The sequence below is a fragment of the Talaromyces amestolkiae genome (genome assembly GCF_001896365.1).
Source record: "Talaromyces amestolkiae strain CIB chromosome Unknown scaffold15.1, whole genome shotgun sequence".
Taxonomy (NCBI): domain Eukaryota; kingdom Fungi; phylum Ascomycota; class Eurotiomycetes; order Eurotiales; family Trichocomaceae; genus Talaromyces; species Talaromyces amestolkiae.
In genome coordinates this window covers 1-136,962 of record NW_024468051.1, presented here as the reverse complement: position 1 = coordinate 136,962, position 136,962 = coordinate 1, and the positions used below count along the sequence as shown (strand labels likewise).

Here is a 136,962-nt window from a genome sequence, read left to right as displayed (position 1 = left end):
ATGGGAACGGATTCCTAGTCTTAAAAGAAACTTTCACTTAGTAGTTGGTCCTCCGCACCGGCACTCCATCGTCGCCAGGCCGTCTTTCCTCGACAATCTTCATCTTATCCTCTGGACCGCCCGGGCCTTCGAAATCTTTTGCTTTAGTCATCCTATAGAACAAAAATCAGCCAACCCATCACCCCTGTTCATCAACAAAAAGAGAGTCTTACCGTCCCCGCGCATCATAATCACCGCCCTCCTGTGGCGGAATTTTTTTGTTCCCGCTGCCACCATGATTCGCCATCTCGCCGTACCGTACCTCAGCGCCGGGGAAGTCGCGTGTGACGTTTTCGTTGACGCCGGATTCGTCGGCTATACAATATCATGATATTAGAGCATGAAATTTTCAATAAGGAAAAACAAATGGGAGGGCTAAGAAGTACTTGAGATGCTCTGATGGCCGACGCCTTGCTTGGCTTGGTGGGAGTTTAGGTCCCGCTGGGCTTGGTGGGCAACGTCTATTAGGTCTGACATTGTGTGTTATGATTGAGGTCAGATGCGAATTTGAAAAAGGGATTGAAAATAGTTTGGGTTTGAGAGTTGTTTTCGGTGCTTTGGGAATATTCAGAGAAAGTCTTATATGTTGCTCGCGTGCAGGATAACTGGTTGTTGCATCATCCGTGGGAGATACTCTGGTATACATCATGGCGATGTCATTCTCCACATATTCTTTGAGGCAGATACTTGATAGATGACTGATTCATGTCTGAGTAATGGTTAATTAAATACTTCTCGATTATCGGAACTTTTTTGGGAAGAGGTTCCAGGGGAAAGTGCGTGTAGATTCTGTAATACGAGAACGAAACAACAGAGGGACGCCAAAGCCGATGTTTAGACCAGAGCGCCTCAGATGCTTTGAGTCTTGTATTCCAGCATCTTATCTACACTTCTCAGTACTCCAAATGATAGGAAAATTCCTGAAATAATGAAGCTCTCATGGAAACATGAAGTGATTAGTGTCGAGGCCAAAGTAAACATTGAGTGACTTCATTTCATCATGCCCTAATCTCTAGCCCTAACTCACTGTTCTGGGAATAGTGTCTTGTAGGAAGAACATTCATCCGTCCTTTGACCGCCCGCCGATCATGCGCGGGGAACAATTGTTTTTGTCCAGCAAAGTTGAAGAAGGAGGGACGATAGCTTCAATTGATCTTGACTTGCTTTTAATCAGCCATTATTTGAATCGATCTCTTCGTCGAGATCCGGGCTTGTCTTTGATCTACACTCATTTCCCAGACGGTACCTCAATCAACTCGAATGATTTGATCAACAACTACCAACTTATTTACTGTCTGATTGCGCTGCATTGCAAGCGACCATGAACGATGTGGTAGAGGTTCCTGGCGAGGCCAACCCTCTCACTGCCCAGAATCTATTCAACTCACTCGCGGCGGCCGCAAGCTCAGTCCAACAACAAGTCCAAATCGGTACCCAACAACTGCAACATTGGGAGAAGCAAGTTGGATTCTATCCCCTACTCCAGGTTTGTCACTATTGCCGTTCGTGACTTGCGACTTGAATGTTTGCTTACGCGAACACGCGTTTAGGAAGTTTTCTTGGACCATTCGCTACCCATTGAGATTCGATACCTAGCTATTATCCAGCTGAAGAATGGCATTGACCGATATTGGCGAAAGACAGCTTCAAAGTATGTTACTACCCAGGTACACGACTGTCGACCTGGTGCTAACAGTCAATGCAGTGCGATCAAAAAGGAAGACAAGGAACGGATAAAAAGCAAAGCTCTCGAGGCAGGTATTGTGGAACCGGCGCCTCTGTTGGCCCTCCATAACGCCTTGGTTATTGCCAAGATCCTGCGCTATGAGTTTCCTAGTGATGAATGGTGTGTCTTGAATTCCCTGCAGTTTGATCATCCACTGACTGGTCGCTCTTTCCAGGCCCAATGCGCTTCCCTTCCTCATCTCCTCGCTTCGTTCGTCTGCACAACCCGGCGCACCTCCGTTACAATTCCCAAGAACCCTTGTGATATTACTACAAATAATCAAGGAGCTTTCCACGGCCCGCATGCAGCGAGTCCGAGCCAGCCTACAATCTGTATCACCAGAGATATTTCAATTATTGGGCGGTATATATGTCGAAAAAGTCAACACTTGGAGTGCGCTGCTGGAACATAGCCGCTTCGATGAGGTTTCGCTACCAGACCTACTCGAACAGACTCTAATGTCCCTCAAAGTCATACGTCGACTCGTCGTTGCCGGCTTCGAGCATCCTAATCGCGATAAAGATGTTCAAGGGTTCTGGACATTGAGTCATACGCAGTTTGCAAAGTTCTTCGGCTTTTCAGAGACCATCACAAATGCGCCTCGAATAAACACATTGATTAAGAAACATCTATTGCAGTTTGCGAAGCTGCATGTTGAAATGGCCAAGGTCCACCCGGCAGCGTTTGCGCTCCTTCCGGACTGCGTGTCGCTAGTCAAGTCGTACTGGACAGTTGTTTCCCGACTCGGAGAGGTATACGATGCCGAAGCCTCGCAAGATAGACAGAATTCTGGTGGCGAAGAAGATGAGAAAAACGTCATCGAAATTCTGGGCTTAAAGGCACTACTGCTCATTCGAGCATGTGCCAAGATGGCATTCAACCCAGCCCATAGCTTCAAGTACCAGCAGCCACAAGATAAAGAGGAAAAGAAGAACGCCGTGGAGCTGATCAAGTCTCAACTATTCACACAAGACTTTGTCATTATGGTCATGGAGCTCATTGTTTCCAAGTTCTTGCGACTTCGTCAGACGGATTTCCAAGAATGGGAGGAAGAGCCTGAAGAGTGGGAGCGGAAAGAGGACACAATGTCTGAAGCCTGGGAGTTTTCTGTTCGACCTTGTTCGGAAAAGTTGTTTTTGGATCTCATTATCCATTTCAAATCGCTCTTGGTCCCGCAGCTACTCAACGTTTTTTACAATTTTGCAAGTAAGTTCCACAACCCCCGACTTATCTGATCAAAGTTGACAATCCATTAGACCCCCAGAATCAGGATATATTGATGAAGGACTCTCTATATTCCGCAATTGGCTTGGCAGCCGCCAGTCTAGAGCAGCAACTAGATTTCAATGCTTTTATAGAAAAGGCCTTGGTTCCCGAAGTTCAAATTAATGAACAAGGATACAAGGTTTTGCGAAGAAGAGCTGCGATCGTGATCGGGCAGTGGATGCCAATCCAACCTGAGAAAATGAACAGACCATATATCTATCAGATTTTCCAGCATCTCTTCAACAAAGCAGACCCCGTGAATGACCTTCCCGTCCGCATCACCGCAGGTCGGCAGCTGAAAAACGTGCTCGATCCTTTTGAATTCTCCCCTCAAGAGTTCCTCCCTTACGCCACACCCATATTGCAAAATTTGCTCACCTTAATTCAAGAGGTTGAGCTTTCCGAAACGAAGATGGCATTACTGGAAACAGTACGAACTGCCGTGGTGAAGATGGAAGACCACGTAAATGCTCATCAAATATTATATAATGGACATGGGCTAACCTTCTGAACTAGATATTACCATTTTCCGATCAAATAATGTCACTTTTACCCCCTCTATGGGAGCAATCAGGCGAGGAACACCTCATGAAACAGGCTATCCTGACTCTTCTTTCGTCTTTGATGAATGCGCTCAAGAGTGATTCCGTCAATTATCACAAAGACATGCTTCCGCTTATACAGAACTCGATAGAGCCTGGGTCGGTACGTAATTTTTGTTTCAAATGGAAGTTTCCACTTTCAGCAGCTAACATCTAGTAGGAAACTATTGTATATCTATTAGACGAAGCACTCGAGCTTTGGGCAGCAATATTGTCGCAGACCCCAGCTCCGGCATCAGCAGACATTATATCACTGTTCCCTCGCTTGCTCCCGATATTCGAAGCAGCTACAGATAGCGCCCCGTTAGCACTTCAGATTGCGGAGAGCTACATACTCCTTTGTCCTCGCGAGGTTCTCCATGACGAGCTGCGCGTGCCCTTTCTGGCCTCTTTGGAGACGCTTCTCGCGGCAGTCAAGCGTCAACGCCTAGGAGTGATTCCTCATCTTGCCGAGATGCTTATTCGCGCGACTGAGCATATCGACGGCGGCAGCGAGAATTCGTACAATGTGATCGCCAAGTCTCTGCTTGACAGTTCATTTTTGCATGCTATTCTAGAGGGCCTTCACTCCGCCTACGAAGTTAGTCAATCCACAGGACCATACAAGAAGACATCAGATATCTACGCCAACCTCGAGACAGACTACTTTAGCGTTCTAGCAAGGCTAGCGCTAGCAAACCCCAGAGTGTTCATGTCAGCCATATCAGCTGCAACTTCTGCCCCTGAAGAGCAAACACTATCCTGGCTCTTAACTGAATGGTTCTTCCACTATGACAACATTGCACTCGTAACACAAAAGAAACTTCACGTACTCGCTCTCACGCAACTCCTGGCGATCAACGCCACACAAGCACCACCACCGTCCTACCTTCTCAACCATCTACAATCCTATCTCACCGTCTGGACCGACATTGTCACCGAACTGGCCGAAGGTTCTGATGACCCGTCATCTCTAAACATCAACGACCCTCACGCCGGGAAGGACTACCTAATCTACTGGAACAAAACCTCCGACCCCAACAACAATCCGACAGCCGACGACGAAACTACCAAAAACGAAGCCCCCGAATCCGCGCGACGCAGGGAATGGGAAAACTCCGACGCGGTCCATTCCATCAATATCCGTCAATTCGTTCAAGAGCGTCTACAGGCCGTGATGCATGCATGTGGTGGCGCGCAGCGGTTCCAAGAAGAATGGCTCGTGAATGTTGATAGGGAGGTGGTGAATGCGTTCGGGGCATTGGGAATAGTTTAGCCTCATTAAGTGTATGGGGTTGTGTCTGTCTCTTTTCATAGATATCCACTTACATTACATGCATCATTCGGGTAAAGGATAGGCGTTAGGATAGCCAATATAGCTTCAAGTAAAGGGAATGAATTCAATATACGTATATAAAGAGCAAGCTATGTAACTAGACCACTCAATGGTCTACACACCGAGATCTGAATTCAAGTCTAAGGATTTATTCAGAACAACAATAAGCAAAGAACGGCGTCAAGAAAAGTAAAAACCAAAGTTGAGACTCCAAAGTTTGCCAGAAAGGAAGGAACACCAGAACGAAATTCAAATTATCCATACGGCTAAAGTATGGCAGGKACAAAAMAACCSAGACAGTGAGGAAAATCAAAGCTAGGGCTATGAATTGCTAATTTTCCACTAGCATTGTCCGGGGAATTGGCGAGATGTTACTGGGTTAGGGAACACGTTGGCTGCTAATTGACGCTTCATGTCCCATTCTGGAGCGCCTTCGGTAGTCCAGGTCCAGTACACCCAGCCGGTGTGCTTCTCGTACGCATCCAATTGAGCTTCGATGAAGCGACGGATATTGGTGCGGCTGTCGTCAGAGAGGGATGTCACTTCGCCCTGGKAATATCCATCACAGCTACCGTGGTAGCTACTTCCTTGTCCAAAGCTTCCGTCCCATCGAGCGCCGACTCCGCGGCCGTTGAGGTATTTGGCACAGTCTGTCATGGCTCCGGTCCATTCACCGACGATGGTCCATTTGTCGGTAGCGGTGACTTTACTTCCGAATGCACATGCGGCTTGGGTGTGTCCGGAAATGTCGAGTGAGAGGAGACCGTTGTCAAAGACCTCGTAATGATGAGTGTCCATCATCACGTTCCAGACACCCGAGTTAGGACCCATGAATCCATTCCAGAAACTGATATCTTGAAATCCGTCGTGCATAGTCAAGGCTGTGTCCTGGTTGACTTCTCGTAGACGACCCCAAGTGTCATAATAGTATTGCTGCAAGGTCCACACGTTGACACCGGCATCTCCCATAACAGTCATGGGCTCGTTGAGCGCTTCGATAGATGTAACGACGTCGGACTGTGTAGCATAGCGTTCAGAAAGGGCACTGATGGCATCCAGAGTTATACTGATATGGTCGGGAACTTTGTCCCAGTTGATCGACCCGCGACGTCCACTGTTGTCGAAGCCATTTTGTGATCCGGGAGCTACACAATTAGCTTAACATTCTAAGTCGAACAAGAATCAGACATAGCTTACCACCATGCAAGTCTACAATAATCTTCAGGCCTGCATCACGAGCCCACCCGATAGCTTGATCTAACACATCAAGCTGGCCCTGGACATAAGGTTCACCCCCTTGAGGAACAACAGCCCAGTAACCGACAGGAATTCGGACGTGATTCATGCCAGCAGCACTGATCTGGTGAAAGTCATCAGCAGTGATGAACGAATTCCAGTGCTGCGACAAAGTGCCCTGTGCACTATTGCCGAGAGCTTCGGACAAACACCATTCATCAACGGCATCGGGTCCTGCCTGTTCAAAGAGCGAAGGTGTAATCCAGGGTTCCAAAACCAGCCAGCCACCAAGGTTGACACCTCGAACTTTTTCGGAATTGTAATCAAATGCAAGATCGCGCGAAACTACACGACTGAATAACGAGTTAGCTCAAAAATTGGAAACGGATATAAGGAACTCATACGCTCCGGGTGCTGCCTGAGCCAAAGCGGAAAGTGAGACAAATGCCGCCAGGGCAGTGCTTTGAAGCTTTGAAAATATCATGCTGTGTACCGAGTCAACAGTACTGGAAGTGAAGAAGTCGTTTATACTCGCGTTTGTATACTAGGTTGTTAAAGATAGCTTCAAGTCAATTGAAGCCGACGCTACAGGATGGGCGGTCGAGGTTCGATGGTCTCAGATCTGAGGAATGACTTGGCGATATAAGTATTCAACAGAACTTCTTCGCCGTTGTCCGAATGCAGAATATCAAAGCCCCATGAACGCGAAGGAGGACTTTGGTAATGACGGTGAAAGGTCCTTTCGTAGCGGCAGCCCACCAAGGTAACCCCGATTCCTGCAACGGAGATACAGTGTGGATCTGGACTTTTGTGGAGAGAACGGTGTAACTGGGGAGAAATGTGTATAGTAATAGTGGATAAGATTCAGGTTCTGGCTAACGGCGACTCAATGAAAGAGCGGATCGATTGGCTGGCGGCGGTCTGTCTGAATTCGGACTTGGAGAGAGAAGCCGAGTGGAGTAGAAGAAGATTGAATCTCACCGGGAGAAGAATAAAAGGAAGAATCTTGTGACAGAAGCAGAATGAAGAAGGAGAACGTGCCGTGAAGGCAGTCACTACCTAGCTTCGCGATTAGGAAATTTTTGCCTTTTTTTTTGGACAACGAGTCAAAATTACATACACTCTCACTTATTTTTATTTTTAAAAACTTTTCAAGTCGATAGCAGTCTTTCTCATTTCAAAGCATGGAAATGTCGCTTCTGCCTGTTTCGTGGCCGCTGCAATGTATCTAGGCAGCTTTCTAGATCCCGATAGAGCCAGCTGAGGAATGCGGAGACCACGGTCGAGGTGCCATGAATCACACATTCTAGCCTGTCGACTTTACTACCTTACGTACCGAACTGCCAGAGTCATCATCATAGAGGAAGTCACCGAGGTGTTGCGACTGACACTCTGCCGCAAATGGCACTCAACCCACATGTCAGACCCACTCTACACAACTGCTCAAGGACGGTGGCACTATTTGTTTATGATATGTGTAAAGATGTTTTCGACAGTGAGATGATGTCCTGAAAGATCATATGTCACCGCAACGTTATAGCTTTTATCCTTGGGTGTGGAAAAGTGGGGTTCTTAATTAGTGCCTGATTCAGGTACAATAAGCTCTTTATTTGGCCTGCATTCGATCAGTAGAGATCTCTACACCATGTTCATCTACATGCGCTTATCGCAATCTTGCTGATCCCCGCGCAGATTTAAGCATAAACAAGAATTGACAGAGATCAACATATTTTCCTTGACAGTCTAGACTCTCATCTGAGAGAAACAGAGCCATCAAGTAACATTCACATGCCTGTCAGAGTCGTGGCATGACGACAGGAGGAATGCGACTTTTCTCTCTTTGTTCAGCCCTTACTTTTAGGGCTTGAAATTGTTGCCTTGCTATTCAGGCGCGAATGTTGATACAAATTGACAAGAAGTTCCGAAAACAAGACACGAAGACTGTTCTTCTCTCATTGTTCCTCTCGATAGATAAGGTACAGTCATAATATTTTCTTTCATAACTTAGAAACGAGTCAAAGGTTACGTACTTTGAATTCGGTCGTTGCTGCAAACAGTTACGTTCCGCATGCGACTTAGGGCTACGTGGGTGGCCTCAGGCACCAATCTGCCGAAAACAGGTCCATGGGTACAATTTACTGCATAATGAACCATCCTCTGTTTATTAGTCCATATTCAGAATTTACCAAGTATCCTTTTAGTATTGATGAAATACTTATCGAGTAGTGTTATGCAAACTAGTTTTTGATCTTGAGCATGACGGAAAGTGTACATTTAGTTCCATACTTAGATTGTAAATAAATGCAAATTGAATCCCGGTATACTCTTTCGGGAGCAGAATACCCCAGACTGCTTCATGCTGAAAATTCCTGTCTTCTTGTTTTAGTCGGCCCCTCGGGAAATCCTCTGATTGTCGAAGGTTCTCTCTCTGCGTGGTATTCATCCGGTCACAAAACCTGGTTCCTTAAACACGTCCTTCGCAATGCTTTCAAACCCATTATGATCGGTCCAGGAGCGTGAAAGAAAGCCGTGTAAATTTTTCCGCTAGAAATATTATCCTGAGCAGGTGTAGGTTTTGGTACTTTAAGATAGACTACCTCTCGCATGACAATCAGGTTATAAAGACTATCCATCAGATATAAAAGTGTCCCGCTTGCAATGAACGCTGGGCGAAGCTCGACAGTCGGCCAGTTGCCCATCATTGTGACGAGAGACTGTTCTAGTTGGTTGACCGGAGAGTTTGGAACGAGGCGAAATTGAGTCCCATCTCCAATAGAAATCTCATTGACACATATCGAAATACGGTAAGAAGTCTTGGGTCAGTTGGTACTATACCGTCTTGTAGATTTACCGACGCGATCTCGAGAAGGTGGAATGCTACGATTGAGAAAGTTTGAGGTTGTGGGTAAAGCAACACTCGAATATATCCCTTATAAGCAGCCTGAGTCTTGAAGCTCAAGGTGGAGAAGTATAAAGGCTCGGATTTCAGGAAAGTATTCATACAAGCTCTTTTCTGGTTGACCCAGGTACGATCGATCGTAGTCGTAATCAGAGGTGCATTTTCTACATCCCTTGTTCTGAATATTGAAGTGCATGCCTATGTACACACTATAATTTCCTCTGCAGATGGTGGGAGTATAAGGATTCGATATACATCGAGAAGTGCGCAGCAGCCTGAGGGAAGCAGAATACTACGAAGCCAGCAATGAACCAAGCACCTAATCAAAATCCTTGAAAGCCACACAAAAAACGACTGATATCGCTCTGGATGGGAAAGAGTATCGTGCTAGTCTTCTCCTGTATAAGCGAATCATATCATTGCCTAGACACACACAGGCTATTTCAGATACAATCGCTCGTCATTCATTTACAGTTTAGCAGCTTCACATTAAATTGAGTAATAATCACCGCTGAATGATGGTAATAGAATGTACAGCAAGCAATTTCAAGTTCTCGCTTAAAAACGTGCCACATTGAGCCCCTCCCTTCTTTGTTCATGGGTTGATGTTGGGACAGGGGTCTTGAACGCTACCTGCAGCCTAGATTTAGTAGAACCTGGCTCATGAACAGCTCAACCAACAGCCAACTAATGGACTCGATAACGAAATTGGAAATTATTGTTGGGTGCGATGCATGAGGATCAGCATATTCTAACCCTTGCCAGTGGTGTTTTTCACATGGTGTATTGTCAATAACAGCGGCCAGATTACAAGCGGCACAATCGGCAGACAACGCAGTAGCTAAGGACGTCAAAGAAAATGAACAGATGGATGCTACAGTCTCTGCTGTTTAGGGTATAGTGTGTTGTGTTTTAGGGTTGACATTTGTAGTACAATTCGTGGTCAGAGTTTACTTTCTAGTTAGATAACAACAAGAATATAAGAAGAAAAAGCGATTGTTCCGAAAAAGTAATGTTTATAAAAAACCACCCACACGTAAAACAGGGCGGAAATTACATTCGATAGATCATTTGTATATATATATATATGAAGTTTAAACCGATTTAGAACAAATCGATTCTGTTAGGCACGTGTGTATCTTTGGGCATGAAAGCAGCTGATGCATTGTTCTTTGAAAACCTAGGCTAACATACAATACACGGAACAGTACTGCCGGACTATTGTAGCAGCTGCGCCTCACATGCTGTTGCTCCAGGGCTGTTGCGTTGCTGTAACCAATCACCTCCCCACCATCGCTTTTTCTTTGTTCCTCCAGCATCCCCTAGTGTTCCCCCAGTGATCCATGCGATTCAACTCAGGAACTATATCTTCTTCTATAACTTGATAGCTGCTGGACAGCTATTGATCATTCTGAACAGACATTCATAATCGGCTCTAAAATGGGTGATGTGAGTGAGGTTGACGTTCTTGTAATTGGAGCAGGTGGGTTTGATCTCCCAGTTTTGAAATTTATTGCTGATTGAAATGCTATCCAGGTATCTCGGGAATATCATCAGCCAAATCTTGGCTAGATACCCATCATGATTCCCAACTGATTATTATAGACCGGGACAACTGCATCGGCGGAACTTGGAATTCGCGTGAGTGAAAGCATCGTCTTCGTCTTCTGCTTTTGTGGTTTTACTAACTTTCTGTGAACCATAGGACGTGGCTACGATACTTTTTGGACTCAATGGACGGTAGGAACAGCCGAGTTCTCGGATCAGCCGATGCCACGACCACCAGACGAGGACATTTATCTCGAGTTCTTCAAAGCCAAGCATACAACAAAATATCTCAACGACTACGTCGACTCACATAGCTACTCAGGAAGGACGTTGCGCGATAGAGTCAGACTTTCAAACGAGGTACAGTCAGTTCAAAAAATCGACGGCGGATGGACTGTAGTATCCAAGGAACGAGATACTTCACGACAGCACAGATTCCAAACCACTAAGTTGATTGTTGCCAGCGGTTTGACGTCAATTCCTAATATGCCTATGTTACCGGGAAGAGATGATTTCCTTGGTCAAATCCTACACCAGGACGGTTTTGGTTCGTCCAATTGTTTAACCTCACCGGGAGTAAAAAAAATCACCATTCTAGGTGGTGGTAAGTCATCGGCAGATATGGTCTATGAATCCGTCAAAGCCGGAAAAACCGTGTCTTGGGTATTGAAGGCTACGGATACGGCTGGKCCCGGATTCTTCCTGTCTCCTAAGGGAGCAGGGCCATACAAAAATGCATTCGAGATAGGAATGACTCGACTAGCCGCAACCTTTACGCCATCTTTTATGAACGGGATCAATTGGTGGACAAGCCTTCTTCATACCTCTAGTTACGGCCTGAGACTAATGGCTGGTTTCTGGAACTCTATCGACTCAAAAGCTCGCACAGAGGCCAATTTTCAACGAAAATGCCTGAAGGACTTCGACAAATTGTCACCACACTCACCGTAAGTACTGATAGTTCCGTTTGAGTATTACCTTGTTTGAAAAGTCTCTGAATCAAACAGGATATTTTGGCAAAACTGTACGGGTGGACTTCTTAATCACCAGGACTTCTATGACACCATTGCAGAAAATGTTCGTATCTATGTCGGTGACATTGATTGCGTGTATGGAAATGTACTTCGTCTGAAAGACGGCGAGCAGATACCTACCGATGCTCTACTTTGCGGCACAGGCTGGAAGCCATCACTCCAATTTTTCTCCGAAGAGCAGTCCAGGCAACTCGGCTTGCCGCACTTAGTAGAAGAGGAGACGTCAGATGAGAAGAAACACTGGACGGCTCTCGAAACCGAGGCTGACACCAAAGTTTTCGCTACCTTTCCACAGCTTGCAACCCCTCCTGCCGTCTATCTTAAGCCAGCCGCAAAAACCCCATACCGGCTGTATCGACACCTTGTTCCTTTGTGCGAATCCGGCAGTGCAGGTAAAGATCGCTCTATTGTCTTCATCGGGCAGGTCAGGGTAGGGAATTACTTTCTCATTGTGGAATGTCAATCAATCTGGGCGACCGCCTACTTGGACGGCAAGCTGAATTTGCCGACCACAGAAGAGCAGGAAAAGAGTGTAGCATTATTCACAACGTGGTGTCGGCGTCGATATCTCAGTAACGGACTTCCGGGAAATACTATGACTTTTGAGCTCATCGGATATATGGATACCCTGTTGAAGGACCTCGGCCTGAGCAGTAATCGCAAAGGTTGGTTCAAAGATATTTTCTATCCTATCTGGGCTAAGGACTTTCGTGGCTTGAAAGCAGAGTTTATGCAGAAATATGGTTACAATAAAAACTGAGGCATATATTCATTGATGGTCTCCGTACGTCTTATTGATCGATCAAGGATAAAACTCAATATTAAATCAAATACTTTCAAAGCAGAGCATTGGACGCAAATCCCTTCTTTTGTTCAGCTTTAGAAGTTACCCAATCTTACCGCAGTCATCATCTTACACTGGCTCTAGAAGGGATGAACGATGGTTGTGAATTACGTCCCTTTCAGCCTGGCTTACGCAGAGTTATACTTGGTTCTGGCCGTACTCTTTCGACTAGGTGAGCCGCGATTTGAGCTCTTCGAGACGGATGAAAGTGATGTCGTCCAAGTGCATGACTTACGACTTCCGCTTCCCGGCTTGATTCAAAGGGCATATGAGTAACAATTCAAAAACTTTGGCTGCTGAAAGGTATTCAGTTAGCGTTTTCGAATCAAATTTTTAAATTGAAGAAAAGGAACAATATCGAAATAATGACATGTAATTTGTTCTTCTTGTAATGTATCTCTTTTAAAAAAGCGAGCATGGTTTCTCGAGCACTTTCAGTTCTCTATCAAGGAAGGAATATACATAAACGTAGCCTGAACTTGTTAAACCCTTCCAACGGCCCAGCCCACTTGCACAAATTGGCTGTCTTGCACAGAAAAAGAGTAATAATCCCTCAAGTACACACTATCTGGAAACTGTTATAAGTACTGTTCTCGTCGCCTTTCAAGTCCCCTGAGCCAGCCGCAACAACACATTGCGGTACCTTGAGAGGAAAATTACCATCCGCAATAGGTCTGCTGGTTCCAGTACAATTCGCATCTGCGTAGACATATGGAGTGCAATTCTCAGCAAGCCTTGTCACCCACAGATCATAACTGTCTGTAACGGTAACGCATTCTCCCGGGGTTGATGTCTGGCCGGTCACCGTCTCGGCAGTTAGATTAGAACAGTCCGGCCTAAACGCGCCGTAGCCGGGATCCGCGATGGCATAAGCAGTGCTGTTGAATGTGCGTTCGAGATCAGCGATGAACATTGACGATTTGAATGACAGTGCCTCATTGGCTCGATGCAATGAAATTGCGGAGATAACGAGTGCAGTCAAGGCACAAAGGGACGAAAAGATAAGGTACGCATTCAGCATTGAGCCTCGTGTTGAGGATTGCTTAGCTGTGCTTTTTCTGGTGTAGTTCTCGGTCGACGGGCGTTCGGCCATTTTTAAGGATGGTGGATTTGGTGCTTCAGTCTAGTATTGGCCAATAATCTGGCTTGACCGCTATGTGTGGTAAATTGATATGGGAGGAAGAAAACTTTTTTGGCTGAGGAGTGTCTGATTTTTTTAGTGAATGAAATACTTTGGCAGCGCTGGGATACCCTTTGCTGTTTATAACCCTGTTTAATATAGAATAGAAAACAGAATAGCGGTCTTCGGCGACTAAATACATATTGGATGTGTCCTTAGCCTTGAAATGGCTTCAGGCGGCTGTGCCACATTTCTTTGTAACTGCGGTCACCAGCAGATATCCCTGTCGTGGGTCTTTCACATGATTAGCCATCTTGATTGCATCCTAGAAATGAAAATGCAGGTGGCACTCACGGCTTAAATCACTGCATGGTAACGGATGGCTAGTAGCAGTGATTGTCAACGACATATTCCTCATTGGCATCAATCCAAAAATAGTTTTTGTAATTGCTGATAATGCAGAATGCCAAATCAGCACGAGGTTTGGGATAAATTGAGATTTTTTTGCCATTACCCGAATGGAAAGTACATTACCCCTGAAGGCAGTGCTTGCCATGGTGGCCATGCTGCGCTTTGGTAGATCGAAAGCAGTTTCCCTTCAAGACAATACTGTTCAGAAATCGTCATCCGATTGTTGTTTCTAGTGTATGTTTTGCCACAGGTATGACTCTGCAGGAGTAAATCAAGCGGGGAATAATAATCTTTACATGAGCTAAATTTCAGCCTCGACGAAAGTCCGCTTTATAATTGGTTTCCTGTCAAGCTTGATTGATTGTCTGTTCGCATTATTTTACCCCCGTTCGCAAAGAACATGCCGTACAATTTATACCTAGGCACTCCAAGAGCTGGAAAAAACTCGCATGTCCCGCAAACTTTTACTACAGAGCATATATTATTCGACATGCATGACTAGCGAGGCCGCAATGTCCGTTTGTAGATGTCAGAATAATAAAATTTCCGCATGAAATCATTCTTTCTCCCTAGGGTCCACTCACTTCACTCAGCTTCGCTGACTGATCCTTGAACTACTGAATCGCTGGAGACTGTATGATCAATTATTTAGGATTTCTGCTCTAAATGACAGCATATTTGCTGACAGTGCGATATGTTGGTTTCATGTTTTGATAAATATTACATACTTAAAGTTGTGTGACCGAAGTGATTCTGAACCTAGAACCCCTGAAACTTGATGACTGTTGTGAGCACCTCTCGATTATGCCTTGCTCATTGCTCGATCAGAATGCGATGAGATAGATCTATTTATCTATAAGAAGTCGGTTGGTGATTCTCTTCCAATACTGTCGCCTCAGTGTGCACATCTGCCCCATCTACCGAAGAACCTTTTGTTACAGAGAAACGAATAATTATTATCTTTTGGTATATGACTGCACTGTTATCTTGAGCATCATGGGAATCCTAGGCAACGTCACGTCACTGTTGTGCATCTTGTTAGCACTAGCTGTGACTGGAATCTCATATCCTACTACAATCAATATCACCGCAGAGGACTTCGCGAATATGCCAGACATAAAAGTCAGGTCTGACGGTACCATTGTCCCTCACACGGGCACAATAGACATGGTCTGTGGTGGATGCACACCATCCTATTCCTATTCGAAAGTAGGGGACGGCAATCCTCATCAGAACTTTGTCATCACCCAGAAGGGTGGGACTAGTGTTGAGTGCAGTACCCCGGAGACATCCACGGGAACCGGCTACTCACTCACTCTGGGCTGGAGTATGTCCCTAGGCTTAGACGCTGAGTTCAGTTCCCTCGGATTCGAAGTAACAGAGGAACAGAGCTACTCAGTTAGCAACACATTCACGTGCGATGGCGTTGCTGCGGAGAGGGGTTCTATCTGTGTTCTGTTTTATCAAGCTGTCACAGCGTTTACGGTACAGGTGACTGAGGAGCTAGAATGTGCCTGCGGGGAATCTTCCACTATTGACCGCGGGACGGCAATTGTCTACGCACCTAACGCAGATCAAATTGGCAGTGTGCAGGCAAGGGGCATCAACGTGGTATCGCATGGAGTCGAGCAGTGCTGGGGTGAAAGTGACCGAACAATCAACTACTATTGTGGACCTCCAGGGCTCCCGGATTTCTGGAGACTCCATGATGCAGGGCCCTGGGTCGACGACTATGTGAACAAACGGGAGCCAGCTGGCTGCGATATTCCAATTGAGGCCAACCAGTACTACGACTGATGGACTGCATGTGTGGATGTCGAGGCTGGGCCTACTCAGCAGTGATCCGAACTAGATTCAACAAGTGTACAATCTTGCATTCTTTATTGTCTTTTCATATTTTCTCTTTGTATCTTTCGACATGTCAATTGAACAACCAGAATTTTATGTTATATAATCTCTAGTTCTTCAGTATGATTCTGACTCGGGTTATATAATGCGTATGTGTGCGTGTATTTTACGTCTGTCGTGTCTTGTGTCGTTTTGAGTTTGGGGAACTTTTTTGATGAGATCTTCACTAGTCAAGTTGATATCTTTTCTGCTTCGATTAATAGGTTGACATTGTAAGAGGTCTGCATAATTGATGCTTCTTTACTTATATAAAACAATTCAACAGAGTGCGCATCAAAACGTAGTAGGTCTGTTAAGGAATCACAGTAGGATGAGATATGTGTTGGCACCCTCGCCGTATCCGAAACCGAAACACCACACCACCATCATTCAGTTGACAATAAAGCGTATATATTGCGTCGTCTAAATCTTTATGAAGTATATGTTTAATCAAAGCCTCTTTGAGGTTTTCTGTTCTCCATATTTTACAATATTAGGGAGTCAGTGAGCTTTTCGGAAGCTATCGGATAGGGAAGGGGGGGGTTGCTAACACATATTTCGTATCTTCCAAACTGAAACATGAAGTCCATCAATTCTGGAGATGATATTTTTAAAGCGCATTCTAAATCGCTTTCAACACATTTCGTAGTTCATCTGTGCTTAATTGGTTAATTAACCATAGGAAAATCTTGAGGTCCAAAATACCCTAATTATGCGGGCTCGGGAACTACCTGTGAATCTAATCAATATACTTTTAAGACCCTTATTCATATGACTCCTTGGGCATTCGACCCGAGAGGAGATCACCGAGTATTACCGTCTCTTGTTCTAGGAAAGAATCAATGGAGAAGCACTCAAGCTCAAGTAACTGACGTTTGCGAGTCGAGTCGTCGAAACTCATGACTATGATAGCCCTACCTCAGTGGTAGTTTGTAGTACTGTGGGTGGCTGCCTGAGCAAGTTGCTAGTCAAGGAATCTCAAAGGCGTTATCACGGGATTACGAACAACATATGAGCGGGGCTTTTTTTTTGATCTTCTTATAACTACATGACTCGATCGTGAGAAGCATATAACACGGTGGGTTTAGCGGGCTGGGTAGTATTAGGGTTACAGCCGTATTATCGCCGAGATCCCGAAACATCACACCACCCTCGGAAAATCATATACAAGAATAAACAAATTCTCTCAAAACTTCTCGGATAAGCCCGTAGTCGTTACTCATAGACCATGTACTTGGGAAGTTACTTCTTCTCCTAGGCCATTTTGCGGTAGGCTGTTGCCTTACAACGCGACCGTATGATCTTGAAGTCTGTGGGTGTTGGTCATGTTCTTGATATCGTATAAATCCGTGCTGAATGCATCCATTTATTTTCGTCATTCGTGAATATTATCGACTATCATTATTTCATTCACGGTCGTGCAGATTGTTCCACGTTGTTCGGCCTCAAGACAACCTGGTGATTTCCTCCGCATCTCTAATTGTAACAACAGTTCCCTAAAGCCGAAAATTGACATGCCTGGCCCCGAACATAGCTTCTCAGTGGAGGAACCAATGGTCGTAGAGCCGTCGAACTCGACAAAAGGGACAAAGGCGGCATCATGTCCGATGCATTCGTGGCCACGCGCTATTCAGCATATTGACCGGAAGGATTTGTATACAAATCTTGAAGACCGTATACACTACCTGCACACCTTTCTCGATTTTAGTTCCAGTAAGCGTCATAAAATCAATCTCGATTTTGGACTTGCCTTATCGTGACATGTTCAAGCTAACCCTATATCTCAGACGATATCGAAGCCCTCATCAGCGGATCCAAGTATATCAAGGCATTAATACCAGCTGTTGTGAACATCGTTTATCGCAAGCTCCTTCAATATGACATTACGGCAAGGGCATTCCAAACGCGAAGTACGAGTTTCGAGGGTCCACTGGACGAGTTCCCCAGCGAGGATAGTCCACAAATCAGGCATCGAAAGATGTTCTTACGGGGTTACCTTATTAAATTGTGCTCGGATCCTAGTAAGATGGAGTTTTGGCAATATCTGGATAAAGTTGGGTAAGTGAGCTCACCATTGCTACATTATTTGAAGGAAGAAAATATCTGACAACTGTTCTCACAGTATGATGCATGTAGGTCAAGGGCGAGAACACTTACTTCATATCGAATATATTCATATTGGCGCCTGTCTTTCTTTCATTCAAGACACCTTCACAGAGGCCATACTGTCACATCCTCGAATGCAATTACATCGCAAGATAGCATTGGTCAAGGCTTTAGGGAAAGTCATATGGATTCAGAATGACCTTTTTGCAAAGTGGTATGTGAGAGATGGTCAGGAGTATGCAGATGATAGTGTCAAGGTCAAGATTGAACAAGAGGGGTACTTGCATGGAAAGAAGATTGTGAATGATTCAGATGACTCTTCTGTAGCATCTAGTGATTAGGAAATTGAAACATTATTGTATTTACTGGCTAACAAAAGAGCTTCTTTGTTGTATCAGTCGGCAAGTGATGGAGTAAGCCAGAAACTGACAGACTTTCACAGTGATGAATGACAAACAATAGTCGCCAGCCGCCGAGAATTTTCCCTCCTCCAGCTGTCAAGGTGAAGATTATCATGATTCTTCTTGCAGCTCCAACCTGTCGTTTCCTGACAGATTTTGGTTAGTTTCCAGCAAGTGCTTATTCTTCTTTCAAGCCTTTTTTGCCATAACGCATGTCAATTATTCAGGCTTCTTCATTTCGAATTCATATTTCTCAAAATTAAGGAACTCAATCGATCAACCGCGTTCTGGAATAATGAACCCAAACAATGCCGCGCGATTGACCACACCCATGTCATCAGAGTCTCCTCAACTCTACGAAGAACATCAGAAATTCGAGCCACTGAGCCCCGAATCGATTGCCAGCCCTTCTCCAGAACCAAGACTCTATCAATACGAATGGGCAACAGATCCATATGATATCACAAACCGCCTGGCCCCTCCCGAAGTCGCTATTCGCAACCACTTATTCGCTGTCGAGTTTCGAGTGTCGAGCTCAGACTTCTTCAGAGCGGAGGTCAGATTCTACGCGAGAGTCTACCCAGACTACGAAAAAGCATTTCTTTTGGGTTGCGAGCGCGTGACAGCAAACGAACGGTACCGCGCAGCGCTTTTCATTCCACAAAAAGGGGTGTATGGTGTCGATGTTCAAATCCGCCCTGATCGTTCAGGATTCCATATAGGGCTGGTAAAACATCGGTATTTGACAACTGTGTACGATGAAAGTGATGGAATGCGTGTGCCAATTGGAACCCTTGAATATAGAGCTGTCTTTGGTGATGACCATCGTCAGGAGGAAGACCTGGAACCTACTACCGAGTCAAATAGTCAGGCGCCAATTGAAGGGATACAATCCCAGACGAATACTGATGTTCAAAAGACGGATGATATTTTCGCCCAGTGGTTGAGATTTAGTCCACAACATTAGTGTTGGTCGTTACTTATACAGGAGTTGGTGGGATAGATTTGTATTGCTTGAGTTAGATTGTCTCTCTCGTCTGAAGTGGTAAGCTTCGATATTTTAGAGAACATGGGTAGCGTAATATGTAGGCATCACTCTACAGATAATTCAAAATTGAGAATCAGACACGCAGCCTTAAAGTATGTCTACGTTCCATCGCTCAAGGCTTACATAGATACAAGATGATAACAATGATAGCTTTGGTTGGTAATTATGACCCGATAATAGATTTCTCTATCACCATTTCCTCGCCTCAAGAGCCTGTCTATAAATGCTTGGATATTTCCATTTAGGTGTACTTCAAAAGAAAAATGCGAACGCCCAAATGTAACCAACAAACATTTCAAACCAGCTCTCCTCAATGATCTTCAGCTCCCGAGACCATCTTATGGATTTTGCAAAGCTGCGAACGATTGCAAGATTGGCAACCTCTGATAGGCACCCTAGAAAATTCAGGAAGAACCACAAAACATAACACAAGCCACAGCCATTTTGAACGCGAATGACTCAGCGTTCAATCTAGGATTGCGTGTAAGTACTTCACCATAGTTGTCATACGGCCTGACCGTCAATCTATGCCAAAACCTCGCCCAGAACCTCCACAGACTCGTTGCTAACGTGACATCTCCAAATAAGGCTGGCCATTCACTGGTCGGTCAAGACCGACTAGAACAAAAAGCAGCTTAATCGCCGGGGTGGGGGGCCGCAGGGTCTCTGTTAAAATCTTCTATACAAAATGATATTTCTAAGCAGGATTAGACGAAATCTTAATTATCCCCGGTGCTCACAGTGTGGCTGTCCTCCCAATTAATCTATATGTTGTGGACTACAGCCAATAGGTGGGCTAGAATGGCAACGCAGCCGCATAAACAAAGACCACAAAGGTGGCACTGCTCGGACTCACTTAAGCGCCGATCAATTGTGATTAGTACTATGTATGTAACTAGGGCGAGGATACACTGACGTAACATGGCTATATTTAGTTTACTACAAGCTGTTGCTGCCATCGAGGTCCTTTTTGTCCCCAAAGATTGAGAATTTCCATCTTGTTCCATAAAAGATCCGTAGCCCCTCTATACATTATTGCGTATTGAGTAAAGCCAGTTCTATCTTCTGTTTGCCGACCATCTAAGAGTGCCACGTGAGACTTGCGAAAACATATCTAAGAAACAATGGAAACAATCCTCGAGTCACAGTCATTCCCCATAGCGATAGCGGATGGTTTCATTCAAGACGAAGAAACCACTATTATTATGCAATGCCACGACCGACTTTTCAATGATGTCGAAGTACGAGATCTATCAAATCAAGTACTCTTCACTGTCGAAAGCAAGGGCCTAGCCTCAGCAAGCTGGCGCCGCACAGTGAAGGATGCTACCGGCACTCCTCTTTTCGATCTCCGCAAGTTCTTCAAAAACGGCGTGAATCGCAAATGGGGCGTGGAAGATCCTAGTGGTCTCGATCTCTGCTCCTTGAAACATACCTCTACATTTACACAATTTAAAGCTCTTGATGTGACGGTTCTTAATCAGGCCGATGGTGGCAAGGAAGCCGTCGTTCATGTGCGGCCAAAGGACCAAGTCGGTATGACCATACAGGTCAAAGTCAAAGGTGCACCTGTCGCTGAGATTCAGATGACGGAAGCAAATCATAGTCGCTTCAATTTTACCGAAGATAGGAGTGTTTGGAGAGCTCGGGTTGCTGGTGGAGTAGACCTTACCCTTGTAAGTACTAAGTTTCTGACAAATAAATTATACGTCCTATACTAACCTATTTAATTAAGATTGTCGCCATTATGCTCTGCCGAGCTGAGATGCAGCATTCTTGGAAGCAGTAGAGTTATAAAGAAGAGCGTCGCTTCGGACTTGATGATATATTGATTTTTCTTCATGATGTTTTTGTAGCGTGTTGATAGGACATCCTGCACTCCTTGGTTTCAAGTTCAGGCATTAACGAAGTAGGTGGTTTTCTAGATTAGCTGTACGAAATAATAGGAGTCATTTATGCATATCACGAGCAGACATAAGTCATGCTAGTTCAAAATCAATTAAGTTATCGATCAAGATGCCCCATGTAATCAAACAGATGTTTAGCTGGAAACGTAGTCGAGTATTTTCTTCGACAGCCAACCAGATGCCGAATCCGCTTCGGCCGTGGGACATAGCCCTAACAGCCCCATATGCCTAGGGCTAGATATTTCGTCTTACAGCAAGATGTTTGGGAAGAAATTCTATGATAGTATAAAAATTAGGGGAAAGACATTTCCTTAGTTGGCAAAAGGAGTTCTGGTACGGCCGGTACATATCGTCCGCTACATTTGTAAATCAACGTTCAAGATTACGGTCCAAATCTGACCACTTAATTTATCCTCAATGTCAACACTCCTTGTCCATAGAATACACTGGAGTGTACAAAATCATTTTCTAGGCCTCGCAAAATACACACCCACCCCCATCAGGCCGAATACTCCCACCAGCGCGCCATAGACACCAAAGGACACCAAATATCCGCATTGTGCTACGAATCCAGTCACCCCATATGACATGCCAAAGCTCGCATCACCGCGGATTATTGCCACTAGTGTCATAGCCGCCAGCGCATCCGCGGTACTGGTTTGGGAAATCATGTACGTGAAGGTTACCTCGAGGGTGCCTGCGTAGGCCATAAGAATCAGGCAGTGGATAACCACGAGGGAAAACCAATGAGGTTGATGATGCTGGTTGGGATCGAAGTAGCGCTCGGTCAGGCCCCCAAAGCCGATCAAACCAGCTGTGCCGAAGCATACTGGGAAGACGAGCATAATGAGTCGGTGCTGCGCTTTAGTCTYCCCGCCATTATGTCTGGCCATGTAGACAAGCAGCTTGTCGCTGCCATAGCCGAGGAAAATCCAGTTCCCTAGTTTAAATTTCATTTGTGTCAGTCACTTTTTTAGGAAATATTGTTGGATCTCAACACCAGTATTTAAAACGTACAAACAGCGAGAAATATGCCAGTAAGGTTTATGAGGCCGATGCTGGAAGCAGGCCAGCTCCAAGGTGGACTGACAAGGATTTCGGCGAAGTAAGTGATGTAGGCAACCATTCCTCTGGCCTCATATGTCAGTTATTCTTTCTGGCTATAGTTTTATATTCCTAGTGAAATGCAAGCTTGGTGGAACGGTCTTAACCCGTGATGACAGTGTTCAATAATCCACACCACAAGATTCGCCAATCCATTGCTAGGTGGGCCATGCGGGAAAAGATATCGAGGATATGGCCTTCACTACCTGGGGTGCGACCAGACCACAGACGTAGCTGGGCTGAGAGCGGATAGGGACTAGCCTTGAGCGCATGTTGAAGTTCTCGATGCTGCTCGCGTGTCATGTGTATGGCGGCCGGGGGGTTGGCGATGCGGTCGTACCGGGTTTCGGGCATTAGAAAAAAGAAGCCTGGGATGCAGAGGGAAATAATGCCAATAAAGACGTAATGTGGCCCAAAGTAGGCGGGTGTGGTTGTCATGTAGGGAAGGCTAATACATAGAATGTAAAACAGCGCGTAGCCACAGTTCAACACCACCCCCATCATGGCTCCACGTTCGTGGATAAAGCTTATATCCTGTATTAACATATAAATGATTGCATCCGACGGAGAGGTTCCGATGGCTTGCAGTATCCGGGCGCCCAGGAACGACTTGTAGGAAGTAGTGCAGGCTCCCCAAATGAGCGAGGTGAGGAGAATCAGGTTAGCCAGAAGCAAAGGTAAGCGGCGACCAAAACTGTTGAAAAGCGCCACAAAAAGGAGACTCGACGGAGCACATATGGGAGTTATGATCGTGATTAACAAGTTTACCTTGCTAGAAGATTCATGGGACCATTGGGCTGCCAGGCTGGGTGTGATGTTCGATAAGTAGGATTGTGTGAGTAGGCAGACTGCGAACCACAGTGAGAGGAGAATCAGGATTGACCAGCGTCTCCATCGAGGCCAATTCAGGGGATCGCTTGGGTCAGCCGCGGGTACAGGGATCAAGCTTATTTCACCGTTATCCTGCACGAGGAGGTCATCGTGGATCAGATCGGACTTCACCGTATTTTCGAGATCGGATTGAGCTGTCATTTTGGTCGAGCTTTGGTGTTCTGGTCACAATGATACAACTGTCTTGAGACGCAGACGATGGGTTATATAAGCACCAACATCAAATACATCAAATGTCCTACCGGACCGGTGACTCACTTGATTATCGACCGGATGCTGTCCCTTACACCTCTGATATCCAAAAACTGCCGACCTAGACAGCCGCATGGAGAGGATTCCCAGATAAGAGCGGGGTCAAAGTCAAAGCAGGACAGCCACTCCAGGGGATTAGAATGGTAGAGGTCGCTATAACGGTGCTGGGGGCTTTATCTAATATCACGAAGGGCCAATAAACTATTTAGTACGAAATTGCTCCCCCGGCCCGGTGCAAAAGCCATATGTGGGTAGTTGATAGCAGTTCTTAAGGACATCACGCCTCCAAAGGCTGGCCTAACAGCAGACATCCATCTCTCTAATCATTGTACACGGTTATTGTTCAACATTAAGCAACTATGTCCATCTGGGAAGATACAGAGCAACAGGCGCTTCTTCGCCAAAAAAACCGCGCTACTGTTGAAAAGTACCTAAGCACGAGCGGCATCAGCCGCGCCGAATGCTTCATCGCCGATGGTATCAAAGAGCTCACCTTTGCCACACATGCCAGCCCATTGTCCCCGGACAACAAGTCTCCCATCATCTTCAAGGGCCGTCGGGCTCTAGAGGAAAACTTCTGCTTTAATGCAGCAAATTTCTCCGGCTCGTGGCTGAACCCCAAAGTTTACGAGACGCAAGATCCCAACAAGTTCTGGGTGGAGACTGCTCTAGATGCCGTATATCTTGTCGATGGCAGGAAGATACCCTACAAACAACCTTACTACGTGATGACATTCGAAATGAAAGATGGTCTCATAGAACGATTTCGCGAGTTGTTCAATCCAATTGAGTTGATCCGCACCCATGGCTGCACTGATAAAGAGGGCCTATTTCGGCCAAACACCCCGATTGTATAACATCAACTTTTTTGAATAGAAGAGCAGACTCAGCCACATCAATTAACGTGAGAGTCCGGGATGTGAAACATGGGTGGGAGTACTGTGCTGCGAGTCTGCTCTTACCAAAAGCCTGAGGCGCGGATCCAGGTTACTCAAGTGAACAGGGAGCGAAAAGAGGGCAGGGAGAGGATTTCTCTCCGACCGGAGTGGACCTATCATACACTACACTAGAAACTGTCTATAGTTCATAGGGATGCGATACGGACATTTTAGCTTTTAATAGAAGCTTTATCACCAAACACTTATATAACCTCTACATAGTGTGATGACTTGGATAATTATTCAACTAAAATGATTGCTTCAGTGATCAGATCCATATCTTGAATATGTCACTTATTTAGAAGAGTTGAGACTAGAGTTGACATCGGAATCAAGCCTACATAGTAGACCCAACGTCTCGGATGTGATTTAGGGCATCATTATCCCTACGGGTTAGTGGGCCACTCGGGTATGCGGGCCACTTGGGTATGGTTACTTCGGCAAGTGGCCGATTTAAACCCATTGCTTTACAAAGCCCTATTTACCCTAGAAAGCGCAGACATACGTCTCAGAGCTTGTCCACGCAGTTATAATAACCCTTGACTAGATAAATACATTAATTGATACTATGCGACGTTGAGATATCTAAATCATAACATCGCACGACGTAATCTTGCCTTGGGGTCGGTGTGATAACTTTCCGATACGGACGTGAATTTATGGCTGGGKATCTTTAAATAGTTGAATATCTAGCTTTCGAGGATGTGAGTTGCAAAGGAATATTGAGATTCCTATACACAAAATGGAACAAGTATAGCCGACACAGTTAGTCCATTCATGAAAGGCTGGTTCACTATCATCGAAATAAGTTCTATGTGGAATCTAAACTTACTCAACAGTGCCAAAATTGCTTGCACTTCATTCGTACTCCGCAGAGCGATGGATCGTGTAACCTACGGCCGAGGACCTAACGCCCAGCCCTAACACGGAACGCAGCCAAGCCCTAATAACGATCCTGATATAGCCAGTTTCGTCACGACTCTTAAACAGTCGGAAGGTGATCCTGATGAGCTTTTCAGTTTCAAACCTAGATTTGACAGTGCAGATCGCCGAAGCATATTCGTAAGGGGAGCTGACATTAAGATAAGTTACCTGACTTCAATGAGATGTAAAAGCCAGGCCGAGTCCAGTCCACAGTGTCATCTTTTTTGATGTATAACCCTTACCACTGCAAAGAGCGATTTCATGAAACATCATCGCCAATTGCAGCTTGACTAGCAATTTCGTTTCTCTGATTGCGCAGAAGTAGGGCCCAACTGTCCCGCCGACAACTTAGGGCTGAGCTACCCTCCAAACCTTGCAGCAAACATCGCATGGGGCGAGAAAGTCTCTCGCATTCGCCCAGTATAATACGCCCGCATCTTCATCACCGACATCATCTCCTTATCTTTTTAGGGCGGCGGCGGAGGAGTAGCATCGTCCGCAACAAAACAATCAACGCTATCAATGGGAAACAACATTATGCTCGCCGGTCTGGTATTTCAGATCATCACTCTCGTCCTCGTCGCTGCATTGTGTCTTGAGTTTGCATGGCGCGTGCAGCACCGTTTCCCACATTGGAAGAACGTTGAATTCAGCAATGTCCACGGCATTCGTTCGTTTCGTGGATTTTTGCTTGGGGCAATTGCGGCCTTTGTACTCAGCTTTCTTAGATGTGTTTATCGTGTCGTCGAGCTCGCTGGTGGATGGAACAATAGTTTGCAGAGTGAGGAGGTCCCGTCGATCATTCTGGAGTCGGCGTACGCTTTGTTTCTTCCAATCCAAACCCGTTTGAGAGTGTTTGCTGACGATGCTAAAAATTATAGAATGAATACTACCGCCGTATTCGCCCTTGCTGTTTACAAACCAGATAGTGCTTTCAAGGATATCTTTGGTGCTCTACGTGCGTCTTCATCGGCCTCTTCGGAGGAAAACCACAAGGCGGAAGTTGTCGAAATGCAACCTCCATCAGCCGAGACTCCATACCTGTAAAGTAAACAAACTGTTATGGTTTGATCAGCAAGCCTGCATCCTATAGCTCGCTCATTGCTCTTTGCAGTAAAACTAATACTCGTTGTGTTTGAGCTTATGACTTTTCGACCTCAATCACCGTTTCCCGTTGTTCTTTATGTGATATTTTGACTGCGATTCCCGTGTTGTCAATTTCCAATATCGTTTGTTATTAAAATATAGCTTATGGTAGCAATTTTACTAATCGATTTTTGCGTCTTCAGCTTGGTTTAATTTGCAGGTCTGCAATTGCCATGGCAAGCGACGAGTGTAGGGCAACGGGAACAAAACCCTCTCAACAGCGATCGCCCGAGAGTAAAGCGGACGGCTCTGAGCACTATTGTCGCGCATGTCATCACGGGGGATGTTTGTACACAATGTCGAATTGCTCATTCTCTTAGATCTAAGTGATTGACATGCACATCAACAGATCTTCAGGGGGCTCACAACAATTGATCAACGTGATTGGCGAATTGCTGAACTTCGATGACGATCTCCTTCACTAGAGTCATAGACCGACTAAAACGCACCATTACCGTTGCACGGGCCGACGTTGCAGGGCCAAAATCGGCGAAACGTTGGTCATACATCTGCTTATTTGCAGAGTATGACGAGGTACGACCTGTGTAGTATGGAAGAGATTTTCGGGATCTGCTTGTCCTACACATTGAATTGTTCTCTTTGTCTATCGTCTCGTCAAATCCAAGTCTCGCCGTCTTTCTACGGGGTTGAGATTTCGTCCTTGACTCAGGAGTCAGCCCACTGTCCAATCAAAGACAAACACAAGAAATAATATTTGTTCTCCATTCAATCTAAGTATAATTAGCAACTTTCGCCCAACCAACACTCGGACTTTCAGCCGTCAAATAGAGGCCAGCGATTTGATTGAGAGTAATACGAGTCTAGGCCGGGTGGCTGATTCTCATTTCCAGCCCGTTGCGCCTCGTCTGGGCGGTATCAGAGTCACCGCTGTTCAGCCATACTAGGCTCATCCTAATGTATTTGTCTCCTTGGCCTGGAATTTCTGATTCTACGCTTCAGTTCTGGACTATTGTTGTGAGAATGCGAAAGGCATGAGTATGAGTGCGGAAGAATGAGGACCAGCCTCGTACCGGGCGGAGCCAGCGAGAATGACTGCTAGTGGCTACGTTGTACGTGCTGGCTCACGGGCTAATGCGCGTTAATTTCTTGGTAACTGAATCGCGAAATTACGCAGATTAGCTCGTATTATGAGTTCTGGTCAGGCCAATCCATGATGCAATTGTAAGACACGCCACTCTTGGGAATGCCTGCCGATTCTTGGCTTTGCCGACAACACTTGTTGTTGTCTTTTCAGTTTTTGTCGGGTTATGCATAGTACAGAGTCAAGCGACAGAGCACACGTACGTAGTCCACCTAACTACTACTATGCACTACTAAGTAGTAAGTACACAACGTGTTGCGCTATGATGCAGCGATGCAGAGAGAGAAAAAGAAAGGGGAACACAGGCACGGGCCAATCGGAAATTAGAAAACGGCCCGAATGGGGCGCAGAAATTCCCGATCGGGTCTAGCCAGGCATGAGGTCCTCAAATACACAGAAATACACCCGAATACGACGAGCAATACGCTACAATGGGACTCAGCGGACAGCCAAGTGCCGCGAGGTACCTGTGCCTGAGTACCAAACTATGCAACAGTGGACGGTAACATCGACTAATCCTGATGAGGACTAAATCTTAACTCAGCTGGGGCAGTGTCGGCCCACTCTGATTGGGGCCTGCGCCCCCTGCACACCACACTAACCAGTGGGGCTCACGTGCGCTGCAAGTTATTTTGCTGTCCCATCCAATCAGCAGCCAGAAAGCACCAAATTTGCCCATACGGGCCTTGATGGTAACGAAATGTAATACAAGGTATTGAAGGTACCGCTCGCAATTGCAGGGAGACAGCAGGAGGGGGGAATTCAGGCAAGAGCCGCAGCCAGGGAGGCTGCCTGCCCTAAGGTCATCCAAGTATTTCTTCGTCGCTTCCCTTACTTTTCCTCTGCTTCTTCTTTTCTCTCTCTCTCGCTACGCAAACACTGCCTCTCCAGCCTCACTCCAGTCTCTCTTTGGAAATAGAGTCCTTTGACTCGTGTCGTTCTTTACAAACACCACCATCTATTCTTGCCAGCTGAACTTTTTCAGTTCACTACATAAATACTCTCAATCACAACTCGTCGTCTAACGATCAACAACAACAAACAAAACATCAAAATGAAGTTCCTCGCTATTGCTGCTGGCCTCGTCGCCTCTGTCTCCGCCTACACCTACCCTACTCCCTTCAACCCAACTGCCAGCGGCGCCGCCCCCAGCGGTAACTCGCTCTACACCCCCAACGCCGGCAGCCCCGTGACTTTGGGTGAGGACTACTCCATCACCTGGGACCCTACCACCCCCGGCCCCATCGCCTTGGTTCTCTGCCAGGGCCCCTCCACCAACTGCGAGCCCATCTTGACCATTGCCGACTCTGTCCCCAACAGCGGTGAATTCACCTGGAAACCCACCGACCTCACTCCCTCCGCCACCTCCTCCGGCGGATACGGAATCATGCTCATCGACTGGACCACTGAGGCCTACCAATACACCACTCAGTTCGGTGTCCTTGCCGGCGCTGTCTCCGTCTCTTCCTCTGCCGCTGCTTCTTCTTCCACCCCTACCTCCACCACTACCGTCGTCATCCTCCCCAGCAGCAGCGCCGTCATCAAGCCCACCACCACCGCCGCTTTGAGCACCGTCGTCGACTACACCGTCAGCACCACCGTCATCTGCCCCGAGAGCACCAAGCTCCCCGTCGGCACCGGTACCGTCTCCATCCCCTGGGTTACCAGCACTGGTACTCCTAGCGTGCCCACCTCTGTGCCCAGCACCGTCCCCGCTGCTCCCAAGTACACTGGTGCCGCTGACCGCAACATGGTCAGCTTCGGTACCGTTGGTGCTATTGCTGGTCTTGCCGCTCTTTTGGCCTTTTAAATGAGTTTTCCTTGTCCTTCTTGTACATTCTTGAGTCTTTCATCAATTGATGGGATTCTCGTCTCTTGATTCCATTCGTCTGCATCGCATGCCAAGTCTTTCATCTGAGCAAGCAAATTTATTCCATCACCATATTTTACATAACGGTCATGTACATTTCAGGCGAGTTGCGTTTGTGCGGGGTGGTATAGTTGTTGAAGCGAATGGAGTCATGAGAATTAATTCTTCTTATACATTGTCTATGTGTATGTTTATATTTCAGCTAAGCATTAATGTCTTTATATTCTAATGACTACTACTTACTTATCGATTACTTCGCTTTGTTATCGATTACTTCGTGTAACCAACGACAAATTTCTGGAAAAGGTAAGAGATACTCAATGCGGTAATTCTCCGAACTGACTGATCAGGTCGAGTTCTGGCATGCAATATTACCATGGATATTTGTAGTATTTTTGATTATGTATTTACATTGATGGCTCCAGTAAGAATAATAATTACAAGAATGAGACCCTGCCTATCGAGGGGTGTGTATATAGTCCTCACCTAAAAGTAGGGAGGAATCAAGGATCAACTCCTTTGTCAGGGTCGCTTTGCTGTTTGTTGCGTCGTTAGTCGTTAGATGTGATTCTTTCTCCGACAGTGGACGGATTGATCAGCTGATGAAAAAGTCTTCAACTGTCAAAGGCCTCGTGGGCCAGGTTGTATGTTCTTCTAATGTATTATGTTCGTCGTCGTTATTGCGCAGGTTGAATGAGCTCGTCTGGTCGATTGATTTGTTTCGAGAAGATTTATAACGGATTGACGACGAAGGGCGATATTCGTTTTTTGAATCGTTCCGAGTATCCAACAGCACTGTTTCAGGCCCGTAGCGAATCGCGCGTCCGAAAGCTACTATCATTGCAACAGAGAGCTTTGTCCACATGAGTATAGTCCGGTTGATGCCGTCCAGGTTGTCGCTGTTCGAAGTGCTGCTTTCCTCTCGTTTGTGGGTTTGTTGACACTGGCCACATGCATGACAGACAGGTTGAGAAGGACGATGTTGAGATTCTGGTTTCATGCGCATACGTAACGAGGATGAACTCTTTGCCCACTCATTTCGCTGTTCAGAGCCAAATAGAATGCCCAAAACCCACCACGATACTCGCCCGAGTTGCTTGATGCTCCTCCTCCATATCCCTACAATCAACCTTCGAGCAAATGACATTTTCGAATCTCGAGAAGTACCGGCTTCCAAATCGGCACTACTGCCCTTGCGTACCGACAAAGGTACCCTATACGCCCTGGGTGTGTGGTGGCTACCGTAGATATTCAGACGAGTTGACCCAACAGGGGTATTGAGACGAGAATAAGCTTGACTTGATTGCCTTGAATGTGGCCTAATGAATTCATCGTTTCGTTCTGCTTCCTCGAGTTCAGAATCTAGTGTTGTCGCAAAGTGCATATTGTTAGGTTCGGACCGTCTCGACAATGGAGAGTCAGAAATATTGTCATCTTCTGGCTCCGACACTTCATCTTCATATGCTTGGTAATGGCTTGTACGACCTTCTAGAGCAGCCAGTGTTTCTTCTTGCGCGAATCGTGTTGCATTGTCCGCGCCTCGTTCGTAACCGGGACTGTAAATCGAAGAGAAATGTTCGCCGGTAAGTGACGGTCGTTGTGGTGACGTGGGTGTTGGAGTAGTAGTGGTAGGTAATATCAGAGGTTTGAGAGTGCAAGTCCCGGATGGGAAACGCCGCATATTTCGCGCCCGTACAGGAGTTTTACCTTGCAACTCGGGTGAGAAAGGAAGAGGAACACTCCATCGCGATGAGATTGTTGATGGATGCGATATTGTAGACGAACGCTGAGAGTCACATGCCACTGAAGAAGCAATAGTAGAGTCATCAGGAATCAGGTCAGGAACCTCCGGCTCGTGTTTCTCAACTCCAGCCTCTGGATCGATCAAGCTCGGTTCGGCCAATGGGTAGACAACATCCGATCGCAATGGTACAGACGGGAGCATTGACTTCGGTCGAGACAGACGAGGACCAGGACTGCGGGTGGGCGACACTTCTGGGCTGCGACTTTCTATTCTCGTGGGAGACTGTGCGAGCAGCTCCGTCAAGACATCGATACGTCTCTCCAGGCCCCGATTCGTAGATCGCAGAGACTCTACATTCCGTAACTTCTGCGCCTGCAAATCTCGCTCACATTCGAGGTCTTTAATCCGAGTAGCGTAGTCCTCGAGCTGACCTTCAAGAAAAATAATCTTGGTTCGAAGCTTACTTTCCACATCCGTCCGAAGTCCAACTTCTTCATGCACTCGAACGTCAAACTTGTCCTCCCATTCCGCAATCTCCTGCCGTAGCACCTTGATTTCAGCATTCAGGGCCCTCAGCTTGGAGACCTGCGGTTTGGTGGTTGACGCCTGCATTGGACTCGACTGATTCTGTACCGCGGCAAGTTGTGCCTCTAGATGCTCGATATATCTTTCCGTTGCGTAGCTATCTGTCCTATCGCGACTATTGCTTCTCGGTCTATTTGTATGAAAAGTCGACAGCGGCGAGGACCGGTTCTGCTGATTATAGGTCGCCGTCACGAGATCCGCATCATTGTCTCTCAAAATAGAATAAGGAGACAGCTGTCGCAAAGATGACGGGGACCGATATGAATATCGCTGATTCAAAGAAGAGTGGTGATCCGATACATCGAGCGGCGGACCAAAGAGGCGTGACAAAGATGGACGACGTAATTTGCGACCTCTTTGAGACGAGTCGTGGATTTCCTGCAAAATACTGACTCTTCGCCGTGTGGATCCAGGGGATTTATTGTGTGGTCTTTGTTCAAGGGCGTTATTGTTGGTGTTGTCAGGAGAAGGCGATTGATTTTCTTTGTCAACGGAAGCATCAGACGCGGGAGACGCAGACCGCCATGATGTCGCAAAGCGATCAGACAAGGCTACCTTATTTGGCGAGATGCGAGCACCTTGAAAGCGCGCGTTCCGCAGTTGCAATCGTCGCGTCTGGAGGTTCAATGGCTCTGGCCTCGGTGGTGGAGACGGCGGGGAACGGACGAAGACAGAAGGCGGACTGGACCGGGGGGAGCTTCGAAAGGTGCTTTGTGACTTTTGTCTGGTGGACGATGACGGTGATAGAAGTTGCGGGGATATGGAGAATGAATCCATGGCAGAAAAAGCTAACTCAACTGAGAGTCATGGATTCGGAGTATCCTCGATCAGATGAAAGCTACTTAGGTATGTACCGAGGAATGCCGAATTGCCTGCCAATTGCAACGATCAGCGGAGATGCCGTCTCGATCAGGAACGGGCACTATCTCATGGGGCAGGTGCTCCGACGATTATTTAAACAAGAATAAGATTCTGAAGATATAATTTAGGTAAGATGAGAAAGTACGCAGTAAATAAAGCAGGAAGCTAGAAAACAAAAGGAGATGTTTGTTTTGTCCCCGCCGTTGTCCCCTGAATTGTTTTGATTTAGCACGGAGAAGCTGCGATCCACCGACCCGCTTCACGTGAGCTTCGACAAGATGTTGGTGCTAGGCATACCCAAAGATCAATTGATGGTAACGTATTTCATCTGTCAATTGAGTATATACTTGTCTTTAATAACAGTACGTATCCAGGTTGATCTGAAATCTGTGTATGTTTTGGTCACATATCACGTGACCTCGGCGATAACCGATAAGGAATTTTCAACTCGGGCGAGCAGCCCGCCCAAACCATCTGGAATCACTACAAATTTACATCCTCAGTCAATACTACGAGTAACAGTACCAGACTCTGAACATACGCAATGGCCCAAGCCCCGTTAAAGAAAGCGAAACCCGGCACTGGCAAAAAGTAAGCCCCCTTCCCTCCCATTCTCTCGTTTTTCGTAACTAACTAACACTTGCTTTAAAAGATCATCCTCAAAACTCGGCCCCCGCGTAATCGCGCCGAAAAAAGCCCAACTCGCGAAACAGCGCAAGACGATGAAGAAGCTCTCGTCAGGCCTGATCAACAAGACGGAGAAGAGTCTTGCGGAACGAGCGGGACATTTGGAGTTGTTGGTTAATGCGAAGAAGGAGAAGATGAAAGAGAAGAGGGCTGAGTATAAGAAGAAATGAGTTTTTATCCCTCCGCGGAGCAGCGGTCAGAGAGGGGAAGGGGGCAGGAGATAGGAGATTATTTATTTCGACACCGAGCTTGATCGAGGCGTGATGAAAGGAAAGCAACGTTGGAGGATACCGTTCGACTGTGTGCAGGTCGAGCCATATACAGATACCCAGCACTCTGCTCGAGTTTACATGTCATGGCGTTTGATGAACATACCACGATTGTACATATTTTTTGGGCTACTATGAATTGAATAGATAAAAGTTCCATTGATTAATAATACCAACTATGCACAGTAAAAACAAAAACCAATGTGCCATGAAATGAAACCAAAACATTCAACAGAACCCGATCTTGCAAAGATGAATCCGTCAAATGTCAATATGAAATCGCTTGCCCTGGGTATCTCAAATCGCTCCGTCCCTTTTTTTCGGTTGTGTTTGGATTACAATGTCGAACAACAGAATAGAAAAAATGTGCAAAAGTAATATAAACAAGAAGATTAAAAACACGCTATCATATCATGCTCGTCATCATTAAATGGAGAAGCTCAAACTTTGGTGATCTTGGTGGCTACCCGAACGGGGCTACCGGCCTGCTCGATGAGCTCCTGACCCTGCGCCATCCATCGCTGGAATCCGTCCTCACTGGGATCTTCGGGGAAGTTATCCCAGATCTCCTGCTCGGTATCTGCGTACCGCGAGTACTTGCCTTTCAAGTTGTCGGTGGCCGACCAAGCAGGAAGTTTGGTGAGAACGCTAGTATAGTAGACGTATAGGATTCGACAGAGGAGTTCGACGCGGTCGATGTAGTGCTGCTGGCTGGGATCTGGCTCCTTGCCGCCATCACCGAGTCGCTTCCACCATGACACACGCCAGCGTAGAGACAGGAGGATGTTGCCCAGTTCTTCCAAGAATCGGATATGGGCATCCAAAGAGATTCGCTTCCACTTAATGTTGTAGAAATCACGTTCTAGTTTGCGGAAACCCTCGACTTCAAGTAATCGACAGAAAATCCGAGACAATTGAGCTGCTAGTAAAATATCACGACGGTCTTGGTTGTTGGACACATCCATTAGTTTGTCGTTGGAAGATCCGTCCAAAGCAACGAAACTGTACGATGCGCGGCTTGGCATGTTGTTCCATTGGGACAGCAGTTTCTATCAAATTAGTAAGAATATTACAGGCGATATGATCACAACTTACATAGACATTATTCATGGGGTCACAGTCCTTTACGCAGCTAAGCCAATTTTTGGTCTTATCCTTGGAGTCAATGACACGATGGTCGATGAACTCTAAAAATGTCGACTGAGAATTGTCATTGTACTCGCTGAGACTCTTGAGGAATTTGTATGTTTCCCCAAGGTCAAGTACGTAGAGAGATCCCCAAGATTGGCTGGCGCGGATATTGAATTTACCGCGGCGCTCGCCGAGGAAATTAAGCAGTTCATGGAGGTCAAATGCTGAAGGAATCTCAATTCGGACCCGGTGATCGCCTGCCGTGGATGTGACATGATTGATTGCTCGTTGTGCTGCAAGATGTTAGCTCTATGCTCATCTTTCGAAGTCGGCGTCACTTACAAATATAGTTGCAAGTCCCGTACTCGACAATACTAGCAAAGCATGCACGGGCACAAGGCTGCTCTTGTAGGGTAGGACGACAAGCATCGCATGGTGCGTTGCCATCGCACTAAGCACAATCAGTATAGGTCTATCACGAAGTTCGTATGAAGCATACCTTTCGTTTGTTCAATCGACATTGAACACATGTATCTTTATTCTTCCGCCTTAAGCCGGCATTGGCCCTGCCCACAATGGTCAAAGGACCCTTCCGGCGAGCACCTCGAGGGGGGCATACAAAGTCTTCGGACGATATAGCCCCTCCCAATCCATCTTCTTGGACAATCTGTAAAGGTCTTGGTTGCTGGATCTGGTCAATGTTGACAATAGAAGAGTTCCTCTGTTTGCGCTTGCGTGCTACTGAAGCTGGTTGGAATGCTGATGGCGTATGTCGAGAACCGACATGGCTTCGTCGCTCCTGCTCGAGCGACATTTGTGGGATGTCAGAAGTATCCTCACTAACCATGAACCCATTGACTTTGGGAAACTCGGGTGATGATTCCAGGGACTTCTCGGGTGAGACTGGTTCATCCCATTGTATAATTATTTGCTCGTCTTTCACACTGTTATCAGTGCTTAAAGGTAACCCGTTGCTTGCTATACTGTTCAAATCAACAGACACAGCAATACCGTTACTGTGTATTGAAGGGCTTCTTGATCCCGTCTGAGGTTCCGGCTTGGCCTGTTGAGGTCGGCTGTAGACGGACACATCGTGCGGCAGGACGGCAAAAGACCCAACCGACATGTCGGTGTTGGGGAACCATTGTTGATTCAGTGATGCGCTCGTCATCGATGTTTCCGACTGAGCTTCCAGTGGCGGTGATATAGGGAACTGCGTCGGAGCGAACGAGGTTGGATAGCTGACAGAGTTACGCCATCCATGTTGTTTGTTGTGATTGACACTGTTGTATGATACAGACTGGCGCAGTCGTTGATAGGCAGACAAGCTACGTGCCCGCTGATAGTTTGTCAGTCCAGCGTCCATTCCCCGCTCGCCATCGTCGACAATCACGGTCGCACTCCGTCCGAGCGTATTTTTTGGGTATTGGTTCGAATAGACCGAGTCCGATGGCATCACCAAGCCATTGGAATGGGAAAGTTGAAATTGCGACCACGCATTGTCGGAGAGCAAGTTGTCGTCGACGGATTGATGTGTTCGCGGACTAAAGGTTCCTCCCACAAAGTTGACGCCATCGGTAACACCTACTGAAGCGTTGCTAAAGAGATCATCTCATGTCAGATATTCCGAACACTTCATATATGGAAGGGCAGATGAGACGAACCTCAAGTCCAGACTTGTCGCGTCGATGACCGAGGGGTCAAGGCTGTCGCGACTGGGCGGGCCCTGAGCAGAGAGGAAATCGAATAGTTCGGCATCACCTTCATTAGAATCCTGGTACGAATCTAGTTCTGGCAGGTTGTCAAAGGTGTTCTGGTCCCAGGTCAAATCGGAAAAGGTGTTGCTGGTGAAATCCCACGAGCTGAGGATACTGTTGGGATCGACGCCCGGCGCATTATCAGCACTCCCGCAGTCCATCAGGCGATATCGACGAGAGGGGGAGGAATGTCGTGGTAAGCAAGCCCCGCGACTGATCGGTCGAAGGGTCTTTGTAGTTGACGTAGTTTTGTTTTCGATGGTTGGATTTTTGAATTGTTGTTTGCAGTCACCCAGATGGTGGTTAGAGAGAAAAGCGCTTCAGTCAGTCAGTCTGAGACTATCCACTGTCGACACCAAGCGGGGTTTAGTCGCTTCTTCCAAGGTTGCTTTTTTTTTTCTCTTTGCTGCGACTCTGCGACCACGGAAAGCCTGCTGGGGCGTGGCTCCACCTGTGCGATTATTTTGATTTGAGGACAGTGCACAACAATACAGCAGTACTGAGTTCACCCTAGTAATTGCCAGTAAAAATAACAGCTAAGGAGTTGGAGGGTGGATGTTCGTTCAACTGGGACCTGGAAGAATACGCACAGACCGGACTCCAACGGAGAGGGTGGATGGGCGCCTTAAATGCTGGCCTGGCTGCCTGGGGAATCAGGCGTCGGTCTGCGGCGGGCAGACGGAGTTTCTCAACCGCGTGTACAGGATGATTATTGGTTTGTTGATAAGCAGATGGCCTGAGGATGAGATGATGAGAATGATGAACCTGAACAGACAGGAAGAGGGGAGGAAGATGGGCTGAAATACAATCCAGATGGTGCATGGTATTATTGTTGGGATCGTGGCTATATTAAAAGACACATTACATGCATCATCCATGGCCTTCTCCCACAGCCTTACTATAGTAGATGTCCTACGGAGTCCGATGTTTTACTGGTTACACACCAGGCAGGATGCTTTATTTCCATTCCAATCTTCCAATAGCCAGGGGCTGATAAAGAGGATCTGGGGTCGGGTTCTGATTTCGTATTCATTTGAGTAATCAATATACGCTGCCAAGCCAGGATACATACAATATTACCGTTGACTCTCTCTTTTTGTGTATCGTAAGTCTCGTTAGATGTAACAATTGTATGGCTCTTTCTTAGTTCGTGGGCGCAAAAACTCCACGGGAGCACTGACCACGCCCATAAGACGTCTACCATTTCCACGGAGGGCACCGAGACTCATAGAATGAGTTGTTCATTTGAGGTAAGTGTGAAAAGCAACATAGGCATGTCGTTAAAAAGAACCGAAATGCCCGAAAAAAAATCATTCATCAGGTGGCTCGCCGGCATTTTCTTGCCGCGGGCGACCGGTTGGGGACCATGTCTCGTATGTACCAGATCGAATCAGAGACGATGGATTTATGATGAGTTGAATGCCGGACTTTTGCAGTCCGCAAACGCCAAGTTGAATTTGCAAAAGTGCAACGATGTCAGGGGGTTTACGTACAGTGCCTGCTTCTACTGTGTAGAATGATGAATGGTGGGCTGCGGAAATTGATTGCAAAAATGGGGGTGTTTCCTCTTTAGGTAAGGTTGCTAAAATTGCAATCAGATTTGCAGACGTACCTGCCTCACTAAATTTCTATATACTACTCGCTCCTTCGTTGGGGAATCAAAGGATGTCTTCTCTTTTTTCCTTCCTCTCCTTCTTCTCTTTCGTCCCTTCCTCTTCTTCTATCTCCTGGTCAATTCTCAGAATGACGCGTCATGACTATCATGTGAACAGTCAAAAGCAGTATTTTCTCATCGCTGACCTTCATCCGCCCTTTCCGCAACATGCTATTGTTGCTTGGCAGCGTTCGTGTTTGCCTGCAGGGAACAGAGTGCGTGGAAGATCTAGCAATCCTTGATGCTTGGCTTTGGCGCTCTATGTATTCCTGATCTTAGCTGTCGATCAGCACCGACGATATGATACGGTATCCACGAGTGCTTGTGTTACAGGGCCGTGGTGCATCGGATTGTCGGTCTTATAGTGCGTACCTACGCAATAATCACCTTCATGAGAAGCTACCATTAAGTGTGTCAGCGATACGCCACGTGAAGTATGCTACTATTAACCTGGGGTTGCATTGGTGGCATTAAACTGAACAGATTAGCAAACAGGGAATGCGATTGTCGATGTTTGCCAGGCGGGCAGGCGGATGTTGGCTCGCAGCTGAGATCTCACCGAAATGCAGTTTTGAGTAGTCACTGACAATTGCATCGTTTCGTCACGAGGAGCAAATGAACTGCCGCGCATGGAGCATATGCACAATCGCTTCAGTAAGGATTCGTTCGATTATTTAGTCTGATCAAGCACTCGATCACGATACACCAGGACAGCAATCAAAGAGCAACATCCGTCGTAGTACTTACTCACACAATGAATTGTTGCCGGAAAGACTGATTAGGGCTTCCGCGTTATCGAAGTGCAACTTTGTCCTTCGCAGTGCTTATCAGGCTATCAGTGCTCACCGACATCCCGAAAAAAAAGTTCTTCGGCAAGTTCCCCGAACGCGCTGAGCGCTTAAACAGCTTATTTTGCATTCTTCCGCCAATACACACCTCTGCAACAGTACCAAACCTTGGGTACGTTACTACCCTCTTGCGACTCTGACTGGGTAAATTCGAGATACCGAGATTATTTTCCGGCTAATTGCCCCGCATTGACAGGAATGTGCATTGGAGCCTTAGTTGAAAAGTCGACTGGGTCTCCTCGGGGAAGCTTTTAGCCATGAAGCTCGGTGAAGATATACATACACATACAAATGAAATAACTTTAAGCCCGCTGGCTCTGCTTTCGCATTTTTCTCTTGCTTTCTTCCCTTTTTCCATACTTTTCCTCTAGGAGAGAACATCCGTCAAAATACGAGGTCCAAGAAAAAGAAACAACAGCAGAACAAAGGACCTCGGCAAAATTAGGGACCAATCCTGTAGACATTTGATCGTTGGAAGGATCAAAAATTGTACATACGAGCAGGAAGATACAGTGTGTTTTATATAGAAAGTGCTATCTAGTGCTTCTTTTCATTGCTTCTTCATTTGCTCCGCTTTTCATCATCTGATTGATTCCACTCAGTTGCACTTCAACCATGCATATCCTAGTAAGTTCCCACCAGCATGGTCATAACATCCCAGGAAAGAGACTAACGGCTTCGAAGATCGTCAATGACGATGGCCCCCCATCCAAAAAATTATCACCCTACATCCGCCCCCTTGTAGACGCTCTGAAAGATGCCGGTCATCGAGTCTCAGTCGTCATCCCCGCCGCATCGCGCTCCTGGATCGGGAAAGCGCATATCATCGGCGCCTCGTTGACGGCTACATATGTTCACCCAGACTCATTTCGAGAAGACGGGACATGGGTTGACGAAAGCGAAAAAGAACAAAACACAGCGACGCCGACAACGACGACAAATGGGTACATGCCACCCACCCCCGCGGCGTCAAGTGAACATCTCAACGTCTCGACACCATCAATCGATGAGAACGAGAGCAAAAATGAGGAAGATTACTGGGTCGTAATAAGCAACGGCACACCCGCCAGTTGCGCCCAGCTGGGTCTCTACTCTCTTTTCCCATCGCGCGGCACTATCGACCTGGTCATCTCAGGMCCCAACCACGGCCGCAACGCCAGCACAATCTACAACCTCTCCTCCGGCACCGTGGGCGGCGCATTAGAGGCTGCTACATGCGGCAAGCGCGGAATCGCGCTCTCGTTTGGAAGTAAAGATGAGCAACCGCCTGCAACCATTGCGGCAGCAGCACGATTATCGACGAGGGTGATTGAGTATCTATGCCGGAATTGGGATGAGAGGGTTGAATTGTATAACCTCAATGTGCCGATGAGAGAGGACGTGGAGACTAGACCAGTCAGATATACGCGTGCATTGAGGAATGAGTGGACCAAAGCCAGTCTTTATGCTGAGGTTGTTCAGAGTAACGAGAAAGTTGAGATACACCAGAAAGGGAAGTCGAATAGGATACGCCAGTTTCGCTGGGAGGCTGAACTATCAGATATTAAGAGGAGTCTGGCGGAGAGTCCGCAGGGGACGGATGCGAGGACTGTGCTTGATGGGTTTACGAGGTGAGTTTTTTTCTATCCCCTCCATCTCTCGCGGGGTTGATTTTGCTGATGCGGAGTTTAGTGTCACGCCGCTAAAGGCCAATTTTTGGCATCCGGATGGATTTAGTGGGGATTTGCAGTTGGATTGTTAACTGGCATAGATGGTTCTTAATGGGTTTATGGGTTTATGGTTAGATGCGCTCTATGCGCAATGAGGACAAAGTACTTGGATATAGAAATATCACTTGCCGATAGAGATATAGACATGAACAAGTTGCACAAAATGCAAAGACTGGTGTGGAGTATCATTTAATATATTAACAAACATCAAAAGAGACAAAAAAAAAACTAAATCAATGTCCTCGCGGCCTCGCCAGCTCCACCTTCAATCGTCGTAGCCTGCCCAGCTTTCAACTTCCCCTTTGCAATTCCGCCCTCACCAACACCCATACGACGCGCAACGTATCGCTGCGCAACAACGCCCGTTGACAGACTCAATGATTCCTCCACCCACTCCGAGACCCATTCCCGAGGATCCACACCACCACTTTCGATAATATCCTGGATTGCTTCCGGGATTCTCGTGCGCGTGTCCTCTTCTTGACCCTCTGTTGCCGGGGTCGATGCATCGAGCCATTCGATCCATTTGCGAGGGATGGTTTGTGAGATTGTGTTGAATGCGATTCCATGGACGGGGTCGTGCAGGTAGACAGCGAATAGAATCTCCTCTTCGCCATTTTCGGCCGGTTCGACTACACCTCCTGCACCTTCCGGCGTGGCTTTTTCCGCTGTAGGACCGGCTTGAAACAGATCCTTCGGTGCGGTCTGGCTGATAGCTTGAATCGAAAGGAAAATATCGCTACTTCGCACGGGGTTGGATTCACTCAAGATCTCAGTCGCCTGTTTAGCAGCCTCTTCGATCCCGCCTCGCGACGAATAGAATTCTGTAGCATAAGCCTCTGCGCTTGCGCGAGCGAGTTTTGTGCCCGGTACGACGCCGGGGACAGCTGCGATGCTGCGCGGGGTACCAGGGGTGATGGTTCTCCACCATGGCCCATCACGCCATCCTGTAATTGAAGATTGGAAGCCAAAGTCTGTCCCGCGACGAGGAGAGGATTCTTGACCGCGTTGGATGACGAGGAGATCGCCGCCTTCGACTTGAGACATTACGCGGGCGAAGACGGAGTGGATTATAGGTTCGAGACTGGGGTAGCCGGATAAGTCGTGCGTAATGTGTATTTGGAGTCGCTCGTGGGATGAGATTGGAGGTGCTAATGTGTGAATGATTGATGTAAAGGTAGGTAGGGCTAGAGTTCGCAGTTCTCCTCCTGATAACCAAATTAGTTGTCCTGATCCCTGAACGTGGATGCATATTCAATAATAATTAAAGAACTTACCAAGACCTCTGAGAGCACCCACGTTCCCTCTCACTTGCTCTGCCCACTTCTGTGCTTCTTCATTCTTCTGAATCTCCTTCACAGCCGCTTCAGCCTGCTTCATCGCGGCAGTGGCTGTCGCCGTCGCCGTCGACAGGAATCCTCCCCACCATCCTCCACCAGAGCTTTTGGCTTCTTCCTGTAAAGCAGTAGGTGCCGGTGTTGGTTTATCTAACGGCTGTTCATCCTCGACGACCGCGGCGCGGGGTTGTATAGCGGGCTTCTCTTCACTTGTCCGACCGGAAGAGGGCTTTGAGCGACGCGCTTCTGCTGACAGGCGCGGTGTGCTGGGTCTCTGGGACGCGAGATTCTCTAATTCAGCTAGAGGATCTTTTTCGGTAGCTGTTGGAGGTTCTGTAGGAGCTGGCTTGGAGGTGGTTGTGGTCGGAGGCGCGGGAGTCGGTTCTGAGGACTTGCCCGTCGTGTCGATACCGAGATCGTCAAATTGAGCTAGCAGCTCATCGTTCGTAGGTTTGGCTCCTTTTGGAGGCATGGCGAGCTTGATGCAGATGGTGCAGTGGTTGTGTTTAAGCCGTGTATCATGGACTGTAGTTGAAGCTGTCGGTCGCAGCGAGTGAGACGTCGTCCAGAGTGGAGCGCGTGGATCCCCTATGATCTGCGCCAAGCTTAGTCTTTTCTATTGCACGTATTTACGAGCCACTTCACCGGCTTCTTCTACGTATTGCTACGTGTTGAGTAGACTACGTACTCGTACTATTTACTAGAATAGAACATCCTGCAGCCAAGCGTAAGTGGCTGTCAAAGATCCCAAATTTCTGATCTTCATCTCCACCAGGCCGATCGCCGTTCGCGAATTTAACCGGAAATCAATCCAATCAGTCCAGATGCAACTTAGCACGCCGCTATCGGATTTGAAAAACTAATATATAGATGGTGCACACATCTAACTAGATGGGGAAAACATCTAACTTGATGGTGTACGCATCTAATTAGATGATGTACATCATACACATCTAGCATGACCACACAGCAAGCCAAGCAAATCAGCGGATCGGGCTCTATCTCCACGGCCCTGTCTAGTCGCGTCAAGGGTATGGATCCGGAATAGATTGTGTAACCCTATCAATAGAGTATGTCTCGAGATGCGTCTATGGCAGGGTTAGAACAGCTCGCTTCGCTGCAGAATGATGTATCATATCGATTTCTGCGTCTGCGTCGGCACAGAAACGGGGACTGTAGCTTAAATTGAGACCGATCCCACCGTGCAAACCTTTCCTAGGGACTCATTGTTTGCGGAAATCAGAACTCCCCTCTCCTGAAGAAACACATCCAAACAATAAGCATTATATCAAAATGCGCATCCCCTACGTTGCAGACCCTCCATCCACTTCCTGCCCGGAGGAAGCAAAAATTCTATCCAGCATCCAGGCACGACGCGGTGAAGGGGGCATGCTAGCACTCGACCGAGCGTTGCTCCATTCTTACCCAGTCGCGAATGGATGGAACTCATTCTTTGGTGCCATTCGCTCTCAGACCAGTCTTCCAGACGACCTTCGTGAACTCGCCATTTGCAGGATAGCTGCGGTCAACCATGCTCGCTACGAATGGGATCAGCATGCGCCGCTCTTGGAAGCCACGGGATTTAGTCAAGAAGCCTTTCGAGTGCTGGCCAACAAAGATCTTACGGGGACAGAAAACGAAGTTCTGCAGGTCTTGAATCCTCGACAGGTTGCGGTCTATCGATACACAGATGCGATGACCAAGAACATTGCGGTCCCGGAACTGATATTCGATGAACTGCGGCGGCTTTTTACGGAGAAAGAGATTGTTGAGATTACTGCTACTGTGGCGGGGKACAATTGTGTCAGTCGATTTCTGGTAGCTCTCAATGTGGGAGAGAGAAATGGGGTTGGGTTGCCAACACTCAGAGCGATGTTGTAAGCATGTAACTAGTGACGGATATATGACCATAGAGCCAGGGGAGACTTGATTATCGAATCTCTAGCACCACTTGGATCCCTCAGAAGTCGATCAATAGGCATAGACTTGTTATAATAACAGAGMAATAGCAGTCGTGACCCCTGCAGATATCGCTCGCTAATCAGCACCGTGTTAACTAATGGCCTCAAAGATATTCGACAGCCTCATGTGCTCAGCAAACGCCAGGCCCTGTGAATTAGTCAATGCTTTGTCGCATGAAACGAAGAATAATTTATCAATATCAATATTTATATCAAATGGCGGGTTTCGTCACTAGTAGGCGAAGAGGGAAAATTCATAGTGACAAATCCCGGCCGCTCATAGGCCACTCTACATAAGTATACTCTGCAGGCCAAATCGAGACAAGCGTCTGGCAAGMCCCGCCATTTCTGCGATCTTCCCGTTGGCCCTTCTGGCTCTGTCCCTCGCCGTCTTCTGTTTGTCGCTTCCCTATTGTCGCTTTTGTCTCTTCTATCCAACTGGTAGATGTCGTCTTCTTCTCTCGCTCATCTTGTGTCTCTCCCGTGACCGTCAGGTTTCTCATTGTGCCGTGCAGACGCCCTGTATTGTTGTCCGGCTCTATTCCCACGCTAAACCTTTCCTGGCATTGGCGTTTGACGCTAACCTTTTTCGATCTTACTACGTCCATATTCACTTTTGCCTCGACTGAAGACTCCCCAATATTTTTCATTCTCGATCATCAATTCTTCCTCTTTTCTCTTCGTATCCTTCTTCGGAATATCTATTCATTGTATCCTCAACATCTCTTCTTACTGCTCTGTAAGGATTCTTCGTGAAAAGCTCCGGAATAATTGTCGGCTTCTTTTCTTGATTCTGGTCAAGCTTTTCTTGGACTACACCGTCTACAACACCGACCACCTTACGCTGAGGTTCGATCGAGAGATCGCTTTAGAAGATCTCATTTCATCAATATCGTGTGTAACCCCCGTTTCTTTTGTCTCGCAAGTTCGTACTGCGTATCGCGTCCGGGCATGATACTGCTGTTGCATCATCGCGTGTCCTGTCTGTCTCCCGTCTTCAATGCGAGACTTTCTTTCTGGAGAGTCCAAGATCATATTTTATAGCAGMCCTTCGTCGAGCCATATTCAACTTGACCTTCGCTTTTACTGCTATTCCTGTCTCTTCCAGTCATCCTACATCTAGTTCATCCTGTCCAATTTTCTGCTTTCTCTCATTGGCTCGTTGGTTACATAACCCGAAGTACAACACGTATTGACATCAAAAATTTCAGGCTTCACAAAAATCAGCGGCCACTGCAACTGATAACACCTACTTGGTGGCTTTGGCCGCCTGCTATTTTTGGCTCTTCAATATTTGCAACTTTTACACAAATATCGACGATGGCTCCCGTCAAGCGTAGCTATGACGAAGAAACACAATGTTCCAGTTGGACCAATGAACATCCTGGTTCACCCGTGAAACGTCCTCGCTCAGAACCATCCCAAACTTTGCCAAACTTCAACAACAGCTCAATTGAAGTTTCCCTTTCTCCTCCAGCCTCAGATCACCATCAAATCAACTGTCCGTGGTGCTCGGAATTTTTTGATGCTCCCGAAGATGGAGTCTTCTCAGCTCATAACGCCTTGAAAGAGCATATTGCACTTGCACATCCTCGCATTGCCAATCTTTCGGTACGTGAGGATGAAATCAAGGAAGAAGATTCAGATATCACTATGGCAGACCACCATGACTTGGTGAATGGTCATTTGAAAGGGGTTTTGAGTAGTCACGCTGCCGTCACAGCTCCTGCAACAGACGCGGACGTCACTCCTATTGGATCACAGACTCCTGAACTTGGCTTGAGTGCTAGAGCTGCCGAATCTCTTGACAGCAAACTGCATGACCTCGAACGTCAGCAGGTCCACGCCGCCAACGCAGAAAAGCGCCTGATGAAATGCTGGAACTTGCACGATGCCCGGAAGTTCAATCCTGACTACGATAACACTACGGCAGATCTTGAAGACACTTGGTGCTATATCTTCGATGACTCCAAGTCAACAAACAAGAAGACCAACGGCAAGAAATTAATCCGCCCTGATCCATATCTAAGTGACACGACAGAAAAGGGAGGTTTCTTGAAAATCACTCCTGTGGATAAATATCTCGACACACTCACCAACTTCGAATCAATGCCTACCGATCAACTTCAAGCTGCAGCTCAAAATGTCTACCATGCTTTGAAGACTTGGCAAGATGAGTGGATGGCCATTGAAGATCTCAGCAAAAGAGTCACCACCAAACCCAAAAAGTCCTCCAATCCCCGCGCATTGGACCCTCCTGAAGTCTTCCGGGATAAGAAAGAAGCCATGCTCTACGGCTACAAGTATGATGCTTCGATTCATGAACCAAAGAAACGTGAAGCAAACAACAATGAGACCACTTTCAAGTGTCAAGACCCTTTTGTGCAAGGGGGCTTTAGACCTACTGCAGCTCAGCTACGCAAGATGCAGACCGAGGTCGGGAAGAACAATTCGAACCCTGACAACTTCAGGACGATGACAAGAAATGGACAGGAGTATGCTCCTAAATTCCAAGATCCACCATTGATTCCATTTGACGCACGAGGATCAACAAATCGAAAGCGCAAATTGCCTCAAGGCGAAATCGCTGCCCTGAGACATCCTAGTGTCCACGACAGCACTACAGCTTTTGAATCCGATCTTGATGGTCAGCCTTTCAAGCGTGTCACTCGTTCGGTCAACAAAACAGAAAACCCTCAGACTCAGACTGCACCACCAAGCCCTGGCACGCGTCCTCGTGGTGGAAAGAAACGTAGAGGCCAGAAAGCACAACCTGTCAACAACACTACCATCACATCCCAGCCTACTAATCTCGCTACCAATGTTGCTTTCCAAACAGTCACTTCGAATACTGCAGGCACGCCGACTGATAACACGTTTTCAACTGCCAATGAAACCGCTCCTTCATCACGCGCTATCACCTCTCCACCTGCTGATGGCATGACGTCTGTTTCCGGCTCAGAGCAAGCTGACATCACTCCTGCTCCCATGCCCGCCCTTGCACCCGCAGCACCGGGAGCACCTCCAGCTCTCGCTACTCTACCTCAAAACCTTGCTGAACCGGGCGAAGTACTCAGTGAAGCAGAACTCAGACGTCGCGACAAAATTGCGAATTCCAAGAATCCACGCCGAACAATGGCTATGCTTGATCACTGGGGCAAATTTCACAAGGACGGACGAACCCGGAAGCCCAAGCGAACAAAGGAACAAATGGAAGCCGATAGACTTGCAGAAGAAGCGCGCAGAGCGAACGGACAAAACCCTCCCAGAAAACGTAGGCGTAAGGCTGCCACTAGTACAGTCGATAGCGCAGCTACACAACAACAAACTGCAACCGCCTCCACCACGACTATGGCCACGGCTACTTCAACTACTAATGCAACCGCAACTGTAACTGCGACTGCGTCAGGATCAACGATTATGTCTCTGCAACCTCTCTCGATTCAGCCAGCTGCCACGTCAACATCAATTGCACCAGTTGCTCCTCCTCCTCTTCCTCCAGCAAGGACTATGAACCAAGTTTACCCCATTCCGCTCAATGAGCCTCCTCGACCTCAACCCTCGCGAAGCTTTCCATCTTTACATCCTTTAATTCCGATCGCCCCGCCTGAACGTCAGCCAGCCATGACATCTTACACTTCCCAGCCAGTCTTGCCTAGTGTTGATAGAAACACAGCTCCTCCTCGCTGGACTGCTCCTTCTCAGTATTACACCTACGGCAATCCGCCACCACCCTCGCCTTATCACCCATACGGACAAACTCAATACCCACCACCTCCGCCTCCGGCTCAACTTCATCAGCCCCGCCGTGACACGGGTCGCCCTGAGACTATGCAACCTAGTGCAAACTACCCTTTTGATGTCCGCCGACCTCGACCTCCTCTTCCACCTCTCCAGAATCCACCTAGGCCGTGAGGATTTTGCATTCACATTTAGCATTATAGGGGTTTGTCATTGCATGACAGACCGGGCCCTGATTTTTTTGTTCATAGAGAGCTTGAATAGCACGATGGATAAGTTAACATGCGGAGCTCAAGTATTTGAAAGGCACGTACGACTAGCACTCTATAAAGTAGATCTTGAAGAATCCAACTTTAGCCACATCTGATTGGTCGTTATATTACACCAGATAAAATACCCATAGTCACGTGATGTGTATCGCTGATCTCAATGCGGCATCGCCTCTAGCTCTGCATCTTGTGTTCAACCTCAGTCGCTCTCAACGCCTTATACACCAGCATCTGCATCCACGTCTGTCCTGATCTTGACTCGTGTAAAGCAAATATTGTCAGTCAATTGCGAATATCTATATCCACAATGGGTAAAAAGAAGCGCGGTCATCCCGATCTCGAAGAATTACTCGCCCGACCATGGTGCTACTATTGCGAACGAGACTTTGATGATCTCAAAATCTTGATTTCGCATCAGAAAGCGAAACATTTCAAGTGCGAGCGATGTGGACGGCGACTGAATACAGCTGGAGGTACGCAATTTTTCCAAAACACAAAACGCGATCTCAGGAAGCTAATTTTATAGGTCTGTCGGTTCACATGAGCCAAGTCCACAAAGAACAGCTAAGCGAAGTCGACAATGCTCTACCCAACCGATCAAGCCTCGATATTGAGATTTTTGGCATGGAAGGTGTCCCCGAAGACGTCATTCAAGCTCACAACCAACGTGTCCTTGCACAGTTTCAGCAAGCTGAAGCTGAGCGTCGCGCAGCTACAGGAAATCCTCCGCCGGGAGTCACGAAGGATGGCGGTCCGGCCAAAAAGCCAAAGCTGGAGATTTCGGATCTGAAGAAGCGTTTGGCAGAGCATAAGGCGAAGTTGGCGAGTGAGGGTAAGCCGTCGGAGGCTAGTAGCGGTTCAGTTACGCCTGTTGGAGCTGGTCAGAGTGCCAGTCAGAGTGCTAGCCAGACTCCAAGTGGCTTTGTAAGTCCATTTCCAGACTATCAACGCATTTTGACATTACTAACTCGAAATAGCAGGGTCAGTCTTTCCAACAGGCCCCAACTCAACAAACTGCGCCCACTGTTCCAGCACCAAATCAATATCCGAATCCTGCAGCACCTTACGGAGCCGTCAGCTCTCCATATCAACATACTCAGAGCCCTATCTACCCAAGCTACCCGCCGAATGCGCAGCAACTACCACCAGCACCGCAGCAATATGGCGCTCCATMCGCTYCCCCGCCACAATTCCAACCTGGACAGACACCCCCATACGCAACAACTACGCCGTCCCCTCATCCATACGTACAGCAGCAACAACTGCCAGCACGGACACACACGCCACCCCAGAGTTTACCGCAATTTCCTCTCCGACAAGGCAGTCTTCCTGCCGCACCTGGTCTTCCACAGCGACCATCCTTCGGTGGTGCACCAGCCATGGCTCATCCCTTGCCTCCAATGCAACATCCACTTCCCGGTGTTCCTTCTCCTAGTATTCCTCAAGGATATAGTCAATATTCTCCACCAGAAACTACTACACCAGCCATATCTACCGCACATATCTCAACTTCGGTCGACGAATTAATATCTGGAGCAGCCAAGACAGCTGAAGCTCGGGCTCAGGCAACGCCACCAGCAGCTGAAAAGCAGCCAACCTCCGCGGAGGAAAAGAAAGGAAAGAAGGAAAAGGACAAATCAAAGACAAGGTTGGTTTATTCCGACAACGAGACAAGCCCCGAAGAAAAAATGGCAAGGATACCGAGATATGCGTACTCTCCTCCTCTTGTAGGAGGAAGAGAGACTGTACTCATGGATGCTACTGTTCCAGCAGTTGCCCGACCAACGACGAATTCGGACGATGTCATCGATGCTTCTGGTTAGAGGCTATAGAGCCTTGGAAGAGCGTCGGCGATTTTCAAATCAGCGAAATTTAATAAGAAAAGAGATGATTGTTGGGCAAGCAAGCTAAGTTCGACGAACCATATCAATATCCACCATCATTTGATTAAGAGAAACAAGAGTACACTTCTTTTTCCCTGATGTGTTTTAGCATGGCAACAAAAGCGCCTGACTTGACTGCGGAAATCACGGGTATGCAAACACTCATTCGGAGAAGAATGCAAAGGAAACACTTAAACTTGCGACTCGATATTTTCCGTCGAATATCCTCATGCTTTTCACGGTCATCGTCGGTGAGTAGGGGTTCATTTTCGCCTCTTCCTACACAAGCTGATTGATGGGTGTCCTCCATTCATTACTATGCATTACTTTTTCTTGTACATTTAGCGCGTGTGCTCTCTGCGTACTCTGCTGCGAGGGTGTTCTCTATTCTCGAAGGTCAACCTCCACGACAAAGCCGTAAGAAACATACGGGAGGCTCTTTCGTTCTGGTTCGTCAGAGTCGAGTGAGCTACAGGTGGTCCATGGTTTAGATAAGGTAGGCACGTCCTCTTACTTTTATAAAGAAACGTCCGGTATTAGAAATATAATTTGGTCTCATGTCGATTTCTGTATTCGAGTGTTCGGGTATTCACGTGCATTGAGTAGTTTTTTCGTTGCTGTAAAAAAAAGGTTGGTTTACATCGACAAGTTGACTACATGTGATCAACTATGATTAGTACCGTGAGACTCCCAACGACGGGGATATATGTCAATGATATATATATATATATGTAGCCCTCCAACTTCACATGTTCGGTATTGAACAACCAATATCGTTGACGCCGCCAACTAGTTTATCCACGACGTTCGTACCCTACATATGAGTACACATACAGAGCAGCAGACCTTGAAATTACCAGCCTTCTAAACCACAAAAAGCACACCTATCACAGGTATACGAGTCCATCCACGGCCTCATGCATATCGAACTATCACAAAAACGGTAAAACTTCCTCATCTGTTCATAGCGACAAATTTATCGCGAGAATTTTCATCGAAAGCATGTTAGATCAGAGGAAGATCGCCAGGCTCATAACCTGGATGTGTAAGTTGCCATTCTCGGCACGTTTCTTAAAACAGTTCACTAATGACGAATACAGCCCTGGATCGAAACCAGGACATGCTAAGATGTCTAATTCTTTTTTGCCGTTGTATATTATGTACCTGGCAAATAGATGGGATATAGGACTATATTTCACAGTTTCTTTCATCGAAAGCATGTTAGATCAGAGGAAGATCGCCAGGCTCATAACCTGGATGTGTGAGTTGCCCTTTACGGCACATTTCTAAGACAGTTCGCTAATACCGCCTATAGCCCTGGATCGAAACCAGGACATGCTAAGATGTCAACTTTTTTTTATTACTTTTTTTGCTATAACTCCACGACGCATATTGTCTAAATTCTTTCTTCTCTTTTCTTTTTTGGGGGGTTTTCTTTTATTTGGTCGTGTAGAAAGTCCACCATTTCGTCAGCTAGAGAAAGCGACCTCGCAGCCAAGTTGTTTCAAATTTCTTTCGAAATCCAATACTGTTAGCGTTTTCGATTTCAAGTATTTCTTTGTTTTATATGCAATTGTGCGCTAATTCTTTCCAATTAGTCACATTATCAGGCTTGCAACGACGGCGCAATGGAGTCAAAACTGTGAGAGGGAAGACACAAGGGGTGCCCCGGAAGGCAGACAGAGGCATGGGAGTGATAGTAGAGCAGAAAACATTGAACCCAAGAAGAAACTGATGTGGACTATGGTCGCTGACCTGATGCCATATAGATCACATGTGCTCTTCAATTCCAAACCGCCGAATCGTTTTGATAGAACAAGATTGGCCACAAAAATTCGAAGCTGCAGGCAAAGCATACATAAATGCGAGTATCATGATAGTACCAGCGAGACAGGCCTTCAGCCAGGACCGGCTTTGTACGAAGAATATTACCGCATTGGGAACGGAGCCATATTGGGATACCGCTAGCGTCGTGTAGACAAACAATGATCGTTGTTATGTTTTGTTTACTTCTGTTGGATTGTCTCGCGTCATCGACATCGGGGTCACACGATGTCTACACAGGCTCAATTCTAAGCCCTCAACCTGAGTTTCTTCCTGTCCTCCGTTCCTGCTTTCTTTCGTACTCGCTTTACCATGAGCTAGTTCGAATGCCCAGCAATTTATCTTTGGTCATCCGTGAACACACTACAAGTATGAATTGACCGCTACGAGACGCATGACCACTTCATACTCCCTCAGATGTGCAAGCTCTCAGTTTTGACTCCCCAATGTTAAGATCAATTTCAAGATCGCCTGGAAGGGGGTTCAAACGGAGACTCTGTAAATTATTCTTACCATGGCCACAGTTCATGTGAGCTGCAATTGCCTCGTGGATGGGTACGATGAGTGTGTTTGCATGTTCTGTTGGAAATGCGGCTGTGTAGGCCACAAAAACGAGGATTGTCAACAGAGACTATGCAATGCTTGCAACAAATGGCATTATTGGGGTAACTGCACTCTAGGATGGAGACCCAGAACGCCCCCATTGTCCGTTGAATATATTGCTAAGGTGAGAAAGCCATCTTCCTTCCAAGAAGCTTTTAGCTTTCCCTTCAGGTAGCTAGCTGCTAACAACTTCCATTTCAGGACGAGAACGAATCAACAAACAGCGAATCCATCGACTCGTTAGACTCAGCGCCACAAACTCAAAGAAAGTCTCTCAATAAGCGACAGGACTGGAAAGATGCTAGTGGTCTTCCGTCGAGGCTCCAAAATATTGGTACGATCGATAGGGCTTCAATTCTAGCGTCTCTCATCTCAACAGTCGAGATCAAAATGCGAGCCAGGTACCTACACACGCTTAGGGAGTGTAATGTAGCCGCTGTTCTTGAAGCGGGCTTGAATCCAGCCGTGAGAAAAATATGTCAAGATGGTGATTTTGACTTGAAAAAGTAGTATTTTCTCTTCTCATGAAGCGGGTTAATCCGAGCCATCTGCACAGGACAGTGCTAATAAAAGGTCTAGTTTACTTTTACTTGGATCGGACCCAGCAATATCTGAGGACGCCGGAATTTATCTCCATATTTTGTGGAGAGAAAATGACCCCGGCATGTTCTGGTTATACGTCGGTCAGGCATCGGATTTCAGCGACAGGATGAAAAATCATAACGATCCCTTGCGACGTTATAGAAATCCATCACTCCATTATCACATATGGGATTCAATTGACGATATCAATTCAGTTTTCGTTACTCTTGCAACATACAAAAAGCCCCAATGCCTGGATGACCAGTTAATCTTGAATCTCGGCGAAATGTGGATGTGTCTGATCTTTCAAACTCTCAGGCCTCTGCACTTGGAACAGTTTTTGCCAGAAGATGTGCAGCCATTATGGTCAGGCAATCACCTCAACGTTGCACTTCCGCTCTGGCAAGGATTCACAGATAAGATGAAGAAATTGCAAGAGGCAATCGGCAACAGACATGATTTTCAACAATACCTTCGATCCGAGGATCAGTTTGTACGAGCGTGGGCTGAAAGCACAAGGGATGCATTCAATGACCTTCGCAATTCGCCTACCCTAGTCCTTCGGGATTATTATCGAGGCCATTTACTGCGACGATTGGAGAAGGCACAGAAAACCTGGGCTGCGAAGAAGGCTGAGAGATCTAAATCCCATCTATCGGGATTCAAAGAAAAAGTTCGGATAAGCGGTGACCACGTCGAAGTCACGAGTGGGAACTTCAAGTTCACAATATCGAGAAAATTGGGACTTGATTTGGCCCGTGACGATGAAGTTATTCTTCAATATCATCTCACAACCACGGAACATCCCCACAAGTATGCCCTGAAAGCATTGCCGACAGATCCTGCAAGTCGCCTAGGCATTTCAATCCGTGGCCAAGATACTAAGGGTCCATTCCATTGCTGGCTTATGACGAGTGGAACTTTGAATGTGTTCAAAATGAATTCGCTGGTAGATCATCTTGAAGGTTACTCTTTGGAAGATACGAAGATGTTCAAAAGAAGATGGTACCACAAGAAAACTGGAAATTATCATAGTGCAAATTACTCACGGAAAGTGATTTACACCTATTGAACCCATCAACGGAGGGTACATATGTACCTATTGATTGTTCTATTGCGACAGCGAAGCAAATTGGCAATCTGAGTACCTACATAAACGTCAGGGATGCATGCTGGCGAACGAAAGTATGACATTGTATACCTTGACTCTTAAGGATGTTAAAATTATAACCCAAATACCGAACCGACTCTAGGGAAACGTATAATCCATTGGAACATGTTTGTGAGACAGACAAATAGTATGTTATGTAAATTCAGTATGATTTTTTAAAAAAAAAAGTATTTTTTGACCTTCAGAAATATCGTTGGAACTTTTGAAGGTTTAGCCGCTTCCGAGGCAACATCAATGAGGCACCAATCACAGACTCCGACCAAGACGGTCTAAACAGCTCGAACATGCAACACACTTCAACCACTTCTGATGATTATCAATCCTCTTCTTTTGCCTTCACACCCCCAAATCAAGTTTTTGATATTTGACTGAGTTGAGTTCTTGCAATCAACGACACAATGGTGCGTCCTTGCTGACTGTCTCTTTTGTCACTTTGAGTGATATCATTGACAACTTCAACGCCGCTAACTAATGACATATGACATACTGCACAGGTCTCCCAAGACTTCACCATAACCTCTGCCGGCGCCCTTTCAGCCCTCACCTCTCTCGGCGGCATCATTGGCTACGCACGAACCGGCTCCATCCCCTCCATCGCCGCCGGCCTATCTGTCGGCGCTCTGTACCTCTTGAGCCTCTTCCGCCTCCGCAACAACCAGCCATACGCCGAGGAGATTGGTCTGCTCGCCTCGACGGTTCTCGCGGGATCATCTGTGCCTCGTGCGTTGAGGCTGAGGAAGCCAGTGCCCATTGCGCTTAGTGTGATTGCGACGTATGGATTGGTGATTTTTGGATTGGCGTTTCGCGATAAGAGGGCTGCGAGGGTCTAGATGGCAGAAAGCATTGGAGTGAGTTGATGTGAATAATTGAATTTGCGTGTTGGATAGTGCTATAATGCTACTCCGCTCTTCGTCTTCAATCAGCCATCGGTAGATACTCGCTGAGATCAGTAGTAGGTTCCATCGAGTCAGTAGTATATCTCACCTGCAGAACAATACGACCAAACGACTGAGCGACTGCGGCCATACAATTTCCAACACTGTTCAACAAGCACGAACCCTGAAAGTCTGGTCCCCACTCCATCTACAACAATGTTCCCCTTTCAGTAACCAATGTAAACCCTAGCAGAGGCTGCAAACCAGAACTCGCAAACGTCAGAGCGGGAATGCTTAGTCCAGTCGATCGATGCTAACAGCACTTTCGTCTAGACCTGTCTCTTTGCCATGCTAAGTTAGGGTTGCGGCGTCACAAGGACAGTGCCATACATGATACGATGCAATACTAGCCTATCACTGACTCACTCGCACGTACGCCGCATTTAATTCTGCGCAAGATCGAAGTACTATACATCGGATTTTATTCCGAGTATCAAAACAATACTCAAAGAGGTAACGCAATACATAGGATCAGCGCAAAATCTCTTACCGCCACCTGATCAAAATACGTCAAATACGCCCGTCGTATTTGGAAAACCCCACTTCTGCGAAATTAATACGAACTGTGACATTGACCTTTCTATCACGATGTTTTACTTTTCCTTCTTCTCTTTTCTTGTTAATGCTATTGTTATTGCTCGCTTGATGGTGCAAGCTTCTTGTTATTGTTGATACTTCTATTGCTCCTATATATACATTCGTTCTTTGGTTCCTCTCCTGGATACCGTTCTAATGCATCTGTATACAAAACCTAATTCAGACCGAGGTTGATTTCATGAAATTAAGATGTTGCGCAAAGAACCCAAGCTGCCCGCTAAGCAGCTGACGATACTAGGTAAATGGGCACATATTTGAAAATCCCCATGTCTAGTCAAGCCGTTAACATGCAAGCTAGCAATATGTCGTTTCGCGGAACCTGGTAAGTGAGGATGCACCAGAAACGAGGACAAGATCTAATGAACCAAAGTGGTATATACATCGGTTCTACCATATCTGGTATGTCTCCCTACAATTCCATACGGCCACTGATATCTGACCGCGAACAGCCCGAAATGATGGAAAGCGTCGGCGTGCACAAAAACGAAATCGCAAAATGGGTCGGCATCTCCTCCGCCATCGTCGCCGGCTGCCAGTGTATCATGGCCGTCCCTTGGGGCACATTATCCGACCGCATTGGACGCAAATACTCGATCCTGCTGGGTCTCACATCAACCATGTTTTTCAGTCTTGTCTTTGGATTCTCGCAATCGCTCACAACGTTACTTGTCTCCCGAGCGTTTCTGGGGCTTATGAATGGTAACGTCGGCATTATTAGGACTATGGTTGCTGAACTCGTGCGCGAGAAGGAACTTCAACCGCTGGCGTTTAGTATGATGCCGTTGGTCTGGTCGATTGGTAGTATTTTTGGACCGGCGTTTGGAGGTGCACTGGCCAATCCGGCTGTTAAGCATCCCCAGATTTTTGGGAATTGGGAGATTTTTAAGAAATATCCCTTTGCGTTGCCGAATATTCTGTCGGCGATTCTGTTTGTTGTGGGTATCATGACGGGTTTTTTGTTTCTTGAGGTAGGTTCATCGGGTCGCGAATAAGTGTGGTGGCCATGGTTGACATATTGTAGGAAACCCTGGAGAGTCGAAAGCATAAACTTGACTATGGTCTGGTTCTGGGGCAGACGTTGACGCAGTCATGTTCCTCGAAAAGATCAAAACCGCATCACCGAAAGATCCACACTTCAGTAAATGAACGAACTGGCCTTCTCGCCTCGGACGAAGAGAGCGCCGCTCACGAAGAAAGAAATAACACAATACCAACCTCAAAAGCCACGACCTATGGTACTAATAACGACAGCCCAGATTATGACATTATCGAACCCAAAAAGAAGACTTCTAGCAAATTCAAAACCATCTTCACCCCACAGTCGACCCTCACCCTGATAGTTTATGGCATGTTAGCAATGCACAGCATGGGCTTCGACTCCCTCTTCCCCGTATTCCTATACCACCCCAAACAAGACTTGACCAACAATCCAGACGTCCAACTCCCCTTCAAATTTACCAGTGGCTTCGGACTCGGTAAGCCCCCTCTCCTCTCTATCAACAGCAGTATATTAACGAAGTGAATGCAGGTTCCCAAACGATAGGCATCCTCTACACCCTTAATGGCATAATCGGCATGTTGTGCAATTCATCTTCTTCCCTTTCTGTGCGCAGCGGTACGGCGTCCTGCGCTGCTTTCAGGCTGTTGCTCTCTGCTTCCCGTTCATATACTTCATCACGCCTTTTCTCGTCCTTGTGCCGGAGTCTATGAGCATGATAATCGTGTATTTGCTGCTGATGCTCAAGATGATTCTCGGAATGTTTGCGTTTCCTTGTACCACCATCTTGCTCACGAATACGGMGTCCAGTCTTAAGATTTTGGGGACGTTAAATGGTGTCGGCGTGAGTGTAAGTGCGATTGGACGCGCAGTTGGACCCGCACTGGTTGGTGAAGCGTTTACGGTGGGCGTGAAGTTGGGGTATGTCATTATTCCGTGGTGGATTTTGACGGCGCTCACGGTTGTGGCGGCCATTCCAGTGTTTTGGATTCAGGAGACGGATGGGTTCGCGCCGGATGATGAGGGGGTGGATGACGATGATGATGAACGATCGCAATAATTGAAAAGAAACGTGATTTATGGGGTACGAGAAATGAGGACCCGGAACCAGAATGATATCTATCGGAAGATTGCATGGTGCACGGCGTTTTTTTCAATATTGACTTATGGAAAAGTGTGTTTTGCATCGTTCTGCCTATTCTTGATACAATTTGTTGCGACATTATGTATATAGAGAGCATTTACAGCATATAATAACTATAATTGATGAGACCTAGGTATGCAAAGTATGTCTCAATATTGCTTGTAAAACGGACATCTGACTTATACTCAAGCTACCATCTATATTTTCCAATATCATCACCAGACTTGTATGATGATTCAGTAACCGTCCGCTAGTGGACGTTTCGTATATACCCGTGGACAGGAAGACTCAATACCAATCTGTCAAAAATTTGAGACGTCATCTATAATCCACGGTGTAATTTCCTTATAATCCACAGATCTTATATACTGCGGTATCTTTTGCAGTCGACAACTGACATGGCCTATTCAAGCAGCTTAGTCGCCACACCAAGTCGTTCCTGGATAATCTCACTCCATCTCTGCAACAACATTAGCTGTAATCTTTTATTAAAGGGAAGGAAAGGACTTACCACAGCGTTTGTAACATTACCCGCATCCAAACTCTCAACCAGACCAGGATAGGTCGCTCCAGCATACCCAGTCCAAAGACCCGGAGCAAAGACAACATGCTTAAACCAGCTTCGTCCATCCAAGCCAGCTTCATACAGGAACTTTCTTTCCAAAGTCTTGTACTTTGTGTTGATAGCGCGCACCTTGAACCATAGCTGTAGCTTTTTCCACCAGTGGTACCACGGCTCCTCTTGATCTAGCTCAGATTCAACCTTGGCAGCATATGCGTCGAATTCTACTGCAGCATCGTAGAAATCGGCAATTGATCGCTCCAAAGGTCCAAAGCTGAAATGAGTCTTTTTTGGGAGATTGTCGGCGTGTGATCTGATGTTGTTAACATACTTCTGCAAATTAATGGCATAGTCCGTAGCATTGAAGCCCAAGACAGGTTTCTCGGAGAAGTAGGCCCCAAGCAAGGAGAAAATCTTGGCAGTGGTAACGTGGTACTTCCAGCCAGGGTCACCAAAGCGTTTAATCCAGTCAAAGCTGTCGTAGTTGGAATGGTAATGGTAGACCGCACTCGTTTTTCCACCTTTAAATCCAAAGGAGACACTAGGCACGCCAGCAAATTCCTGGAAAGCGGTATAGTCACTTCCACTACCAAGCGAAGAAATGTGGCCGCCCCAGGCATCTAAAACTGACTGACCCTTGACCGTCTGGTTTGGTGACTGGACTGTCCTCGTGACTTCGTGAACGGCCTTATTGAGTAGAGGGCTGCCGCTGACATCAAATATAGGACCACTTGACGCCACATCGACATTGAGATAGACCGCATTTGCGACTGTGAGCCATGGCAATTGCTCTTCCACCCACTCGGTAGAACCAACTAGACCATACTCCTCGCCATCCCAGCTGGCAAAGACAATCGTCCTGAGAGGCTTCCATCCTGCCTTGAGAGCCTCACCAAAGCTTCTCACAMCCTCGTTGAGAGCTGCCGAGCCACTGTTGGGATCACCGGCACCACCTGCGACCCAGGCGTCACGATGGTTTCCTAAAATGACCACCTCATCCAGAATAGTGCCCTTGATAACACCAATGACATTCCACAGAGGAGTTGTGACGTAGTCTTGAAGATTGTGCAGGTTGATAACCACGTCATCCGGAGTAGGTCCAATGTTGTAGTCAACACCCTTATGAGCTAAGCCGCCGCCTTGCCAGAAGTCATTGAAATCAGCTGCCTTGGGACCGTGGCCATTTAGAGCTTTGAGAAGTGGCAAGGCGTCGGTGTATGAGATGGGGAGAGATGGAATCGACGGGATGGAGTGTTCTGGAGGCTGTCGCTCGACGCCTGGCTTCGATGCATACCCGGGAGTGGTTGGGTCACCTGGTGCAATGCCTTGAAAATACGATGTTAGTCTTTGTACATCGGGTGGAATTGGCACACATACTGAGAAACTGAACGCTGCCCCTTTGAACTGCACTTGGATTCCTAGCAGGTCCAGCAGGATATGCCTCATACCCATTCAACTCGGTAATATCGCCATCTTCCTGGGGATCTGAATAGATGATCACACCCACGGCACCCAGATCTTGCGCACGCTTTACCTTGAGACCGCGGAAGATACCGCCATATTTGACAATCACGATCTTGCCCTCAACAGAGATGCCTGCATCAACCAGATCCTGGTAGTCCTGAAATGTACCAAAGTTTGCATATACGAACGGCGCAGTAACGTTTCCAGAAGCCGAGTAGCCATGGAACGTCGGGATACGGTCTGGCAGACCACTTGTACCATCCTCATCCAAAACATCCTCCTCTAGACTCGCCTCGTAAGCGACTTCATAGTCATCTTCACCCTTCTTATTCAAGAGCGCGAGACGGTGGTCTAGCGGATAATTAATATAAACATCGTAGGTGGCAATCGTTGTGTCCTCGACACCAAACTCCTTCCACTTTTCCTGGGTCCAAAGCACCTGCGAGAAATTGGCGCCAGCCAAGTGTGGACCAGCCGTATAGTATTTACTCCACTCTTCAATCTTCTCTGCTGTAGGGGTCTCGTGTAAAAGTGCGCGCAGCTCTGCATTGGACAGACCGTTTCCATGTGGCCATGATTGAGGGTAGGGCTTGGACCATGGACCGTACACCCATGGAGCACCGTCCTCGCGCGATAAAAGCTTAATTGGTAAGAGGAATAGTGTCACTGCAATAAGAAGTACAAGACATAGGATGGCGGTGCATGTGCGACGGAGGGTATGATGAGGATATCGGTGTCGCCTGGGAGCAGTTTGCACCACGAGAAGCGGAGTTGTCTCCGATAGAGGCATGTTGAGGTCTGCCTTTTCCTTCATAGTTTCGTTTTTGAACCTTGAGAGTCTATCTCAAGGATGACTTTGCTCACACCTGCAAATACCTGGATTATCGAAGAACAATCCAGCTACATCAGATGTGTGCGATGTTGGAGATTATAAAGAAGTTGCGGGGGACGTCGTAGGATGATCAGATCAGACAAGATAAGAGCGCCGTGACGTGATGGATCCGCCCGAGCACCGATTAGGAAGGTCGTACCGTAATTTACGAATGTTGATCTCGGCTTGCTACGTAATACTAGCGAAATGCTTTGTAATGTATAACATACGCGTATCATACGGTAACCAACATTCTTGACGACTAAACACTTCGTACTTGTTTGCGAACTTGATATATCAATTGTGAGTCATTGGAAATTAATTACATTGGAGCTAGCAAGGTTCCGTACTCCGAAGGGGACACGGAATTTATATAGTTACAAAGGTAGMCTCTTCCCGCCACAGCGTTTCTAGCAAGGCCAGTCCTAACACCTAGCCCTAAGCTCTAGTGACGAGATACCCGGTATGTTGGTGGTGACTGCTCTCGTACGCCCGTACACCTTGGTACAAATTCGAAAGATCTATAGCTCTTGATAACTAACTGGAAAGCAAATGATAGCGAGATAGTGATATTGTAAAGCCTGCTTTTACACGGATGGAAGCTATGCAGGCTCATTGCGCTGCCGAGACTTAGACAAATCCGTCATAAAACATGCCTTTTAGCTAACATATACTTCGATATATAGTGCCCTTTACGTAGGGATAGGTTCTCTCCTCATCAATAATCATGCCCCTTAACATCTTCAGTTTTCTGCCACATGGATCTGATCCTGTTCTGCTGGATTGAGTCTTAATCCAATCTCAGTGCTTTCCCTCAGGATTTGCCGAGCGTCCTGACTGTCGACCTTCATATCTTCTTTGATTAAAAGGACGGTCAATTCTGGGACAAGCACAGCTTGCGCATATGCAGCTGCTCCCGCGGCTTTGACGACCTTGTCCGTAGCCGCTAGTTGACGGAGCTTGCCGGAGTATTTTGACGTTATAAAGTTCAACCTAGACACATGTTAGCTTGAAAATTTGATTGTATTGCAGTTGTAGCGGAACTAACATTTTATTTGCCCCTTGAGGACCGTAATAACCGCACGACAACCCTTCTATACTATCGCCCTCCAAGTCAAACTTGAAGACTTTGGCTTGTCCATCACTCAAAGTGCTCTCAAAACGACCGCGGAAAAACGTCGAAGGGTTAGGTACTAGAAGGCGTTCAAGTTCTGAAAGATGTTCTTGAATTCGCTTGTCGAACACATCCCAATCAATCGTGGGATATTTGTTATCCGTCCAATCCTTCTCTGCCGTATTCATCTTGTGACTTTCACAAAAGAGACGATCGTCTTTTAAACGTCGATTTGGCCTTAGAAGATATTCGCGTAGTATTTCTGGGTTGACAGGGGCGTTGCAGTTGGGGCAAAGCGACTGGTCTATTTTCGCGGGTGCATTTTGCATGTACTCATCATCATCTGCTGATAATAACGAAGCCAATTCAGACGGCGGCGAGCTGAGTGATGATAAGTCATCAAAATCGAAATCGAAGTCTGCGGCAGTGTATGCAGAACTGGGGGCGCTTGTGGTAGACTGCCCTGGAGGTTCCTTGAAATGGCTGACCGACAATGGCATATTGTCAGATGGGTCCTCCTTAAGGGGCGCAGGCATACGGAATATAGTGTCTTTTTTTTTCTTGGAGCCATTGGCAGTCGATCCTCTAGTCTTTTTTTGCGACTTGCGAGGGCTTGCAATGGTGATCTTTTTTGGATTCTTGAAGTTTTCGAAACTTTCAAATTTCCTGTCCTTCAAATATACTTCCTGGGGCATTTGGAATACGGCAGGKTTGTTCCCACTGGATTTGTTCCCGTATCCCTGACTGCTGCTCTTCTGTGATGATCTGATACCACCAAAGAAAGACCCGTCATCCTCCCTGGGTGTACTTGAAGAAGGCGGATTGCTCTTGTTCCCATCATCCCGCTTTCGTTTGCCCGCGCCTTTCTTGCTAATATCCTTTGCAACTTTCTGCTCAGCCTGTCGATCCTCTTCTTTCTTCCTCTCTTCCTCTTCCTCTTCCTCTTGCTTCCTTAATCGTTCGCTATCGCTCTCCTCCTCACTAGAACTCAATGGCTCATCGTCGGTGGCAGGTTCCGCTTTTAGACTTTGGCTGGGTTCTTCTTTGGGTATTGCATCGTTCTGGGATCCTCGTGCTATAAATCTGCCACCAGCTCGCGTTAGTGGTGCTCCAGCTGTATGTCTCGAAAGAGGAGGCATCTTGCGGCCGTCTCAGATTGGATGGACCGAATAATACTTCTCAGGTGATGGTGAGAGTACGGTGGGGTATAAGCTGATATTATATCGCGAGCGTAGTCGATAAGTGAGGCTGTGTTGGAATAGTCGCTTGTCGTATCTCTGATCGGAACAATTGCTTCCGTTCTGAATCGGGCCACAAATTGAATCCCTCGAACAATTCAAGGAGCGCTCTATGTCTTCGTTGAGAGTTCAGTGAGCTGGCCCGTCAAGTGTTAACTAGGCAGCATTCCCGCGAAGTCTGGTTACCCATGTGACAAGCCTTCAGGGACTCATCAATTGATCATAAGCATGTTTATTTTTAGGCGTCAAAGCAGACATAAGTATAGCGTATGCTCAACAAGGATTCGCGAAGCTTTGCACAGCAATTATAACGCAGTAGGAGCATCACAGCTCGGAGACGCGTCTGCCGCGTTCCTTCCTTGCGCGCTCCGCTTATCTTCACGTGTTTCTTATCTTTGCAAATACCGATGCCCCGTAGTATGAGACATCACCAAGTTACAGTAGATATATTAGAAATATTACATGGCAGAAATAAATTATGCACACGGAGTCACTGGCTCTATTGTGTGTCTAGTGTTAGGGAAACAAATGTAAACAGATTCATAGACGCCTCTCATCTCTAATGCTCGATAACCGCTACTTCGCCAACAAACCTAGGTAGAACACAGCACGAAGAAAGGAATATCAAAGTATTAGTATGCAAGAAGCGAGGTAATGATATATAAATAGAATAAGAATAAGAATCAGACCGTAAAGTGCAATGCAATGCAAGTTTAAAATGTCTCTCTTCTCTCACTCAAAAGTCATATGAATCTCACCCTCGTTGTGATTCGTACCTTCGGCCCAAGCATTGTGTCCAAAATCGACTGGCGTTGTTGCAGCGGAATGTAGTGGCGGCCGACTCATCGAGGAGATGTCTTGGTCGTGGAGTCTGTTATTACTATTGTTATTATAATTATATTCATTATCGAAGGTTGAGGCGCCGAGGGGGGTTATTGTCGTCGATGTATTATGGTATGCCGTGTCGAAAGTCAGTTGAACATCTTCTTCTGGATCGTAATCGTGTTTATTGGGGGAATCGTCATGCTTTGCTTTCGAATCACTGCTCGCTGGTGCAGGGTAAGAAAGTTCGGGGGTATTCTTTGTGGTGGATGGGAGACTATCGGATAAAGTACGAGCGTCATTTTCACTTTTGGATGGTCGTAATTCAGGTCGATCAGGGTTATTGTTATTCAAATCTAACTTGATCGGAGGCAGAGTCGACTCGAGTTGCTTGACCTCAATTTGCTCTGACGCTAGTTCTGCTCTGATGGCGTCAATATCAAAGAGGACACTATCGCGTCCCGACGACGAGTTTGGCGAATCGGGGTGTGGCACAAGACCTGGCTGATCGGGATCGTAAGTTTCCCAGCCTTTCTTTTTCGCCAAAGTTGATTTCTTAAAAAGACCGAATCTTTTCTTGTCTGGTTTCTGCTCCGCTTCTCTGCGTGCTTCGTCAATCTCACGAATGAGCTCTCGCTGTCGCTCCGCATGATTCTCCGGATCCGGGTCCTCGATCTCAGCAAACTCGTCGCTTAGCACCTCCCAGCCAACTTCACGTAATAACCGGGGCATCGCTGCACGGTAATTCATGTGTCCGCTCACCAGGTCCGTAACGTCAAAGTTCTCCATGCCCGGAACGTCGAGAACAGGAGCAAGACCTGCCACACGCATGATACCTCCGCTGGTAGCTCTGAATAGGTAACCAAGAATCCAGTCGTTAGACGAATAGCCATTCACGAATCTGCCGACTACGACGCTTCGCACTTTCAGATATTCGTCCTTGTTGGCCACAATTGGCGAACCGAACATATAAACATTCTGAACCAAGCCGTAAGCTCCTTTTTTGGCAAGCTCTTTGAGACAGGAAAAGATTACTCGTGAGCCAAGAGAGAAGCCGAGAAGTGTAATGGGTCTTTTCCCAAGATTGCGACTCATTATAGAATCTGCAAGAATTAGGCCGGCAGCATTGGCTCGCACCAAAGAGACATTCCAAGGATTATCAATGAGATAAGCAAGTTTGGTAAGGACAATGGGGAGTTGTAAAGCTCCCATTAACGCTGTTAGAATAGTGCTACCGAGAACTTGCTGTAAACCTTGAGTAAGAGCCTGTATATAATGTTAGCAGTCTTTTACTTTGCAGCGTAACGAAATGTATCGTATACCTCTGTCGCCAGAATGTTAATGGTAGAACCCATACTCTGCAGCATTTCCGGCTCCCAGACGACCGAGTAAAGATCGCCCATTATTGGATCGACCGTACTGAAAGGCAGTCGAACGTCATCGACTTTACCCGTCATCCATCCGGAAACAGTGACGATCAAATTGACTCGTTGATTGTTGTGAAGTGGGCGATATTCAAAAGTTTGAACGGCACCCGTTCGACGATGTGAAGCCTTTAGACCTGAATAAGTACCCGTGAGTGTCGCACCAGAAGCAATCAATGCTGTACCACCGGCTCCTCCCAGAAAAGCACCCGTTCCAGAAATTCCAATAGTCGTAAAACCAGCTGCCAGACCAGCACCGATGACCGGTGCTAGCAAACCTGCCGACAGACCAATAACCAATCCACCGCCAACAGTAGCCAGGCCCATTATCACGTACTTGGACTTCAGTGCCCTTTTACGTCGCTGCTCCATATGCTCCGATTCATCCCAAGTCTCCTTCTCGGCGGCTTGCTCCATTTCGAGCGCATCAATGACTTTCTTTTCAAACCGACAAATTTGCATCCAGGAGATTTTCATTGCCTCGCCTACCTGTTCGAGCAGGTAGCGCGAGCGGGCATCATAATTTGCTTCCGAAATAAGAACAAGAAATAAGTCACAGAGTACGGTCCATCGGAGGTCAATTTCTATATTCGCTGATTTGGGCATCTGAGAAGGTGTCTGGACCGCCGGCACTTCGCCGGCTTCCGCACCGTAAGCTGGAGGAGATTGAGTTTCCTCATAAGCTGGAGGCGAGTTCAATGGCGGAGAGTTGTTTTGCTTTTCGCTCGCAGGACTCGGTGGGTTCGGAGATGGAGTACCAAGTGATGAGCGCCCTTCTTCCGCCATTGGGTTCTTGACCCGAGAATTCTTCATCAAAGGATCGACAAGATCTGCTGCCTGGACTCCATGCTCAGCAAGTTGTTCAATCATGACTTGCTCTGCGGAATCAATATCCATATGGGCGAACAAACGTATCATCACCCCTTGGCTCCATTTCTTCATTGAGTCCACGGCTTCTTGCAAAGCCTTTTTGGAAGCCTTTGTTGTAGGAATCTTTTCCATGTCACTGGTCATTTTGTAGATGGCGAGGCGCACAACGCCAACATAAGCAATACGTTGACTCTCACTGAGAAGGTCCTTTGTGGCCTGTAATTGGCTGAGAGGATCGCGAGTATCGTCGTCAATACCGGCCGAGGTTCCATGACTTTCCTTGAAAAGATAGCCCGTATCCTCGTCCATACTAGTTACAGAATGAACATCGTCGTCGAACTGCACACGCGTATAGCCGCGACTGACGGCTCCAGACTTCATGTAGTCATCATCGTCTAGTTTCGAACCTTTTGCGACTAATCTGCCGTAGTCATCATAATAGTCCATCTCGCCAAGGGCGGGCATGGCTTTCCAGTCTCCCTCTCCATCACTTTCTTCGTCCGAATGTTGTTCGGTGAGTTTCTGGTGGGACCAGTCGGAAGCACCTGTCGAGTCATGTTTCGCGTGCGTACGCTTCTCTTCTTTGACATCTGTCGATTGTCGTTGCACTGGTGATTCTTCCACAGAGTCTTTATTATTATGCGATTCAGAACCACTATGACTATCAATCATGACGCCTAGCCCGGCAAGCGGAGCGGGAGCCTGAGCTTCAATCCTCTCGGTACCGTCCTCCCCCTTGTTTGTTTCCTGGCTCGTTTCGGCATGGTTACTCGTCGTCACTGGATGGTCTTGAGATTGAGGCGGAATATTGTCAGTGGAAGATGGTGCTTCCGAAGCGTCGTGAAATACTGGCGAGGCAGGATCGGAGTTTTCTGAATTGTTTCCCTCCTTCTTTGGTCGTATGGGTAACCCAAAGTCGTCCACTTCCACCTGGGTATCACCACCGCTCTGCTGAGGGATTGTGTTTGTATCAGGTACCGTGCCTGACTGTCCCGAAGACATGATAATGTTTCACAGATTGTGCAGACTAGGATCAGTTCTCAGACTTCGCACTGCCGGGAAATTATTCGTACAGGTGTCGTTAATGGACGATGTCTCTCGGAGCAACCCATCCGCGCGAACCCAACAGCGACATACAATCCGAGCTTTGCAGAGTACGAGGATACAAATTAGCGAAGTTTTAATATTTCCCGTCAGCTTGCTCAATATACCCGGCGTCTATTAATTGTAGAGTCGTGGTCGGCGGGGAGTCACGAGCGGAGACCGCATGAGACGGACAGGGCGGAGAACGTAGGTCGAGCTTAACGAACACGGCGGACAAAGGTCATAGGATCGTGGTCGATTTCTTCGCTAATGCTCACAGCTTAAAGGTCACCAGTGTGCCTGTTCCCTTTAGCTGAGTGTTGCGACGAAGGTGCGACAGAGGTAGTCGCATTGGAGAAAAGGAGTTGGACTTGCCGTGGGGAAGTCAATTTGTATGGCCAACTTGCTGCTGGCTTTCTGATTGGCCCAATTTTCGGACTTTATACACCTCAGCATTGAGCTTGACAATTCATCGCCTTCTATTCCCTTAAAAGATTTGACGATACGTATATTTATACAAGGTATAAAGTTAGCTCGCTGACTGTATATCCCAAAAAATTCCAAAATCTCTAAGAAATGTGGTGATGACGACTGATCTGCAAAGGAAGTGGCTGCCTTAGGCCCGTTTCCTCGACTGGGGTTAGGGTTATAGGCTATCTCTTGGCTATATTCCTCATGTGTGAGTTATTATATCTTCCATTGGCTACATGATGGCTGCCATACATCTATAATAGCTCTAGGTTGGCGATGATAACGATCAAGCCCCAGAAAGGCTATCAAGTACCTTATCATTGCCACATGCTATCCAAGAATTCAAGAAGATAGAAAACCAAGAGACAAAAGCGATTCGACTTGGCTGTGATATTTAGGACCCAGTTCATTCTTCATATCGGCTGCTGTTTGAGTCATGTTAAGGGCAGGCCGGGAAAGTCTTTGAAACAGCGGAGAAGCCCGTGTGTCGAGGATGACGAACGAGTAGAGATAAAATGGAAGCCCTAATCATCATTCGAAGATCACCACACATCGACCTGCTTATCTTCGAGAAGATAAGAGGTGTGGGAAAGGTAAAGAATTGTATGCATTGAAGTACAAGGCAAATCGTCTATTTTAATTTTCCATTGTGTCTTTTCTGTAGCTACTTTCGAAATATTGTAATCTAACAGCCTGAATCACAGGAGAGTTCTTACAGAAATCACAGAACATACCATCTCATGCTGGGGCCTTGAATTGTGGTCAAGAAGACTACAAACCCTGCTCCACCATAGTAGCCATACAAATCAACATCCCAAAATCATCTAACCTCTCACACCATTCAGATATATCTTTATGAGACTCAAGGTTTGCAGCCTTTCCGTCGCCCACTGTCGAAGCTTGTAGCGAAGACATTAAATCCTGCATTCTCAGTACACTTTCTTGCGACTTTCTACCAAGGAAACGTTTGTATTGTTTTGCCCACTCCTGGTTCGATGCACTTGACCATAGATCTCGTGAAGATGGCAGCGGCACGCGAGTATATCCATATAGACATTCGGTTCGCTGGGTTTCTGTAGCCGCGACGGCAATTCCGGAGAGTAACTCAATTCCATACAGCAGACAGTATGATCTACAATGTATGTTAGGACCATGTAACCACGGAAGCTTGAGCTCAACGATGGAAGTTGGACGAACCTCTTTATACTTTCCTTCAGTACCCAATTCATGCGCATTTGGCGAACATCGCGAGAGAGTTCGAGGGGTGACTCATAATCAGAGAGTATGTATAATTGTTTCCCGATCTCCTGCTCACCCGAGGTTTGTTAATCTCAATCTGGTTTTACATTGACTTGTCCTATCTTGTGAGAGACCTACACCACAATTTTTTAGCATAGAGTGCACCACCCCGCTGTGCTGCTTATTACAAATCAGAGACGACGTCCCTTCTCCCTGCACTATGATGTATATGAAAGTAGCTTGAAATGCAGCCAAAAGTGTTTCTACATCATAAGCCATATGCTAATCGACCTGTCAATGTGGAAGCTATGAACTGCAAGGGAAAGGGGAATTACCTCACGATGCAAACGACAATGCTCCTCGTATATCTTCCCCTTCACAAATGCACTACTTGCATCGGTCTTGGTGAAGAACATGTGCATGAGACTTGCGCATATTGCCAACGGCTCCGGTAGACAAGAATGTATACCGGCATCGGAGATACAGTCTTGTACCGATTGATCTCTCAAGACACATTGTGGGTGAATGAAATGAGGAAGATTTACACGGATCATCATTTCTGGATAACCCTTTATCTGGCCTCGAAGGATTTTGTGTGTCAGGGTTTTTGCTGCTGTGGTAGTAGTACTTGAATGTTTCGGAAGATGATTCCTCGGTTCGAGGGTTCCCCTGGTGAGGGAGGATGAATTTGGAGATATTGACCTTAGGTTTGCAGTCGAAGGACTGATTCGAAATAATGCTCCATTGATGGAAGTGTCGTTCGGGTTGAGTGCCGGTACAAACCCTGATAAGCTGTTGGTTATACTACTGTCCCAAAGAAGCGGAGAAGCCTGAAGCGTTCCGGACGTCTCATTTTCATGATTGGAATTCAAGTTCGTATCAACGAGAGATGAATTTAATAGACCACTATTCCCTTCAACTTCATTCCAATCAATGAGCTCGGTAGGCCGAAGCAAATCGCCCACAGACGTGGCATTAGCAATGTTATCTGAGAGATGAAATGATGCATCATGCGTGTACTGTTGAGTAGATGGACGGAGATTGTTCCGGTATCTGAATCTCAACGTAGGGTAATGGCAGGGTAGTCTGCGATCCACACAACGTGAACACGGAGAGGCAAGCGAACATCGGGCCTTGGCTGACCGACATTGCTGGCAAGCTTTCCTGCGTGTATTTGGCATTATTTCCGCTTTACTCCTAGATCCACAGAGTGACTAGGGGATTTGAAAGCAGCAAGCAGGATTGACCATGAAATGCTTCAACGGAGAGTGTGGTTTGTCATCAGCAGAAATGAAATCCGCGGCGATTCAGCCAATCAGAAGCTCGCATTCTCCGTCACTTTGGAGAGTCCGCGGCGTATGCAACAACTACTCAATGATGGAATGATTTGCGATCGTTGCGCTGAGATCCTAATTTCGGCCGAAATTGTTTGCTGAACGATGAGCGGATGGATGTAGCTGAAGATTTTTTCTGGCACAACCTCAAAGAGACGATGGTTATAAAGGAGGATTCCTCCTCCGGAACATGAATTTTCCTAAGATACTCATACTCACAGGGCATCATAAGTATCTAGAATACGCTCAAAAACAACCATGGCACCTATCCGCGTCGGCCTTATCGGCCTGTCTTCAAGCAAACCAGATAGCATGACAGTAGGCGCCTGGGCTCATCTAGCTCACCTCCCATATCTACTATCTTCACCAGACTACGAAATTGTTGCACTCGCAAACTCATCTCAAGAGGCAGCTGAGAAGGCCATCAAAGTATACAATCTMCCAGCCACAACCAAGGCATACGGCAGTCCAGAAGAGATTGCTAAAGACCCCGATGTTGATCTCATCGTCATCAGTGTTGTGGTTATGAAGCACTATCAACTCGCCAAACCGGCGCTACTAGCTAAGAAAAACGTCTTTGTCGAATGGCCTCTGGGAGCTAGTCTTGCTGAGTCTGAGGAATTGGCGGCATTGGCAAAAGAGAATGGTGTCAGGACTATAGTCGGATTGCAGGCGCGCGCAGATCCGCTCGTGGATAAGCTGAAGGAGTTATTGGAATCAGGCCAAATAGGTAACATAACGAGCAGTTCTGTTTTGGGACCTATGAGCGGCTTGCCGACGGACTCTTGGTTTGATGGTGGCGAGTATTATTTGGACATGAAGAACGGTGGTAATAATTTCATGATATTTTTCGGTCATTGTAAGTTATTGTATGAAGATGATCCAGTGTCGTGCCATATGCTTATATCAAAGTGCACAGTCTTCGACTCCTTTACACAAGTCCTTGGCGAATTCGTCGAACCGCATTCTATCCTCAAAGCCGCCCGAACCAAGATTGCGATTCGGGGTAGCGATGGTAGTATCAAAGTACCTGAGTACCCTAAGAACACTCCTGACCATATCCTGGTCCAAGGGGTGCTCAAGGACAGCGGCGCAGTAGCTTCGATCTGCTCCAGAGATCTCATGCATACCGTGGATGGCATCGGCCTTCGATGGTTGATCACAGGCACCAAGGGCGAGATAGAGGTTACCGCACCGGAAGGACAATGGCAAATGTCAGATCCAGGAAGAAAGCTGCGACTCAAAATTGGTCAAAATGAAACTGTCGAGGTCCCCTATGCAAATAATGCGGACAAGAGCTATCTCGAGCGGCTGAGCATCAATGTTACTGGAGTGTATGAGGCGTTCTTGAAAGATGATCAATCACACTATGCGACTTTTGATTCGGCGTTGAGGACCCATGTCTTGTTGGATGAGATTTTGAAGAGATCTGGATTCAATGCCTGAATAGGTAGTTGAATAATTCGCTGTCAACTGGTCTCCCTTGGTATACCTAGGCACCTACATAGATAGATACCTCTATTCCTATAATTTGTGTTCCATGGTATGAAAACGAGCATTCTATACCTAGCCCAGGAGGTAGATAGACATATTATAGTTTGTTTTGTCAACTGATTTTTTGGATATGGGAAAACATGGCAGCTAAGGCAATCTGTTATGATGCCATCCAGACGCATAACAAAGCCCTAACCCTAAGCCCCTAAAATAGAATCACTTTTCATCCGCCAGCGATGGGTGTACTATGTAGGGTGTTCGGTCATTGGACTCTGGCTTTGAAAATTATATGCCGATGTATTACGTCGTCGGCCTCGTACAATCATGAAACACTGGCCGAAAATCAAGCATTCGCACGGACTGGGGCTGTACAAAAACAGCAAAGTCTCCCGAGGAACATGATCGACAGAACAAATCATAGCGCTCAAGTGGGTTTAGTATACGCGGCTCTCGTGGCTTGTCTCAAGCATTAGTGCATATTTGCGAACGAATGTGACTGCCTTGGTGACATTCTTCTTATCTATCTGATTAATCGATGAATATCAAGACATTGATCTCCTTGCCTGACATGAGCAAACATGTACTTATGTTCTTACATTCTACATTCAATGTTTCTGCTCTCGTCAACTGCAACCTAGTATCATTGACAATCACCGACAACCATGTCCGCCGAGGATGGAATTCCCCTTCGATCGATCAACGATGATGATTCCCTTGACGAATTCTCGGACTATGAATCGCAGCCTCTGAACGGGCGACGCAATTACCAACCACCCGCAAAACCATCAATCAAGTCTAAATTAGTATCATGTTCGTCTCGAATTCCAAGCTATTGCACTTCATTGACACAATGTCGACATGCGTATTGCAACGCGCACCCCCGATCATCCCGAGCGATAATCTGCCGATACATTCAACGACCGTTCTGGGGACTTGTAGTACTATTGTGAGTACCTAGCAGTATGCTAATCCCCTCAATAATGTTTATTAATCCTATAATGTTGTTGGTAGAGGACTGCTGAACGTTCTCCATATCGGCGTGAACTGTATATTCTTCCTCTTTCCCGATGATTTCGACGATCGACTTGATGCGTGGCTTTTCCCTAATCACCAATTGTCCCTATCTCCACACTGGGATAGGCACGGAGTTCCTCTCAGCAGATGCCACTCTCATAACGACTACTGGCGCGATGTCCCGCTCAAATCCGCACTTCTTGCTGGCTGCATCGGTGTTGAGGCAGATATCTGGTTGTCAGATCATGATCTGCTTGTCGGCCACAATCCGTTTGTGCTTAACCGCGACGAGAGTCTGCGAATATTGTATCTCAATCCATTACTGGACATCCTACATCAACGCAATACCCGGACAAATCTGCTGAATTTGCCGGACACCTTTCACACCAATGTTCCGATGGCGGGAGTTTTCGCCTCGGATCCAGCGCAGACTTTGGTCTTACTAATTGATTTCAAGACGGACGGCGACAAGCTTTGGCCATACGTGATGGAACAATTGGAACCTCTGCGTGAGGCTGGCTATTTGACGTTTTTCAACGGGACTAGTCTTAACGAAAGACCCATCACCGTTGTCGCCTCGGGCGATGCACCGCTGCGCCGAGTAATAGGAAATGACACCTACCGCGACATTTTTTATGATGCCCCGTTAGATAAATTGACACTGTCACCGACACCTAGCCAAGATCTGTTATCACCAGACTACGACTTTTCGAACAGCTACTACGCCTCAGTGAACTTCGGGAAAACAATCGGTGGTCTCCATCGAAATAGGTTCTCGCAAGATCAGTTGACATTGATTCGTGCGCAGATCGAGGCAGCTCATAGACGTGGCCTCAAGGTTCGCTATTGGGGCACGCCGAGCTGGCCTAGAGGGCTGCGCAATCACGTATGGCATGTGCTGGTGCGTGAAGGGGTGGATATTGTCAATGTGGATGATTTGAGAGAGGCGACGAGACAGGATTGGCGCAAGCATCGAAGTTGGCTTCTCTGAACATAATTATACCTTGGGAACAACATATGTACACGAAACTTTTATTCGATACGGAGGGTCTCTAGCGTTGACGGGTCATTGGGGCTGAAAAGCTTCCAAGTTTGTGTTGATAAGTCTGCTTGGCATGCTCCGTATACATGTATTTAGGGAACTATAGAAAGATCATTTCTCATTCACCACTGATCCAAGTTTATGGATTATCTCTGTAGAACAATGTCCTCAAGCGTACAGGACAGACCCTAACTCTATCCATGACAGCTAAGTAAGCTATGTGGATGATAATTCCAGAATCCCGTCAAGCGGCGTACCGCCTCGCGGACTCAGGCTGGCCCATTTTTACGAAATCTGACTGCCTTTGGGGTTCTGTGCTCGGGAGTTTCAAGGGATCACCTTTCTTCATTGGACAACCCATGAATGGAAACACGATATGCAATGTCGTGATATTTGAAGCGGTTACTTTGGAGTCGGCCTTACCATTGAAAACATGGAGCCGCATTCAGTACCAAGGTATCCGTGGATTCACAAGCCTTGAGATGGCTCAGATACTTGCCAAGGAAGAACCGAAAGTCATGACACAGTAGGCAACTGGGAAACATCCAAACCGAGGCTTAGTTCTCGTATTGAGACTTCTCGTATTTGTACTGATGGAAGATAAGCGGCACCCTCCGAAGAGCCTCATTCTTGAAACCATGAACCATGGAAACCGCTGCACGTGGTCCCAGTTCGGAAATAATGGTAAACAAGCCGAACTCGGTAAAAAATGGTTACATGCGTCCTTCTGGACGATAAGAAGCAGCATAAATTTGTTGCATAAATCAATCTGATAATCGAATAATCGAGAAAAAGCCGTGAATAGCCGCTGCTTGCCGTCTGCTTGCCGTCTGCTTTCATCCTACTGAATCCTACGAGCTTCGGAGGATAATCGAAAAGTGTATTTCTTTGTTGAGACTCAAGGCTACTCTTGAGTGAATGTGCATTATATATCTACTTTATCAGTTAGCACGTCGCCAATTATTGCGCTGAAACAGAGATTCGCAAGGGAGGGATGACAATGACGTCGTATTCTCAGCTCGGGGAAGCTAGCGATGACTTCCTCTCCTCCGGATTGGACGTCCTTCGCTTCGACAAGCCTCGGTCGTTTATCATGAGCGAATGGCGTTGCAGATTATTGCTTTAGCTTGTCTTGGTCAATCAAACTACGTATGCGATCAGACACAAAGCATCATATTCATGGAGGCTCAACTGTCTTGGCCAGTGAGGCCGCCCCCATAACCCCGCAAGCCCTGTGGAAGAAAGACCTGTTGTGATTTGATGGAGTGGAAAGACTGTGGCAATGCAGATGAGGTGGGCCCTGAAGAGACGCATGTCATAAGAGGACAAAATCATTTCTGGCGTCAGTCCCCCATTCTCCAACTACAGTAAACATCCAATTACTACCTGTCTACACAATCAGATATCAACAACGACTGTCTATGCCCGCAACTATCCCAGTAATGAACGATACCGGTACGTTTCATCGTTCCATCACCCTGGATAGAGAATATTATGCTAATACGTGGTATTTGCACAGGCGTGGCGAACAACGTCACTGGCGTCGCCGGCGCCGGTTTACGACTCGCCCTGCTGCTAAACGCAGTAGCATGTCAGGTCGCAAACCTCGGCGTCGACATTCACAGCATCTCCAAAGGGATTGCGCTCTTCTCGACAAGTCTCAAACAGCTCGGCCAGAGCCTACAGGCCGAACACTCGGTACACACTCGAGAATGTATCGATACAGCGCATCAGATCAGCAATCAAGCTCGAGCGGTGTTTGAGGAGGTGGAGGATATGCTGGAAAGAGTTCAAAAGGCAGAAGTAGAGCCAGAACAAAAAGATGTTCCCGTACAGCAGAGGTTCAAGGACTGTTTCAAGAAGCAGCGCGTTACCTATTTGTTAGCACAGTTGGAATTGCTTAAGTTGAGTCTTATGGTGATGACACAGATACTGCATCTTGGGCGCTTGCAGGAGGTTAAGAGGTTAGTCTCAACTACCAACCCAGTATTACTTTGCACTAATTTTTGATGATCAGTGTCTTGAATACCCTCACCGACGAACTGATCGTCCAAGAACGAGCCGACGCTCAAAACATGCTCATCGTCAGGTACTGGTCCACCAAGAAACTCGACAGATTATACGAACTAGCTCGACAAGAAGCAAAAGAAGCTCCACGTCCAGCCGTCCGTTTCGACTCAAATGAGAAGAAAATAACGACTCCATCCAACAGTCCATCTTTGACAAAACTCCCAATCATCCCGCTGGGAGTTGAATCGTCACTCAACTCTATGGAGGAATCGCCAAGTGATATGCTCCGACTGACTCAGGAAGTTCTAGATGCGTTACTGATACGCTGGATTAGAGTTGAAGCCGGTCAGAGCGTGAGATCCATGCCACGGGCTTATGTATCGTCCGGAAGCGACAATGAGTTATCCGACGACGACAGTATCGATCACCCGACCCAAGGGTATTATATCGAAGGAGTAACCACAGACTGGCGAAAGCCTCACTCGCAGGAAGCTCGAACTCAGGCTGCACAATTACGGAAGATGTATTCCGATAAGCAGGCGCATGTCCACAGCGACTCTGATGGTTCTGAAGATTCGATTGTCAAGAGCGGAAAGCGTCAAGGCCATAGAAAAAGGCATCATAAAAGGGCGTACGCCAATAGCGAGTATGACGATATGCCGGAACAGGGGCAGATGGACAACAGTACAACTACCCCGACCACATCTCGACCATATTCCTACTCCACGACCAACACAGTCCCAGGCTCCGATGCCGAAAATCACTGGCGGCACGCAAGCGGCTCTTCAAAACCTCAACCTACCGTTCAGACTCAAACTCGACCAATTCCGGTCCCTCAGCCAATGACAAACAACTTGAGCGTGAACACCGGCGTACAACCAGAACGCCTAGCCACCTCGCAGCCAGGAGCAAGAGGTATACCATCGAGCCCATCAATACGCAACGCGCCGTACGCAAATGGCTCGTCTTTTTCTTCCTACTACAAGACACCCACAAATGGGTTTCCACCTACACCTTCAAGCTATACTCATCAACAATCATACTATTACCCTCCACAACAGCAACAGCAACAGCAACAGCAACAATACCGACAGTACGCTAACCCACCACCACCCAATTTCGTGCGAACCCTATCAGACAATACCCTTCACCCATCACAACAACAGCAATATCTCACGCCTCCAACCCAACAACACCGCCACCGATCATCACGCAACAACCGAACCTCAAAGGGGAGCAGCAGCGGCAGCGGCGGTACGCGTAGTCCGTCACCATACAACCGCCACAAAGACCTCAAACGAACGGCCATGCGCGGAATACTAGGTGCGAGTGCCATAGGCGGGTTTATGGATGCTTTGGAGGCTTTTAGTATTATCTGATCTTTTCTTTTGTATTGATTTTGTATCAGATATGACGACGATTACGATTTATGATTACGATCCTGATGTTTTTTTTGTATGATATTTCCATGTTTGCGCAGATTATGATACCTGAATTATGATTATGTACGATTTTGTTATATCCTTCAGCCGTTCATGCAACGCCTACTTATTTATACTTTATATACTCCAAGCCAACAGTAAACTCGCATAGGCGGCTAAATGATTGGCCGTTCACGTCGCTAGATATAACACGAATGCTTTGATAGCGCCGAATGGATTACTAAAAACAGACAACCAGCTGGCGGGCACATTAAGTCCTCAACTAGAGAGCTGTGAGTATGACCATTTGGGGGATCAAAGCCCGAGAAAATCTAACTATGGAGATCTTGGGAGGGGTTTTCCCCCTCTCCGACGATCTTGAAATTTGGAAATTGAAATTTCATCCTGACTTTATTATTCATTCAATAAATCGTGCCAGGAAGGCAAAATGCCGAACGTCGGCCGCCCAAGTCGCGACTGCCACGCCTGTCGCAAACGGCGTATCAAGGTACTCCTCCTATCTACATTTCTTCAAACCCCTTTTTGAGAGCCTTTTGAGCCATATCTAAAAATCTATTCTACATGGACAGTGCGATCTCCTCCGGCCCGAATGCACGCAATGCCAACGCAAATCCCAATCCTGTCCCGGATATCGAGACGAGCAGGAGCTCATGTTTCGTGTTGAGAGTGTTTCTACCTTTGAAGCTAAGAACGCTGGTGGTAATAATGATGACAAGGGAGGGGTAGATACCGCTGATGAGCGAAATGTCGATGAGCAGCCTACCAAGGCCGAAAAGTGATTTGCGATAGAATATTTTGAGGGTATGTTCATGCGTATATGCATGCATGTATGTATGTACGAAACGAAGAAAGGACATAATCAAATGGGTATATTGTGCTCAGAATGTTGGGAGTTGGAATATGCCATGTTCGGGAACCCAGTCGAATTCCATTTCCATGGGGAACATGTCGTGGCCGGTACCGTTGCTGCCCATCGCAGGGGGGAACGAATGGTTGTGTAGATTTATTAGCTGTTGATTTTGCTGCTGCTGGAGGTTCCACATGTTTTGTGGATGGATTTGGTACTCGTTTCCGGGGGAGACGGTTGGTCGGACCCAGGATGTTGGTTGGGTGTAATTAGGGTAGTATGTATTTGTGGTCGTGGTTGTAGCACCTTTGGTCACGCTGCTGGTCACTTGAACCGCGGTCATGTTATGGGCAGACATGTTATGATAGCCACCGAAATGGTGAGATTGCTGTGGATTCTCAACATGCGGCGGTTGCTGTTGCTGTTGTGACAAATGTTCTCTGACATAAGAAAAGTTCACTTCATGATAACTGATTGGTGTTGGCAGGGGCACTATTCCTCCGTGCCAGGAATCTGACACCGTTGACGTCGAAGGACCGACAGCAACTTCGTTACTGTTACTGTTATTGCTGTTGCCGGCATTGTTGTTTCCAGCATTGCATTGAACTCGTTGCTGCGCTTCTTGATCTGTGCAGTGTTTCATAAACCGTTGCAACCAGTCTCGTGATTTGCCTCCTACAACAAGTAACCATCGCGCTGGAATTGGATACTTGGATGCAGCGCTTGCTTCAGTGAGTCTTTGAGTCAATTGCCCTAGGTAGTTCTCTACCTTGACAGTGTCAGGTTTAATGACTTCTCCTAGTGCACCAGACTTAACAGAAAAAAAAATCTTCAGCAATACCATAAGGCCCAACACGGTGCGGGAGTAAGTCAAATTAGGCATTTTTCGCATGGTATGTACGTCGCATTCCAGGAATGTGTTGAGCAATCCCTGTGCAGCGTGCATCCACTTGATGGTAAGGTCAACTCGAATCGCACTGAGCGGTTCTGCTGGCTTTTTGAGAGCTTTCTCTCCATCCGGAGCAGGAAGGGTGTAATATTGCTGTTTGATGGCATCTGGGTCGCGGTATCCTTCGCCAATACCAAGTTCATAGACCACCAAGGTGGTGTACTGAAACTCCAGCATCATTGGGACTGGTATGAATTAGGAAATGTGTAATCACAGCAGGATAGACTACTTACCAGTAAGGAGTTCAGGATTAATATCCTCTTTCCAGTCTTCCATCTTTTTATCAAACAGGCGGAGCACACCATTGACACGAGTTTCAGACAGCAGAGCCGTTGAGCTGGTATCGTCGAGACCGAATGATGACAATGCCTCGTCTGTGATGGTTTGAAGACCGAACCAGCTAGCATAACGTCTGTCTGAATCATGCGGAGAACGAGAGAGCAGCCGCACACACTCTTTGATCCAGTCGTTATAAGGCAGTAAGTTGGGTCGACGGGTTCGCATAGCCACGCTATGAAAGTTAGTACATATTACGAACATTTCGTGAGAAAAACTTACTTTGAAGCTAGATGATAGCAGGCGAGTATTGTACGAGCTTGTTCGGCCATCTGTTCATCAAATTTGCTCGGCGGCTTAACATGTTTCTGCCCAGGCGCAACTTTCCGAGGCATGCGCTTTCTCGAGGCAATCCCAATTTCCAACGCCATGGTAGCAGCGATATGCGAATATTGATATGCTTGTATCTGCGAAGGCAGCTCCGGTGGAAGGTAGTATATGTTCATCAAGAGAAGTGCCTGCACCATTTCCAATGATTTTTCCGCCTTGAAAAAGAACCGCTGCGCGTACATGGTGAGCATTTCACGGTTGAGAGTATTTGCGAGACCGTTGTCAACTGCGATAGAAGTGCCCGCTAGGATGGCTAGGAAGAGCACGGGTTTTGTAGTACGGAGGTGACGAGCGGTTGTATCGGCGGGCAAGACCATGAACGGGAAAAAAGCAAGCAGATCATTGATAAAAAGTGAAACCAAGTCCTCTGCTGTACTTATAGAGATGATACCGCGGTCTATGACATCCGCATCGCCATCAGGAAAACTCGAGGTTAGAGTCAATGCCGGAGTACCGCCTACGGAAGAGCTCCCGTCACGAGACATTTGCGAAGTAGAACCAATAGCGGGAGACTGCGACGTATCATGAGACCTATTCGATGAATTGTATTGAATGTCCTGATAATTCGGCGGTGGTCGTTTCACTGCCTCCGTTCCAAAATCTACCTCGTCCGCCCCTTCGTCTTCATCCACACTCTCAGTCTCTTCTTCACCTGCCGTCTCCTCGACAGCCAAACGTCGTTCCTTCAGTGCCGTGCGCATCGCAGCCATCTCCCTTTCCAACTGAGCGACACGGGTATCCGTCCGTTTCCGCGGGCGACGCCGCTGCGGCGCGACAAATATACATGCCCTCTTCGCCTTTGCGCATCGTTGACACTGGTTGGTCGCAATTGGGTCGGGGAGACAGCGGACCTTCAGCGACCGGCAGGATTCGCAGGAGCGGTTCAATTGTTGGGCGGGAGTTGAGCGTGGTTCCATTTGGTCGTGCGAGGCTGCGGGTTGAGTGGACATACTCGCATGAACGGCTGGCTGCATACGAGTGTGGTTGGCTGATTCAATCGAGTGTTGTGACTTGCAGGTGATCAATAGTCAGCACGTATCAAAGGTCTGTACAGATTTGCTACGTCGCATCAAGATCGTAGGCAGAAGTTATGGCGGGGTGGTAACAATAGCGACACTGAACACAACAACATTCACGGCCATGCTCGATCGTGCAATGCCCTCAGTAACCAGACCGGGACTGGGTATGGTAGACTGGGTTTACTTGCTGCCCGTCCTCCACAGATAGACATATGGCATCGTCGCAGGCAGCATTGCTGGAATACGACCTGTGGATCGATCAAAGACATTAAATCCAGAAGCCTGAAAGACAAGGCAGAATTGGGCGGCTGTTCCCGCGCTAAGCTTTCCTGGGAAAATCAGCTAGCCAATCAAAGAGCTTATTTCAAAGTCCGATATACTGCCATATACAGTTAGTGTAGAAACTTATATCCGATCCTGTTTAATCTAAGAGCCAATCAGAAGCTGTAGAGAGATGTCGTAGATCATGACTGTTGTACTAGGCCCGACACGTCAATCTCTATTCGTTTGTTTAGCCCTAATAGCCTATGTTGGTAATTTACCTAGACTCATATTCGGCATGCCAATTCCTTGGGAACCTAGATTGGATGAGTATTGTCAAGAAAAGGCAAGATTGTCGGATTGATGACCTCTGCCTAGGAATATGCAGAAGCCTTGGATTGGCAACAGGTAGCTCGACGTCACTGTGAACATCAGATTGAGGGCAATCTAGGCACTCGCAGCAAAGAACAGCCCATTGGCTGTCTAATGTTCAATACCTACAGACACCTACATCTCCTACAAAAGTAAAAAATTGCATTGAGTCTTGTCCCCCCACTCGATCACTTCCTATTGAGATTGCAATGGTCGACGTGGAGTTCAACGACACAGATCGTCCTGCACTTATCAAAAATTTCGATGATTTGCTTGGCTGAGCCCGAGAGTTGCTTTCAAGTACGTCCAAGACATTCCTATGGTTGTCTCACATTGACAACCTTCGATAGATCGTTACTGATCTCGGGGCAAACCCGGCGACCGACAAAGAAGAACATTATCGAGTAGATCATGTCTGTCTTCTGAATACCTTATTCTACCAAGGTCCAATTCATAATTTGATAGTCGAGCCACGTAAGTCGCCCGTCCCTATCTCTTGTGGATAGACTACTGTGCACTAAGCTAAGATCATATTTGACAGGTATTAGAAGAAAAAGTCCACCCATCTCAAAATATGGATCGTGCTACAAAGACAGAGACTGGAAGCGAGAAAGCACGACTGCTTCGTCAACGCTAGAAAGTAAAGATTCGTCCTTGTCGCAGCAAGACAGAATAAAGACTCCACTGCTCAATAATTCGGATGAAGCAATAGAGTTGCTTAGGGTACATCACAGTATTGTACTGATTCAAATCTCTCTTAAATTGAGAATCTAACTTGTGTATGGTAGTATCACACAGAAAGTCGTTGCTAGCGATATCTTCCCATACCAGTCTACCCAAATATACTGCACAAGCGCTGATTCTATACTCGCTGCCTAGATCAATTCCGATCTACCGGGTTGACTCCGGGATTATCGAAATATTCGATGTCAGAATTGGCAGCTTGGAATCTCTAGATTGAGCCCCTTGCCACATGCCAGTTGCTCTCTTGAATTCTTACATCTATTTCATTGAGTCAGTAGATGCTCTTGGGAATTATTCGGTGTGATGGAAGTTGAAGCACGGCTCTATGTGCCTCCCAAAACACGCCTTTGTAGCCCGAGGGTGATGGGAGTTGTGTCACAGACACTGCGAGGAATCTGTATACCAATCGTTCAAAGACCCCAATATAGATTGGGTGACTTTATTGGGATATAGCCCGATTCAAATTGAAGCCCCCGTCGAACATTTTATTGCATCCATGACTGTCTTTGTTCTTGGGCGGGATCGTAGAACGCGTGAGCTGCAAGACTTGAAATGGCAGGACGCTTATGGCGGCAGTAGTGCTGCTGTGATGACTGCCGCGTGGTTTTGAGTTTGTTGCTCAGATAGAAGTCTCGTGTGTTCCAGGGTTGACTGACGGTAAATTGCAAGTCTTACATATCATAACGTGGGAATATTCTTGACCTCGGCTGAGACTCTCCATTTGAGAGTTGGCGCAGGTATGTCGCATAAGATACCGAGTGAGACATGTAGCGCGCACAAATGACAATAGAGAGGGATATATACAGACGATATATCAAGAAATTATAGGGTGACCAGAGCTTGGTGATGGAGCGAAAGATGAGAAGCAAGTGGGGAGGGAGGCTCAAGCTAGATTTATAAATAGACTGGAGTTCAGGCAGCAAGGCATTTACTTCTTAACGATTGACTCCTTAGTTGCACATGCCTTTTACTGATCGATAATGAAAGTATGGACAAAGAGACTAAACATGTGCAGTATCTCTAGTGAATCCTAAATTAAACAAAAAAGAAAAAAGCGAGAAACACATTCAACCTCTTTGTTCTTTGGCAACGGTCATCTCTATTGACAAAATGAGTATAATCTTAGAATAGTGCAATGCAAGTGCTAAATCTCAAAGAGACTCCACTACATTGGCAAGCAGAGATTAGGGAAACTTGTTTTCAGAGCTAGAATAGGCTCTCTTGTTCATAAAATGACTGATAACCATCTGCAACGAAGAGATTTCCTGCCAGCAAATGATTTCATTCTTCACAGATCATTCAAAAAAGGAACATAGCCCTTGTATAATGCGCAGATCCTGATTATTAAATCTATTGCATATGGGGACAATCTCGAAAACGACTGTGGAAGCGACATTGCAGATGGTAGTCAAACCTGAAATTGTCTCTCAACCTGAGTCATGATACAACATAGATGTGCAGACTTGTTTTAGATGAGTCGAGGATCGTGACCATCGCTTATCCGTGGACGGCGTATTGAGTGTGTAGTGCAAAGCCGCTATACGAAAGTTTGAAGGGTCACTGACGAGCGGGATAGGAATGTATGCATGTCTCACTGTGTTGATAATTATCTCCAGACGGCAGTCAATGCAAGCATGAGGTTAGAAGTAAGCTCATGGACTGTTGGTTGGTTGTAGATCAGATCCACCAGCCCGTAGCCCGCCAAGGCTCTTCGTTTCAACGACTAGTCAGCTGTCATGGTAGGGCGGAATTCTTGTTGCATGATCGACATCGGCGGCGTTGCATTGCGTGAGCATACAATTGAACGGTATTTCCCTGTGCCGAAGAAAAGTGAGATAGTTGTGCAAAGGAGAGATCAGTACTGTAATGCTCCGTACAGGCTGATGCCCGCCAAGCGATGCCAATATATGCCAAGATAAGCCAAGGGCGCATGACGACAGCCAAGCAGATCAGGGATCTCAACGTGCCCAAACAGGAAACCCATCACGCGTGCGCCAGTCAGCCTTTAGCTTGTGCTTCCGCACAAGGTACGGAGTATCCATGTAACAACTGACTCGTCAGATACACCGGTCAATCAAGCGAAGTCTTCCCCTTCCAGCGCAAAGTCGAAACGCATTCGTCAGCGTCCAAAAGAACGCGTGGCACGGAAAAGCCAGATTGCGTCTGATTGGATGACTCCACTCGAGCGGCCAATAACAGGACAGATGACGGGGAGATAACAGCGAAATTAATCAGATCATTTAAATTACGTAGTAAAGCCAATTGCGTCGGCCAGACAATGGAGACACGTGAGATGCTGAGGCTGTTTCAATACGTCGCATCGCTATATGCATGGCAGTACGACTGCCTACATAGTCCTACGTGTAGATGTTAACCTGAAGTTTCTCAATTTCTGAAGAGGTATCATAGTACCCTAAGAATATACTGTGTACGTATATGAATACTTGGCATCAGGCATAGCTGCTTGGCATGTTCGGCAGGCGTAAGCCACTCTCGATCTGCCGCCAAAAGGGGGCGCCAAGAGGCGAGGCGTCCGGCAGCAGGCTCTGATAAGATCAAGAATCCATCTGACGCGTACGATTCGGCTTTTGATTTGATTTGCGGTGAGATGAGTGTACATACTCAACATGATCTGTTGAGTATTGGACGAATATAGAATGCAGAGTAGAATGCAGACCGAAGTGCACACTGTAGAGTGACCGGTTATCTGATTATATTACAGACATGCGTGGTAATCGGAGAAGAAGAAAAGATCGCGTAGATAAGACTGGAAATCGGGCACGTTACCCACTGTATTGTAATTACCAGCTAGCTCAGTTTGGCCTACGTACGCACCGTCGTAGGTTTGTATGGACCCAGTATGGGGTAAATTCCTGCCATTTGCATTCGCCATGTCAAGACTCTCGCTCTTCGCTTCTCTCTTAAAGTCTCTTTAAACCTCTACACTTCACTCTCACTTTACGCAACCCCTTGTATATACTAATCGCATTCCAGTCGATCATTGCATTATCCATTCTATCACAAGCTGCGTTGTCTGAGTCGCCTGTGCAGCTTCAAGCCGTATCTCCTCGTGACCGTCCTATCAACCTCTTCAGACCGCGGCAACTGCTAAATCGCGATTTGACTTCTTCCTTACCGCTTGCTCTGGCGACACCGTGTACATAGTCCAGCCCAGCCCTTGAGGCTTGTTGCGTGTCTTTTTTCCTTTCTTTTCTTTTCTTTTTTTCTTTTAACAATCACCTCAACATAATGCGCACAACACCGTTAATATGGGCCTTGATAGCCGCTACAGCAAGCGCCGCGGTGGTCGACACCAGTTTCATGGACGAGAGGGAAAAGCTGGCCAAGGACTGGACCGGAAAGGGCGGTGATCCAGCGTGGAAATATTTTCGTAAGTTCCTTGAGTTGTCATCGTGTTCGGTATTTCCGTCGGAGTATCATACCCTTGGATGGAATACTGTTCAGAACGTCCGGCTAATATACTCCTCTAGATGAATCTTCGTGAGTTCAACTACCTAGGTGGGTTTCTTAGTGTCATTGCTAACAAAGCATTGCCTTGTAGATTTAGTGGTCATTATGATGGTCGGTATGTATTAGACTCGTGGACAATGCGCAAGGACCGGGTGTGCTGACTCGACCTAGTTATACCGACAAGGCCCTTGATCACGAGGATCAAAATGCGCATTTATCAGCCCTAATCACAACATACTTGTCATTTATGGATGAGCTAGGAGTAGAAACCTGGATCATGCACGGCACATTACTAGCATGGTGGTGGAACCAAAAGGTGATTTGCGCCTTCTTTATCACCTTAATAGCACCTTTAACAGTGTTTTGAACAGATCTTCCCCTGGGACGACGACCTAGACGTCCAAGTCTCCGAACCAGGCATCCACTTCCTTGCCGAGAACTACAACATGACCGAACATAGCTTCGAAATCCCCGGCGTCGGCGCACGCACATACAAGCTCGACATCAATCCTCACTACATCGTGCGAACAACCTTGGACAGACAAAACGTCATTGACGGCCGATGGATTGACACGTCAAGCGGTCTATTCATCGACATCACCGCCGTGCGCTCAGATGACTCGCGACGAGCGGCAGGCGACAAGGGCGCGCTGATGTGCAAGGATTCGCATCGCTATCAGGAAAACGAGATTTTCCCCTTACGACGGACCGTATTTGAGGGCGTACCGGCCAAAGTGCCGTATGCTTATACGAAGTTGTTGGCGGGTGAATATGGACAAAAGTCCATGACCAATGCGCGGTTCAACGGATATACCTTTTCCGAAGAGGTCCAGCAATGGGTCAAGAATTCGTACGTTATTGAGGTCTTGTTCAACAGTTCCAGAAACTAACGATTCAATAGGGAAGTTGAAAAAGTGGAAGAAGAGCAAGGAAAACAACCAGAACAGCACGAAGAAAAAGAAAAGAATAGAATCTACAACTTTATACAACACACCGATGAGCCGACATCATAGTCTTCTACAACATAATCATGACAAAATATCAAAACGTCTTTTAGCAATTTCGGGTTCAGTTTATTTTCATCAGTGCCTAGCTTGGTGTCCTGGGCTTCGGTGCAATGCATTGCCGGTGTTGGTCTTGATTTTCTGGACATATGTATGTTTGATGTCTACCTATATACCTCTTTGTTCATAGCCATTACTGTATATACAATATCAGCGCGCACATACTTTATACATTGAATGCATACCGCATGACTATTTACCTGCTTGCCGAATAGGAGATAGATCTATGGTCTTCCTGATAATTAAGTTGGGTTTGCCGTAATCCTCTACACTTGAAAATTCTCAGACTCTCTACCGTGTTTTCAAACTTTCATGGATAGTGGCTTATTACAGGGTGCCAACATCCTAGGGTTAATGAGGGTTGAGTGTACATGTGTAGTAAGTTAGCCGCCCCACTTGCCTACCTTGACAACGACAACCACCGCTTAACTTCAACTATCAAAATCCGTCTCTATGTCGTCGCCAATTCGAAAAATGGCAGTCGCGAATATCCTCAAAGTGTCTTAGCAGTGGAATACTGTTATCTCCGCTTATGGAAACTGCTTCACAACAGGTTGTGTTCAGATCTGCCTGCATGCGACTCACAGAGCTGATACCACGCCATCGCAAGCTACCCAATTTACGCAACCTCGCATCTCGTCCTCTTCGGCCCGTGAAAGAGCAAGAAAGCGTGAAACGGACGAGTCGCAAACCTAGACCATAGCGCTTACACGAGTTCAACACAAGAAGAAGGCGAAATCAAAAATCATCACCTGCATGAACGAGATCTGCAATATGTCTGCCGAAACACCGTTAAACAATGCGACTGGGTACACTACATATCCACCATCGACATCAACCCCGTTCGCCACCGCCAATCCAGACGCAAGTCCAAATATAAACCCGAATACAAATCCATCTACGTCATCGGATAACACCGGAGGGGTCAGTGCTACCGCAGACTCGAACCTCAACCTCCGCAGTTGTGTGACCTGCCGCCGCCGCAAGGTACGCTGTAACAAGAGAGAGCCATGCTCCAACTGCGTCAAGGCGGGTATTGAGTGTGTCTTCCCTGGCCCCGGTCGTGCGCCACGGAAACAGCGACGGCCGCCTGATGTTGAGGTCCTGTCGCGATTGAGGAGGTTGGAAGGTGTCGTTGAGAGTTTGGGAGGCACAGAGGCGATTGAGAAGTTGATAGCGGCGAGATTGACGGGTGAATCACCGGCGAATACAAACTCGGCGAACACCAACGAGAATAACGATACTGGCGGATCGTTTCGAGCGTCTGAGATCGAGGATAAGTCCGGTCCGAGGGTGTGTAATATAAACTCCACGCTAGGAAATGAGGTACAACAAGAGCTCGGACGGTTAGTTATTGATGATTCGAAAAGCATTTATATGAGCGATCGTTTGTATAGCAGTCTCAGCAACCAGGTACTATCATTCTTCGAACGCAGATGTGGTTGTCGCTAAATATATCACAGATTGAGGAATTGGAGCAGATCCTCGAATCTCCTAGTGAAGCAGACGAAAACGAGAACTCTCCTGAAGACTCAACGCAATCGCCTAACAATCGCAACCACGATGCTTTTCTGTTTGGATACAGTTCAGTGGCCCATACTCTGCACAACTATCATCCGACCCCGACACAAGCATTCATCTTGTACAAAACATATGAGCAGAATGTATCACCGTTGTTGACGGTCGTACATAGACCGACTATTCGGAACCTGATCATCAATGCAGCTATGGGCGATTCAATAGACAAAAGTAATGAGGCGCTTGTTTTTGCTGTTTATCTCGTCGCTGTGATTAGCATGCCCCCTGAACAATGTCTGGCGGAATTAGGAGATGACCGGGATACGATGGTCAGCCGATTCCGCTTCGCGACCGAACAGGCTCTAGCGAGAGCAAACTTGTTAAATTCACGCAACATAAACCTGCTGCAGGCCGGTGTCTTGCTCATCTCGTGTATCCACAAAATTGATCATGGCAGGTTTGTCTGGACAATGTGTTCGGTTATACTTCGACTGGCGACTGGTCTGGGTATCCACCGCGACGGGACCAATTTCGGGCTGAGCCCATTCGAGACGGAAATGCGCCGTCGACTCTGGTGGCATATAGTCATTGTGGATGTGCGAACTGCAGAGGATCACGGAACCGATCCTATGATTAACGAATGGATGTACGATACGAGGATGCCTTTGAATATCAACGATGACGACATTAGCCCGGAAATGAAGTTTTTTCCACCCGAACGGGCAGGATTTACAGACATGACTTTTACCATGATCCGGTGCCATGTCTCTAGGAACTATCGCAATTTGATCAGTTTCCCTGGAGGAACGAAGTCGGTCACACCAACTTTAGAGGACCGCAAAAAGACAGTGGAATGTTTGCACAAGACATTGAATGAGAAATATGTCAAGTATTGCGATATGCAGGAACCGCTGCAATGGGCGTGCGCAACAATGGCGCGATTGGTAGTAGCCAAGTTGTGGCTGGTTGTCCATCATCCCATGCTCAAGAACAATCTAACGTCGCTCTCCGTCGAGGATCGCAATAGAATACTGTTAACGTCGATCGAAGTGATTGAGTTTACCCGACTTATGGAAACGAGCGAATCGACAAGACGCTGGGGTTGGTTGTTTGGGTCATATGTTCAATGGCATGCAATTGCTTTTGTGCTTGCAGAACTCTGTGTCAGACCGCAGTGTCCGGGGGTCGATCGTGCTTGGCTCGCGATTGACTCGACGTTTCATGAATGGGAGCGCGGGTCGATGGGAAAGAAGGGATCATTGTGGCGGCCGCTGACAAAGTTGTATAATAGAGCGCAAGCGTCTCGTGCGAAACGGTATGGACCGCCGGGAACTGGTTGTCCAACGATAGATCATATACACGATATAACGCAGCCGCAGCCGAAACCGCAGCAACAACAAAGAAGTCAACCACAAAAGACAAAACCAGACCAGCAACGGCAAAACAGCACTAACAGCAGTCCCTACCAAAGAGACGGAAATACACCCCAGTTCTCCAGTCCGGGACAAACATCCCACGGCGCAGATCCGAACTCTTCCATATCCGCCCCTATAACACAGACGTCAACGAACAAAACTAATACCACAAAACCTATACCCGAATTCAATCTCGACATGAGTAAAAATATACCCGACATTCTGGGCGATTTCATGCCTCAATATACCATGGCAATATCGGGTTCTAGTGACAACAATGGGCCCAATGCCTCGAATATGAATAATATACCCATCACTACGAGTGGTATGAATACCACCGATATAAACAATCCAACAACCTCTACATTCTCCTCTACTCCCGCCGCATACATCAATCCTAACAACAATGTCTGGACAGAAGACATGCCGAACGCATTCGGCATGCCTATGGACTGGGAACAGTTCGATGATGTGATGCGCGATTTCCAGCAGGAGTTTGAGCAGGTTGCCGGGCCGGACTCGGGGGATTCCCAGATACGTTTTATGTGAATGAACAGTAAATGGAAGTACATAACGATTCTATTCCAACTCGTAAGCTAGTAGTATATACTACGGAGTATGCTGTTAGGGTTGAGACGTAAGTAAGTTAGGGTAATGATTTTCGAGTGGGTCATGAAGTGGGTCGCGGAGCAGTACCAGCTAACCAATAATAGAGCTGGATGACGATAGAAGACACGCAGCTTCAACTGCCTTCCCCGTCCGACTTCAACCTACAACAGCAAACACCGCGAAACTCAATTGAGCAATTCCCTCCCATCAAACATACCTCACAATTCACAATATAAAGAAAGCGACAATGGCCCCAAAACGCCAACAAGCAACCTCCCCCTCCGCCGCCGCCATCTCAACCCCCAGCACAACCACAACCGGCACATCAACACCCACCACCACAATCTCATCTTCAACAACAACAGCAGCAGTTGCCCTGTCGCCCAAGGCATCCGTCGCCGAAATCACACAACACATCCTAAACCGCTACTTTGCGCAGACGCCGCAGCGGACGTTCCTTCTTGATGCGTTTATGGTGTATCTGGTGCTTGTGGGAGGGATACAGTTTGTGTATTGTGTCGTTGCTGGAAATTACGTCCGTCTCCCTTCTCCTATAGCAGTCTCTAATAACTTTTCAAGGATTTATGTGCTGATGTTTTGGTGTAGCCATTCAACGCCTTCCTAGCAGGTTTCTCAGCCGCCGTCGGCCAGTTTGTGCTCACTGCTAGTTTGAGGATGCAGACTACTTCCTCTTCTTCCGCCTCCACGAATGTCTCGATCTCGTCGAAAGGGAAATTACAGACTACTTCTAGTACAGAGCAGGAGGGAACGCAGGAAGTTTCCCATGAAAGGTTCGTCCCTTTTCCTTATAAGCTGTAGTTTTGGGCGAATGCTGATGTGTTGAGGATAGGGCATTCGCGGATTATATTTTTGGAAGTTTGATATTACACTTTTTCTGCATTAATTTTATTAACTAGACTACCCTGAAATTCGGGTTCGTCGAGATGGGTAAAGAGGGAAGAAGTGCTGCCGGGTCTTATGGCACCTATATTTACACAGTGTGGATTAACTAGGTTGCGTGTATATCTATTCAAAATTCGGAGTACGTACTGTATTTGCTTATAGCTGGGGCATATCAAACAAACCATTTGAAGAATCAGAATCAGGTCTTTTTATTTCCATGCCTAGTCTTTTATACAACGCCGAAAATGCTCATGATATGCTCAATCAACGTAAGGTATCGTATCATAATTTGTGCAAGGCTCAAAAAGCTCTTCCTCCAGGCCGCCGAACGACCACGGGCTTTTTGACTACACTCCCACCACCACCACTACTCGCACTCAAACCACCCCTCTTCCCACCGCCAACAACCGGCCTCTTCACAACCGACGACGACTTCGTCGTACCACCAGTAGCAGCAGAAGCAGGCCGTCCAATCCCTACCCCAACCTCAATCTCCCTTTTTCTGCGCACAGGATCATTCTTCTCCTTTTCCCGCTCCTTTTCAGCGGCCGCGCGCTCACGGTCAGCCGCCATTTGAGTCTCGATCTCCATTCGACGATTGAATTCGTGTTCTGTGATACGCTTTTCGCGGTGCGAGTATCCCTTTTCTTTGACGGAGTAGAAGACGCCGCCCAATTCGGCGAGCCACTGTCCCCTCGTTAGCTTGACAGTCACTTAAAAAATGTTAAAATGAAGGGGAAGGCTTACGTGAGGATCCACCGCGGTAACGGTAGACATATACTCCTTACTCGTCAATATAAGCTCATGATAAACCACATAATCCGGCACATAACCCAGCCCATACAGCGCACTGGTCGGATGCAACTGCACCGTAACACTAGTCCGCAGATTGATAAACTCTCCCAACCCCTTTTTGCGCGCTGCTTGATGGTAGTACCCTGAACAAATGCATTTGCGAATCACGTCCCAGTCTGTGCCGCAGCTGACCAGCGGCATCTTTTGCACGGTCATGATATCGTGCAGTTGTTCGCGAATCTCTTTGGCGCGGCGCAGGGATTTGGAATGTAGGAAGTGCCGCACGCACCAGGCGTCAGAGTAGCCGTTGGATTTCCATTGGGTGTATACATGCAGCAGAGTGAGGTGGTCGGATTCGGGAACGAAGAATTTCTCGCGCGCTGCGTCGGATTCTTCTTGGCGTTCTTTGGGGCGGAAGAAGACGTTTGGTACGGAGAGCATGGAGACGATTGTTAGTACTTCTTCGCTGCAGCCGTACTCTTCGGATGCGGTGATCAATAGTTTCGCTAATGATGGATCCATGGGGAATGGGGTCATGCGACGGCCGAGTGGCGTCAAGTCTCCTAGATTGTCCAGTGCGCCGAGAGACCACAATTCGAACAATGAAGTGGAAATTGTCTCCTGTGGCGGGGGATCCATAAAGTCAAAGTCCAAGAGGKCCTTGACCCCTAATGATTTCAACAAAAGCACCGTATTAGCCAAGCTGGTTCGCTGGATTTCTGGAATTGTTTGGATATATAGTTCGTTTTTGAATGCTTGCTCCGTGTACAGCCTAAAAGCTTTACCCGGACCCGTTCTTCCGGCTCGTCCAGCACGTTGACCGGAGTTTGCTTGAGAGATGGGCGTAATCTGAAGTGTGTCCATACCCATACGAGGGTTGTAAACCTTTAGCTTCGAAAATCCCGAATCAACCACATACATAATACCATCGACAGTCAAACTCGTTTCGGCGATGTTTGTTGCCACAATGACTTTTCTGACTCCCGGCGCGGCCCGTTTGAAAATTCTCGCCTGTTGCTCGGCAGGCATTTGACTGTAGATAGGGAGAATGCTCAGCTTTGGCGGGTCGTTCAGCATTTTCAGTCGCTCTTCGACTAGTTCGCATGTAGCCTCGATGTCTTCTTGACCGGTCATGAACACTAGAATATCGCCTGGTCCTTGAGAGACGTGGATTGCAAGAACCTGCTTGACAGCGCTGTCCACGTAGTCTTCACAAGGCGAACGAGAGAATTGTATGTCGACAGGAAATGTACGGCCAGGAATGATAAATTCTGGCGCACCGCCGAAAAACCGTGAAAATCGTTCCGAGTTCATTGTAGCAGATGTGACGATCAGCTTCAAATCTCTTCTTCTGACCAGCACTTTCTTAATCAGTCCCATGAGGACATCTGTATTCAATGCACGTTCGTGGGCTTCGTCCATAATGATGCAAGAGTATTTGTCGAGATCCGGTTGAACCAAGGATTCTCTCAGTAAAACACCGTCAGTCATATCTATACACGTTAGCTTGTGGTCACACGAAGCTGAAGATAAACTCACACTTTATAATGGTCTTATCACTCGTGCAATCCTCAAACCGAATCGCATATCCAACAAGATCCCCCAGGTCAACCGCCATCTCCTCACTCACACGCTTGGCCACACTCATAGCTGCCACTCGACGAGGCTGCGTACACCCGATCATACCCTGTTTGCCATATCCATCCTCGTACAAAAATTGAGTCAATTGGGTCGTTTTACCAGATCCAGTTTCTCCAACCACAATAATGACCTGATTATCTCGAATAACTCGAAGTAAATCCTCCCGTACAGCAAAAGCGGGCAGATACTCTCGCTGTTCGCGCAATGTCTTGCTTTTGCTAAACGCACTAGCACCGCCTTCATCCTTTTTCAAATGTTGCGAGAATTTGTTCGTATTTTTGTAAACTTCCTCAATCGGAGCTGCCACAGCACTGTCGCCTTCATCTTCCTTGATGCCAATCAAATTCCCCAATGCCGTGCCCGCCATCGTAGTAGCGTCCTGAGCTTGCTTTTGTCGTTCTCTCTGCTGCCTCCGCTCTCTAACAACCTTACTCCCCTTTCGGCTGAAAACCGCCATATCACTTTGCGGATCCCGCACGGCAGATATAGGTTCCAACTGCTTCGTGAAGATCGTTCGACCGTCAAGGAACGGCGGGCGCAAATCGTGCACCAACAGGKGCACGCGTGTCCCTTCATCGTCATCGGGGGCAAAGTCGCTGGCGAATTCTCGTCGTTGCGCGACACCGGACGTGAGCATGCGGTTTGTTTCCCAGTTGTCGATGTCTTGTCGCTTTGCGTCGCGGAGTGGCGCGGGCAGGGAGCTTTTCTGCCTTTTGGCGGGCGGCGGCGCATCGTCGCGGGCCATTTTGGATTGTTTATCGGTCGCCTAGATATACTTCAGGCTCGGGATGCGTGTATATGGCAAATACCGTGTGTTGGAGAGTGTTTCGGTCTGGCTGGTCTGGGTAAAGATTCTGGAGAAATATAGATTCCAGACAAACAGTGCAAACTGTGACGGCGTCCATTTAAACTACTTTTGTCTAACCTGTTCCGCGTTAGCGGGGGTTTCTCCCTAAACAAACCAACTTCGAACTCAAATGTTAATGTTTATTCATTTCGGTCTTCTCCTGAGTGACTACAAATATGTACTGAAATATTCGTCGTGGAATTTCAATTTTCTATCCAATTGATTTAAGCGAAACATAGTGATGGCCCTCTTAGTAGGTGATAGAAGCTGGCACCTAGGAAACGATATAACAAGAGCCTGAGCAGGGTTTGCAATTAGGCTAAACCTCAGCGATGTCATTATATCAAGTTGTCAATCAAATATAAGTGCTGACAGAGTCATCTAAGCCGCTCAAATACTCTATAACCTCAAGCCTGTCTCTAGGACATCTTTCAACCTTGGGAATTGGCCTTTATCTATTGCATCAATCCACTGCGCAATCCTTTTGAGAAAGAAGCCTTGACCACAACGAAAGACTGCTCCGACAAAGTCCTCCTTTAATGCGTTTTTTTCAATCTCAGCATCCCAACCTGGTCGTGATTTGCACATTTGGGTATTGTAGAGTTGTCTCAATTGAGTCTTTTCGTACTCCATCAAATGAATCCAATACAGTTCATTTTTCCCTTCATGATCCAGGTCGTCATCTTCATTATCTCCAGGCATGCTGGACTCGTTCTCGCTTTCATCTGCATAGTCTTGCCGCTTTGGTTCTTCCTCCCGCGTTGATCCCTGTAAGAATTTGGGCACTTCGGTAGCCATCCACAGTGGCAAGGCTGACACACATTCCCAGTCAAGCAATGCGGTTATCTCACCTTGCTCATTGACTAGAATGTTGCTGAGTGACATATCGTCGTGCCATATCACGGATCGTTCGGGTGGATTCTGGAGCGAAGGGAATACTTTAGGAAGTAGATCGGCCAATCGATGAGCGAGCGCTAACGCAAATGAAGCGTCTTCTTCATCTTCCTCGTCTTCAGCTTCTTCTTTGGCCGTAATTTGATCTTTGATGATGATCTCGAGATATGAGGCAAGCCAATCATAAGTTGAACGAAACGGTCCACGGGCAACGTCATAATCAAAATGGTTACCCCAGAAGTAAAACTTCGAAACCATCTCTCCTGGTTGTTCTTCTTGGTGGTTCTGGTCTTCATCACCCACAGTCAGAGTTCCGATACCAGAAAATGTATGATGGAAAATTTGTGCTTGTAGCTCAGCTACACGTTGGACAAGGGCCACTTTTTGGAATGTGGTAAACGTCCGCCACTTCTTATATGCTGAAACACCCGGCATCAACTCCATAAGAATCCATTCAAACCCAATTTGATTGTTGCATGAGTCGTCAAATGCGATAACTTCGGGCACGGGGGTATCTGTCTCTCGGCGGAGAAACCGGAGCGTCGTGACTTCACCCCGGGTCTTAGTTTGTGGGTGAACAGGCAACGATACTCTCATTAGCAGCTGCCGTTGATTTGTCTGGACTAGATAGAGCTTGTTGAAGGCTCCTGCGGCGTAGAAGGAAACATCACAGATTTCCGAACCCGCTACCTGGAGCTTCTCTCGACATACGTTTGTGATGGCTTCCAATGACAGCTCTCTGTTCCATACTGGCGTGATGTCCAGTCCGCTTTCGTCCCAGACGAGCCCATTCCGGGAGACAGAAGTCATTTGGATGATGATGGCCTCGATCTAATTCACAAAGGTATGCAATCTATGTGGTTGGTGATTCCAAGCATAAATAAGTAACATCACGAACTACGCTGAGAGCTAGCTTCCATATGAATAAAATCAGAAAATATCAACATAATGGAAAAGTATGTATAAAGAAAACATTCAATTAATTTAGAAAGCATTATGACTCGAATCGACTCATGCACAGAGCTCCGTGGATACCTGAGATATGTGGCATCAATCTTGCCAAGCCGCCGAAGCCACCCCGCATCAAACAATCCATTCAATCCACGACGCATTTTCAACTCAGTACCTTGTCCGATAGCTTTCCACGTCGAGTCCAAGCTCAAAATGGCTTCGCAGCAACAGGTCAGCGTGAGGAAACAACAGGGTTAGTCTAAATCCCGATCTTGGCCATTGATGGCTCTCGAAAAATTGATTGTCTAACACATGGATTATGCAGAGCTCCAGCTCCAATACTCCAACTACAAGAATGCGCTGCAGAGCATGGCACAGAAAATCGGCGATATAGAGCAAGAAACCGAGGAACATAAGTGAGTTTCAACTTGCCGACAAAAATTCAAACCATAATACCCGTTCCGCTCGATCGTTTTTGGAAAACACCCAGCTAATCATTGGCATAAGACTAGTCATCGAAACCCTCGAACCCCTCTCGGCAGATCGCAAATGCTTCCGCCTCGTTAACGGTGTTCTCGTCGAACGAACAGTGGGAGATGTCGTGCCTTCGCTCAAAACGAATGCCGATGGCTTGAAGCAGGTTCTTGATGAGATGGTGAAGCAATACAAGGCCAAGCAGACGGAGATGGATAACTGGAAGGTTTGTCTTTCTTGTCTTCTGCTGGATGAGATAAGCTGGAGTTTAGTTGAGGAGTGGTTGCTGACTCTACGAACAGAAAAAGAATAATGTCCAGGTCGTGCAGCAATGAGGTGTGAGTCTACCTCTGATGCCTTCTCGAGGCATTACTACATACCGCCCGAAAGAGCGGCGCATACAAACTTGATGAGATACTCCGGGCCGGCACCGGGAATACGCTTTGAAAGTCAATCAGCAAGCCCTTTTCGGAGGACGATTTTGCTTTGGGCGGACTTCTTGTCTGTACTGTGATACACGCAATTATCGCCCAAGGAATGTTACAATACGACTTATGTAGTCACAGGGGTTTGCGTAGACTGACTTCGATGATTCTATGGGATTCGAATCTATCAGTCATGGATGCAATCGTGCCTGACAGTTTGACAGTTGTGTGATGCAATTGCGAGGCGCCAATTCGGAGAGGGACAGGACAGTAGCTAGATACCATACTAATAGTTAGTGATAATGAGACATTGAGCAAAAGCAACGGTGCAAATTTTCTATGATATGCTTCGTCATCTACCCTCCATGAGAATTCTAGTCTGATGGTGGGGGAGGTGTGGTTGTGAGTTGTCTTTGCTAGTCTAAGCCTTAAGGCCCTAACGTAGTCCTAGAGTAACACAGCCCAATCAGGCGCAATCAAGGCCTTGCATCATACATGCAAATCTCTGTTTCTCTTTTTTTTCTATGCAAGGTTTGAACTGGGCTTGTACCACTTGCATTAGCGCCATGGAAAATTTTTTGTTCCAACTGGCAATATTCCTACACGTCTGCGCGAGGACGTTGGCATGTCAGTTCATCTTTGCAGCCTCAGGTACCAACCATGAAGTCTTCCATCATTTTGGGCCTCCGCCCTACTGGCCGCGAGATTCAGAATTGTTGGTGACGGGTCAGGTCTTATGCGTAACGCTATCTGACTTACTTTTTGAGCCATAGATGGTCGTTGGTTTGCTGTGCGCTGGATTAGCTGGTCGTACAACCCGGCTCGGATTGTACTGCATCTCAGATTGTAAATACCGAGACTCGAAGAGCTGAGACAGGCAGTCAAGGTTGGACATAGCTTCGACGTCATGTCATTGTGTCATCTTTATACATGTGTCGTGCACGGTGGTCGTGTAGCGATCCATCAGATGTGCCACATCGAGGATTATGATTCACCCCGGTTTGAGCACAACTCCGATTATGACGGTCGCCGAAGATGAAGGACTGGTTTGTGACCCGACAAGTTCGCAAGAAGGAAGCACTGGCAGGGGTTCGACCATAGGATGGTAGATCTAGCAAGCGATTGTTGTTAATGAACCTTATGAGATGTAGATCGATTAGCTATCAGACAATGACAACCAGTCAAGTCGGGCTCTAAGGGATCAGTGAGTAGCTATCATCACCACTAACTAACCCAGCTTACAATCACATACTAGACATGCAAGCTGGCGCCTAATGCTCATGTTAGTGTGTTGAAAGCCTGGTGATACCGTAACTTACCGTATCGATATCCGACTTCGTACGGGAGTTTCCGCAAAAAGCATTGTATGGTATTGTCATAGCGTATCTATAGTCATTTCCTTTGCGGCCGAAAACAGCTCTTGATACGACCGTTCCGGGCGATCCGTTCGTACGCCTGCACAATCAAAATGTCTCTTGTGTTCCTTTTGAACTTCATGATGGTTGACGGGCAATGGTGGTACTCTCAGATTTATTAGTGGTGCTTCCAAGTAGCTGAATGAAGCTCTCAAATCATCGAGTAAACAAACGAGTCCACCACTTAGCACGTCGGATCGCCCTCTCGTCGCTATTTGGGCTTGCGACGGGCGCTGAGTGGCCAGAGGCCGCAAGTCGCGTCTTTCCTGCACGTCTCTGGTTCGCCAATTGACGGGGGGACTGTTTAATCTTAAATAATCCCCGGTTTGTTGACGTCGCGCAAGGCTGAAGAGAAGACGGGTCGAAACAACGTAGCAACAGCTGATGTTCAGATAATTGCAAACATAGAAGTGATCGGAAAGAGTGAAAGAATTAATAATCCAGTCGATAATTGACTGAACAACATCTCTCTGGCATCTGGCAGACCCCCACACAACGTCAGCCTCCCCCTCCTGCCGTCGCCGGAAGCTAGTTGGTTACCTAGCTAACGGACCTTCCCTCGCCATAGGTCTTCTCTTCCTGCAATTCACCAGCTGCAAGACCTGTTCTTCGATTTATCATCATAAAACGCGCTTGATTTCGTCAGCTTCCAAGCTGCAGCAATCCCTGTCGCTTTTCTCCGCCGCAATCGCATCTCCACCGACGTGGTTTTCGCGCGTTAGTCGCTCTAGCCCGTTGGCGCGCCTCATCCACACCGCCAGAGAACCCATCCTCAAGCACTTACTCACTACCGACCACATAGTCTACTCTGCGCCTCAATCCCCCACGCGGAACAAGTCTAATTCAAACTATATTGGGCTCCTGCGAGGTAAATCGCTGCCCAGCCAGCCGGACTGTGACGCAGTGCTTGCATCTATCGCGCCCTTGGACCCGAAAAATCGCGCGGGCACGCCCACACCACCCCCTCTGACGTGGTCAACTTGCCAGCAGAGCAATTCGATCGGACTACCCCCTATATCACCGCCATCCGCAGACAAGACCTAAAAAGATGTCTTCGGCCTCCCCCCCAAAAGAACCAGATGTGGAACCTGAGAATCAGTCAGGCGATGACCCTGAACAAATGGACCGCGATAATCAGGACCCAAGCGGGCAAGGGCAAGAATTTGAGGTGAAGGAACAAGACCGATGGCTACCAATTGCAAATGGTTCGTTCTTTTTATGTCTTTTGCCTCTTTTTGTCTGTTCCTGCGTCTAGTCTATGCCTATTGCGCAATGCTTATTTGCCCTTCCCTGCTTCGCGCATCCCCGTCACTGGCTCTTGCTGCGTGCAGCTGGTCTTTCCAATCATTTGCCTGCGGGTGTTATCATTTTAGGCCTGGTCTAGTCGTTGACGACCGTGCGATATGCATCTTGTATCCCATTTCACCAGCTCATTGGTCCACGAGACCGTTCAAGACTTTCTTGGTCTCGTCACTATCTCAAAGTAACAACTCACTAACATGGATCGATTCTCTCAACAGTCGCCCGTATCATGAAAACTGCCCTGCCCGAGAACGCTAAGATCGCAAAAGAGGCAAAGGAATGCATGCAAGAATGTGTCAGCGAGTTCATTTCGTTCATTACTAGTGAAGGTATGTCTAAGTGTTTTCGATGTCGTAAGCAATCTCTGACCCATAGTTAGCATCCGAAAAATGTCAACAAGAAAAGCGCAAGACAGTCAATGGCGAAGATATCTTATTTGCTATGACGTCTCTGGGTTTTGAGAACTATGCGGAAGCCTTGAAGATTTATCTCTCCAAATATCGTGAAGTGCGTTTCGGTTTTCCCATCTCTAGGTCCCAGCTCGAGCACAATTATATGGCTAACACTCTGTAGACGCAATCTGCTCGTGGAGAAAATCAAAACCGACCTACTAGCAGTGGATATAATGCTGGTGGACCAGTCGGTGGCTCAAGCGGCGCTCCAGCTGCTCGCGGCGCCGCTGCAGCTGCCCCCGCTGGATTCGCGGCTTCAGAAAACCCGAACAACATGCTCGCTTCGAACTTAGATCCTTCGGAGCAAGAGGGCTATGGCTATGGCTCTATGGTCGGCCAAGGCCACAACGGTGCTGGAACGGAGTTTCACTAAGCGAACAACATGCGACAGCTTAAGGCTTCTTGAATTTTGGGTTTATCATGCTTTCTTTGGCTTTATTGTTAAATTCCCTGGGATAGTACGAAGGTTGTCTGATTTCTTGAATCGACTCTTCTACTCTCATGTACAATCGACAGACAACAAGAAAAGGCGTTATGATTGACCTCGAGGATGGCGCGATCTATGTTATCAGTTTGGCAACTTCTACGCACTCGAAGGTCGTCCCTATGTACACAACGTATCTTTTGGTTTTTATCATACCGGAGGTTCGATGTTGATCGATTTGCTTACGGTGCAGCGATGCTTAGAAACGACGCTGGCTCGAGCAGGCGCTTAGGTATTTGGGGTCATGGACAATGGGATGGATTATCATGATTATTTATTTTTAGTGAATTAAGAATTTATTATCTCGACACTGACTGACTGATTGTTCTCCCCAACATTCTCACCGTAGAACGCCATATTGCGGGGAAGTCACGTGTCGGCTAATTGTATATTGATCTGATTGGTCAATGATAAGATCCCCCAGTGCCTTCTCCAATTCCGATAGAGCCTCTCGGAACTGAGCAGTTTCCTCCTGGCTCTTCAGAAAGAAACCTTAGCAATGGATATATGTCCTTGTTGATGTCAATCATGTTCGTCATGCGACTATGAATGCAACCAGAGCGCTCAAAGAATAGCTATCCTCAAGTCAATGCAGCTCTATACACCTCTGGATCCATGGCTTCGGCTGAAAAAGAGACTCGACTATCATCCGGCAATGGCATAGTCAAGCGACGGCCAGGTATGTATCTCCGCCTTGTATCGCACATATAGCTAACATATCTCTCGGTAAAGGGGCCGCCTGCGTTCATTGTCACCGCCGAAAAGTAAAATGCGATGCGCAATCCGTTGGGTTCCCGTGCTCCAATTGCCAGTCGTCGGGCAGGACAGATTGTCGCATACACGAGAAGAAGAGACGGCCTATGACTCGTTCTACGCTGAATCCGGTTCCTATACTTAGTCGCCCGCCTCCGGCTCTTGAAGCCAATGTTGCACCCTCGCGCTCGCAGGGGACTAATGCGGATTCTCTTTGGGCTAAATCGCCTGACTCACAACAGACTCCACGTCCTGACAACGTTAGTGGTGGCACAGTCGATGGATCTCCAGGTACAGGCGGAATACAAGCACAAGGGACTCTCCGACATCATACTGCTCAACCACTGTCAAATCCCAGCGACGATAGGCGCGAAATGGAAAATCGTCTCGTGACGCTGATAGACCAGCAAGAAAATGATTCCAGGGAAATCCAGCATGGCGTTCGTGCGATATATGTAGGCCACGATGTGTCCAACATGTCCTTTCTTCTCCGCCAGCAGCGAGGCGATGAAATTTCATATCATGTCGCCGGTAACGAAATACCACGACGTCGCTTGGAAATAGGACACGATCAATTCTTGCAGGACGCTCTGACTCTACCGGAAAAGCCACTTGCAGATGAATTAGTGGATGCATATTTCAAACACATCAACCCCGGTTACCCTCTTGTCGAGGAAGAACTGTTCATGTCTCAATACCGCAACAGAGACCCGTCGAACCCACCACCGGTATTGCTCCTTCAAGCCATCCTGCTGTGTGGTGTGCACGTCTCTCGCAATAGCCCAGAAAGAGAAGAGCTGAAGAATGTATTTTATCGCCGATGTAAATGGCTGTTTGACAATCGAATAGAGCGCAATCGAGACATACTCGTGCAAGCCGCGCTGCTGTTGACGTGGCATTCAGATGTTCTTGATGACGATGTCGCCGCCAATGCTCATTATTGGGTGGGAGTAGCGGCTCGAATTGCGACGGGTCTGGGAATGCATCGCGATCCCATGTCGAATAAGTTTGTTGCGACTGATCGTCGAACATGGCGCCGCGTGTGGTGGATCCTTGTGCAGTACGATGTGTTGATATCATTATCCTATGGTCGACCTCAGGCAATGTAAGTGATGTCGAATTCTAGCAATGATACTTTTAATTGACGTTGGGGCTCTAGCAATCTAGAGGACAGCGACGTACGCCCTTTAACACCAGCAGACTTTGTCGGTTGTGGCCCCCGAGTGCAAATAGACTTCGTAATTCATTTCTCTGGGTTGTGCTCGATGATCTCATATATCATTCGTGAAAGATTCGGCTTAACGGTCAGCATGGAGCGCCGGAAGGCTATACTTCCAGAGGCCGACGAAGCGTTGGCAAATTGGTCGCTGAGTCTACCAGACTCTCTCCGGCTGAGAGGATCTATGGATTCGTGGTCGGCTATGCTTCATCTTACATACAACAACTTCCTAATCTTGCTCCATCGGCCCCATCCTCGAGCATCCGCATACTCAGAGGATTATGGTCCACATGATGCCGAAATCTGCAGCGCTGCAGCAGGTGTCATTACTTCTATCTTTGAGGAACTCCGGCAGAAGGACTGCATCAAATACCTCTGGTGTTCCGGAGTCCACACACTGTTTACAGCCATGATCCAAGTGCGGGTCGAATTACGATTTTCAAATCCTATATTAGCCATCAACGCTCTCAGGCGCTTTGATTCTACACTCTCGTCACTTCGCTGCTTGGCCGATTACTGGTTCAGTGCCGAGACGATCCTCCGTCTATTTGAGAACTCAAAGAAGCTTCAGCAGGATCTTCGTCTTGTCCATGATGAAGCACCAGGACAGGTTAGACAAACCCAGGAAAATGACATGTCTGTTGAGACGAGATCTACTTCTACAGTAGTACCTATCTCGGTGGCGGTACTTTCACAACCACATACCCAGGATGGAGTAAGCGGTGATATTATCCATCAAGGGAATGTGATTGATTCAGCAAACGCATCAAGGGACCCGGATCCCCAAATCCACAACGAAACCGGACTAAGCGGGCATTTTCAATACGGTGGAAATGTACCCGATGAACCAAATGATGGGTCAACCACTCATCATGCAGAAGGCTCGGAACACTCTGGAAATTTTCTAGATTGGAAGCAACTATTCCCATTCGCAGGCTTGGAAGAACCCGGACCGATGAATATAGAAGGATTGATGGACATAGAAGAGGAATGGCGTCAGTTGTATATGGAACCGCAGATGTCTGATTTGCTTCAGGAGAGTATTTGGCCACCGTGATCGCCGGAAAATCCAGCTAGCTGTCTTTGAAATGACAGTGATCCTCTTTCTCGGCGTATTTCGGATGAGCGTAAGCTTGGGAGCGTATCAACGTGAGGCAAAACTTGCTGGACATGATTAATTATACGTCGCCAATATGCTACCAGTACATACTTATCTCTTCTGACCGCAGTTCGTCCATCGGCGAGATTTCAGATCTCGAAAACTAAGCTATCTTATCTATCTTACAAGAATCTGCACCTAGCGAGCGAGTAGACAGGGATTATCATTGGACCGCTTTCCTCACCCATGAGGCCACCAACTGTAGATTTGACGCTGCACAATGCATATCCGGCCACAATTTAGCGTAACGATTGGCCGATCACGAAGAGTTACACAAAAAGAAACCATCTCAGCCTGTCCTACATTTCTATCTGTGTCCAGCCCCGTTGTCAGAGTCAGTCGGACACATTCGCCAAAACCCCGCCAATGCTACACGATAGTCTCCGCCACCGTGTAGCTAGTTGACTCGCTCAATCTGAGCTAGTTCACTATTCTCGATAAGTTCAGACTGGAACAAAGCAACCTTATTATCTTGAAAGAAAAAATAATAATAATAAGCTTGGAAGGTGTGCAAATCAGAAGAAAGTGGGCACTAATCACGGTTCTTTGATTGGGTTTTAGTTCCTTTGATAATTCAAGGATTACCATGGCCGATGAAAGATTCGGCTTCGTCCCGACTGGCTCTTCCGGTCCTTTTACTTTTGGTCCTACTACTTCTTCTTTTGCTTCCTTGAATGATTTATCAAGGAGTTTGGAGGTGTCTTCTTCACTAGTTGAGGACGCCAACTCTAAATTACCACGTTCTCAACACAGCGCTGCTTGTGGTACCGGCACTACAGATCATATCTTCCATCCTGACTGGACAAGTACCGCATCGGCCTCACAGCAACAGTACAAGAAACCCTCGTCGCGGTACAATCAGGTACATCCTATACCGTATTCTACTTCATCTTCCACCATCTTCAAACAAGAGCCGCTGGATGATGAGTGGAGGCGTGATGAGGTAGAGGAAGAATCTGAAGATGACAACGACGACGACGACGATGACGAAGATGCAGAAGATGAAGAACCACCCGTCAAAAATATCGAAGCCGACGAACGGGAGAAGAAGAGACGAAAACGTAACAAGCCGACGTTGAGCTGCAGAGAATGTGTCGGAAAGAAGATAAGGGTGAGTTTTATAAGTCCTTTTAGTTTCTTCTTTGTTTGTCATCTATCGTACGATTCATGCAAGGAGGTAGCCCCACTATGAGTATCCCATGGTTTGTCATCACAAACAAAGCTCGACCGTTGGTCAATCACCATGACTTTACATATATCCATTCTTGTGGCATCGATCAAGTGTTATTTCCGGCCAGATATACTCCGCTTTCCCCTTAGTTTACCGGTTTTAGGGCTGCTCCGGAGTTGGCTGGCGGGAATACGGTTATGGGGCCGGGGTATATGAAGCTTGGCTATTTTTCTTCTCTATGTTGCACACAGTGACATGTGATTCATCGATGACATTGACTAATTTGTTCCATATGTGCAGTGTGATCGAGGGCGGCCGCAGTACGTGTCTCCAATCAACCCCATGTTCGTTTTAATGCTGACTGACTATACGATATAGCTGTCTCTCTTGTATCCGGAGAGAAACCGAGTGTATTTACAGAATCACAGCTGATACAGTCGAGTCAGTACCACCATATTCCTGCCCTGGACTGTACGGTAGAACTTACGTTCGATATGACCGTAGGGATTCTCTTCGCAAGCCGACTGCTCGTCGAAAAATCCAACCGAAGGCGTCGAAGCTGCAGCCACAGCCACAGCCACAAGCACAACAGCAGCAACAGCAGCAAAAACAGAGTTCCAGTGAAATTGTTAGTCAACTATCACTAAATCCAATTTTGGAATAAGGACTGATTAAATATCGTCTAGGATGGCTCCCCAGCATCTTCGACCGGATCCAAACCCGCCTTGTTCACGCATCAAGATGGCACGGATCTATTGCTTAGCAACCCACCATACTCTGAAATAGGGTCTACTACTACGATATTCGGGATTGGCACGGAGTATGTTTCCTATTTCTTGCTTCGTGGACTGGTGCTGATGTCTGTGAAGTTATCCATTTAGTAATTACTGGACCCAGAATGGAGGGGTAGCAGAGGTGTTGAAAGTCTTTCCAAGGAAGGAGCAAGCAGATATGTATGCCAGTCGCCCAACCCTTTCTATGACTTGATTCTGACTGCTCAAAGCCTGGTGACCGTTTTCTTCGACGCCGTCGATCCAGTCTACCCCTTAATCAGCCGGGAAAGATTCTACATTGATTATGAAGGCTTCTGGGAACTCGACAACAACCAAAAACCGCATGTGGACGCTGACTTTCTTGCCCTTGCCTTCATGGTCCTTGCCATGGGTACCCAATTCTTGCAGGCACCCGGGTCACCGGACCAACTCCAGGGTGTTGCAGATTTTTATTCTAGTGCGTGTTATCAGAGCATGCGGCTATATTCATACCTGAATCGAACGTCGGTGCGCTGTCTCCAGGCAATGGTATTTATGACATATTTTCTCATGAACTCCGGCCGAGCCTCGGACGGCTGGGCATTTTCCGGGACATTGGTGAGACAAGCAACTGCTTACGGAATCAACCGTGAGCCAACTCTGTTCGGAGCAAAGTTCAATGCATTCCAGATCCTGGAGCGAAGGAGACTTTGGCATGGAATTGTGTGCCAGGACAGTTTTATGAGTATGAGTCTCGGACTTCCGCCGGCTGCGATGCATGGCGATGTCGGGGCTGCGACACCCCAGCGCGATAATGACGATTCGTCCTATAGTATCGCCGAAGCGGGTGGCAAGGATGCTGCCAGTGAGGATTTCTCCAATGAGGTCGGCCATTCTGACACCGGCTATGTGCAAAGCATGTATAATCTTGCACTGCTTGCACGCGATACTATAGTGCAAGCCCGGTCTTTATCGACTCCAATAGCAACCAACCGACGCCAGAGAGATAGACTAATGGAAGCCTTCCGCGCTACCTACCGCACTTTCCCGGATGAGTTTCGCGCTTGGGACGAGACCTCAATTGCGACCTTGGCTGAACAGGGACGCAAACGTCTTGTTCGACAGATCATGTTCCTCACGGGACTCTACTGGCATTGCGTGACATTGATTCAATGCGAGGGGATAGAGGAAAGTGAATTGCAAGAGAAGCATTGGGCTAAATCAGGAAGAAAGTTCAAAGGCCCAAGTAGTGTCGAGAAATATGCAAAGGGAACATTGGACGCGGCGTATGAGTCAATGCGTGCGTTTTTCGTGATTCATGAAGTCCTTGGTGGAGAAAGTAGTGTTTGGTGGTCTTTTTGCCATCGGGCTTTTTCAACTTCGGTACGTTTGTTCTGCATACTCTCTTCGAGTCGAGTGGAATTTCTAAATTTTACAGATTACCGTGGCACATCTACTCAAGAAACGTGATAGCGATAGAGGACGACAAGACAGTATCGATGCAAACTCGACAAGAACCCCAAGACGTCCCAGACGGAGTTTTTCGCTTGATCCACTCTGGGAACGAGCACGAAGCGATTTGCAGCATATGCTTCAGATCCTCACGGGTCCGGCAAATGCCGGCGATCAAGCTGCCAAAACTCGCGTAGAGGTTTTGAGCAGTTATCTACGATCTGACCAAAAACTTTTATAAGTCTTCACTCATGGGCGGACATCTGTATTTATACTCTAGCTTAATTACACTAATCAACCAAAGACGAACCGTCTCCAATTTTCGGCTAATAACTTCGTTCCATCTTCAAGAGACCAGCCTTTTACATAGCAGACTGTTCGGACGACTTCCTCAAGTAAATCATCCATTTGTTTTCCGGCAGTGTGCAGATCACTCTCAATCAGAATCCTATCATCGGGTAATGACTCCAAACACGATTTAACCCTATCCACAGTTGGCCCTGTGAAATTGATAACAGTCGAAAACGAGAAATACACATCACTCGGCACACTAGGACGCAGGAGCTGTTTTACTGCTTCCGGAGATCCGGAGTATGAATGCATGCATATTCGTGGCGGATATGGTAACGGCGTTGCCTCCGACGTTTTTTCTTCCTCATCATGTTTTTCGTCTTCCTCATTCCGTCCCTGATTAACCGACTTCTTCCGGCTCCGTTTACTCTCAACCTTCCTCTCATACCCCTTCCACAACTCCTGAAAACACTCTAGCACAACACCATGCCCCTGTACACTATGCACCGAAACAGCGCGACGTAATTCTCCAGCAAGCTGCAATTGAGCCTTGAGTAACGCCTTCTGATGAGCTATGCTCACCCTATAGGGTGACAATTTGCGCCCTTCGCGTGAACCCGGTGTTAGACCCTCGTTCCGGGAGTCAAGTTCATCCTTTTGCCATGGCATGGGCAGGCGAAATGCCTTGTCGAGCCCGATTTCTCCGACGAGGGCGTTGGAGTGTGCCAACAGGCGAGTTTTAGTTTCTGAGAGTAACGTCGAAAGTGGTTTGGGGGTTGGTAGAGTTTTGAAGAAGGCAGTATCGTCATTTTCGGTTCCCATTGTGCCTGTAAGAACGTTTCGGTAATGTTGTGATATATTTGTTTCCCTCGTGTTATCTTCATCTTCCTCAGCGCGTATCTGGTGCGCAAACCAAGGATGCCACCCGAAACATGGCACGATTTTTCCGTTTTCATTTTTGGAGTCATGATGGTAATCTCCAAGTCGCTTTGTGACTTCGTCTACGAGTTCTTGGTCTTCTCCACGTGTTGACATGACTGTTAAGGCTGTGGCGCGCATGTGTGGGATGTCTGATATTGATGTCATTGTATCGGTGGGGTGACAGTGGGCATCGAAGACGCCCAGTTCCCAGGGAAAGGAAGTGCTGTCTTCCGATATCTTGTAATCCATATTGCCTATATTAGTAGATTAGATCTTGGTGTTCGTTTCAATGTGGTTGTTTGTTGTATGTACTCATTGTTGATGAAATAAGTGTGTGGAATAATTAAACTCATGGCAAGATTGTATTCTGTAATTTATCGGATAATATAATTGGCCCACCTGAGTAACATACTGTACCGTATTGAATTACCAATATAGTGTATTTCTGGGACGACCTGACCCTAACCGCAGCCCTAACTCCACTCAATCGTCTGCTGTTAGGTGTTGCGAATGCCAAAGCATGCATAGAGGAAGGTAGGAGAATAGTATCACGACAGAATAATGATAAAATCTGGTCCATCTCTTGTCTGGTCCTTTGATCACCCATGACCCCTTGACTAAGTGATACATGTATGGAAGAATATCAACATGAAATACAGCCATCTCCCTCTCGAACTCGGCTCGGTTCCGTATCAGGTGCCTAAGCATATTCAATAGCAATAGGATAACAGCAACCGGCTGTATCGCAAATACAGCTACCATCGTTGACAGATGTGACGAAAGTTGCAAAGTCTTTACAGTTCTTATCCGCTTGGCAATCACACCAACTACAGTTGATGAGGAAATATTCTGGTCAGTATCTACACAAAAGTCAGGTTTTATTTGCATACCTTGCAGATGCTCCATCTCCACTATTCTTAGGGGTGTTCATTTGAGAATAGAACGACGTTAACTCATCACCGGCGTAGATGCAAATTGGAAGATTAAACAACCCAGCTGACTCCCAGAAAGGATCAGTGAACAGCTCTGTCTCGCTCATATCAAGAAATCTTTTATGCTGTTGTCAATCGGAGCAGCATAGTTAAAGCCATACGCAAGGTACGTACTGAGGCTGCTCTGTGTCATGTGTCCCCCGAGGCAACGGCGACAGTCGAACAATTTGAACGAGCAAATAAAGCTCGGCTGTGTAATGCTGTTGCACTTGTGGCATTAAGTGAAATGGTGGTATTTGTATTAGAAGTAGGAAGAACTGGAGTTGAGAGGGTGATTGAATGCCATGTTGTTGACCCACCGTATGTAGTGAGACAGTGTGCCTTCTTCCAAGTCTTGACAGCATTTTGCACATAGGCATGATCAGCGTTCATGTTTGCGACGAATCCAAAGTAGTATTGTAAACCACGATCCTCTCCACAAAATTGCAAATAATGCTGTCCGAGCCGTTCATGGTCTGGACTTCGGAAATGAATTGCTACGATACCGGTATTGGTATACCTTAGCTTTGGATTCAGCTCCAACGTAGATGCCGGTACTAGACTGTCCGAAGTACGCAAATGCGATTAAATCGGTATTATTAGCTTTCTTAGTGAGGTGAGTTTGTAACATGACCAGGTTGAGGCTCATGGACGACATAGTACTGAGCATTATGTGCTCTGTATAATCATTTACTGAGACTCTGGACTATCTAGATAATATGATGCAATTAGGGTACGATAAGCTCAGTACGTAGCAACGTTATGAAGTAGTTCCTGCATTAGCGATTTTACTAGCTTCTGAACAAATACTACTAGCCATGTTGCTAGTGCGTACTCAGTACAGGGTTACTAGTCCGGTAATTAGGTGCAAGCCGTGTGATCAAACTACTACGTATACGGGGTAATTACTCCGTATATCCCTTGTAGTCCTTAGAGCTGCTACCTACCGCCGCCACACGGTCTCCAGTCGAGAGTAAGGGGCTTTCTCAGTGCCCACCGTCGGCGAAGTTTGTAGTTAAAATCAATTTTCCGCTGCTTAGATCTTAAAATAATCCAAGCTCTTCATTATCCAAGACCACGGGTATCACCATATATGAAAGCGAGCAATGTCGCTCCTTTGCTTGGCCTTGATGGCCCTCCCCGGAGCCCAGGCATTGTCTCTTCAAAAACGAGATGAGCCGGCGGTTTTTAGCTTCCCTGTTCAACGACGCAGAGATACTAATTTGGGCCGTTTGCAAGAGCGAGCAGCCACGGCTTCCTCGCCCCTCGGTATTCAGGTACGAAATGCTAAGTTTGATTGAGGTTCTATAGAGTCAAAAAATCTGCTCAAGTCCATAATTGACTATTATATAGAATTCTGAGTACCCTGCTTTTTTTTGCAATATCAGTTTGGGAACACCTCCACAGCAGGTGGAGGCACAACTGGACACGGGAAGCAGCTACTTGTTCGTGATAGCATCTAACTCTTCAGCCTGTACGGAGACCTCTTCCGACTCGGAAAAATGCCTTACACCGGGATCTTTCAATATCAGTGCATCCTCAACATACACAGCCACCGGCAGTCAGATCAACGAGACTTATACAACAGGCACAATGCTGACCGGTGTACTTGGGACTGATACATTAACACTTGGATCTGCAACTATGAACATGGAATTAGCTGTTCAATATGACTTGGAAGCTATTAACATCCTGGGTCTCGGATATTCATCCAACAATTCCTCCACGAGTCTTCCCCAAGCCTTAGTCAAGAGCGGTCAAATCAATTCCGCTGCGTACAGTCTCTGGGCGGATGATCCTTCCGGAGATAGTGGAACTCTTCTTTTAGGCGGTGTTAATTCAGCCAAGTACACTGGCGAGCTGTACACCACGTCCATTCCTGCCGCTGCTGATGGAGTCCATCATCTACCCATGGTCCTTGTTTCAAATGTCGTCGTGCAAAGCAACTCCAGTACTTCTGCTAAAAGTGATATATCTGGGCTGCCAGCATATATGATATTGGATAGCAACGTATTTTGGACCTACCTACCAGACGACGTTGTGGAAAACATTTATCGGGATCTGAATGTTTCATTCAGTCGGAATGGTCAGATTGGGGAAATCACGGATTGCAGCGTGGGCTATCAGAACTACAACGTCACCTTCTCCTTCTCTAATTTCGACATCAATATACCCTTGAGTTTCTTCCTTACTGAAAACGATGACGGCAACTCATGTGCGTTCACTATTGTTCCGAGTGGCGACGAGGCGGCAATCTTGGGTGCCAACTTTCTACGCTCAGTCTACACGGTTTATGATTTGCCCAACAACGAAATATCCTTGGCCCAGCGAGACTTCACCAAATCCAGCCCAGATAACATCCTGGAGATCAATAATAGTTCAACGATTGCCATTCCCGGAGCCGTCTCAATCTCGGTGTCCGTTGCTACAACCGTTACTGTTCCCACGGCAGCCACCATACCTTCTCCCATAACGACGTTTCCACCAGCTTTGAGTACTGAAGCAAGCAGGGTTACGAGTACCACAGCTGCAAAAAATGCGGCTCCTACTCTATCCAGCGTAGCTAACAAGCTTACCGCTGGTTTGATGGGTGCCTTCATTTGCTTTGCTCTGTAGCAAATATACTGTCTAGCCACGGAGATAAAGCAACATTCGGCGTGCAACTTCACTCCGGTAACAAACATGTCCACCCTGCCTATTCTGAAATAAGATACATTCAATTTATTTCCTTGTATAATAACTTCTTATGCTAATCATATTGATAACACGGTGTGGTCTCTCAATTGCTTCTTCAAGGACGCGACGAAAGCCATGAAAATGTATTTCGACGCAAGTAATGCCAACATCCTTGGATTGTGCGCCGGTGTGTCTGGTAAGATAGCCACTTGCACTTGTGCCTAATACGTCTGCGCTGACGTTCGTAGGATGTTTGTTTCTACCTAGGATTTAAAATTACGTACTCAGATCAGTTGCTGGGGCCGCTTCAGCATCGCCTGTGTGCCGTGCCTCGCGTAGAATCAGCGCTCACCTTAGGTAAGTCATGAATATTTATACTATCAGTAAGTCGTGTGTGGACACCCTTTTATCAGCTATTCGGGCTTTAACCAGATAATTGTCCTTCCAAATTGGTATATGAAAGATTCTCCCATACTTGGCTTAAATAAGAAACCCTCAAGAAAGATGGTACAACTTTTAACAAGGATTTCTAGGATTCTGGGACTTCCATATGGAAGCGGGGTGATGTAGGATTACCTATGGTAGATACCGCTTCTTCTAGATGAGCAGAGTATGTGGCCACAGCAGTGTATTGAAAATTGCGCGGTGGTGATTGCGACAACATCAATTTTAACTGTATCAGCCCGAGCAATTTCAATTGTTGGCAATCAAGTATGTATTGTGGCGCAACGGTGACAGGATTAGGAGAGAAGCCCTGGGGCTGCTGGTTGTACATATCATTGACTGGAAGTTGTGATGCCTGCTTGGGTACATGTATACGAATCATCGAATCACCCATATAAGATATATTGGTTACCTATGGGCACTCATCAACACCGGTGCCTGTAGTTACACAGCATCCAGCTCCTCCTCCGCAGGAACATCCATCACCAATCCCAATAAAGTCTGAAAAGGTCACACCGTTTTTGTCGGCATAATCCTGACAGCCACAGACACTAATGGGCGCTCGTGTTAGTTTCATAGCATATAAATGTCAACTGGTAATTTAAACAGTATGGAAAAGGTAGCTATGGGCTGTAACGACTAAGAGAAATCCCTGACTGCTCACCTGGCTGTATAACCGTATCCGGTGTAATTCATATTGGTGTAAAAATCATCCATTGACCATGAACCCGAGGGGTCACAAATAGGGAGCGTAAAAGTTCCTGCCATTGTGTATATTGCAGTACTTGTCACAGCTGTGCTCGACAATGCCAGAACCGATTGAACTGTATTGTCTACGGCAGGCTGGTAGTTAAAACCGCCCTTGACAAAACTGGCGTAACTGCTTTGAATAACATCTATAGCAGTGAATCGATATCCCCCGAGTTGCTGTATAGTCATCTTTAGTTTTCTATATTGGTCGAACTGGAAATGGGCATGTTTCCTTACATCATAACCRGGGGGMAAGCCATATGTGTATATAACGTTGTAGTCACTAATTCTGCGCAGGGTAGATTATTTAGCATTTTTGAGGCGAATCAAGCATAGAGACTCACCCTTGAAGATAGCATCCGTAGCCAGAATCCTGACTGACCCAGGCCTGAAGATCCGTGGGGTATTTTCCACTATTGCTATTGACTTCCATTGGAAGGTCCATTAGTTCATGAGACACAGGGAAAACAAGGAGGATGACACGGATCATACATTCATCCTCACTCATTGGATAGCAGTATAGGAAAACCGAGCTTTGGTTCCACAGTGTGTTGACAATCGAAGCATCCCAGACGTAGTTCAGGTCGGTTGATATTGTATCAGTGGTCACTAATGTGTTGTTGTCAGTGCTGATAAGTGGCATCGTCTCTTCTCTTAAAAAGGCGCCGTTCTCAAAAAGAGAGATCATTGATACGTTGCCATTAGCGATAGTATAGCTCCATATATTGTCCATTTGGTCGTTGAAACCTTCTGCCCATTTTGACGCAGAGCTTTGCATTCCACTCACGTCAGCAGCTACTCCGTCTTTTGTAATGTTCATGGCAGAAGATAGAAATACAAAGTCACTCACATAGACAGGTTGTTTGCTGTCGTGGCACTCGACTGAGCAGCAGCCATTCCTTCAGAGATCATTCCGCCTATGAATGCGCCGCCTGCAGCGACAACATCATCGCCGGTTAGCGTAGACAGTACCGAAATACCAGTGCTTATTCCAGTCATGAGCTCGGTCAAGAGTAGGCTCTCGTCTGTGGCAGGGGGCCAGGKGAATGTAGAATAAATCGTGTCAGCACGTGTGCTGAAGTTGGCCGGCATATTCTGGACCGCATCGTGGATTTTCGCGAGCAACTCAAATCCAGGTGTCAACAGCCTTCTCTCATGGTATTATTTGATAAAAAAGATAATATTCATACCTTGTTCAGGTTACCAATTGATACCAAAACACAATACTTCCAGCCCGTACCGGCCGTGGATAGGGTACAGTCTGGAATCTCACAGGTATCGCTAATAGATCCACAATCTGAGAATCCATTTTCCATCTGAAGTTGAGCTGCAAACTCTGCAATAAAGTCGCCGTCATCTTTATACGAATTGAGATAATTCGTGAATGCCGTGGTAGTATCGACATCGTTCCAATAGTAAGTTTGCATAGTTTGATCTGGCAAGTAGTAGTGTGTCAGAGTTAAGCGCAAAGCGAACAACGAATGCCGTAAAGCCAGAAAGTAGATGGGTATTCTACTTACATCCTATTAGCTCAGCGCAACTCGAGTCTGAGTTAAATTCCTCTACAAATATCGCCCCAGTGTATGGATCATTGATGCACATTTCTTCATCAGATGAGGTCACACAATAGGCATCTGGGCAGTATCCGAGACCACAATCAAAGGAGCAAAGGGGCTGGTAGCTGCTATCTAGAGTCGAGACGGGACAGAAGGAACCTGTGGTTTCGGTAGGCTGCTCTAAAAGCGTCCCATTCTGGGTGCAAGTGCAAAATGGCTCCGGGCAGTAATTATACTGGCAGCTGAACTCACAGAGAAATTCGTATTCGGAGCTGACATCACCCGCAGTGCCAGCAATACAGCCTGTGTCTGGATTGAGTGGTATGCAGGTAGGAAATCCTGTGTCAGTTTGATCCAGAGACTTGCACTGGCCTGTAATAGTGTCGGCCGTTCCTTGAAGGTCAACGGCCCAGTCCGTCGTACCACCAAAATTGAGATCCTGATAAAATAATGTTCGGACCGCTTTGTTTGAATCGGACATCCAGGAGACCCATTGAGTGTCATCCCACACCAAAATATCAACGTAACTTTCAGAATCTGTGGTCTGAAGAACATTTGTCCCGGTTGAATTCGCGTATGCAATTTCTGCGTTGGCAAGGTATCCCGCGGTGTTTGTACAAGACCCGGGATAAGCTCCAGACGCAGGACCCGTATACGTGCACATCTCAGTATAACAGCCTGCAGTAGTCATTTGGAAGCTTCTTCCATAGCTTGTGACGCCGACAACAACTTGGGACGATGGTACTCCTGCTTTTGTGATCATAGAAAGTGCATTGACCGTCTCAGTCAAGTTCACATCAGATCTCAAACAGTTGCCGGCCGAGCAGCCGGGTTGCGCGTTGGCATTACCATAGTCCCATTGGCCATGAAGATCGTAGGTCATGAAAATGATCCAGTCTACTGTAGTTGAAATGGCCTGGATAGGGAAGTTTTGTAGGTACCAATAAGATGCTGGTGCGGCAATTGAGATGGTCGTTCCAGGTACTTGAATATCGAGTTCATATTTTAGTGTAACTAGAAAGAGGAAATAATTCGTGCCGTCAGCCACACTTCCAGCGGGGATACCGGGTATATCCGGTTCTCCAGGGTATTCCCAGTCAAAATCGATCCCGTCAAGATCGTACTCCTGCACAAATGAGATTATGCTTGTAATAAAAGCGTCCTGGTTTTCTTCTGCCATTATCTCTCTGAATATATTGTAAGTAGATGGTGAGGTTGAGAAGTCCCATCCACCAATGGAAACTATCTTCTTGAAGTTACCATCCAATTCCTTGAATTCGTTGAGCTGGGTCGAGATTGTCGAGACATTAATCTGAAAGTCGGGGGTAATACCGGCAAATGCGAGAACAATATGCGTGTAGTCACTACCGTATAGTGATGTCACTGGATTGCTTAGACAAGGACGTGTTTGATCAAATCCTTCGAAGTAGGCAATCTTCCTAAATTGACTAGGGGCATCTCCCTCGACGATGTTCGTACCGCAATTGGATATGCAGCCATTTGTMCCCGCCGCTGCTGTACCGGGGGCGTCAGTCGGTGATTTGGTAATCGTACAGAATTCATCTGTTGTTCCACATTGACCCCATATGTCGCAGCAAGCGTTGAGTGGGCATTCGTTCAGTGTAGATAGATTGGTTCCCGAAGGTACGGTCACTGTACCTGGAACTTGTGGTCCACAAACTGCATTGGCGATTGGTGCAGGCATGGGTGGCGATCCTGTGCTGAGACATATATTATTACCAACTTGTAGATCAGAACAGCCCATCCAGCCCCATGTGTCGTCATTGTAGCTCTCTATATCGTCTTCCGAGAGACTGTAAGTGGCTGCGAGAGCACTGCAAGTATCCCCTGAAACGACCAAGTACGTAGCGCAGGTTCCGTTGGCATATGGCTGAGGAGCAAAGTTCGGGAGGGTTCCCGATGAACAACACACATGTTCCCCTGCTGTTAAGGTAGAGCACAGAGTCGAGCTAGGATTGTATTCAGTAAATTCAGCTGCAGTAATACCGCATTCAGCTGCCAAAGACGAGCAGCTGTCCCCAGAAACTACTTGAATGGTGGAACAATTGGCTCGAGGCTGCAAAGAGCGAGAGCTGAGTGTAGCATTGGAGATGTTGCTGGCTGTGTGAACTGTGATTGGTACATCTAGTGATACCGTATCTCCAAGAGCAGTAGTGGTATAAGAGGTGATGCAACTTCCGTTCGTCCATGTCTGCACTGCATCTTGGACGTCTCCTAAACTCTGCGTACTAGCGAATATTCCAAATGTGTACGCACTGTTGGGACCCGTGCCACAGAGCTGCACCAAAGCAGTTTCAGCAGACAACAAGTCCTGCAATGCGGAAACTGCCTGCTTGAGCAAGGCTGTGGTGAGGTCTTGACTTTGAATCTCTGTTCCAACATAGACGCCTAGGTATATAGATTCAAAGATTGCAAATTTAGTTACCGAGTCACAGATGCCCGAGTGTGTCGTATATGCCTCCAACTGAGCCAAAATTGACGAAAGATTGAAGGGATTATAGGAAGAAGTCGAGCCACTGAAAGCAGATTGTAAGGTAGTATTCGTTTTCTGCCTTGAACCATTAGAGATGCTAGAACAGGAAGCGACAGAGGTAGTTGCTGCCTCCCCTTCCTCATCGACGGTGCAAGCACGAATTTTTGTATGAGTCCCAGGATCCGCCAATTCGTTGTATACAGCAAAGTCAAGAAGCATTGTCTCATTGCACCAAGCCAACCTGTCGACACCGTGGTAAACCGTCCAATTGCTAGGATTTTTTCCACTTTCACCACAATTGATAGGGCAACGGTTTCGACTAGCATGGACAAGTGCTGGGTTTGACTGTAACACACCACTCACTTGCGTCGTTGGACTGCTAGCGGCAGACAGTCGTGTCACGGTAGAGATGGGATGCTTTGCTAGATATTGATCAAGCTCGGATGGGAATGCCATGGCTATAGGGGCCAGGCTGACCGACGTGGCCGTGAGCCAGTATCTCAGGTGCATGGGAAGACGATCAAAAAACGCTTGTGAAGGAATGAAATGAGGTTTCCTAACTACTTTCCTGCGCAAAATCTCTTTACTGCCTAAAATATCAAGGCATATTTATACTTGTGTCGGGATTAATTGATTGTCTTGACCCATATTTAGTCTGGTATGTTCAGGAGCTAGAATATGAACTATAAGATATGGACTAAAAAGCCCGCTGCACCTCAGACCTAGATACCTACACCCTATGTAACTAATATTACATATCCTGTTAGCTGATTGTTCTCTCAAACTAAAATCATGTGCTATGTGAGCCTTCTAGCTGTTTTTTTGGTGGAAACTTAGCGTATAGTATGGGTTCAAGGATCTCTCTCGTATCATAGACTATACTTATCCAGGTACAATGGATTAATTCGCCGTGCATACGAATGCACTCAATTAGAGCATATTTTTTGCACCAATCGAGACTACAAGAAATGATTTTCGTGTTAGGTGCAACCTGAGAGTTGATCTTAGTAGCTCAACTGTAAATTGATAGTAGACGCCATGTAACTCTGGCTAAACTTCTAAGTATATATGTGGCATTTGATGAAAAGAGAAAACGCTAGCTTCTTTCTTTGCCGGGCTTATGGCTTAAGAGACTGTTGTTAGTAAAAACGGCATAGCTGGGTGTGACGATATGCATATATAACCTCGGCCTTCGATACCTTTATATCAAGAGTATGGGAACAGTGATAAATCTGGAAATATACCTTAGGCTACAGGTCTTTCAATACACGAGATATATTGGGAATACGTACTACTAATATCCAAAGAGGAGAAGTTTTCAGATACGTCCTTCCTGCTATGATTTTCTATGTTCTGTTCTGGGACCTATAGGGGGCGCGTTCGTTCTAATACAAAAATGGTATTGAGTAGAAAAGATAATTAGGGCAACACTATATAGTATGTTAAATTTATCATGTACCAGGTGTTATTCTGATAAATCAGAAATATGCATCAAGGTACTGGGGGAGCGACTTAGGGCATCACATTATTTCCAGAGACAGATTCAGACCACTGAATTAACCGGTAAGAAAGTACATACCTAATGATCCCTATCGAATCTCAGTGGAGAGAACCACAAGCGTGCCACGCCGCTACGGTCTATATGCGCTATGCGATACAGTGAAGTACTAGTAAGGTTAGATAGTTACGTACTTGACCTTGTATTATTCGTTTAGGGCTATGTAATTTAATGTAAGGCGTGGTAAAAAGTAGCCTGTTTCCAAAACGACTCGTTATGATCAGTGATGAACTTCTGACTAGTGTATCTTGACTGCGCCGCACTAGGAAGCCAACACGCCTATAGTGCTACTACATAACACTACTACCTTTGCTCTATTGGACTTAGACAACGTGCGATGGGAAGCGCTAGTAAGATGATGCAAACTGAAGGCTGGTAAATCAAAGATAAGAAAATATGCGATGATCCGGCCGTACTAGCCGATCTGTCTAACTTCACGTACGTCCATATCTCCCCGTTTATACTGGTAGATGCACTAGCCATGCGCTGCGCCGCACTAAAATGTGTGCGGAGTAACGTACATAGTATCTCCACTAACTTAGAGGCGTTTGATTACGTATACCCAAGTTCCACATTCATGGCCCACAAAAATAGTAAATTCCCTGAAAAGACGGGGGAACATTGTGTTTACACACATTATCTATAATCCGACTGACAGCAAGACCAAGCCAGAGATATCCGTAATTTATGGATCAGTTACAAGACAGGCACGGGTTTGAGTTTTAGATCCTAAATGATAGAGAAATTCATGATGAAAGATGATACGAATTGAATGTTGTATGTGGTCATGTCCTTGTATCTTTCTTTAACGTACGAACCTCCGAGATATGCTCTATTCTTGCCTAAGATTTCCATGATAAAGGGATCAGATAGCGACACTAATCACAGGCAAAACAGCCCACCTGGTACCAAGAGTAATAACCCACTGCAGTCGAAGCCAGGAACGTGCTTGGAGAATGCAGGTTACAATAACTGCCTTCTATAAAATACACATTCGTGCAACCAGATGTAGCTAAACACAGCTCACCACACGCTTCAGCACTTGCAACATAAGCAGATCCTGTAGTATACGAAGTGATCAACGTTGATGGATTATCATCCGAAAAGCCAAATGAACCACATGCTTCGCCTGAAGAGAAACAAGATGCGTCGAACCACAGATAATAGCCACTCGCAGTGCTTTCTTGAAAACTGCTTTCCCCTTGATGCAGATTGCAATAACTTCCTTCGATGAAGTAAATATTAGTGCATCCAGATGTAGCGAGGCATTGCGCTCCACAAGCAGCAGCGCTTTCGACATAAGGGCTGCCGGATGTGTAAGAGACCAGTACAGTTGAGACCGCGTCGTGTGAAAATCCAGGAAAACCGCATGTTGAGATATACTGAGGTGGAGCCGGTAGGACTGACGAGCATGTCAATGTATTGACACAGACATAATCACCTAGATCTAAATATTCACAGCTTGTGCCAACTGCTGGGTTCCAATCGTAAAATTGAGTCAGAGAGATGCCGTACTCTGTGGCTATAGCGGCACATTCATCCCCATTGACGACAAAATGAAAGTTGTCACAATTTGTGGCTATGCCTGTTTGATAAGGTGTAGGCGTTGTGATCCCATTGCCGGTGCTAGTGGGAGTTACTGTTGTGCTAGCGACTGCGGTCGTTCCAATAACGTCGACACAGACATAGTCACCCAAATCTAGGTACTCACAACTCGTGCCAACCGCGGGGTTCCAGTCATAAAATTCAGTTAGGGAGATGCCGTACTCGGTGGTAATAGCAGCGCACTCATCTCCGCTGACTACTAAATGGAAGCTGTCACAGTTTGTGGCCATGCCTGTTTGATAGGGTGTGGGCGTACTGATCCCATCCCCTGTAGTGGTCATCGATGTTGATATAATCATAGTAGTAGGAGTTGGCGTGGATCCAATAACGTCAACACAGACGTAGTCACCTAGGTCTAGATACTCGCAGCTCGTTCCCACTGCTGGGTTCCAAGCGTAGAAATCAGCGAGGGTGATTCCTTCACTTGTCGCTATGGTACCACATTGATCACCACTAACAACTAAATAAAATTTATCGCAATTTGATGCCATCCCTGTTTGATAAGGCGTCGGGGTTGAAATGCCATCTCCAGTAGTCGTCGTGGCTAACGTGGTTGTATACAATGTTGTAGCAACAGATGTAGTGACTGAAGATGACGAGGACAGAGATGTGGTTGGTCCTGTACTTTCGTAGTCGATTTGCACGCAGTAATAGAAACCTGAAGTAAGAGCGCAAGAGCCAGTTGAAGCAATAAGTGGATTCTGAAAAAGCCATAGTAGTCAGTGAACAAGGATTCACCAAAAGTTAATTCTTCAGCGGCAAAGGCGAACGAACCCAGCTCTCAAATTCGGATTCGGTGATATAGTAGGTCTCCTCAACATCCGCACAGCTTAAGCCAGCGGTGCCTTCAACCCAGCCGCTACAATCCACGGAAGCTCCAGGATATGCCGTTCCTGGGGGTGATACGAGGTAGCCTACCACTAGAGGCAAGGCAATCAAGGCTAAAGCAAGCCTTTCAAACATAGTGGTTGAATAAGAGAGTACGAGTACCTACTTGAAATTCAGCTCGTAGGATTATGAGAGGTCAAGATGGATGTGCTCGAGGTTGTAGTTGGGACATAAATCAAAGGGAAACGTTAGGCATATGTATACTACAAGGGCGCTAGCAACTTCACCAACAATGTGGTTATCTCTGATCTAGATAATATGAGGCATTATTTTACATTTCTCTGTAACCCTGTGATTCGGTGAGTTCTGTGACTCCGCATTCATACTACAAGACCTAGACAGAAAGCTCATTCTTAATACTTTGAGGTTGGGTATCCAACCACTTAGAATGTCTCTTAGTTTCGACGTGCTACTGATCTAGTGTTGGTTTTTATCACCTTACTATACCTACGCTTTCTATATATAATATCATGTATCATTCCTCTATAAATGTAAGATGTTGTTCTGGAATAAGGCAAACCTTGGAATTGGAGGTACGTAATCTAGACAGGGTTCGATTCATCCGGACCAAGAATGTTTATGGCTTCTCCACCAGAGCATCGAACATCATGTATTTAAGTGAAATGTGCAGTCTGAAGTATTTGTAATTGTCACGTGTAAGATCTAGTTTCCCTCCCTATATTTTTATGGCAATTAGGAGGCTTTGTCACTAACTCTTATCTAGAGCGTCTCTACCACAGGAATGTTTCGATATTGATAGCGGTGAGCTACCTATGAGCAAATTATAGGATCTGAGGAAATAAACCAAATACCGAAGTATATAATTTTGATGGTACTGGATGTAACATAGTAGATAGACGTCCGGCTGAGTGTTATGTCTCACAACGGACTTCAATGAGAGGCTAGTGGATAGCTTCATCTGGCGATTGGCTAAAGCCTCAATCTAGAGGTTAATTGACAAGGTACTCAATTATGGTACAATCATACGACCTATCAATGACAATCACCGGTTATACTGGTAGATACCCTAGCCATGCGCTGCGCCGCACTTGAATGTGCGACTGCAGAGTAACGTACGAGCTGCCGATATTAACTCATACCCTGGTGATGGATGATAACGTCTAAAATATCACATATATCCCCACCGTGAGGCGTTTTATTACGTGTACCTTATCTCCACAATTATGACCTCGTCTCTAGACGCAGGAATAGTACGTACATATGGCTATGCCGGTACGAGTCCCAGCTCTGTACCATATTGGTTTTGCATTGGTGCAGACATCAGCTTTCTAAAGACTCCCTTTGTTTGGATTAGAAAAACAGCAATACGCATCCCTCGAGCAAGGAATTCAGTAGTCCCAACAAATCGCTACCGATTGATTGGTTCTCTTTTGTCTACAAGGGAACTCCTCAAATTAGTAAAGCCTAGTGAGATCATTAAATGGACTGAATCAAAAATCTAAAAGATGAATTGTCCAACGTACTCTGCCACAAACGTAGCTACGAGAGGAGGATCAATTATGTTGTGACACAGACATGATTGGTTATTATTTTCCTCTTCCTGATAGAGATGCAGAGTAGGCATTTAATGTACAGTAAGCAGTGACAAGATCTCATCTTATACGAGTGTATTATAGCAATTTTTCCGAAAACTGCAATAAACTAAATATGGTATAAAGCTTCCTCTTTAGTAATCAAGTTATGCTCATAGACAAACCCCTACAACACTAATGAACAATACGGCCATAGCCACTAACCAGTTGGGATACAGGCGATTCTCCGAGAGGCTCTGCTCAGTATAGTCTATGTTCATGGAGTTGTTATTGAACCCAACTGTCGGTAGCCAAGTCGGGATTGCACTGTTGTTCACCAGCACATCCGAATGATAAACGTCAATGATGCCGGAAAACGTTATGCGGATTTTACCTTGGACCCAATTCAAAGGCGATTTTAAGATACCAGTGCCATTTGAGAACTGTTGTGCTACGGCGGTAAAATATCCGTCCAACGTATAATTTGCTGTTCGACTGTCGAATTGCAACTCCACTGTGGGAGATGTCCAGTTCCATCCTTCAGTGTTTGCCGAGGGACTGTTGACAAGCGAAATGGAATACTCGTCGGTTGCTGTTGCAGAGCTACAGGAAGACTCGTTTAAAGTGAGATCGAAAAGAGCATAAAAGACATTGGTGGCATTGCTGAATTGACCATTGAGGTTATATGGCGCTTGTGTGGTGCTTTCCAAGGACAAATTAAAGTAATCATGGTAGGGCGGAGGATTTCCTGCTTCGCTGATCACTGCGGACTCTTCAGGATCAACCCAATGGACCGCTCTGGTATTCTCTCTTAGTACGTACACAAAGAGCCATATCAGCTGTGCGAGACTACTTACGGTGAAGATTCGAGACGCCATACGGAATCATACACAGCTTCAAACTCATCCGGCCAAGCTACCATAGAAGAGAAATTGTACCCCGAAGCCCAAAGAGCTAGAAGGGTATTGACAGGGTTCTGACCCTCATTGTACGATCCTCTCTCTGTCACGGCGAGTCTGGCCGGGAATTCAGCAGTGATGTTGCGCCCTTCAAGGTTCGAGCAAACCGATACATTAGGATACATGCCGATGAGAGGCGTCAATTTGATCTGCGCGGTCGCATTGTAGTATCTGGTTCAAGAAAGAGACAGTGAGTAAGTGGATGATTCTGGGAGGATGAAGATGGCGACTTACGAGCCAACTGAACCGTAGATTCCACCGAGGTTTTTTATGCTAGTCGAGCGCAAGGGAAGAGAGCCATTGACTTGATCATCTCCTAGAACACAGACGGGTGCGAGAAGGAGAAGAGGAAGAATAAACCGCGCGTAATACATCATTCTTCCGTGGTGTCGACAATTCCATAGCAAAGTTGAAGGAACTAATTATTATCTGAGAGACTGTGGGCTTTATGGCATATCATAATATTTCTGCTTGGATGTGGTCTAAGCGAGAGACGTTTTGCTTTCTTAATTTGCTTAAATGATCAAAGGTACCAATCAGAATTGGAAAAGGAGCGGCATAGAGTACGAATTAGATACAGTTAGTACTGACTACATATTATGTGTGTAGCAAGTCAATAGCGCCTCTCAGTGCAAATGGAAAGTCGGATGTAACGTTGCGCCTCTAATGCTTGTCACGCTATCTACAGTAGCCCCTGATCAAAAAATTGACGGGATCGTTCTATGGATATGAATTTCGATTTCAATACCCACGTATTTCCCATGTCAGATACGATATTTACAGATCTATCATCGAGACGATGTCGAACCAGTGTATATCTTGCTGAGTAGCATGGCATCATTCGTGCAAGACTGCGCATGCAAGTAATGGAGCTGCCAAACGTATCGTGATAGGTTACAGTTGGGAAACTTATTCCAAAAGCACGACACCACTTGATCTAAACAAGTGCGGCAAAGGCTGCGGCACTGCGTAGCTGTACCGCAGCTGAGCAGTAGACAGACTAATTATGAAAAGAATCTCAAGACCGAAGCCCGGAATATAGGAAAGAAAGCTTCCGGTGTTCGTGGCTGGGAGAAAAACAAGGGTCTCCCGTGCCCCAAAAACTTTCCTCAACACTAAAGGTCATAGTGCTTGGTCTAGGCTTAACTCCGTTAGATTTTTCTGGATCCGTCAAATAGGTAACCTTATGATTGGTGACGAGGCAGCCAATATTCTGTATTCATCTATCATTAAACAATACGTGTGGTACGTACTAGTAAGTCGAGGATGAAGGTTGATCCCGAATACGACCCGGGGAGATAGTGCCTAGCGAATTAAGCATTCGAGATCGCGGGCCGCACACGCGTCCCTGGGTACTAGCTTGATTACTAGCTTGGATACGTGGCTTCGTACCGTACATGTTCGATATTAAAGGCATCTCATTTCTTTTTCTCCTGACTACAGTTCTATCAATACAGTCGAGCCCAACACTACTGGAATTGTTAAAATGTGGCACAGCACCGACAGAAAAAGCCTCACAAGATGGGGATACTTTTATGCGCTGGTTATTCTCCTATAGGAAGGTCCTGGCGTGCCTTTTCAGCTGGCTGCAGGTAATTCTCCGGATAAGCATTTGAACTTCTAATCTTGTGTCGAACAGAAAACGTCCGTTCAGCTAAGGGGAGATCCAGTTGACGAGCTACTGCAAGTGACTATTCCCTCTGGCAACAAACGTTTCCTCTATCACATCTGACAAGCGGTAAACTACTCTCAAAAGTGGCGAGGCACAGACGGCTAATTGGGTACAGAACAACACAGCTTTTAATTGACGGAAAATACGGGGACGAGATATATTACTCAAGGTCTTCTAGCGATGCCGTCTGCCAATTCAGAGTTCGCGATTCAATCGTCGCTTGGAGCGATTCTCGACCGCAACTTACATTTCAGATCCTAGTGCACATAAAGCCTGAATCATAACTGGCTAGTCCGTGTGGTTCTGCAAATAATGGATATGCTTACTTGAACTCCAATTTCGGTGATTGCTATGATATCTACGGATATTGATAAGTCCTAGTGTGGATAATACGGGCTGGGCATGTCCGGGTGCATGGTGAACAGTCAAGGCAGTGCTCTCTTGGAAAGTACCATAATTCATGATCATAGGATACTGACGGAGCGCTTCTAGAAGTCCTGTTGAGGTTGCCAAAGTTTATGTGCAATTACCAAGTATATGATCGCGTGTGAACGCTAGCCGTTGGCCTATTGCGAATGCGAAGCTTAGTAAGCACGATTTATAATTATCCAAACAACCTCGCCATATATAAAACGTTGTAAGATAAAGCATATAGATTTAGGTTTAGTATTATGATTATATAACTTGTAGAGGAGGAGTGAGTAGTTAGTAGTAGGAATCTAGTAGGAATGCCAGGGCACGTCAAGTACGGAGGTAAGGATGTGATGAAGCAGGCTATTTGTCAATTGGCAAATATGAAACTCAACACAAACAAGTGCCGCAGGAAATCACCATGTCGAAAGATTTATCAAGAGGTTTATATACCCTAATCATGCCTATAAGCGCTTCATTGGCTACACCAATCACCACTGTGATGGACTGCAACTCTGCGACAAATCCGCCCCCGCAAAGATCCGCGCGCGTCACATGTCAAAGAAACTTAACGGTCAGACAATCTTGATCTGTCACGAAACTTGCTGTCAGTCTGGCATCAGTTTGACGAGCCCGGGCAAGGACTTTTTTCTTGATGATATTGCCTCGGGCTAGATTATACACTTGATTAATGATACGAGTGGTGATTCATTCGATGACTGTTCTGTGCAGCATGCTGTTGATGGAGGTGGGCAATAATGTAACAAAACACCGACGGCCTGCTGAAATCTCTGTCTATATTGATTAATATCTGGTATCTGGTTTTGAGGTATGTTTCCTTTATGCTTTTCCCTCCGTTATACTCGGGTACGGGAGCTATCAATGATGGGGACAATTTGCATCCAGCTTTATTACACATGCTAATCAAACTCTAGACTCATGTCTATTACTTTTTCAGCCCAAAGACAGGAAGGAAAGATGTGGTCAACAGCTCTGTCAAACATCTTTATCCTCCCCTTTCTCCTCCTAATCTCAATCCCCCTTGCCCTATCCGCCTTCGTAACCGCAACCCTAGCCCTAACTACACTATTCGTCCGCGCTCTAGTCGTATACTTTGAACTAGTCATCGCCTTACTCGCGCATTTCTTCTTGTTTCCAGCTCATTCACCTGCGTCGGGGTCATTTCTTGCTCTTACAGAAGGGAGTACGCCGGGCATTGAGCGAACGGCGCATTATGCCAGAACGGCCAAGTATGGCCATCAACATACGGGACTTGTGAAATCGCGTAGGGGATCGTTGTCCTCAAAGGAAGGTGTTGCTGAGGATTACTTCCTTCACCATCCCCCAGTCAGTGCAATCCCTGCAACCACAAGACTATCATGCTGACAGTGTAAAGCAACATGGCCATGCCCCAATCCACTCATCACACGAAGCACTATCAAGCTTCATCTCCGGCAACGCGGAGCGTGACTTCGAAGGCGTCGGCGGCTGGCGGACACCCCTACCAAGAAAGAAACATCATCAAACATCATCCGCTTCATCCATGAGCTACAACAACAGCAGCGAAGAAGAACTGTCTTTCGATCATGATGATGACGAGGCTTGGCTATCAATTAACAAACGGCTGGAACTGCCATCGAGACGATTTCACGTCCCATCACCGATGCTCTCACCGAAAATTGTGACAAACACGGCATTGGAAGATCAGGCACGCTTTCATCATCAACAACAACAGCACTCGAAACCGCAACAACGACCGAGATTCCACAAAAGATCCAAAACATCACCCCTTCTCTCAACGCAGAACTTCCCATCATCCGTAACAACGATAACGAATCAACAATCGAATCAACCTCAATCAACACAGCAACTGCAAACATCCAAATCCAGCGCGGGTCTCGATTCTCTTGCATCGCCCCCTCGATCATCAACTTCATCGTTGACAACCTCCTCGTCCTCCGGATGGCATGATGTCGGCAGTCCTCTGCTCATGACATCGTCGTTCTCTGGCCTTGGCGCGGATTACAAGATGGTGCATTATTACCATCATCAACCTCTCACTGGACAGCGGGCTCGGAGACGGAGTTCAGGTGGTTCGTCGTCGGCGGCGGCGAAGCTGATGTCTTTGACTGGGTTGGGTTTGACTTGATATCTTTGATTTCAGGATTGGCTAATGATAAGATGATATATATACCTTGAATGTTTCAAATATTGAGTATTCAATGATGCGACGGTCTATGTTCTTGGCGTCAATCCAACTGATTATTGTAGTGTAAATGAACTAAGAAAAGAAGGTCTATATGCTTTAAAACCCTGCACCCCAAACAAGCCAAAGGCTCCTCCTAACTCTAAAATTAACAAAATCGCTATCATCTAGGCAGATAGTAACTTGGCAAAAATAATAAAAAAAATGTCGGAGTTGATTAACTATGATTGACGTTTCGCTTCTCGTCGTCGGACGTCCTCCATCTCTTTCAAAATTATTTCATTAAACTCTTCGTCTCCCTCGAGGTAGAGATGGTGGCCGGCGTTCTTGACAATATACACTTTGGCAGAACCATTATCCGCCTCACGTTCTTCGGGAGTAGCGTCTTTCAATATACGACGCTTTTCCTCTTCTAATTTCTCTTTGGCTGCAAACCCACCGGCGACGTCCATCCAGTCGTGATCACCATACATGAAGACGACAGGTATGCCGTTTTCTTTTTGCGGCTGAGAGGCAGTTGCTGCAACTGCAGATGGATCAGATGCCGATGTCAATGCGGCAGGCGAATCAGGCCGAATGACCTGTCGGCCAATTCCTTGGATTCGACGGATCAAAGGACTTCGTGCGAAGGCCCCTGGTGCCAAGAGATATGTTAGCGCATACTCGCCACTACCGCGAAGTCTGAAAATAGAATATGTGTAGTCGTGCAAAGCTGACGCCTCTGCATATGGTAGATGTGAGAATCGTCGAGAGGTCCAGCGCGACACGAGACCTGGGCCAAACGGACCGGACCAGCGAATTAAGCTAAAAGGTGAGACATTGGCGTCCCAGAGGTAAGTGACGAGGCGCGGTAGACGAGGTGGCGTCCTTCCATTGGTACTGGTTTCTGTCGAATCAGTCGGCATCGCTTCGTTCACCGCATACGGATCCTCGGGAATTCCCACTGGCGAAACGAGAATCAACTTATTCAGGCGCCCCGGGTATTTGAGGGCATAAGCCGCAGCTATGTAACCACCCATGCTGTGGCCCATAAGCGTGAAGCGCTCAATCTTGCTTTTGACGCGCCATTCTTCAAGGGCGTCAATGAACCAATTCTCTGCCTCTGTGATGGCTTCCTGGCGATCTGAAGCTTTGATCTTGAAAGGCGGACGCGTGCTGCGGCCCATGCCCAACATATCCAAAGCGTAGAGATGCCAACCTTTGGCGCGACTCAATGGCTCGAAGTTTCTATAGAAGAATCCTAGCCCAGCACCATATCCATGTAGCATGACCAGATTTTGGTCGGTCTCCTCACCGACACGTTCCACAGAGAACTCATTCAGAGCTCGATTTTTGCCACTCAGCTCGACCATTCGGGAGCGCCAGCGGCGGGGTCCATATGGGTCGTTGTTCGAGTTGACAACCTCGTCACCGGTTTGGCTGGGATCGACTGCCTGTAGACTGTCGGTCGCACTGGGTGAGTTTGGAGCACTTGCGGTATTACCGGTCTGTCGTTGGGTAGGAGCTTCTTGAAGATAGGGTATAGAAGAGAGGACTTTGTGTTCGGCCACTGCAGCAGGCGCCTTATGCCACTACCCGAGAAAATTTAGTTTTGAGTCTTGACTCTAGAACGAGTTGAGTCGGTACTTACCCATTGGTGGATTGTCTCTTTCATACCCAACGGCAACCAAGAAGACGATGCAGGCGCCATCCCATGTGTCACGGAATGTGGTAGTTTACGTCCTGAGTCTGTTGATTCCTGCAATCCCTCACTGCGCATCCCACCCTCACGGTGACTAATCGTCTCCACGGACGGCATTATGATAACAGCGTACTGGGGAGTACTTCGTCGAGCGTCAATGGACGTGCTCCGAGAGAAGATCGGATGAAATCGGCTTGACGAAATGGCTTCTCGTAGCCTCTGTGAGTAGAACACTGCCGACAACTGCACCGAACGAAGTCGCTTTGAAAACACCTTGATTCTACTGTCGACAAGAATGACAGGAGATCCTGTCACTCGTTTAGCATGAACCACAGACGACACGAGATGTTGGTGAATCGTCCAAGCGCGGCGCTTGGGGGGGGGAGGAAAGAGAGAGATGACGAAGGTGAGCGCCGGCTTTAAAAGGCGAAATCTCTCGTGACCTATAAGACAGTAGTCTATAAGCAGAGCATTGAGTGTGCACGTAACGTAGTGTATGTAGAGTAGTAATTAGAAGTTACTAAGCAGAGAGAAGAGAGGAATCCGTGATCGAGGGGACAGTTGCCGGGCAGGCAGGCAGGCAGGCACCATCATTATGATTGTGAAGCATGAGTGATCGAGGCGCTCTGGTTGGCCCGCGGAGTTAAACCCGGACTTTGGCTGGCATCTGCTCCTTCCTCGTGGATTTCGGACAAACTGGGAAGCCGCGCGCCGGTCGCCACTGCCTTTTTTACCTCCGATGAGTTGCTGCCTGATAATCGAGGCATCAACATTCTTTCCTCGGTTCGACTGAGACTAGCTGATTCGGAAGGGACCTGACATCACATTCATTGTTGATTCATTCACACTTGACTAGTCATGATCCCTGCTTACAACCCGACTACTTCTGTTGTCAGTGTTTAAAAGAAAAAAACATTCGACTACTCGAGTATCCCGTGATGCGATAAATGGTTGGCCGCGGGCCAAATACATACCGCCAACGGTTGTCTCTGCAACTGAGGCTGAAATAAACATACTGACCACGGCAGCAGCGGTTATCACACATGGCTGCCTCTCGCCTAGATCAGTTGGTCAAGGGTGCACCGCCGCCAGACGCACATCTTCCCTTCAACGACGCCCCAGCGCCCTTGCCCAAGTCCTACCTCGAAGGATCAAAGATCGATTCCCGACCTACCACACCAGACCCGCTCTCGACGTTACCCTCGTCGCCGCCGCAGATATACCTGAACTTACTTATACTTGAAAGCTCCTTGCGCGCGCAGTATCTGGCACTGCGAGAGCGTCGTCGACAAAATACTTTTTTTCTCCTGCTGCTGGCGTTATGGGTTGTATATTTTTTCTATGCCTTGTTCATGCGCCCTAGAGAAGATGGGAGCGGCGTGGGAGGCTCAGTATATTGGATGGTAGAAACGGCCGAAAAGGTTGCATTTATGGGAGGCATTGTTACTGGAATTCTGGTCTGGGGTACAGGACAATGGGAACGAGGGATGCGATGGCCTCGGCGCTGGTTCGCCGTTGCTAATCGAGGCTTAAGGGGAATGAATACCAAGATAGTCTTGATTCGCGGTCCGTGGTGGAAAGAGCTATTATCATTGCTCTCCTTTATTTTCCCATACTCCTCGCTATTCCAATCACCGAAGAATTTTCAATATGTTGAGCTACATTCATCCGAAAAGCGTGCTGCCAGACAGCACCACTCCGTTCATGACCACGATAGCGACTCGGCTTTCATTGAAGAAGACCTAGCGCCTGGAGGTGACTACATACGATTGTTGCTTTTACCCAAAGCATTTTCTCCCGAATTTCGGGAGAGTTGGGATGAATACCGAGCAGACTACTGGGAGAAAGAGAATGAAAGACGTGCACTACTCCGCCGAAGAGTTCAGGAGCGAGAACGTCAACGAGCCCGTCAAGAGGGAGGTTGGTTATGGTGGCTTCCCTTTACCTGGTCACGTCAGCGTAGGCATGTCCATACCCATCACCAACATCAGCACCATCGACAAATGTCTAGTGTTGCCAAGACCCATGATGGCCGAGCTCGCCGCAATACTCGCTCCAACTCACAATCGCTTCATACTCGGGGTCCGTCTCGTAGCTCGACTCCCGAGAGCGCTGTCTCTACTGCAACAGAGTCACAGGGTCACAGGCGCAAAAAAAGCACAAGGCCCTCGAGTTCACGTGGCCCTTCGCCTCTGACTCCTCAAGTGTCTTCGAAACGGGATTCGACCATATCAATATCTTCTACGACCTCTGACGATTCTTTTTTGCCGGGGCCTAGACACAGACGCAGCTCGCCAGACGTCAATGCGGCTGCAGAAGCTTGAATATTGGATGATAAGGTCATTTCGTGTTTTCGTTGTACAAGCGCTATATGCCGTGCTAAAAGTAATGTATCCATGAGATGTCGGATTATGATCATGCAGTGGCAATTTAATGTCGACTATGCCAGGTATTACTATGTAAAAGAACTAAAATTGGTTGTATCGCGTAGTACTTTATGTCTTTTATTCTAACACAGCCGAGGCGGCGAGCCCGTATAAAATAAATAAATATTTCTCGCCTCAGGCAACATCCCCCCACCGCCCGCAATATCCAAAATTCTCACCCCTCCGACACCCAAGAGAACTTTCCTTCTTTTTGCACAGTCTTATTGAAGCTGCCTCGGGGGGTTTCTCTTTTCACTTGACATTCTTTTTATCGATCTCGGTAATATTTTCCAAGGCCGGGATCACAACTCTATCGGAGAACAAACACGCACACAACACTATCTCCGAGACTACTTTATCGATACTAACTCCTCCGCTATCGAAACCTGTTTTCACACCACCACAAATCGCACGCAGCTCTCTCGGTCTGTGAGCATATACAACTTGTGGTTGTAGCAAATTTTTACTTACAATATACTACACGGCGGATGCTGTCCTTCACTGGATACAGCCTCGAATACAGTCCACGCAACTAAATTAAACAACATCGCAACTTAGATCGAAAATGGCGCCCAAGAAGAAGGGAAACAAGAGACAGGAGGAGGATTGGGAAGCTGAACTTGGCGAATCTGCCGCCGCTCCTGCGACCGACGCACCTGCCGAGGCCAACGGTGATGCCGATGCCAACGGTGATGAGGACCAGATGGGAGGAGGAGGCCTTTTGGCTGCGCTGAAGAAGAACCGATCGAAGAAAGCTAAGAAGGGCAAGGCAGTTGATAACGATTTCGTGGAAGGAGAGGACCCTACACAGGCAGACACCAATGGCGACGCTGCCGTTGACTTTGCCAGCAAAGCGCCAGAAGAGGGTACGTTTGATGATGAAGATGATGTCTTTGCTGGAAAACCCAAGAAGGGTAAGGCTGCGCCAGCTCCCAAGAAGGCCGAGCCCGAGGAAGATGCGGAGGAGGGTGGCAAAGTAAAGTCTAAGAAGGAAAAAGAAAAAGAAAAAAAAGAGCGTGAGAAGCAGAGAAAGAAGGAACAGGTAAGTACTTCTAGTAATAATACAAACCCGAGAAATCTATGTGCTAACAAAATTTCCAATAGGCTGCGAAGAAGAAGGGTACTACGCCCGCTGCTCCCGCCAAGGAAGAGCCAGTCGAGAAGGCTGTTGAAGTTAAGGCTGAACCCACCCCTACCCCAGCCGCCAAAGCCGAGCCTGCTGGCAAAAAGAAGAAGCTCCCCGCACATTTGGCTGCTATTCAGAAACAACAGGAAGCGCTCAGGAAAGCACAGGAGGAGGAAGAGCGCCTGAGAGCCGAGGCGGAAGCCGCGGAAGCCGAACGTCTTCGCAAGCTCGAAGAAGAAGAGAAGAAGAAGGAGGAAGCCCGTCAACGCAAAAAGGAGAAGGAGAAGGAAAAGAAGGAGCAGCTCAGGAAAGAAGGCAAACTCCTTACCAAGGCTCAGAAGGAGGCCAAAGAACGAAATGAGTTGCGTATGAAGCAGATGTTGGCTGCTGGTGTAGGCCATGTCGCTGGTCTTGCAGAGAAGGGCGGCGAACCCTCTGAAAAGAAGAAGACGGTTGTGACAAACCGCAAGAAGAAAGGGCCGAAGAAAGACGAGGTGGATCTAGAGGCTGCTGCCGCCGCGGCTAGGGCACAACGTGAAGCCGAGGATGAAAAGCGCCGAAAGGAGGAAGAGGCTTTGGCCAAAGCCCAGGCAAAGGAAGTTGAGGAAGTTGAGGAAGACTGGGAGGCAGCTGCTAAGGCAGATGTTGCTGAAGACGATGTGAAGGATAGCTGGGATGCAGACTCTGACGAGGAAGATACTGCCAAACGGACAAACGGAACCACAAAGGACGACGAGTCAGAGTCAGAGTCGGAGACGTCTTCCGACGAAGAAGACGAAGAGGCTACCGCTACTCAGAGAGCCATTGCCCAGAGGAAAGCAGAGGCTGCTGAGCGACGCAGGAAACAACACGAGGAAGCTCTCGCTGCTCGATCTAAGGACGATCTCCGATCTCCTATTTGCTGTATTCTCGGTCACGTCGATACCGGAAAGACCAAGCTTTTGGATAAGATTCGACAGACCAACGTCCAGGAAGGCGAAGCAGGTGGTATTACGCAGCAGATTGGTGCTACTTACTTCCCTGTCGATGCTTTGAAGCAAAAGACTGCCGTTGTGAACCCGGATGGTGCATTCGAGTTCAAGATTCCTGGTCTTCTTGTTATCGATACACCTGGTCACGAGTCCTTCTCTAACCTTCGTTCAAGAGGTTCATCCCTTTGTAACATCGCTATCTTGGTCGTCGATATTATGCACGGCTTGGAACCTCAAACTTTGGAGTCCATGCGTCTCCTCCGTGACCGCAAAACGCCTTTCATCGTCGCACTGAACAAGATTGATCGTCTTTACGGATGGAAGAAGATTGATAATAACGGTTTCCAGGAGAGTTTGGCTATGCAGAGCAAGGGCGTCATCAATGAATTCAGATCTCGTGTTGAGCAGACCAAACTTGCCTTTGCCGAGCAGGGATTCAACTCCGAGCTTTACTGGGAGAACAAGTCTATGGCTCGTAACGTCTCTCTTGTGCCTACTTCTGCGCACACAGGTGAGGGTATTCCTGACATGCTTAAGCTTTTGACTACTCTTACTCAGGAGCGTATGACCAATTCCCTCATGTACCTTTCTGAGGTCGAATGTACAGTTCTTGAAGTGAAGGTCATTGAAGGTTTGGGTACAACTATTGACGTTGTTTTGTCGAACGGTGTCCTCAGAGAGGGTGACCGAGTAGTGTTATGTGGTCTGAATGGACCTATAGCAACGAACATTCGAGCATTATTGACACCTGCACCACTCAAGGAACTTCGACTGAAGTCTCAATATGTTCACAACAAGGAAGTCAAGGCAGCTCTTGGTGTCAAGATTGCTGCTAACGACTTGGAACATGCCATTGCCGGTTCCAGGTTAATGGTCGTTGGTCCCGATGACGACGAAGAGGACTTGGAGGAAGAGGTCATGTCTGATCTCGAGAACTTGCTCAGCAAGGTCTCCAAGGATCAGCGCGGTGTATCCGTGCAGGCATCCACTCTTGGTTCCCTTGAAGCTTTGCTTGAGTTCCTTAGGGTCTCCAAGATTCCCGTGTCTAACATTTCCATTGGACCCGTGTTCAAGCGTGATGTCATGCTGGCGGGCACGATGTTAGAAAAGGGGTTCAAAGAGTACGCCGTCATGCTCTGTTTCGATGTCAAGGTTGACAAAGAAGCTCAAGCGTACGCAGATGACGTGGGCGTCAAGATTTTCACAGCTGATATCATCTACCATCTGTTCGACGATTTCACCAAGCACATGGCAGAGTTGACCGAGCAGAGGAAGGAAGAATCCAAGATGCACGCGGTTTTCCCTTGTGTTCTCAAGACCGTCGCTGTCTTCAACAAGAAAGACCCCATCGTCGTCGGTGTGGATGTTGTTGAAGGTAGCTTGAAACTGTTGACACCTATCGCAGTCGTCAAGCAGAATGCAGCTGGCCAGAAAGAAATCATCCAACTTGGAAGAGTGTAAGTTTCCTTCCACTTTCTGTCAAAGCGAAAGCACCAGACTAATATAATCACTAGATCATCCATCGAACGAGACCACAAAGCTATCCAGGTCTGCAAACGTGGTCAACCCTCCGTCGCCGTCAAGATCGACGGCGCTAACCAACCCTCCTACGGCCGACAACTGGAAGAAAGCGACACTCTCTACTCCGAAATTTCACGGAAGAGTATCGACACACTAAAGGAATTCTACAGGTCTGACGTTACCATGGAGGAATGGGGTTTGATCAAGAAGATGAAGCCGCTTTTTGATATCCCTTAAACAGCCAGCAAAATAAACACGATCAGATGAGATGATGAACAAAAATGTACGAAGAAAGGAAAAAAGTTGTTATCCTCCTTATTGATCTTTTAATCTGATGTGTAGGTAGATTGTGATTGAGTCTTATTACATAATTATTCCACTTCTACTTACCTGCCGTGTAAATGGATAGGTTCTACTGTATACAAATTTACTCATTACCCTCCCACCTCTCCACCTTCCCTCCCCTATTCGACCAATCCAACCAACTCCCATGATATACTGCCAACGTATCAGGATCATACCCAGCCTGCACAGCCAACTGCGCCGCCGCCTGCGCTCTCACGCCCGCCTTGCAATAAAACACAATCTCCTTTTTCCTTCCTTCCCCTTCTGCGCCTTCTGCTCCTGTGGCAGTAACGGCAGGCTTGGCATATCCAAACCTCGTCTCGAACTCCTCCGCAGGCAGAAAGTATGCATCCGGCTGAGAAGCAAGTGGGATTGAGACAGCGCCTGGAATGATGCCCGTTGCGGCGAGTTCGGCGGGTTCGCGGACGTCGATTAGGATTATGTTTGAGGTGGAGGAGGAGGAGGAGGAGGAGGAGGAGGAGGAGGAGACCGCTATTTGTGTGTTTATCTGATTTCAGTCAATCAATTAGTCAAG

General features: G+C 47.0%; 44 protein-coding genes across 44 annotated transcripts; 28 read left to right on the top strand and 16 right to left on the bottom strand.

Moving 5' to 3' along the window:
* Positions 1-37: 37 nt before the first annotated feature.
* On the bottom strand, positions 38-516 carry BHQ10_007296 (uncharacterized protein; the record flags this gene model as incomplete). The annotated part of the gene is made up of 3 exons (XM_040879976.1): positions 38-152; positions 213-354; positions 426-516. The coding sequence occupies 3 exons, from the start codon at positions 514-516 to the stop codon at positions 38-40; spliced, it is 348 nt and encodes a 115-aa protein (XP_040735800.1).
* An 844-nt stretch (positions 517-1,360) lies between these two features.
* BHQ10_007295 (uncharacterized protein) lies at positions 1,361-4,888 on the top strand (the record flags this gene model as incomplete). Its single annotated transcript, XM_040879975.1, has 7 exons — positions 1,361-1,525; positions 1,590-1,690; positions 1,745-1,885; positions 1,941-2,971; positions 3,022-3,494; positions 3,548-3,736; positions 3,794-4,888. 7 exons carry the CDS (start codon positions 1,361-1,363, stop codon positions 4,886-4,888), a joined length of 3,195 nt encoding a protein of 1,064 aa, XP_040735799.1.
* Positions 4,889-5,290: 402 nt separating this feature from the next.
* Positions 5,291-6,668, bottom strand: BHQ10_007294 (uncharacterized protein; the record flags this gene model as incomplete). The annotated part of the gene is made up of 3 exons (XM_040879974.1): positions 5,291-6,093; positions 6,146-6,537; positions 6,589-6,668. 3 exons carry the CDS (start codon positions 6,666-6,668, stop codon positions 5,291-5,293), a joined length of 1,275 nt encoding a protein of 424 aa, XP_040735798.1.
* Positions 6,669-10,523: 3,855 nt separating this feature from the next.
* On the top strand, positions 10,524-12,425 carry BHQ10_007293 (uncharacterized protein; the record flags this gene model as incomplete). The annotated part of the gene is made up of 5 exons (XM_040879973.1): positions 10,524-10,566; positions 10,620-10,724; positions 10,789-11,178; positions 11,230-11,578; positions 11,639-12,425. 5 exons carry the CDS (start codon positions 10,524-10,526, stop codon positions 12,423-12,425), a joined length of 1,674 nt encoding a protein of 557 aa, XP_040735797.1.
* A 637-nt stretch (positions 12,426-13,062) lies between these two features.
* Positions 13,063-13,602, bottom strand: BHQ10_007292 (uncharacterized protein; the record flags this gene model as incomplete). Its single annotated transcript, XM_040879972.1, has 1 exon — positions 13,063-13,602. The coding sequence occupies one exon, from the start codon at positions 13,600-13,602 to the stop codon at positions 13,063-13,065; it is 540 nt and encodes a 179-aa protein (XP_040735796.1).
* A 1,434-nt stretch (positions 13,603-15,036) lies between these two features.
* BHQ10_007291 (uncharacterized protein) lies at positions 15,037-15,837 on the top strand (the record flags this gene model as incomplete). The annotated part of the gene is made up of 1 exon (XM_040879971.1): positions 15,037-15,837. One exon carries the CDS (start codon positions 15,037-15,039, stop codon positions 15,835-15,837), a length of 801 nt encoding a protein of 266 aa, XP_040735795.1.
* A 2,892-nt stretch (positions 15,838-18,729) lies between these two features.
* Positions 18,730-19,401, top strand: BHQ10_007290 (uncharacterized protein; the record flags this gene model as incomplete). Its single annotated transcript, XM_040879970.1, has 1 exon — positions 18,730-19,401. One exon carries the CDS (start codon positions 18,730-18,732, stop codon positions 19,399-19,401), a length of 672 nt encoding a protein of 223 aa, XP_040735794.1.
* A 1,205-nt stretch (positions 19,402-20,606) lies between these two features.
* On the top strand, positions 20,607-21,271 carry BHQ10_007289 (uncharacterized protein; the record flags this gene model as incomplete). Its single annotated transcript, XM_040879968.1, has 2 exons — positions 20,607-21,158; positions 21,218-21,271. 2 exons carry the CDS (start codon positions 20,607-20,609, stop codon positions 21,269-21,271), a joined length of 606 nt encoding a protein of 201 aa, XP_040735793.1.
* Positions 21,272-21,850: 579 nt separating this feature from the next.
* On the bottom strand, positions 21,851-23,525 carry BHQ10_007288 (uncharacterized protein; the record flags this gene model as incomplete). Its single annotated transcript, XM_040879967.1, has 3 exons — positions 21,851-22,329; positions 22,407-22,519; positions 22,720-23,525. The coding sequence occupies 3 exons, from the start codon at positions 23,523-23,525 to the stop codon at positions 21,851-21,853; spliced, it is 1,398 nt and encodes a 465-aa protein (XP_040735792.1).
* Positions 23,526-23,995: 470 nt separating this feature from the next.
* BHQ10_007287 (uncharacterized protein) lies at positions 23,996-24,493 on the top strand (the record flags this gene model as incomplete). Its single annotated transcript, XM_040879966.1, has 1 exon — positions 23,996-24,493. The coding sequence occupies one exon, from the start codon at positions 23,996-23,998 to the stop codon at positions 24,491-24,493; it is 498 nt and encodes a 165-aa protein (XP_040735791.1).
* A 1,527-nt stretch (positions 24,494-26,020) lies between these two features.
* Positions 26,021-26,545, top strand: BHQ10_007286 (uncharacterized protein; the record flags this gene model as incomplete). The annotated part of the gene is made up of 2 exons (XM_040879965.1): positions 26,021-26,313; positions 26,380-26,545. The coding sequence occupies 2 exons, from the start codon at positions 26,021-26,023 to the stop codon at positions 26,543-26,545; spliced, it is 459 nt and encodes a 152-aa protein (XP_040735790.1).
* A 2,255-nt stretch (positions 26,546-28,800) lies between these two features.
* Positions 28,801-29,556, top strand: BHQ10_007285 (uncharacterized protein; the record flags this gene model as incomplete). The annotated part of the gene is made up of 1 exon (XM_040879964.1): positions 28,801-29,556. One exon carries the CDS (start codon positions 28,801-28,803, stop codon positions 29,554-29,556), a length of 756 nt encoding a protein of 251 aa, XP_040735789.1.
* A 655-nt stretch (positions 29,557-30,211) lies between these two features.
* BHQ10_007284 (uncharacterized protein) lies at positions 30,212-32,722 on the bottom strand (the record flags this gene model as incomplete). Its single annotated transcript, XM_040879963.1, has 1 exon — positions 30,212-32,722. The coding sequence occupies one exon, from the start codon at positions 32,720-32,722 to the stop codon at positions 30,212-30,214; it is 2,511 nt and encodes an 836-aa protein (XP_040735788.1).
* A 628-nt stretch (positions 32,723-33,350) lies between these two features.
* On the top strand, positions 33,351-33,663 carry BHQ10_007283 (uncharacterized protein; the record flags this gene model as incomplete). Its single annotated transcript, XM_040879962.1, has 2 exons — positions 33,351-33,397; positions 33,459-33,663. The coding sequence occupies 2 exons, from the start codon at positions 33,351-33,353 to the stop codon at positions 33,661-33,663; spliced, it is 252 nt and encodes an 83-aa protein (XP_040735787.1).
* A 539-nt stretch (positions 33,664-34,202) lies between these two features.
* Positions 34,203-36,811, bottom strand: BHQ10_007282 (uncharacterized protein; the record flags this gene model as incomplete). The annotated part of the gene is made up of 5 exons (XM_040879961.1): positions 34,203-34,811; positions 34,858-35,186; positions 35,236-35,344; positions 35,393-36,491; positions 36,558-36,811. 5 exons carry the CDS (start codon positions 36,809-36,811, stop codon positions 34,203-34,205), a joined length of 2,400 nt encoding a protein of 799 aa, XP_040735786.1.
* Positions 36,812-39,767: 2,956 nt separating this feature from the next.
* Positions 39,768-40,766, top strand: BHQ10_007281 (uncharacterized protein; the record flags this gene model as incomplete). The annotated part of the gene is made up of 1 exon (XM_040879960.1): positions 39,768-40,766. The coding sequence occupies one exon, from the start codon at positions 39,768-39,770 to the stop codon at positions 40,764-40,766; it is 999 nt and encodes a 332-aa protein (XP_040735785.1).
* Positions 40,767-41,089: 323 nt separating this feature from the next.
* BHQ10_007280 (uncharacterized protein) lies at positions 41,090-42,670 on the bottom strand (the record flags this gene model as incomplete). The annotated part of the gene is made up of 2 exons (XM_040879959.1): positions 41,090-42,069; positions 42,139-42,670. The coding sequence occupies 2 exons, from the start codon at positions 42,668-42,670 to the stop codon at positions 41,090-41,092; spliced, it is 1,512 nt and encodes a 503-aa protein (XP_040735784.1).
* An 821-nt stretch (positions 42,671-43,491) lies between these two features.
* Positions 43,492-44,079, top strand: BHQ10_007279 (uncharacterized protein; the record flags this gene model as incomplete). The annotated part of the gene is made up of 1 exon (XM_040879957.1): positions 43,492-44,079. One exon carries the CDS (start codon positions 43,492-43,494, stop codon positions 44,077-44,079), a length of 588 nt encoding a protein of 195 aa, XP_040735783.1.
* Positions 44,080-45,479: 1,400 nt separating this feature from the next.
* Positions 45,480-48,074, top strand: BHQ10_007278 (uncharacterized protein; the record flags this gene model as incomplete). The annotated part of the gene is made up of 1 exon (XM_040879956.1): positions 45,480-48,074. The coding sequence occupies one exon, from the start codon at positions 45,480-45,482 to the stop codon at positions 48,072-48,074; it is 2,595 nt and encodes an 864-aa protein (XP_040735782.1).
* A 402-nt stretch (positions 48,075-48,476) lies between these two features.
* On the top strand, positions 48,477-49,992 carry BHQ10_007277 (uncharacterized protein; the record flags this gene model as incomplete). Its single annotated transcript, XM_040879955.1, has 3 exons — positions 48,477-48,642; positions 48,696-49,093; positions 49,147-49,992. The coding sequence occupies 3 exons, from the start codon at positions 48,477-48,479 to the stop codon at positions 49,990-49,992; spliced, it is 1,410 nt and encodes a 469-aa protein (XP_040735781.1).
* Positions 49,993-54,630: 4,638 nt separating this feature from the next.
* On the top strand, positions 54,631-55,062 carry BHQ10_007276 (uncharacterized protein; the record flags this gene model as incomplete). Its single annotated transcript, XM_040879954.1, has 2 exons — positions 54,631-54,633; positions 54,727-55,062. The coding sequence occupies 2 exons, from the start codon at positions 54,631-54,633 to the stop codon at positions 55,060-55,062; spliced, it is 339 nt and encodes a 112-aa protein (XP_040735780.1).
* Positions 55,063-55,953: 891 nt separating this feature from the next.
* On the top strand, positions 55,954-57,821 carry BHQ10_007275 (uncharacterized protein; the record flags this gene model as incomplete). Its single annotated transcript, XM_040879953.1, has 6 exons — positions 55,954-56,002; positions 56,063-56,086; positions 56,135-56,163; positions 56,214-56,732; positions 56,786-57,239; positions 57,634-57,821. 6 exons carry the CDS (start codon positions 55,954-55,956, stop codon positions 57,819-57,821), a joined length of 1,263 nt encoding a protein of 420 aa, XP_040735779.1.
* Positions 57,822-58,308: 487 nt separating this feature from the next.
* Positions 58,309-60,721, bottom strand: BHQ10_007274 (uncharacterized protein; the record flags this gene model as incomplete). Its single annotated transcript, XM_040879952.1, has 3 exons — positions 58,309-58,365; positions 58,417-59,792; positions 59,845-60,721. 3 exons carry the CDS (start codon positions 60,719-60,721, stop codon positions 58,309-58,311), a joined length of 2,310 nt encoding a protein of 769 aa, XP_040735778.1.
* An 824-nt stretch (positions 60,722-61,545) lies between these two features.
* On the bottom strand, positions 61,546-63,055 carry BHQ10_007273 (uncharacterized protein; the record flags this gene model as incomplete). The annotated part of the gene is made up of 2 exons (XM_040879951.1): positions 61,546-61,795; positions 61,851-63,055. The coding sequence occupies 2 exons, from the start codon at positions 63,053-63,055 to the stop codon at positions 61,546-61,548; spliced, it is 1,455 nt and encodes a 484-aa protein (XP_040735777.1).
* An 831-nt stretch (positions 63,056-63,886) lies between these two features.
* Positions 63,887-67,272, bottom strand: BHQ10_007272 (uncharacterized protein; the record flags this gene model as incomplete). The annotated part of the gene is made up of 2 exons (XM_040879950.1): positions 63,887-65,242; positions 65,299-67,272. 2 exons carry the CDS (start codon positions 67,270-67,272, stop codon positions 63,887-63,889), a joined length of 3,330 nt encoding a protein of 1,109 aa, XP_040735776.1.
* A 3,383-nt stretch (positions 67,273-70,655) lies between these two features.
* BHQ10_007271 (uncharacterized protein) lies at positions 70,656-71,843 on the top strand (the record flags this gene model as incomplete). Its single annotated transcript, XM_040879949.1, has 2 exons — positions 70,656-71,256; positions 71,317-71,843. 2 exons carry the CDS (start codon positions 70,656-70,658, stop codon positions 71,841-71,843), a joined length of 1,128 nt encoding a protein of 375 aa, XP_040735775.1.
* Positions 71,844-72,553: 710 nt separating this feature from the next.
* BHQ10_007270 (uncharacterized protein) lies at positions 72,554-73,896 on the top strand (the record flags this gene model as incomplete). Its single annotated transcript, XM_040879948.1, has 3 exons — positions 72,554-72,701; positions 72,831-72,837; positions 72,903-73,896. 3 exons carry the CDS (start codon positions 72,554-72,556, stop codon positions 73,894-73,896), a joined length of 1,149 nt encoding a protein of 382 aa, XP_040735774.1.
* Positions 73,897-75,368: 1,472 nt separating this feature from the next.
* On the top strand, positions 75,369-77,336 carry BHQ10_007269 (uncharacterized protein; the record flags this gene model as incomplete). The annotated part of the gene is made up of 3 exons (XM_040879946.1): positions 75,369-75,402; positions 75,467-75,911; positions 75,965-77,336. The coding sequence occupies 3 exons, from the start codon at positions 75,369-75,371 to the stop codon at positions 77,334-77,336; spliced, it is 1,851 nt and encodes a 616-aa protein (XP_040735773.1).
* Positions 77,337-78,277: 941 nt separating this feature from the next.
* Positions 78,278-80,778, bottom strand: BHQ10_007268 (uncharacterized protein; the record flags this gene model as incomplete). The annotated part of the gene is made up of 4 exons (XM_040879945.1): positions 78,278-79,015; positions 79,088-79,380; positions 79,429-79,706; positions 79,754-80,778. The coding sequence occupies 4 exons, from the start codon at positions 80,776-80,778 to the stop codon at positions 78,278-78,280; spliced, it is 2,334 nt and encodes a 777-aa protein (XP_040735772.1).
* Positions 80,779-85,506: 4,728 nt separating this feature from the next.
* BHQ10_007267 (uncharacterized protein) lies at positions 85,507-86,741 on the top strand (the record flags this gene model as incomplete). Its single annotated transcript, XM_040879944.1, has 6 exons — positions 85,507-85,648; positions 85,749-85,758; positions 85,820-85,843; positions 85,900-86,044; positions 86,100-86,578; positions 86,630-86,741. The coding sequence occupies 6 exons, from the start codon at positions 85,507-85,509 to the stop codon at positions 86,739-86,741; spliced, it is 912 nt and encodes a 303-aa protein (XP_040735771.1).
* An 825-nt stretch (positions 86,742-87,566) lies between these two features.
* BHQ10_007266 (uncharacterized protein) lies at positions 87,567-90,274 on the top strand (the record flags this gene model as incomplete). Its single annotated transcript, XM_040879943.1, has 2 exons — positions 87,567-88,085; positions 88,256-90,274. 2 exons carry the CDS (start codon positions 87,567-87,569, stop codon positions 90,272-90,274), a joined length of 2,538 nt encoding a protein of 845 aa, XP_040735770.1.
* A 307-nt stretch (positions 90,275-90,581) lies between these two features.
* On the top strand, positions 90,582-91,153 carry BHQ10_007265 (uncharacterized protein; the record flags this gene model as incomplete). The annotated part of the gene is made up of 2 exons (XM_040879942.1): positions 90,582-90,869; positions 90,941-91,153. 2 exons carry the CDS (start codon positions 90,582-90,584, stop codon positions 91,151-91,153), a joined length of 501 nt encoding a protein of 166 aa, XP_040735769.1.
* Positions 91,154-91,537: 384 nt separating this feature from the next.
* BHQ10_007264 (uncharacterized protein) lies at positions 91,538-94,418 on the bottom strand (the record flags this gene model as incomplete). The annotated part of the gene is made up of 3 exons (XM_040879941.1): positions 91,538-91,924; positions 91,985-93,525; positions 93,572-94,418. The coding sequence occupies 3 exons, from the start codon at positions 94,416-94,418 to the stop codon at positions 91,538-91,540; spliced, it is 2,775 nt and encodes a 924-aa protein (XP_040735768.1).
* Positions 94,419-94,919: 501 nt separating this feature from the next.
* Positions 94,920-96,224, bottom strand: BHQ10_007263 (uncharacterized protein; the record flags this gene model as incomplete). The annotated part of the gene is made up of 1 exon (XM_040879940.1): positions 94,920-96,224. The coding sequence occupies one exon, from the start codon at positions 96,222-96,224 to the stop codon at positions 94,920-94,922; it is 1,305 nt and encodes a 434-aa protein (XP_040735767.1).
* A 354-nt stretch (positions 96,225-96,578) lies between these two features.
* On the top strand, positions 96,579-97,174 carry BHQ10_007262 (uncharacterized protein; the record flags this gene model as incomplete). Its single annotated transcript, XM_040879939.1, has 4 exons — positions 96,579-96,618; positions 96,691-96,781; positions 96,873-97,065; positions 97,142-97,174. The coding sequence occupies 4 exons, from the start codon at positions 96,579-96,581 to the stop codon at positions 97,172-97,174; spliced, it is 357 nt and encodes a 118-aa protein (XP_040735766.1).
* Positions 97,175-99,727: 2,553 nt separating this feature from the next.
* Positions 99,728-100,806, top strand: BHQ10_007261 (uncharacterized protein; the record flags this gene model as incomplete). Its single annotated transcript, XM_040879938.1, has 4 exons — positions 99,728-99,884; positions 100,200-100,310; positions 100,361-100,488; positions 100,555-100,806. The coding sequence occupies 4 exons, from the start codon at positions 99,728-99,730 to the stop codon at positions 100,804-100,806; spliced, it is 648 nt and encodes a 215-aa protein (XP_040735765.1).
* A 726-nt stretch (positions 100,807-101,532) lies between these two features.
* Positions 101,533-107,664, top strand: BHQ10_007260 (uncharacterized protein; the record flags this gene model as incomplete). Its single annotated transcript, XM_040879937.1, has 11 exons — positions 101,533-101,596; positions 101,650-102,775; positions 102,830-103,525; positions 104,802-105,159; positions 105,520-105,539; positions 105,598-105,660; positions 105,724-105,847; positions 105,906-106,039; positions 106,089-106,172; positions 106,223-107,354; positions 107,410-107,664. The coding sequence occupies 11 exons, from the start codon at positions 101,533-101,535 to the stop codon at positions 107,662-107,664; spliced, it is 4,056 nt and encodes a 1,351-aa protein (XP_040735764.1).
* A 53-nt stretch (positions 107,665-107,717) lies between these two features.
* On the bottom strand, positions 107,718-108,884 carry BHQ10_007259 (uncharacterized protein; the record flags this gene model as incomplete). Its single annotated transcript, XM_040879935.1, has 1 exon — positions 107,718-108,884. One exon carries the CDS (start codon positions 108,882-108,884, stop codon positions 107,718-107,720), a length of 1,167 nt encoding a protein of 388 aa, XP_040735763.1.
* Positions 108,885-110,736: 1,852 nt separating this feature from the next.
* Positions 110,737-112,222, top strand: BHQ10_007258 (uncharacterized protein; the record flags this gene model as incomplete). The annotated part of the gene is made up of 2 exons (XM_040879934.1): positions 110,737-110,883; positions 110,960-112,222. The coding sequence occupies 2 exons, from the start codon at positions 110,737-110,739 to the stop codon at positions 112,220-112,222; spliced, it is 1,410 nt and encodes a 469-aa protein (XP_040735762.1).
* Positions 112,223-113,386: 1,164 nt separating this feature from the next.
* Positions 113,387-124,445, bottom strand: BHQ10_007257 (uncharacterized protein; the record flags this gene model as incomplete). Its single annotated transcript, XM_040879933.1, has 13 exons — positions 113,387-113,653; positions 113,714-113,765; positions 113,821-114,246; positions 114,327-114,601; positions 114,667-114,911; positions 114,997-118,116; positions 120,243-120,486; positions 120,557-120,888; positions 120,946-121,390; positions 121,464-121,548; positions 123,335-123,907; positions 123,967-124,239; positions 124,303-124,445. The coding sequence occupies 13 exons, from the start codon at positions 124,443-124,445 to the stop codon at positions 113,387-113,389; spliced, it is 6,480 nt and encodes a 2,159-aa protein (XP_040735761.1).
* A 2,684-nt stretch (positions 124,446-127,129) lies between these two features.
* Positions 127,130-128,300, top strand: BHQ10_007256 (uncharacterized protein; the record flags this gene model as incomplete). Its single annotated transcript, XM_040879932.1, has 2 exons — positions 127,130-127,498; positions 127,548-128,300. The coding sequence occupies 2 exons, from the start codon at positions 127,130-127,132 to the stop codon at positions 128,298-128,300; spliced, it is 1,122 nt and encodes a 373-aa protein (XP_040735760.1).
* Positions 128,301-128,578: 278 nt separating this feature from the next.
* BHQ10_007255 (uncharacterized protein) lies at positions 128,579-130,155 on the bottom strand (the record flags this gene model as incomplete). The annotated part of the gene is made up of 2 exons (XM_040879931.1): positions 128,579-129,928; positions 129,988-130,155. The coding sequence occupies 2 exons, from the start codon at positions 130,153-130,155 to the stop codon at positions 128,579-128,581; spliced, it is 1,518 nt and encodes a 505-aa protein (XP_040735759.1).
* A 926-nt stretch (positions 130,156-131,081) lies between these two features.
* BHQ10_007254 (uncharacterized protein) lies at positions 131,082-132,292 on the top strand (the record flags this gene model as incomplete). The annotated part of the gene is made up of 3 exons (XM_040879930.1): positions 131,082-131,793; positions 131,852-132,120; positions 132,185-132,292. The coding sequence occupies 3 exons, from the start codon at positions 131,082-131,084 to the stop codon at positions 132,290-132,292; spliced, it is 1,089 nt and encodes a 362-aa protein (XP_040735758.1).
* A 737-nt stretch (positions 132,293-133,029) lies between these two features.
* On the top strand, positions 133,030-136,319 carry BHQ10_007253 (uncharacterized protein; the record flags this gene model as incomplete). The annotated part of the gene is made up of 3 exons (XM_040879929.1): positions 133,030-133,506; positions 133,569-136,018; positions 136,076-136,319. The coding sequence occupies 3 exons, from the start codon at positions 133,030-133,032 to the stop codon at positions 136,317-136,319; spliced, it is 3,171 nt and encodes a 1,056-aa protein (XP_040735757.1).
* Between the last annotated feature and the right edge of the window lie 643 nt (positions 136,320-136,962).